Below are 123,275 nucleotides of genomic sequence, written 5' to 3'. Positions count from 1 at the left end.
AGTGGTACCCGGTGTGGTCTTCTGCTGCTGTAGCCCATCTGCCTCAAAGTTCGACGCACTGTGCGTTCAGAGATGCTCTTAGGCCTACCTTGGTTGTAACGGGTGGCGATTTGAGTCACTGTTGCCTTTCTATCAGCTCGAACCAGTCTGCCCATTCTCCTCTGACCTCTGGCATCAACAAGGCATTTCCGCCCACAGAACTGCCGCTCACTGGATTTTTTTTCTTTTTCGGACCATTCTCTGTAAACCCTAGAGATGGTTGTGCGTGAAAATCCCAGTAGATCAGCAGTTTCTGAAATACTCAGACCAGCCCTTCTGGCACCAACAACCATGCCACGTTCAAAGGCACTCAAATCACCTTTCTTCCCCATACTGATGCTCGGTTTGAACTGCAGGAGATTGTCTTGACCATGTCTACATGCCTAAATGCACTGAGTTGCCGCCATGTGATTGGCTGATTAGAAATTAAGTGTTAACAAGAAGTTGGACAGGTGTACCTAATAAAGTGGCCAGTGAGTGTGTGTATATATATATATATATATATATATATATATATATATATATATATATATATATATAAATTTTTTTTTTTTTTGTTTTTTAAATATATTTGATAAAGGAAAAGTCTAAAATGTAACATGTACTTATTATGGCCCCTGTAACAGTGACTGTTGTTAGAAGCGACGTAATGAATGTTTGGATAAGAGCGCAGGATTAGGAGGTGGCTTATACAATTGCAAAAAGTAGGAAGAGATGCCGAAACAAGTGAACAGTGCGAAGGTGGACCCAAAATCCTATAGGACACTGAGCGCTAGAAGCAATCTCCACCAGGAACCCAAATCATTGATGCTTGGGACTAAGGGACTCATGCTGATACTGGTGCAAGGTACTTTAATGTCTTTTGGACATCACGCTATAGAATTACTGTAAGTTTTAAAGTGGCCAGTTTCGGGCATATGACAAGAACCCCGCTCCTGTATGTAATTTTACTTATGGCGAGATGGGTCTGCTCCAATCTTCAGGAGAAACTCTATGAAAAAAATAAAAAATACTTTATTAGCTGCTCAATAAAAGAAAAATCAGTTTGACAAAATATGGGACAGAGAATTCACCATATCTGGGGAGGGAAGGGGCGAGTCACAGACCTCAGTTTTCCAGGCCATTTCTCTCTGATTATCCCGGTTGCCCTTATTTGCTTTCTTATTTATGTTTGAGACGTTTATTTTTCTGCATATTTATATATTTTTATTTTAAAGAATTTAGGGTAAAGGGTGGGAAATGCTTATTATAAATGTTTGCTATGTCTCATAGGATGATTGATTTCTGTTAATGGTTATTGATAATGATAGCATTATTACTTGAGCGTATAATTAGTGGGATTCGTAAATAATTCCAATGTAAGTGACAGGCACAAGTCCAGACACTTTGAACCTTTATTTACATCATGCTATAGGTATTATTATTAATAAGAATCAGATACTTTATACCTGATGACTGGGATCGGTAACCTACTGAGCAATGCACAGGAACATTAGAGGCTCATTCTTATCAAGGGTTCTGTTGTTGGCCCTTGGGTCGGTGGGCTCATCGGAAAGCCATGCTGCAAAAACATGAGACTGGGTTGTCTGAGATTGTTCTGTTTCCGCTGCTCTTGTCCATAGACTTTCTAATCCTACAGTCCACTTGAATGCAGATACTCGGCAGAGCCTATAGAGACGTGTGGTGCTGTGTCTGGGGGGAAAAAACAAACAAAACAAAACTGGGCCTTCATCTTTCTAGTCCCCGAAGGGTCTTTTAAGATCGCTTTTATCACCCAACTGTCAGACCTATTCCATCCCATGGTGCATTATGTACTATTAGAAGACAGAAAAATTCTTTTGGACAAGTCCTTTAAAAGGAATATGTCACTAGGTTGTTGCCACCTAATCTGAGACTAGCATAATGTAGAGACAGAGACCCTGATTCCATCGATGTATCAGTTACTCGGTTGCTTAGTGTAGTTTTGATAAAATCAGAGTTTTATGAGCTAGAGAACTAGTAAACCTCTATATTTGAGCTCTGTGTAACCCCGCCCCCACCACTGATTGGCAGCTTTCTGCCTATGCACAGTGTACACACAGAACTCTGCCAATCAGTGGTGTGGGCAGGGTTATTCAGAATTCAGCATTCAGAGAACTCTGTCTGCAGCAGATAAAACAGGGATTTCATCAAAATAACAGCAAGAAGCCCAGTAAGTAATACATTGCTAGAATCAGGGACTATGCTCCTACATCATGCAGTAGAAACCTGGTGGCAGATTCCCTTTAATAATAGCTATAACACCACCATTAGCCATAGCTAGCCTACAGCCCTACAATTAAAGGGGTTCACTGTTTTCAACCAACCTTGGTAACATGTCTTTTAGGGTATGTCTATTTTTATTCTTTTTTAGAAAGGAATCCCGTTTGTTGTTTTTGAAGCAATTACAAATATTGCAGCGCAGAAATGTCAAACTCTTCACATCTGCCCTTAGTCCCCAATGGCAGTCTGCATGCTGCCCAGGAGGTTCTTTTTTTGCCCTTGAATACCCCGGAGCTCCGCTCTGCACTGTTGCATTCATGAAACTTTTTTTTTCATATCCAAGAGGCAATTTGCCTCCTAGACATATCCCCCCCCCCCAAAAAAAAAACATGTGCCTACATAGTGGATCCACGGTACCTAATTCCACCCTGTGAATTCCAGCTGCTGTGCTATGGAGGACGTGACCAGCAGATGTGGCTTCCTTGGCGAGAGGAGGGTTGACTAATCCAATTGTTGATCCCTTTTCGCTTCTATTTCTAGTTTCTGAGCGTTGGCTACCCGTCCATGGCTTATTCAGTGGTTACCCACCTTCTTTATCGATCTTTTTTACCAGCTGAGGTGTGTGGCATATTTCAGGTGTGGTATCTGTGTGTGGGTCAGATACACGTGCACAGTACTTATTCTGTATTATGAGTCACATGTATTGAACATTTTCATATATCTAATATATGTGTGTATATAAATATAGTGAATGCTATTTATTTTTCTGAAGCATTTTAAAGTCCCTTTATAAGTGTATTTTATATTGTTCGAATAAAGCATTTTTTTCATGTAAATTTGTGTCTTTGCCTCTGAAGTTTACATCTGTTTATGTAGTATAGTACTTTATTATTTCCATCTGTTCTTTAAATCTTTGTTTCTGGCATGTACATTCCGTATGTATAACCCAAGCTGGATATATCTGCCATTGACTCCTATTATAAAAAAAAAAAAAAAAACTTTTGCTGCATGGTATAAAGTAAGAATACAGAAGCGTCGTGCCCCAGGGATCAGACGAGCAATCTATTGCATTAGATATGTATAGAAATGTTCGATGTATACATACATTGTGCAAACTGAGCTTAGTACAGGACAGAAAGGAATTTAACAGAATAGTTTACATCAAATAATGCCATCATCTAATGACATATTTTACCTAAAATAACAAAAAATCCCTTTTTAGAATTTTTTTTTATCAAGTTGTTGAAACGTCTGTTCAATATTTCTTCTATTTAAAGCTTCATGACAACTTCGTACAAATGTCTTAAAGGCTTAACAGACACCCCCATTACTAACCCAATAACCTAACAGAAGAAAATCACACACAAATTTTATTTAAACAAAAAACAGTCTCTAGCCCTATTTCACCAATTTATAAAAAAAATCCTGTCCAAGGATTCCGACATAGTCAACAGAATCTGAAGTAGTCCGCAAATGGGAACCTGAAAGACATAAAAAGAGAGAGAAAGTAATACAAACAAGAAATACTCCCTTATTTACCAATTTATTTTAAAAAAAATTCCCCGCAGCTCTGGCATAATGCATGGCGTTCTCACGACGTCCACCAATTCAGTACTACAGTGCTTTGTGCTGACCACGACTCTTCATAGCTCATGCCCGGTCTTGTCTCATTAGTGATGACGTCAGTGACTCAGTAATGTCATCGCTTGTGAGACGTGACCGGAAGCAGGGGTGTAACTACAACAGGTGCAGGGGTTGCTCCGGGCTCTGGAGCCTAGGGGGCCTAAAAGTCCCTTTGGCCTATAGAAAAAGACTATTGCTGTTAAAGATTTAAAATATTTGGGGGCCCCGTTGGAGCTTTCGCATCGGGGCCCATGAGTTCCAAGTTACGCCACTGACCAGAAGTGATCTATGGTTGCAGTACAGAGACAAAGTTGCCGGCTTCCGTGAGACCCGAAGGCTCTGAGCAGCGGTAATGTCAGTAACTACACCGGTAATCAGAGTCACGGATGTTAGGTGTGGGGAAAAAAACATCTCTCACATAGCACTCGCATGCCATAAATTGAACTATACGGATTCTACTCATCCAACTTTTCATGAGCAACATCATCACAGCTATTTTTTCATACGCTAATGTGAGGGAGTCCTTAAAGAGAACCTGTCAACAGGTTTTAGCAATATAAAGAAAAGTGATGGCCAAAATGGCACTTTTATACTGATTTAATCGATACCTTTGGTGAATCTGTGGTTCTTGTTTAATCAGGATTGTAAATTTGCATCAAATGATATTTCCGTACACAGGGACGACTGGGGGCAGGGTCTTCTCCTGCTCTGGCCCCTCCTCCTGTGTCAATTTACAGGCGTATTGATGATTATGACTCCATGGGTGTTTTCCAGAAACAAGCAGCAGTGGATGTTGCTCAGTGAAAATTGGAAACTGCCATTGTACTGACTAGTATGTTATACTGACCAGTACGTTATAGTCCCCAGTGCGTTGTAGTCTCCAGTACGTGGTAGTCGCCAGTACGTGGTAGCGCCCAGCTCATGCTTCTGGAAACATGCACCTGTGAATTAGGTGGGCTGTCATCGCTATAGAAATGGCAAACGTACGCACAGAATGTGATTTAGGCGCACTGTGGTGCTCAGACTGGAGGGGGCATTTGGATTTGTGAGTGCAGAATTTGCTGAATTTCTTTTAGGGTGCGAGGAGCTATAGCACTTTTCCAGAGTCTTTGTTTTACCAGTAACGTGGAAGCCCCCTATATTTTCGTTACGGAGCTGAGTGGGGACTTGCTTTTTTGGTGGATTGATTTGAAGCTTTTGTAGGGAACATTTTTACATAACGTTTGAGATCACGTTTACCCGGAGTTCTACGCTGAGCACTTACATGGGGGGATACATCTAAATCTCCAAGTGAAGTGATTCAGATGAGACCCCTGAGCGATCCATTCACTATAATGCGGCAGCAGAGTTACTCTGGACTCTGTCTGGCCTCTGTTCAGCGGCATCCCTTTCAGAAGTGCACAAAACTGTGGTCTACTGCTCTTTTATGCATGCCTACAAAGACGGACACCGCCGGATCGTAGGCAGCCACATGGCATCCACAGTGCCTTCATCTGCCTCATTATAGGGAATCTTCTGCTGGGGATTCCATCTGAATCATGTCTTTCAGAGATTTACATGGAAGTTCCGGTGTAAGTGCTCAGCGTAGAACGCAGGGTAAGGGCTCATTTCCACATGTGAGTCACACGTCCGTATCTCGCATGTGGAAACCAAGCTCTGGAGCCGGCACTTGGGAGTGGAGCTGTGCAGCTCCATGTGTTCCTATGCGGCCGCACGCTCCGCTCCTGAGTGCCGGCTCCACAGCTTGGTTTCCACATGCGAGATACGGACGTGTGACTCGCATGTGGAAAAGAGGCCTAAATGTGAGCCTAGCCTTACTGCAATCTTTGGGAGGCAGAATGGAAAAATCAACACCAGGTGAAGAATTGGTTTTATTTATTTACTTATTTATGTGTTTATGCTGTTCCTCGTGCCGTATAAGCATTGGTCAGTGCAATTACAGCGATACCAGATTTATAGCGTTTTTTTACATTTCGCTGCTATCACACTAAAAAAAAGCTTTTTCTTTTTGCAAAAACTGTTTTTTGCATTGCCATATTTTTGAGAGTTATAATTTTTCCGTATTTTGTCTGACTGAGTCATGTGAGGGCTTGTATTTTGCAGGATGAGTTGACAATTTTATTGGTACCATCTTAGGCCACATGACATTTTTTGAACGCTTTCTATTCTGATTTTTGGGGGACAGAATGAACAAAAAACAGCAATTCAGGAATTATTATTATTATTATTTTTTTTTTTATGCTGTTCCACGTGAGGCAAAATTGATAAGGCAGCTTTATTCTATGGGTCAGTATGATTACAGAGAGTACGAGATGTAGTTTTTAGATATACCATTTTTATTTAGATTAGTCTTTTTATCACATTTTATTCCACTTTATGTATGATGATAAAGCATGTTTGTTTTTTTTTGCCTCGCTTTTTATTTATTTTTTTAACCACTTTCTGCCCTCTGACGGAATAGTACGTCCGAGGGCAGAACCCCCGCTTTGATGTGGGCTCTGGCGGTGAGCCCGCATCAAAGCCAGGACATGTCAGCTGTTTTGAACAGCTGACATGTGCGTGCAATAGGCTCAGGTGGAATCACGATCCACCCGCACCTATTAACTAGTTAAATGCCGCTGTCAAATTCTGACAGCGGGATTTAACAAGCGCTTCTGGCCATACGTGATCAGGGGTCATCGGCACGTCTGCATAACAACCAGAGGTCTCTATAGTTGTTGATGCCGGATTGCTATGAGCGGCACCCTGTGGTCGGCGCTCATAGCAATGCAGTAATTCTGCTCCATAGGGGCAATCTAAGCATCACTTCTATGTAGCAGAGCTGATCAAGTTGTGGCAGCTTCTAGCCTCCCATGGAGATTGCCAAAAATTAAAAAATATGTTTTTAAAAATATGAAAAAAATAAAAAAATATAAAGGTTTAAATCACTTTCGCCCCATTCAAAATGAAACAAAAAAAACCTACACATATTTGGTATTGTTGCGTTCAGAATCACATGATCTATCAATAAAAAAAAATGATTAACCTGATCGCTAAACGGCGTAGCGATTAAAAAAAAAAAAGTCACAACGCCAGAATTACGTTTTATTGGTTGCCGCAACATTGCATTCAAATGGAATAACGGGCGATCAAAAGAACATATCTGCACCAAAATGGTATCAATAAAAACATCAGCTCTATATGCAAAAAATAAGCCCTCACCCATCTCCAGATCACGAAAAATGGAGATGCTATGGGTATCAGAAAATGGCATAATTTTTATTCATTTTAATTTTTTTAGCAAACTTTGGAATTTTTTGTCACCACTTACCGTAGATAAAAAAAAGAACCTAGACATGTTAGGTGTCTATGAACTCGTAATGAGCTGGAGAATCATAATGGCAGGTCAGTTTTAGCATTTAGTGAACCTAGCAAAAAAGCCAAACAAAAAACAAGTGTGAGATTGCACTTTTTTTGCAATTTCACCGCACTTTTTTTTTTCCAATTTTCAAGTACACTATATGGTAAAATCCACGGTGTCATTCAAAAGTTAAACTGATGCCGCAAAAAATAAGCCCTCATATGGCCATATTGACAGAAAAATAAAAAAATTATGGCTCTGGGAAGAAGGGGAGCAAAAAATGAAAACGCAAAGCCGAAAAAAGCTGGGGTCATGAAGGGGTTAATGGTGTTTACTGAAGGGGTTAACTAATGGGACCGTTTTATAGGTCGGCTCACTCCGGACTCGGCGATACCAAATATGTGCACTTTTTTTATACTTTACATAAATAAATGTATTTATTGGATTAACATTTTTTCTTTTTTTCTGTTATTTATTTTGTGATTTATTTAAAAAAAAATATTTTTACAATTTTTATTCACACTTTTTTTTTCTTTTCTGATGCTCTGCAATTCTTCTGCACTGCAGGGCATTAAATCAGCGTCTGACATGCAGGGAGGTGGCCTGTCAGCTCCTGCTTGGAACTTGAGCTGACAGGCCACCTTCCCTGGGTGACCCCGTGGCCATCTTTTGTCCCAGGGTCAACATGGAGACCATCGGCATAATGTGATTGCATCACGTTGAGCTGATGGAAGCATAGAAGGAGCTCCCTCCCTCAGCGATGCTCCGCGATGTCAGTTACTATTGACAGTGGCATCACAGGAGTTTAACTCCCGAATTCGGTGCCAGCACCGATCGTGGGTGTCGCTCAGTGTGAGCCCACGCAATCATATATATACGGCTGTTTGCGGGTACGCAGCTCCTGTGGCGCCATATATATATGATGCATGTCGGGAAGGGGTTAAGTGGTGACAAAATTCGGACATTGGCATGACATTTTTTTTATTTTGTTGTCATTTTACGCTTTCATTTTTCTGGATGTGGGTCTGAGTGAAGGATCATTTTTGCTCCATTGGCTGATGTTTTTACTGATACAATTTTGGGGTATATATGATGTTTTGATCGCCTTGTATTGCATTTTATTGCAATGTGGCAGCGGCCAAAAAACACCTTCTGTCATTTCAATTTTTTTTTCTCATTATTTCGTTTGCAGATTGGATTAATTTATTTTATATTTTGGTAGATCAGACAATTCTGAAAGCAGTAATACCAAATATGTGTATTTTTTTATTGTTTTATTTTCAATGGATCAAATGGTGGATGATTTGAACTTGAGGGTTTTTTTTTTATATTTTTAAAAACTTAAAATTCAACGCCGTTACTTTCTGTTTGAACTTTCCTTCCACCAAAAAGATACCCATTGTTTTTTTATGTTTCTGCACTTCGTTCATTCGTATTCAATAAATTCTCCTGTATCATCAAGTTTACTCCTGTTTCTGGCACTGATCCTGACATGGAGTATGAAATGAACCCAATTTTGGACTACAGGAGCGTTCTTGGGAATCTTCTATACTTGATTGACTGGAAGGATATGGTCCCAAGGAGAGTTGTTGGATCCTTAAAAACTATATGAATGCTCCAACTTTTTAAAAAAAAAATGTCATGCCAAGCATCCTCTCTTTTCAGAGACTAAGGTAACAGGACCCCTAATGCATATCCCCCATCAACGCTGATGCGTTAGGTAGCAACCTTTGATGACCACTTCCAGTAGAACTGTTATCTTTTTCACTAAAAAAAGTTATCAAAAGTAAAAAAAAAAAAAAAAAAAAAAAGAAGTGGTGCACTTTAGGGATGTGACTTAACAAGGAGTGCAATTTCAAAGTTAGATACAGAATCAATCATTTTTGTCTGACCATTTACACAATACAGGTTAAAAAAATAGCGATATCCATCCCTAACATCCTATACTTTGTGTGTAGAACCCAATGATAGTTATGGAAGCTAATAAAGCGTAACTATAATAGGGGATGTTTGGATTCAATTAAGGTATCCAGCATTTGGCAAATACCCTAAATGGAAAATAAACAGACCACCATTATAAATAAAGGGATATGTCTCATGGTTTTTGGATCCATCAGGCAACAAGTATAGCTTGCACAAAACTGATGGTCTTGTGATGTATTCCTATTCTGGTAACATATTCATGTAGTTAGTGATGGTTGTTCTGGTGCTGTATTCATGGAGAGATGATCATTCTAGTGATATATTTATCACCAGAACCATCATCAGTACATGACTATGAAGCCAAAATCATTATCTGCACATAATTAGAGCACTAGAGCCATCAATAGTATATGAATATGAAACAAAAAACATCATCAGTAAATAACAACATCAGAACCACCATCATTATATTAATGTAACCAGAACCACCATCAGTACTTGAATGTCACCAGAACCATCATTAGTGCATGAATGTATCACTACATCCACCATCAGTACATTAATACATCAACAGACCCACTAACAGTACTTGACTACGTCACCAGTACCACCATCGGTAATTAATACTTTACCAGAACCTCCATCAGTACATAAATGCGTCACTAGTACCAAGAGTATTTGAATACAAGCACCAAGTTAAGTACAACAATCTATTGTAATATCAAGTCAGTCCCATAAACGATTGTGTCACATAAACCTACAACTCCCAGTATGCCCTTTAAAATGGTAAGGACTGGAGATACTGGGAGTTGTTATTAACAGACATCATCAGACTATGGACCATACAGGAAGCACAGTACTGATGAGAATTTGCTAGTATCACAAATAAACATTTAGATCCAGGTACCTTATTGGTGACATCTTCTCTGGAGTTGTCTCTTCATCTCCATCTTCTCTAGATACCGTGATGACTTTTCACATCCACATCCCTTCTTTGCAGACCTCCCTCTTCTCCAGACTTTTGCAGCACATCCAGAAACAGTGACCTTAAAAATAAGAGTGCTATTAAAATGCTCTCTGCATAAAAATATCTGTCCATATTATCCCCCAACATATAGTATGGTCAACACCACAACCCCATATATAGTATGATGTCCACCACAGACCCCTGATAAATAGTGTGATGTTCTAAACAGCCCCCATGCATACTTTGATGCCCACAAACACCTCAAGCAGTATGATATTCACAACTCTCACTATCCAGTAGGTCACCACAGTCCCCAGTATAAGGACCTCCGCAGCCCCATATACAGTATGGTCTTCACAACTCCTCATATACCTTGCTGTCACCCCCTCACAGCTCCTCATTTCATGGCCCAAATGGACCTCCCCTGTCCGCAATATTGTAATCAACCGGATTGCTGATTTAAAGGGGTTGTCCACTACTAGGACAACCCCTTCTTAAACGAAATGTTTGGCCCTGATAGAATGAATAAATCTATACTCATCTCCCATGCTGGCTCTGTTCCAGCAGGTTGACACTTGTGGTCCCAGGGCTGTCATGCGGTGGAATGACACCCAATCAGCGCTAGCGTCACTGGCTCCACCTTTGGACAAACTGAACATGAAGCATAAGTCCGGGCTGCAGCTGATCTCGGACTTCCTCTTTATGTTTATTTCTATTGGAGGTGTGGGCAGTGACGTCAGCGCTGATTGGGCGTCGGCAGCATGTGTTATTCCACCGCATCACAGCCCCGAGACTGCGAGTGCCAACACCGCTGGAACGGATCCGGCATGGGAGGTGAGTACAAGTTTATTTATTTTATAGGGACCGAACATTTAGGTTAAGAAGAGGTTGTTTAAGTAGTGGATAGCCCCTTTAATTGTTCAACATTTACCTGATAAAAACAGAGACAGCACAATTGCTTATTTATAGACTGGAATAGGTTCTTTTGAGAATAGAATCTGTCACTTCAATTTCCATGTAAAAGCTATTTCCTCTTTCATTAGTAACTAAACAGCATTAGGACTCGCACAGCCGGGGGCAGGAGTCATCACAAAGCTGCTGTATCATAGTGACTGTGCTCTACACTCTTCTGTCCCGCTCCTTCCACAGACAGAGGAGAGTCACCAAGAAACTGTGGCTACAAACAATCAACTCCACCACATTGCGCTATTTACATTAAAATCATAAAAACTCCCAAATTCACAGTCACGTGGTTGGAGTTTGTCTCTTATGACAAGTAACAAATTATATTTGTAAAAATGTCTTGATCTGATGACTCATGGCCATGGGACACAACATTTTTTCATTTGCTCTCCCTGTTTGAAACATTGTTATCAGGGGTAAGAAGGAAGCACGATTTTCTATTCTGATGTCATTATTCCTGGCTTCTAACACTATGACTTTGTAAGCAGGTTGAGGGATGCAGTGACACAAGGGAGGCAGAGCAAGGGTTAACAAATTAACAATTTAATTGGAACAGTGGAGTAACAGAGTAACTCCTCGCAGGGATAAAACAGTTAAATTGAAAAGGAGAAAGTGCAATGTAACAACAGTCCGGTAGTCAAAATTATCGTGTCTTTAAGGTCCTCAGCCGCAGATGATTCGTTGGGGATTGTAGTACCGTGAACGGCCGGTGGAGTGTCCTGAAATGGAGTCCCACAGATTACGGTCCAACTTCTGGCAGCAGCGTGCGGTCACCGGTTTTACCCGCTGACAGGGCCGTATTTGCCACTAGGCACTTGAGGGCACGTGTCTTGGGCGGGGACAATGCAGGGGGCGGCACCTGAGCAAGGTTTTGTTTTGTTTTTTTTAAATATGTCCTGGCCAGGTCACCTCCTGGGAGGGGGAATATGAGCCATGCATACAGGGGGGGGGGATATGAGCCATGCATACGGGGGGGGGGGGGGATATGAGCCATGCAGACAGGGGGGGGGGGAATATGAGCCATGCAGACAGGGGAGGGGGAATATGAGCCATGCATACAGGGGGGAATATGAGCCATGCATACGGGGGGGAATATGAGCCATGCAGACGGGGGGGATATGAGCCATGCATACAGGGGGGGGAATATGAGCCATGCAGACAGGGGGGAGGAATATGAGCCATGCATACAGGGGGGGGATATGAGCCATGCATACAGGGGGGGAATATGTGCCATGCATACAGGAGGGGGAATATGAGCCATGCATACAGGGGGGGAATATGAGCCATGCATACAGGGGGGGAATATGAGCCATGCATACAGGGGGGGAATATGAGCCATGCATACAGGAGGGGGGATATGAGCCATGCATACGGGATGGGAGGGAGATGAGCCATGCATACAGGAGGGAGGGGTCATTATACAGTATTGAGCATCATGTGGGATCATTATACAGTATGGAGAACTGTGTGTGGCCGTTATACAGTATGGAGCATCATGTGTGGCCAATGGCCATTATACAGTATGGAGTATCATGTGTGGCCATTATACAGTATTGAGCATCATGTGGGATCATTATACAGTATGGAGAACTGTGTGTGGCCATTATACAGTATGGAGCACTATGTGTGGCCATTATACAGTATGGAACACTATGTGTGGCCATTATACATTATGGAGCATCATGTGTGGCCATTATACACTATGGAGCATCATGTGTGGCCACTATACAGTATTGAGCATCATGTGTGGCCATTATACAGTATGGAGCACTGTGTGGCCATATTTTTTTTTTGTTTATAATTATTGTATATAAAACAGTGTGATCAGCAGTGCTAAATGGCTGTGGTTGGGACGTGGATATGGGTGTGACTAGTTGTGAAATGGGTGTGGTCAGAGGCGTGGCCTAAAATTTGCCGCGGCACACTACGTGCGCCGCAAACTTTATACCTCCTTCCCTTCTTCAAAAGTTGGGAGGTATGGTACCGCATTTGCCAGATCACATTAAGTGCCGTAAATCCCATAGGGAATGAATGAGGCCGAACGCAGTGTTGCTGTAAGTGATCCGTTACGCGGCACATGCAGAAAAACTGCCGGATCTGCTGCAAAAGGCGACTTTCACATCAGCGATTCTTGCTAAAGTCACTGCCGATAGTGTCATACTCACCAAAGGGGGAGGCAGCACTAAAAGTGCCTAAGGCAGCAGAAACTCTAAATACGGCCCTGCCTGCTGAGCCCCTACTCCATAAACCTGTGCACCTAAAGCAAAGAGAGCTGCCGAAATCCCGGTGTCAAGCGGGGGTTGCTGCGCTCCGGCCGACAGATGGGATCGCAACGTAATGTCCTGCAACAGTCTCTTGTTTCTCTGCGCGAGCGCGGTCTCGCTTTCAACCAAGCGCATGGAGCTCTCCACCATCCCACCTGAGTGTCCAGGAGAAGTCGGCCGCAGCACATCGCGGCACTGATGCTCTGGGTGCGGAGCACGGCTCACACTGTTGCACTCTCCCTGACAGCGGGAAACTAACTGCCACTTCACGCGCTTTCAGCTCTGCTTCAGGTTTAAACGCCCCCTCTTCCGGGTCATGGGGCCTGTCCGGTCCCCTATTTCTTCCCCCTGGGCAACATGGGATGCAGTCTCGACAGTTCTGGACCCGGCTCAATACAGGTACCCGCAGCCTGGTCCGCCTCCTTACAACTTTGCAACTGAAAGGCACCAATGTTTTATCTTTATGTGTAGATTTCACTGAAAATACTTAAGCAATTCACGTGAAAAACGCCACGTTTGAGCATGGTATGAAGACAAGGCCACCATCAGGGCATTACTGCGCTTACTTGTGTATGGAGTCTGGTGAGCAGAAGCAAAGAGGGGGAACCCGGCCACCCCCTTTTTTGTTTCTGCTCACCGGGCCCCAGGGGCAGCGTTGGGTTGCTGCTCACATCGCATCGGCGAAGGGAGCTTTCCTGAAGGTTCACAGTCATCAACAGAATGGCAGAGAGCGCATCTCGAAGCTCCCTCTGACTCTTCTGTGACAGCACTTTACGCGATGACGACACCGGATGTGGAGCTGCAGGGAATTATATGAGATGTAAGTATGAAAAACTTAAAAAAATAAAAATAAAATTAATGAAATGGGTGTGAGGAGTTGGGAGCAAATTAGGATGAATTGAGACTGGGGTGGGGTGCAGCAAATAATGATCAATTGAGACTGCAGGATGGGGAACAGCAAATGATAAATTGAAACTCGGGGAGGGGCTACAGCCAATAATGATGAATTGAGACTGGGAGATGGGGTACAACAAATGATTATGAATTGAGCCAGGGGGATGGTGGAGAGCAAATAATGATGAACTGAGCCTGGGGGATGGGGGAGAGCAAATGATGATGAATTAAGACTGGGATAGGGTGCAGCAAATATTGAATTGAGTTTGGGAGATGGGGAACAGCAAAAGATGATGGATTGAGTCTGGGGGATGTATAATGTAACTGGTGATTCCTGTATTGCCTGTACACTGACACTATATACAGAGCTCATGTGTATAATGTCACTGGTGATCCCTTTTATTACCTGTACACTATACACTATATACAGAGCTCCTGTGTATAATGTCACTGGTAATCACTGTATTACCTGTACATTAACACTATATACAGAGCTCCTGTGTATAATGTCACTGGTGATCTCTGTATTGCCTGTATACTGACACTATGTACAGTGCTCCTGTGTATAATGTCATTGGTAATCACTGTATTATCTGTACACTGACACTATACACTATATACTATGTACAGAGTTCCTGTGTTTAATGGCACTGGTGATCCCTGTATTATCTGTACAGTTTATACAGACCTCCTGTGTATAATGTTACTGGTGATCACTGTTTTACCTGTATACTATATACATAGCTCCTGTGTATAATGTCACTAGTGAATCAGTGTTTTACCTGTACACTGATACTATATACTGAGTTCCTGTGTATAATGTTATTGGTGAGTCAGTGTTTTACCTGTACGCTCACACTATACTCTATATACTATATACAGACAGGGCCGCCATCAGGGCATTACGGCCGTGACTGGCGTATGGGGCCCGGTGGGCAGAGGGGGCCCGCATCGGGCCCTGTCTCATCTGCTCACCGGGCCCCTACCGGCAGCCGCAGGCTAAACCGGGCCCTTAGCAGCGCTGCAGCTGTTTAACACTGTTGACGTGCGGGCCCGCGCGAATGCGCGCTTCAGCTGCGTGGAGAGAGCAGGAGCGCGGCCAGGTAAGCAGAACTTGTTTTTTGTTTTTTTTATTGAGAGCGGCGATCCGGGGGGCCCAGGGCAGAAAGCTGGAAACAGGGGCAGAAAGCTGGACACAGAGGCAGAACGCTGGACACAGGGGCAGAACGCTGGACACAGGGGCAGAAAGCTGGACACAGGGGCACAAAGCTGGACACAAGGGCACAAAGCTGGACACTGGGGCACAAAGCTGGACACTGGGGCAGAACGCTGGACACAGGGGCAGAACGCTGGACACAGAGGCAGAACGCTGGACACAGAGGCAGAACGCTGGACACGGGCAGAACGCTGGACACAGGGGCAGAAAGCTGGACACAGGGGCAGAAAGCTGGACACAGGGGCAGAAAGCAGGACACGGGCAGAATGCTGGACACAGGGGCAGAAAGCTGGACACTGGGGCAGAACGCTGGACACAGGGGCAGAACGCTGGACACTGGGGCAGAACGCTGGACACAGGGGCAGAACGCTTGACACGGGCTGGACACAGGGGCATGTGAAAGACATGGCGGCATGACTGGAGACAGATGGGGCAGGATTGGAAACTGATGGGGCAGAATGGAGACAGATGGGGCAGGATTGGAAACAGATGGGGCAGGATTGGAAACAGATGGGGCAGGATTGGAAACAGATGGTTAAGCCACTTAACGCCCATTCCAGTTAAGCCCTCGTCCCTTATAAAAAAACATAAAATAACAAACAACAAAAATACTCACCTAACACCCATTCCATTGATGCCCTGGTCTCCTGTAAAAAAAAAACCAAACAACCATATCCCTCACCTGTCTGACGTTCTGTCCCACACCATAATCCATGACATGTGATAAACAGTTTTCAACCTGGATGTTGCCAAGATGCAACCGTCCAGCTGAAAACCACGGGGAATGAGCTGCTGTGAGCGCATCGTCAGTGACTAGTGGTGACGTCATCGACCATAAGATTAGCAATGGAGAGGCATCTTATATTCTATCTCGTGAAAGTTTATGTCCCCTTCAAATGCAAAGGTGACATCAACCCCACAAATATTACCCCACTTGCCACTGCCACAGGGCAAGTGGGAAGAGCCGAGCAAAGCACCAGAATAGATAGAATACAATAGATGCACCTTTTCTGGGCAGCTGGGGACTGCTATTTTTAGTCTGCTATATCCATGGCCAGCCTGAGAATAACAGCCCCCAGCTGTCTGCTTTAGCTTGGCTGGTTGTTAAAAGTGGGGTGGACCCCATGCCGTTTTTTAAAATTATTCATTTAAATAATTTAAAAAAAAGTATGGGCACCCCTCTATTCTTGATAACCAGCCATGATAAAGCTGACAGCTGAGGGTTGCAGCCCACTGATGGGTGGTGTGAGTAGTAGTCCCATCAGCGGACGCCTGTGACTGGAGGTAAACTTTTTACTAAGCTTTGACCTGTGGTAATAATCTTGCCGCCGATCAGAGCCACAAGTTTTTCTGGTGTTGTCATGCAGATGACAGTGAGAGAAACACCCAGTGTTCATAGTGCCGAACCTGAACAATAACACGGACTTCCTGGAGAAGTGTTCGAGGTCTGCACCTGAGCAGCAGGTGTTCGGGTTCGCCCATCTCTATTAAAGATCCAAAAGCATTTATTAACCAATACCCATCAGATAGCTGATAAATACTAAATCAGTGTGGATCCAACCACTGGGAAACAATCATCACATCTGGTGACCCTTCAAAGTCTATAGTACTGACAAAAATATCTGAGCACAGCGTAGCTCTTAGCCTTAGCTCTCACTGGATGTGTACGTTCACATGACCTTATTTTCTATCGGAGTGCTGTCCTTTAATAGACTGACCTCCCACAGGCAGCATTCAGCCAATGTTATTCATTAGGGCTATGTGCACATGGCATCTTTTTCAGGTGCACACTTACTGCCTGGAATCTTACTGCAAAAGTGACCCATAAAATGAACATAATGCACAGTAATGTCAAAATGAGATTACTAGAACAAAAGAGAAATAGGGTGCACCTCCATTAAATAGTATACATGTCAATATACAGTATGTACCAGGGTGCCACACCGTGCCTGGAAATACAACATGAACAAAAGGCAAGAACGACCAGAAGCATAACGGGTATGCACACCTGTTTCAATACTAAGACCAAGAAAACAATGATAACATATATAACTTAATTCAAACACTAGGACACACAAATCCACAAACAATAAAACAATTGTCTGTATGGCTTGCAACTATTCGGAAACTAAGGCTATGTTCACATATTGTTGTGTTTTGGGGTTTTTTTGCTGCATTTTTTAATGCAAATTTTAAGCTGCGTTTCACAGTACCAACAAAAGCTATGAGATTTTAGAAATCTCACGCACACATGTTTTTTCCTCACTGATTTGGAAAACTGCTGCGTTTTTACAAATTTTAGCATGTCTCTTCCTTCAATGCTTGTGCTGCATTTTTTTACCCATAGAAAGTAATGGGTAAGTGCAAAAACGCAGAAAAAAAATGCAAGTATCAGGTTTTGCTGCGTTTTAGTTGCAAAAACGTTTAGTAAGTTGCATCATCTTTTTTTGGGTGCACTAAATTTTATCAGCATGCACAAGAGACAATAAAAACACAGGAAAAATGTAGTAAAATCTCCTTTTTGTAAGCAGTCAAGAGAGCAAGTTTTGCCTGGAGAACAAAACACAGAAAAAACGCAATGTGTGAACATAGAATCATGGAATGTTAGCGTTGGAAGGGACCTCCAGAGTCATCGTGTCCAACCCCCTGTTCAATGCAGGATTCACTAAACCATCTCAGACAAATGTCTGTCCAGCCTCTGTCTGAGGACTTCCATTGAAGTAGAACTCACCACCTCTAGTGGCAGCCTGTTCCACTCATTGATCACCCTCACTGTCAAAAAGTTTTTTCTAATATCTAATCTGTATCTTCTACCTCTCGGTTTTATTCCATTGCTTCTCATATTTTCCATGTGCAAATGAGAATAAGGATGATCCCTCTACACTGTGACATCCCTTCAGATATTTGTAGACAGCTATTAAGTCACCTCTTAGCCCTAGCCTTTTTGCAAGCTAAACATTTCCAGATCCTTTAATTGTTCCTCACAGAACATACCATACTTTGCAGTCCGCTTACCATCCTGGTAGCTCTTATCTAAACTTAATCCAATTTTTCAATGTGTTTTTTAAAATGTACTGTTATCTGGATCATTTATAAAAAATGTTGAACAACACTGGTGCCAGGAAAGAGCCTTTTGGTACTCCACTTGAAACACTCGTCCAATTGGATGTGCAACCATTTGTTACCAATCTTTGAGTACGAACACTGAGCCAGTTATGAATCCACCTAACCGTAGTCTTGTCAATTCCATACTTGGTCATTTTTTTCAATAAGGATTAGTATGAGATACTTTATCAAATGCTTTGCTGAAGTCGAGATATACTATATCTACAGCATTTCCATGATCCATTCAGTCAGTGATTCCATCATAGAAGGAAATTAATTTAGTCTGGCATGACTTGTTTGCTACAAACCCATGCTGGCTCTGGCTAATTACTGTAGTGTTATGCAAGTACTTACATACATGCTGTTTATTAATTTGTTCAAAGATCTTTCGTGGTATAGAAGTAAGGGTCACTGGCCTGTAATTTCCTGGCTCCATCTTCTTTCCTTTTTTTGAAGATAGGGACAACGTTTGCCCTTCTCCAATCTTCTGGGACTTCTCCTATTCTCCAGAATTTTTCAAAGATTCTGGCTAGAGGTTCTGAAATTTCCTCTGCTATCTCTTTCAGTACCCTAAGATATAATTCATCCAGACCAGATTTAAATTAATTTAAATTAGCTAAATGTTCCATCACCATCTCTCTGTGTATAGATGTGACACCCCAGGGTCCTGGTTGTCACAGTGGCATTGCTTTCCTCATGGGGAGAGTGATGCCACACTTGGAAGCGATGAATGAAGGATTCCTTTTATCAGGTAATCACAAAGCACACAACATATTCACACTCCAGGCCAGAAGGGGGAGCTCTGATTCTGCTTAAGGGTGGCTTCCCTATATAAATACATTCTGGTCTGGAGAGAAGGTTAGATAGTGAAGTGAGACAGAGAGTGCCAGACAGCAGACTGGAGCAGTCTGAGGCAGAGAGACGTGTGTAGGGCCGTGCAACCTGAAGTGCTGCAGCTCCTAGATAGTGATATACAGAAGGAAAGAACAGCGTTTAGTGAGCGTGCAGGAGAGCAAAGCACAGGACAGTGACATCTGGGGAGGACAGCTGCGACTGGGCTACCTCCCTGGCAGAGCGCAGATACCGGTAGCCGGAAGACCGAGGTTGTGTAGAACTCTAGAAGGCACAGTAGAAACCAGCAGGACAGCTGGAATATACGTTACCTGTCCGCCCTAATACCCAGGAGACACAGTGGTGCATAGAGCCCGGGTCGTGATAGAGACCCTTTAAAAAGGATCGAGCCACCTGTCATACCGGTTTGTGTCCCACCTTTATGGAGGACAGAGAGGAACTGTGAGGACCTTGCTAGAAGCCATAGGGAGTAAGGGACTACAATACCACCACGCTACGAGGAAAGCTTTCATCTCCACCTGCTAAAGGGTAATCTGAATTCGGTTGCAATCCGGCCGGACCCTGCCTGTACCTATGATCTGGTACCCTGGACTGTGGATACCTGAAGTCCCCAGTAAACAAGGTCAAGAGACTGTAAACCCGTGTCCTCCATTCTTTACTGCACCACTCACCATCTTCACCTACATACCGGGAGCCCTGGGGACCTACTTCACCTGTGGGAAGTTATACCATCTAGATGCCATCACACCACCCCAGTGGACTCCTTTAAGCAGCGTCGGTCCTCTCTGACCGAAAACTACAGGTGGCGTCACGAACATAAACTTTATTCAAAACTCCTTTAAGGACATTCCCTTTGACATGGGCGCCCAGGGCCACGGTCCGGGTCGCGGCCACTGTGACATTCCCCTTTAAGTACCGGACCCGGTTCCGAGTACCCTAAGGCCCTGGCGGGCAACTCATAAATAGTGTGAATTCTTTTATTCCTTTGATGGAACCGTGAAGATCAGTTGATGTTACAATTGCTTTATTAGAGAACACATATGCAAAATAGGAATTTAAAAGTTCAGTCTTATTAGCATCATTTATGAACCATGTCACCCTTTTCATCCTCTAAAAAACCTATAGCATCTTTGACTTTTCTTTTGCTTTTGGCATATCCCCAAATCCTTTTTTATTGCTTTTGGTCTCCCTTGCAAGCCTCACTTCATTACTGGCTTTAGCTCTTCTAAAACTTGTCTTGCATTCCCTGCAGACAGCATTCTATTCCTCTTTAGATATTCTCCCCTCTTTCCATTTAATATACCTTTATTTTTTCCTCTTTAAAAGTAATTAAGTTCTGTGTTCATCCATCCTGGTCTCCTGGTCTCTTTAAATACTTCCAATTCTTTCTTCTTTTCAGGATTGTTACAGATTGTGCGGTGAGAATTTCATTTTGCAAAATCTCCCATCCTTCTTGGGCATTTCTGCCCTTTAGGACATCCAGCCATTGGACCTTTCCCACTTTTCCTGAAGAAGTTCTTGTAACTTTGAAACGCGTAGAATAAAAACCACAATATATTTATTAAATTCAACCTCGGACTGACGTCTTTTCAACCATTCAGCAGCGTGGAGGATGTCCACAAACATTTCTTCTAAACACGAAATACTAGATGTAGCAGGTTTTTTTTTTATGTGGGATTTATTCATTTTTGCTTCAACTAATTTGAGTAAAACTGAAGATTTTGTAACAAAAGTAATTTGCACCTTACTTTTATGTTATGGGTTTTAAAAAAAAGGTTCTAGCGAGCTTAGTCTTCCCAAAAGATTGGAAATTGTTCCTGTGCTCACTGAGATATTGATTAAAATCTTACTTTCCAAAGAGGGATGTACTAATTTATGCTGAGCACTGTATGTGCCTTCATGGTAAGATATTACAAGCTGCCTTGTCTGATCCTGCAGCTTTGCGATACTCCAAAGCTTAGAAAAGAGGAAGCAGATGGACGAAAGTGATACATGACACAAGGAACACTTTTTGCAAAGTTGCTTCATTTTGTTATTTTCGATGCACTGAAACAAAAAAAGTATGTCTCATACACTGTAGTTCGCTATCTAATAGTTTATTATTTGTATTTGCTTTACTCCATACATTCACTTCATGTGTGTACATAGGAGGCAGGAGCATACGGCCCATAGCAGCAGATCACGAGACCGCTATGGGTCCCATGAGTTGGGGGGCTGACGTTGATTAGCACAGGGCCCCTTCACCCACCCATCATCATCATTTCAGCGGTAGCTCTATCTTCAGGACGTGGACACTGTTAAATAGAATGATGGATGAAGGTTCTGGGATCCATCATTCAGACTGTGCCTGTGAGTATGAGACCCAACATCGTGCCTGCAGTGATGCTATGAAGAAGTGTTATAAATAAAAGGCAGCTTTCAAAAAACGAAGCAAGCACACAGGAAATAACCAAAAGGATGCAAAAAAAGAAACTTTGGGACAAAAAAATTCAGACTTGTGATATAGCACCTTTATGTTGGAAAACTTAGTGAGTATGCCGGCGTCTAACAGACGTTGTGTGCACATACCCTATGACTATCCTTATACAAGGGCACAATTTTGTCTATAATGAGTGCTGATCAATAACATAACAAGTCAATCAGTTCTCATTTAAAGGTCCTTTCATATAGCTTGAAGCAAACTTAATTGAAAATAATCATTTATATTGTTTGGTCCTCAGTGAGTTTTATATTGTCTGATGCTCATTCCTTGGAATATTCTCGTTGATCAGACAATAGACATTTTCTCATTCATTGGTTGATCGCTACCATGTTCACACAGGCTAAAGTTTTATCTTAAAAAAGCTTGGTAGACTGATTAGTTCATGTTTTGAGGAACACTGGGGCAGCCTTATCAAGACTAAGGGTACCGTTACACTTAAGGTACCGTCACATTAAGCGACGCTGCAGCGATATCGACAACGATGCCGATCGCTGCAGCGTCACTGTGTGGTCGCTGGAGAGCTGTCACACAGACAGCTCTCCAGCGACCAACGATGCCGAAGTCCCCAGGTAACCAGGGTAAACATCGGGTTACTGAGCGCAGGGCCGCGCTTAGTAACCCGATGTTTACCCTGGTTACCAGTGTAAATGTAAAAAAAACCAAACACTACATACTTACATTGCCGTGTCTGTCGCGTCCCTTGCCTTCAGCTTCCCTGCACTGTGTAAGCGCCGGCCCTAAAGCACAACGGTGACGTCACCGCTGTGCTTTGCTTTCCGGCCGGCACTGACACATTCAGTGCAGGAAGCTCTGAGCAGCAGCGCGGACGCCGGGGGACGTGACAGACATCAGAGGGTGAGTATGTAGTGTTTTTTTTTTTACTTTTACAATGGTAACCAGGGTAAATATCGGGTTACTAAGCGCGGCCCTGCGCTTAGTAACCCGATATTTACCCTGGTTACCATTGTAAAACATTGCTGGCATCGTTGCTTTTGCTGTCAAACACGACGATACACGCCGATCTGACGACCAAATAAAGTTCTGAACTTTCAGCAACGACCAGCGATATCACAGCAGGATCCAGATCGCTGCTGCGTGTCAAACACAACGATATCGCTATCCAGGACGCTGCAACGTCACGGATCGTTGTCGTTCTCGTTGCAAAGTCGTTTAGTGTGAAGGTACCTTAAACGATTTACCAACGATCACGACCAGCGATACAACCTGGCCGTGATCGTTGGTAAGCCGTTGTGTGGTCGCTGGAGAGCTGTCACACAGACAGCTCTCCAGCGACCAACGATGCCGAAGTCCCCGGGTAACCAGGGTAAACATCGGGTTACTAAGCACAGGGCCGCGCTTAGTAACCCGATATTTACCCTGGTTACCATTGTAAATGTAAAAAAAAACAAACACTACATACTCACCTTCTGATGTCTGTCACATCCACCGCCGGTGGCTTCCCGCACTGACTGTGTCAGTGCCGGCCGTAAAGCACAGCACAGCGGTGATGTCACCGCTGTGCTCTGCTTTTACTTTACGGCCGGCGCTCACAGTCAGTGCGGGAATCAGACGGCGAGGGACGTGACAGACATCAGAAGGTGAGTATGTAGTGTTTTTTTTTTTTTACATTTACAATGGTAACCAGGGTAAACATCGGGTTACTAAGCGCGGCCCTGCGCTTAGTAACCCGATGTTTACCCTGGTTACAAGCGAACACATCGCTGGATCGGTGTCACACACACCGATCCAGCGATGACAGCGGGAGATCCAGCGACGAAAGAAAGTTTCAAACGATCTGCTACGACGTACGATTCTCAGCGGGGTCCCTGATCACTGCTGCGTGTCAGACACAGCGAGATCGTATGGATATCGCTGGAACGTCATGGATCGTACCGTCGTAGCGATCAAAGTGCCACTGTGAGACGGTACCCTAAGAGCCCAATTCATCAGTTTGCGCCAGAAATCTGGTGTCAATCTGTTAAAACTTGCAAAATTTTTGGGCAGCACGTAGATCTGCAAAAATATTGCGACTTTTGGGGATTTTTACGCTAGCTGTGCCAAATATTTTATTTTACTGAGAGGGTGTGCTTTATTGTGGCCTGACAAATTCGTTATGATTTATTCCACAAAAGTGGTGTCAAATATTATAGAAATGAAATTTACATGTCCTAAGAGCAGATGCAAATTTGCCCGCAAATTGTCAACATGTTCAGGTGTAAAGCTTAACGAAGCTGCCGAAAAATTGTTGTCCATATCCACTCCTAGTTCTCCATGGCTGCTTTTTGAACTTTTGGTGAGTATGGTGCAGTAATTGAGAATTATGTGCAATTTTTTTGTGATTCAGTTTACACAAAAAATTGGCATTACCTGTTTGATAAATGTGGGTCAGTGTCTTAGAATTGGTCTAGCTGAGAGGTCGGCAATTCATTTTCCCAAAGAGCCACCTTACTGTATGTAAGGCGTCATACTGTGTGGGAACATCATACTGTGTGTGGGACGCTGTGGTGTTTTCATGCTCTGGGTGTGGATGTGGTGGGTTCAGCTAATCTGTCTAAGTCCAGTGAATCTGCCGTACAAAGCCTATAGAGCCTTATTCTGATGTTCCATAGGCTTTGTAAACAACCACTTCCGGGTCACGCAGCGCTGAGCGAGACCTGGCGACTCTGAAGACCAGTGGCATCAGTAACGTTACCGCTTTTCACAGTCACCGAGTCATGCACAGAGCAGCGTGTCCCGGAAGTGGTTGTTTTCACAGCCTATGGAACATCAGAACAAGGCTCCTTAAGCTTTGCACTGCAGATTTGATGAACCTTGACAAATTCACTGAACAAAGTTGTATTCAGTGGACTACATAGGACCTGCATGGGATTTTGTCTTCTTTTTTTAAAAAGTGGCGAACCAGGGAAAGTGTCGGGGAGTGTTTAGATCAATAAAAGTATTTTTTGTGCGTGTTTCTTTTTTATTACTGGATTAGAAATGGTGGTGTCTAATAGACACTTCTCCATTACTAGCACCAGGCCTTGATGTCAGCCGTGTTTTTGGACACTTCATAGCTGACATCAGCTCCAAGCATCATCATTAACCTGATTGCCAACATACCAGTGAAGTCAGGAAGAGCCAAGGCAAAGCGCCAGAATTGGCTCATCTATTGTGATGCTCCACTTCTGGGGCAGCTGCGAGCTGGTATTTTTAGTCTGGGAAGGGACCAGCAACCATGGACCTTCCCAGCCTGATAATATCAGCTCACAGCTGTCTGCTTTACTTTTGCTGGTTACAGAAAAAGGGGGGATGACCCCACAACATTTTTTTCTAGGTTAATAGATGTACAGTAAGTTACACATGCAAGGCACTAGTTATATAGGTGTGATAGATATCTATTTATCTAATATCTATCATCTTTGCACATCTTTAACACATAAAAACCAGTAATTTCTTGAATTAATTTTATTCCGGTGTCACACAGATCACAAACGGATGTCACACGGATGTCTTCTGTCTACTGTATGCAGTTACATGGACCCATTGACTTATATTGGCTGTTGTCCGGTTTTTTTTCCGGCCGCACAGATGACATTTCTCTGCGTGGTTCACATGGACACATGATCTGTGTGAAAACACAGACATGTGAAGATCACCATAGCATTTAATAGGTACGTGTGGATACCTGTCTCAGGTATGTGTATAAATGGATGCTTCACATACTGGAGACACATACATGTGAAGGAGGCTCGAACTGAATTGCTAAATCAAGCAACTCAGGAAAAAAGTGCTTTTTCTATGTTACACGGGAACAAGGACTGACACGGTTCAAAAAAAGTTAAGGGAACATCTAAGCGTCACAGTAGAACCTTCAGTCAATTAGGCGTAAAGGGATGCAATCAGGTTTGTGTTACTATACATATATGTTTATATATATATATCTTATATATATGTATATATATATATATATATATATATATATATATATATATATATATATATATATATATATATATATATATATATATATATATATATACATATACACACATGCACACACACATACTATGCCTTGCCACCGTGGTATTTTTAGACTCATACTTACAGTCTTGTTAAGGAATAGTTTTCAGCAGGCTCTTTATCAGAAAGAACACTACCAGTGATACCACACCCCTGTACATGAAGGCACCAAGGCTGACATGATTTAAAGTATGGTAATTCAAACTTTATTAATGTTGTCCAATATATAAACAAAATTAAAAGACAAGCATGAAGGTAGCAAACGTTTGTAGCGAGCAGATATACCAGGTCTATAAATATAAATATGGTCACATGTTATACGGACAAATGGATAATAATGGAATTCTGTAGATTAATAAAGTGCATAGTGGTCAAAAAAAAGTTTAATCTCAGAGATTTGGAGGTGTTTTATACCCATTTATGACTTAGTGCATTAATCTTTATCATCAGAGGCAGGATTACAATGACAGACACCATCACTGTACCCAGCTGATAACACAGGATCCACCAGCTGACCCTGCGCCCCTATAATTTCACATTGACCTTTGCACACACTCATTAGATGCTTCAATACAAGACATAGGGAATATATGATCCGCCATCTCCATTAAAGGCCTGGATCGGGTCCCCCCTTGGTGGTTGATGTAGGTCACCATCACCTGATTGTCGGAGAAGATTCTGACATGCTGACCCTGTAGGGACATAAGGAGCGGTCTTAATCCCAACCACCAATCTCAATCCCTGTCCACGCCCCCTGGAAAATCACCTCCCCAAGATGCGCCCCCGAACCCCTGGGGCTGGCATCCATAGTGACCATCGGGGAAATATGGTTTACCCAGGTAACCCCCTGGACAAGTTCTACAAATTTAGCCACAAAAGAAGTGATTTTATCGTAGAGGGGGACAGAGAAACCGTCTTTCCAGGCACCCTCTACACAAACGGTCGTTACGTAACACTTCCCATTGCCTGCGAGGCCCTAGTATGGAATTGGGCCCACCGGACAGCTAGAATATAAGAAGTGAGCGACCCTAGAAGGGTCATCGCACCCCTAAGGGACATGGAGGGGTTGTTCACTGCATTCAACACTTGTTGAACTTGTTGGATGCTCTCTAATTTAGCCACTGGTAGCCAACACTCCTGAGTCTCGGAATCCCTGCACCTTCAGGGGCTGCAAACATGACATTTTAAGGTTCAATAGCCACCCCAACCATTGTAGAATGGACATTATACCCTTCAACTGTCTAGTGCAATTGAGGACGGAATTGCCCACTATTAAGAAATATTCTAAATAGGGGAAAATCACAACATTTTGTTCATGGAGATGTGCCATGACCTCTGCGACCATCTTGGTAAAGACCCGTGGGGCAATGGCGAGATGGAACAGGAGGGCTTTAAACTGGAAATGTCTAACCATACCCTCTAGTGACACCGCCACTCTAAGGAACTGCTGGCGATCTGCGTGTATAGGCATGTGGTAGTATGCATCCTTGAGATCCAACACTGCCATGAAACAATTTTTATAGAGCAAGTTTATTGCTGACTTTACGGACTCCATCTTAAAGGGGCGCACTATCAGGAACCTGTTCAAACCCCTTAGGTTAATAATGGTCTGAAAGGAACTTTCCTTTTTTTAATGGAAAAGAGGGGGGAGTTGAACCCCTGCCTCTTTCTGACACAGGAACCCCCACCAAGAACTCCTTGTGCTTCAGTTCCAGGACTTCTGACTCCAGGGCCTATAGTTCCGCAGATGAGGAACGAGTGGGAGTTGTCATGAATTTGTCCTGCAGAATTAATCGAAACTCCAGCCTTAGTCCAGATTTTATTAGACTATGGATCCAGCTATTATTTCATATCTTTGACCAGCCCGGGTATAAGGCCGACAGCCTTCCCCCCACCTGGGCCGGCAGTCATTGGAGCGGTTTCCTGTAATCTCGGGAGGAGCCATACATGTACCCACTTTTCTTTTCCTGTTGTCCCATCTGCCTCTGTCCCTGTAGGGTTTTCCACTGATGAATCTTCTCCTGTTCAAGGAACGTCTGTAGGAAGGGACTGACAGGCTAGGAAATTTCTTCTTATTGTCCCTCGCCTTTTCCAGGAGTTCATCCAAAACAGGTACAAACAAGTGTTCCCCCTCACAAGGGATGCCGCATAGCTTTGACCTGGTCTGGAAGTCCCCAGCCAGCAATTTATCCATAGAGCTCTTCGGACTGCATTTGAAAGGGCCGCGGCCTTCGCCGCCAACCTGATCTAGTCCGCCGAGGCGTCTAACAGAAAGGCTGCAGCTCTCTGCATAATTGGAAGCGTAGCCAAAATGCTCTCTCTGGACATCTTATCTTTTACCGGTGTTTCAAATTGATCCACCCAGACCATCAAAAACCTGGCCGTACAGGTGGCTGCCACCGTCGGCCTAAGGGATGATGATGACATTTCCCTGGTGCCTTTAAGAAAGGTATCTGCTTTTATGTCTAGTGGATACTTCAGATTTCCCATATCCTCAAAGGGTAACGAGGATCTTCTAGATACCTTAGCCACCGCTGCATCCAGTTTTAGGGCTTTATCCCACGAAAACAAGGCAGACTCTTCAAACGGATAACTCCTCTTGAAGGCTGGAGGGAGGGAGCCTTTCCTCTCTGGTCTATTCCACTCACAATGAAAACAAGAGCAGATCTTGTCATTAAGAGGAGAGGACCTGCGTGTTTTCTGATCCAGACCTCCGAACACGACATCCTGCATAGATTTCTCTGGCCTGGGCTCAACAATCCCCATAGTACTCCTAACCGCCTTTACCAGTTTATCCACACGATCAATAGGGAAGCAGGAACGGCTTGAAACAGCATCTGAAGAGGACGAAGCTGGAGCAGATGATACATCCGCCTCACTCAAGTCACTATAACTGTCCGATTCCAGAAATCTAGCCTTCTTTAGCTTCAACTTGTGTACACTTTCCGGGGAAAGGGATCTCATAGATTCCCTAACCTCTGCCCTAACGATATCTCTCTGGCTAGTAGCGAAGTCTGGCGTCTCTTCCGCTACTGTCTACTGAATGCACGACTGGCACCGTCTCTTCACATAAGAGTCCAGCAATAAGGCCCTGAAAATTGCACACTCCTTATACTTGGCCTTAGCAGTACACTTCTTTCCCTGGCAGAAATTAGGAGAGACAAGGGAAAGACTACATCACTGAGTGAACTTTCACGAAGATCACTTACGAGTGTGGAGTAATCGCATGGTCCTGGATTATGTGGGGGGCACATCTCAGCCGAAGGATCCTCCATGGAGGCGGAAGACTCATCCAGTCTGCTGGAACTCCTCTGACTTGATCTCCTTTCACCAACACAACCACCTCCTGCGCTGCTACGCGGTTGTCGCCGGGACACTTGTAAGTGCAGGACGTGGCCAGGCCTCTATGTTGGTTAGGTTTTTCTGGGGCGTCTGTCACTGTGTGCTGCATATTATAGTGCTGGGCAGCCCGCCTGTTAATACAAGGGGCGTCATTAATAGGTTGCATACCAGACACTGTGCACCATACTTATCAGTGTGACTGGCATCCTATGTGAGTTATATCAATGTGCATTTTTTCTGCTAGGCAGCCAACCCCTGCAATGTTTGGAGGGTGGGGGTGGTTGTTTTTATCAAGTAGTCTGCACCTATGCCGCTCCTAGCCTTTATTAGTGGAGGCCTGCTGCATCCTGCTAAGTGTGCATTTGTCATCAGACAGGGTTTTGGGAAGGCCGTATCTCATTGTATGTATTTTTTCTGAGTTTTTTCTATGTTAGCTGACACTTGTAAGTGAGGCTTCTCAGGGAGCTGCTGCTATGCAGGTGAATGCTGCACCTGCTTCTCTTGCTCTGGCGACTAATAATACCTTGGGGGGATTATGGGTCTGGAGGCACCTGGTCTTCTTCTGGCCTGCTTTTATATTCTGGGGAACTCCCCCAATCCAGCACCCCCTGGTCATCTGGATCATCACTCCCACCATGTGGTCTGTCATGTGCTTCCTCCCCTGGGGTCTGCATGCCGTGCACTGTGCCCCACCAGCCACGCCCATCTCCAGCGACTCCTTTGTAATGCCTACCACGCAAGCCTGAATGACATACAATCCGGGGCCTCCCCCCTCTGTCTAGAACACGCCTGCCCACAGCCCCAGGAATCACGTCCAATCACACATACAGTGGTCGCCAAGGTGCGTCACGGCCGCACTATGCCACTCAGGCCCACCCTGGCCACCAGAAGCATGCAGACCACGCGTGCCTGGATCGCGGCCCAGCACCACACACCACCATTAGCCCCAGACATACTCACCTGCACCTGCGACCATGACTGAACCGGTAATCCTGCCTGGATACCGCTCTCCTGCTCCGCTCACTACAGTGCAGTCCCCCTAGACCTACTGTGGTGCTTCCAGAGACCCCGCACTGGCCAAGGCAGGGGAACCCCACTGCCTGAACCGACCGGCCAAGCCTGGGAATGAGCTTCTACCTTCTTCAACAGGTATGCGATTTATGATTTAAAAAGAGAAAACACAGTAGTTTGACGTTAAATGGCTTCACCCAACCACTAACCATGAGTTGGAGAAAGTTTTGGTGTTATCATTCATATTCTCTGAAAAAAGGTCAAGAAAGCAAAAATTCTGCTGGGGTATGTAAACTTTTGAACACAACTGTAGCCTTTGCTGGTTATTAATTATAGGGGGACCCTACGTCATTTTTTTTACGGTCCCCCATTTTAATAGCCAGTAAAGGCTAAGTATACAGTTGTGAGCTGATATTAATAGCATGGGAAGCTCCATGGGTATTACTCCCTTCCCACGTTATAAACATCGGCCCCCAGCCATTGGCTTTCCCTCTGCTGGTTAAGAAAATTACGCAGGCGCCCACACCATTTTTTTCAGACAAATAATCTTTTCTTAATTAAATACATGTACAGTAAGCTGCACACGCACGGTACTAATTGTATATGTCACTGACATCTATATATCTATCTATTCTATGTGTATATACTGTATGCAATCCATCTCTTCTATCCTGTCAGCTCCTGCAGTGACTTTACAGTACGCGGCTGCTGATATACACTATGTTCCAAATTATTATGCAAATTACATTTTTATCAGATTTTCCTAAATGGTCAGTGCAAATGACAGTCAGTCTAATAAAAGTCATCACCCGTTAGATTATACATCGAATTTTATTGAAGAAACCTCCCAATGATAACAGTATAATCTCCAAAATGAATAAAAACTCAAAATGCACTGTTCCAAATTATTACGCACAGTAGAATTTCTAAACATTTGATATGTTTTAAAGAACTGAAAATGCTCATTTGTGGAATTTGCAGCATTAGGAGGTCACATTCACTGAACAAAAAAGCTATTTAACGCCAAAACATCCCAACAGGCCAAGTTACATGTTAACATAGGACCCTTCTTTGATATCACCTTCACAATTCTTGCATCCATTGAACTTGTGAGATTTTGGAGAGTTTCTGCTTGTATTTCTTTGCATGAAGTTGGAATAGCCTCCCAGAACTGCTGTTTGGATGTGAACTGCCTCCCACCCTCATAGATCTTTTGCTTGATGATCCTCTAAAGGTTCTCTATAGGGTTGAGGTCAGGGGAAGATGGTGGCCACACCATGAGTTTATCTCCTTTTATGCCCATAGCAGCCAATGACTCAGAGGTATTCTTTGCAGCATGAGATGGGGCATTGTCAGCATGAAGATGATTTTGCTCCTGAAGGCACGTTTCTGCTTTTTAGACCATAGAAGAAAGTTGTCAGTCAGAAACTCTATATACTTTGCAGAGGTCATTTTCACACCTTCAGGAACCTTAAAGGGCCTTACCAGCTGTTTCCCATGATTCTGGCCCAAAACATGACTCCTCCACCTCCTCGCTGATGTTGCAGCCTTGTTGGGACATGGTGGCCATCCACCAACCATCCACTACTCCATCCATCTGGACCATCCAGGGTTGCTCAACACTTATCAGTAAACAAGACTGTTTGGAAATTAGTCTTCATGTATGTGTGGGCCCAATACAACCATTTCTGCTTGTGAACACTGTTTAAGGGTGGCCGAATAGTAGGTTTATGCACCACAGCAAGCCTTTGAAGGAGCCTACACCTTGAGGTTCGAGGGACTCCAGAGGCACCAGCAGCTTCAAATATCTGTTTGCTGCTTTGTAATGGCTTTTTAGCAGCTGCTCTCTTAATCCGATGAATTTGCCTGGCAGAAATCTTCCTCATTATGCCTTTATCAGCACAAACACATTTGTGCTCAGATACAGCCACAAATCTCTTAACAGTACGATGATCACGCTTATGTTTTTGGAAAATTTCTAATGTTTTCATCCCTTCACCAAGGCATTGCACTATTTGATGCTTTTCAGCAGCAGAGAGATCCTTTTTCTTTCCCATGTTACTTGAAAACTGTGACCTGCTTAATAATGTGGAACATCATTTTTAAGTAGTTTTCCTTTAATTAGAATCACCTGGAAAAGCAATTATCACATGTGTTTAAGATTGATTTCAGTGATCCATTGAGCCCTGAGACACAATACCATCCACAAGTTTATTTGAAAAACAAAACAATTAAATCTTTATGACACTTAAATCCAATTTGCATAATAATTTGGAACACAGTGTATATATATATATATATATATATATATATATATATATATATATATATATACACTCACTGGCCACTTTATTAGGTACACCTGTCCAACTTCTTGTTAACACTTAATTTCTAATCAGCCAATCACATGGCGGCAACTCAGTGCATTTAGGCATGTAGACATGGTCAAGACAATCTCCTGCAGTTCAAACCGAGCATCAGTATGGGGAAGAAAGGTGATTTGAGTGCCTTTGAACGTGGCATGGTTGTTGGTGCCAGAAGGGCTGGTCTGAGTATTTCAGAAACTGCTGATCTACTGGGATTTTCACGCACAACCATCTCTAGGGTTTACAGAGAATGGCCCGAAAAAGAAAAAAAATCCAGTGAGCAGCAGTTCTGTGGGCGGAAATGCCTTGTTGATGCCAGAGGTCAGAGGAGAATGGGCAGACTGGTTCGAGCTGATAGAAAGGCAACAGTGACTCAAATCGCCACCCGTTACAACCAAGGTAGGCCTAAGAGCATCTCTGAACGCACAGTGCGTCGAACTTTGAGGCAGATGGGCTACAGCAGCAGAAGACCACACCGGGTACCACTCCTTTCAGCTAAGAACAGGAAACTGAGGCTACAATTTGTACAAGCTCATCGAAATTGGACAGTAGAAGATTGGAAAAACGTTGCTTGGTCTGATGAGTCTCGATTTCTGCTGCGACATTCGGATGGTAGGGTCAGAATTTGGCGTAAACAACATGAAAGCATGGATCCATCCTGCCTTGTATGGAGCATCTTTGGGATGTGCAGCCGACAAATCTGCGGCAACTGTGTGATGCCATCATGTCAATATGGACCAAAATCTCTGAGGAATGCTTCCAGCACCTTGTTGAAACTATGCCACGAAGAATTGAGGCAGTTCTGAAGGCAAAAGGGGGTCCAACCCGTTACTAGCATGGTGTACCTAATAAAGTGGCCGGTGAGTGTATATACACAGTACAGACCAAAAGTTTGGACACACCTTCTCTTTTAAAGATTTTTCTGTATTTTTATGACTATGAAAATTGTACATTCACACTGAAGGCATCAAAACTATGAATTAACACATGTGGAATTATATACTTAACAAAAAAGTGTGAAACAACTGAAATTATGTCTTATATTCTAGGTTCTTCAAAGTAGCCACCTTTTGCTTTGATGACTGCTTTGCACACTATTGGCATTCTCTTGATGAGCTATAATTCCACATGTGTTAATTCATAGTTTTGATGCCTTCATTGTGAATGTACAATTTTCATAGTCATGAAAATACAGAAAAATCTTTAAATGAGAAGGTGTGTCCAAACTTTTGGTCTGTGCTGTATGTATATATATGTGCCTCATCTATATATCTATCTATTCTATTCTAACCTGTCACTCTGATTACTGTACGCGGCAGATGGATTGCTGGCTTTCATTCTATGTAATATATACAGTTGCTTCTCACAAAATTAGAATATCATCAAAAAGACAATTTATTTCAGTTCTCCAATACAAAAAGTGAAGCTCATATTATATAGAGTCATTACAAACAGAGTGATCTATTTCAAGTATTTTTCTGTTAATGTTGGGTTACAGCCAATGAAAACCCAAAAGTCATTATCTCAGTAAATTAAAATACTTCATAACACCAGCTTGAAAAATTATTTTAAAATTCAAAATGTTGGCCTACTGAAATGTATATTCAGTAAATGCACTCAATACTTGGTCAGGGCTCCTTTTGCATCAATTACTGCATCAATGCGGCGTGGCTGAGGTGTTATGGAAGCCCAGGTTGCCTTGATAGCAGCCTTTAGCTCATCTGCATTGTTGGGTCTGGTGTCTCTCATCTTCCTCTTGACAATACCCCATAGATTCTCTATGGGGTGAAGGTCAGGCAATTTTGCTGGCCAATCATGCACAGTGATACTGTTGTTTTTAAACCAGGTATTGGTACTTTTGGCAGTGTGGACAGGTGCCAAGTAGCAATGAGCGAGTACGCTCATTACTCGAGATTTCCAAACATGCTCGGGTGTTCTCCAAGTATTTTGGACATGCTCGTAGATTATGTTTGTGTCCCCGCAGCTGCATGATTTTCGGCTGTTAAGACAACCTAAACACATGCAGGGATTGCCTGTTTGTTAGGGAATCCCCACATGTATTCAGGCTGTCTAGCAGCTGCAAATCATGCAGCTGCGGTGACACAAACATAATCTACGAGCATGTCCAAAATGCTTGGAGAACACCCGAGCATGCTCGGAAATCTCGAGTAACGAGCACACTCGCTCATCACTAGTGCCAAGTCCTGCTGGAGAATGAAATTTCCATCTCCAAAAAGCTTGTCAGCAGAGGAAAGCTTGAAGTGCTCTAACATTTACCGGTAAACCGCTGTGCTGACTTTGGTCTTGATAAAACACAGTGGACCTACACCAGTAGATGACATGGCTCCCCAAACCATCACTGATTGTGGAAACTTCACACAAGACCTCAAGCAGCTTGGATTGTGGCCTCTCCACTCTTCCTCCAGGCTCTGGGACCTTGGTTTCCAAATGAAATGCAAAATATACTTTCATCTGAAAACAACACCTTGGACCACTGAGCAACAGTCCAGTTCTTTTTCTCCTTGGCCCAGGTAAGACACTTCTGGCGTTGTCTATTAGTCATGAGTGGCTTGACACAAGGAATGTGACACTTGTAGCCCATATCCTGGATACGTCTGTGTGTGGTGGCTCTTGTGACTCCAGCAGCAGTCCACTCCTTGTTAATCTTCCCGAAATTTTTGAATGGCCTTTTCTTAACAATCCTTTCAAGGCTGCAGCTATCCCGGTTGCTTGTGCACCTTTTTCTACCACAATTTTTCTTTCCACTCAACTTTCCATTAATATGCACTCTGTGAACAGCCAGCTTCTCTGGAAATGACCTTTTGTGGCTTCCCTTCCCTTGTGGAGTGTGTCAATGACGGCCTTCTGGACATCTGTCAAGTCAGCAGTCTTCCCCATGATTGTGGAGCCTACTGAAACAGACTAAGGGACCGTTTTAAATGCTTAGGAAGCCTTTGCAGGTGTTTTTTGTTAATTAAGCTAATTTACTGAGATAATGACTTTTGGATTTTCATTGGCTCCAAGCCATAATCATCAATATTGACAGAAATAAACACTTGAAATAGATCACTGTTTGTAATGACTCTATATAATACACGAGTTTCACTTTTTGCATTGAAGAACTGAAATAAATTAACTTTTTGATGATATTCTAATTTTGTGAGAAGCACCTGTATGTGTGTTCGTGTCACTGACATCTATATATCTATCTATTCTATGTGAATATATCTATTCAATCCTACTCTGACCTGTCACTCTGTGATGTTACTGTATGCAATACATGAATTGACTGCTTTTATTCTATTAAATACAGCTCTGGCAAAAATTAAGAGACCCCTGCAAAATGTTCAGTTTCTCTGATATTTCTCTTTATAGGTATATTTTTTGAGTAAAATGTTAATTTTTCTTTTATTCTATAAACGTCTGACAACATGTCTCCGAAGATCCAAGCAATAATTTTTTTATTTTTTTTCTGAAAATCAAAAATGGTCAAAAATAATTAAAAAAAACAAAAACAGTGCTTTCAGACCTCAAATAATGCAAAGAAAACAAGTTCATAATCATTTAGAAACAACTATACTGAGGTTTTAACTCAGTAGAGTTTAGAAATCAATATTTTGTGGAATACCATGATTTTTAATCACATCTTTCAGGCGTCTTGACATGCTTTCCACCAGTCTATCACACTGCTTTTGGGTGACCTTATGCCACTCCTGTTACAAAAATTTAAGTAGTTCTTCTTTGTTGGATGGCTTGTGACTATCCATTATCCTCTTCATTACATTCCAGACGTTTTCAGTGGGGTTCAGGTCTGGAGATTGGACTGCCCATAATAGGGTTTTGATGTGGTTGTCTCTTAATTTTTGCCAGAGTTGTATATACCGTATATACTGGAGTATAAGTCGAGTTTTTCAGCACATTTTTTTGTGCTGAAAACGCCCCCCATCGGCTTATACTCGAGTGAGGGTCCAGAACATGGAGGGGGAGCGGCAGAGGCGGAGCAGTGGGTCACAGGAGGCAGGAGTCCACTGCTGAGGCTCACTCCTGTGCCTGCTGATAAAGAGGAATGAATATTCACTTAGCTGGCAGTGAATATTCATTTGTCTGTAATAGCGCGTAGAGCATCAGCAGCCAGCTCCCGCAGCTGCTGGGTGGTCACGTAGGGGAAATATTCACCTTTCTTCACTCCCACGGGAGAGGTGAATATTAATTTCTCTTAAGTAGCGGCACACTTGACCACTCGGCGGCTGACACTGTGTATGCTGCTTAATAGCAATGAATAATCACTGCCCTCCACTCACATAGTCCTGGCGTGGAGAGCGGCAAGTATTCCCGCAGTTGTGCTGTGCTTTTGAGCAGTGCATGACGTTCCTGCCATGCGCTGCTTACAAGCATAAAGCAGCTGATGGCACCGGAACAAAACGCTGAGAGGGAGCGCAGGAAGGTAAGTATAATGGTTTATTTTTTTATGTTTTTTTGATGGGGGCCACGCATACCAGGATGAGGTGGGGGCCAATCATACAAGGATGGGGATGAGGAGCCATGCAGACAAGGATGGAGATGAGGAGCCATGCAGACAAGGATGGGGATGAGGAGCCATGCAGACAAGGATGGGGATGAGGAGACAATGCATACCCAGCTTGTACTCGAGTCAATACGTTTTCCCAGTTTTTTGTGGCAAAATTAGGTGCCTCGGCTTATACTAAAGTCAGCTTATACTTGAGTATATACAGGGGTTGGACAAAATAATGGAAACACCAACAAAAGTTAGTTTAATATGGTGTAGGTCCACCTTTTGCAGCGATTACAGCCTCAATTCTCCGAGGTATGGATTCATACAAGGTGTGAATTGTTTCCAAAGGAATTTTAGCCCATTCTGCAGTTAAAACACCCTCCAGTTCTTTGAGCGACGATGGCGGTGGAAATCGACATCTAACTTGAATCTCTAAAATCGACCATAAATGCTCAATAATATTGAAGTCTGGGGATTGTGGGGCCAGATGAGATGCTCAACTTCATTAGAATGTGCCTCGTGCCATGCTTTAACGATTCTAGCTGTATGAACTGGTGCATTATCATCCTGAAAGATGGCGTTCCCCTCCGGGGACAGTGCTTGAACTATTGGATGCACTTGGTTGCTCAAAATGCCTAAATAATCTCGGCTGTTCATTCTTCCATGAAGGCAGGGGCGTAACAACTGCGTTCGCAGGGGTCGCAGCTGCGACCGGGCCCGCAGTGCTTAGGGGCCCGCTCAGTCCAGCAAACAAGTAGCACTAGCGCCGTAGCCGGGAAACTCAGCAGACAAGTCAAGCACCCTGCTGTCCACGCCCACAACGGCCAGCTTCCCCAGAGTTCCAGTGGTGTGAGGCATGTCCATGAAGGACATGTGACCTAGCAGAAGGCCTGGGCTTGTCACTGAAGCTTGAGAGATGGAGGGGAACCAACAAAGCCGAGGAGCCTGCAGTAGCTGTCACAGAGTCCGGGTGAGGCGCGAAGGCAGCAGTCAAGTGCAGTCGCCGCTGTAAAGTGCTGATGTGCGGCCAGTGTGCTGCTTACACCTGTCATTCACCTACACTCCTACACACACACACGTGTGCGCACAGGACCTGTGATGAGGTCACAGGAGGGGAGGAGTCAGGGGTCACATGATCAGTGGCCTTAGTGTATGCAGGACTCTGCTGTGCTGATGTACGAGGTGTACAAAGCTGAGCGGAGTCGTGCATGTATGGAGTGGTGCTGCGTGGTTACGAGGTGTATGGAGCTGAGCCGCTTGTGTATGAGGTGTGCGGAGCCACGTGTGTACGGGGTGGACGGAGCGGAGCCGCGTGTGTATGGAGTGTACGGAGCGGAGCCGTGTGTGTATGGGGTGTACAGAGCGGAGCCGCGTGTGTATGGGGTGTACAGAGCAGAGCTGTGTGTGTGAGGTGTACGGAGTGGATCCGCGTGTGTATGAGGTGTACGGAGCAGATCCGCGGGTGTAAGGAACGGAGCCGCGTGTGTACAAGGGGTACGGAGCAGAGCCGTGTGTGTACGGGGTTCACGGAGCAAAGCCGCGTGTGTACGGGCTGTAAATTTCCGAGTCGGGAAGAATGGTACAGGGCTGTGGGGGAGTATTGGGTGTACTCGCCAGTGTCAGAATGTGCAGTGCATATGCTCCGGAGCCGACCAGTACACCCAATACACCCCCACACTGCACAGGTCCGGAAATGACGCACTGCAGCGTCATACCAGGAAGAAACAGCCCACAGATTTCAAATGCCGGGAGTGCGCTTGGAATAAGAGCGAGGGAGGACATGAATGCCCAGAGTCTGCACTTCCGAAGATATCACCCTAATTAGTATAGGGACATGTTAGTTATAAAATCATTTTTCTCAGCGATTACAGTGCAGTATTAGGTCAGACTATGCAACAAAGCAACAAAACTATAGTGTGCGAAATGAATAGGACAAATGTGAATTTCGGTAGGAAATATTTTGGCGCGGGGGGGGGGGGGGCCCATTTGAAAGTTCCCATTGGGCCCCTCACTTTGTAGTTATGCTACTGCATGAAGGGATATCATTGGCCCAGCGGATCTCCACGAAATAGCACCCCAAATCATCACAGAACCTCCGCCATGTTTTACGGTTGGGAGAAGGCAGTCTGGATGGAATGCTTCTTTCGGCTGTCTCCAAGCGTACACTCGGACGGAGGTCGGAAAGAGGGTAAACGATGATTCGTCTGAGAATATCACGTTTCCACTGCTCGAGGGACCAATTCTGGAAGTTTCTACACCACTCTAAACGCTTGGAAACATTTGTCATTGAGAGCAGCGGTTTTCTAATTGCAGCTCTTCCGTGGAATCCAGATTTATGCAGCTCCCGACGAACAGTTTTCGTGGAAACTGGGTTCTGTAGGTGTTCATTGAGCTCAGCAGTGATTTTCGGAGCCGTGGTCTTGCGATCCTCTCTCACAATTCGCTTTAGAGTCCGACGGTCTCTCTCAGTCAACTTTGCCTTTTGGCCGGACCTGTGCTTTGCTGTGGACGTTTTTCCTTCTCTTTCAAATGCAGCCATTACTTTGGAGACAGTACCTCTTGACACGCCAAGCATTCGGGCACTTTCTGTTACACTAGCGCCTGCCATACGAGCACCAACAATTTGGCCTCTTTGAAAATCAGAGAAGTCTGCCATTGGTATCAGGTTCTCATCAATGCTCTTACAATTATGCAAAACAAACAGTTAATTTACATACACATCACATAACACAAATAATCAACTACAAAACATTATTATTATTATTATTATTTATTGTTATAGCGCCATTTATTCCATGGCGCTTTACATGTGAGGACAAAACATTACCATCTGTCACGGTTTGCATGTTTATCACATGTTCGAAGATTATGATGCCAAAACGTTAGGTGTTTCCATTATTTGGTCCAACCCCTGTATGTGTGTTTTGAAGAATATTTCATTGAAAACAAAGTGTAAATCACAGAATTGCTCTATGTAAAGCTCATATTAAAAATCGCATTGCAATCGGATAGCAATCACACTGCATTTGGATGTAAATCGGATGCTAGGTGTGAAAAATTGGATTGTACTAGCATGACACTTGCATTACACTCGTGCGACTCTCAGCAGTGAGAATCGGACCGATTTTTTTATATGTTTAGTGTGACTCCAGTCTTAAACTCACATTCCAGTGGAGTCAGCACTGGCTCTCCCAGGGCTTGCGTGACATTATGTCATGCGATCCTTGCAGCCAATAAGCCGGCGTTTTTTCTCCCCTCGTTTAGACAAATCTGACATCTGGAGAAAGTGATAGAGCAGAGACAGCTGTGAGTTCCTCCGGATGTCAATTACGTGAAAAGGATGGGAGAGTAAAGTAGCTGCTGATGGACTGCAGGGATCGTGTGACTTAATGCCACACGAGGACAGTGGGGAAAACTGTGATTAAGAAGGGGTTTTCCAAGTAATAGATAACCCTTTAACTGAAACATCTTTTGTCAATTTGCTCTTGGATAAGTGATTAACGTATTTTCTCCCTGCAGGGTGAATATTTCCTCGATGTGCTAACAGACATGAACTGCACTACTGTAGTTTGAGTTTGCCAATAATGGTAAGTGATATCAGGCCAGATTTTATTCAATGTAGAATTTCAGGTATTTCCAATGAGTTCACTTTCTCTTTACCCTTAGGCTATATGCACACGTTGGGGATTTTTCCGCACCGTTTTTAAAGAATCCGCAGGTAAAACACACTGCGGATTTCGTGCATTTTTGTGCGGATTTCACCTGCAGTTTTACACCTGTGGATTCCTGTTGAGGAGCAGGTGTAAAACGCTGCGGAATCCGCACAAAAAATTGACAAAAAAAATCGACCCTCACATCAGCCATAGACTCAGTCGCCCCTCTCATGCATGGCACAGTGCGACAAACCAATAGGCAACCTTGGCATAACAATGTCACAAAAAAACTTCGACAAGCATCCAGGGTTGCGGAGCGGCGTTGGAAGAAAACACGCCTGCCAGACGACTTCACTACCTTCAAACAAGCTACATTTGACTTCAAATCAGCCCTCACCTCTGCTAAACAGACCTATTTCACTAACCTTGTATCTTCACTATCCTACAACCCAAAACAACTGTTCAGCACATTTAACTCTCTCCTCCGCCCACCACTGCCACCTCCAACTCCCTTCATCTCTTCCAAGGACTTTGCCACCTACTTCAAAAACAAGATCGACCAAACAAGGCAAACCTTTACTCGTCCACCACCCCAACCACTCCATACACCAGACCTCTGCCCTTCCCTAATAACCTCCCTCTCCAACATCACTGAAGGAGAGCTTACTCGCCTCTTTTCCAAATCACACCTCACCACCTGTGCACTTGACCCCATGCCTTCCCACCTGCTCCCCAACCTCACTAACACGCTTATTCCAGCCCTAACCCATCTCTTCAATCTATCGCTCTCTTCTGGTACCTTCCCGTCTGCCTTCAAACATGCCACCATCACACCCATCCTCAAAAAAACTAACCTTGACCCAACTGCTATGCCCAGCTATCGCCCCATATCACTGCTCCCGTTTGCTTCAAAACTCCTTGAGCAGCATGTCCTTGAGCAGCATGTCCATGGTCAACTTTCCTCCCACCTCTCATCTAACTCTCTCCTTGACAACCTCCAATCTGGCTTCTGCCCCCACCACTCCACCGAAACTGCCCTGACAAAAATTGCTAATGACTTAGTCACAGCCAAAGCTAACAGACAGTTCTCCATCCTCCTCCTTCTTGACCTGTCCTCTGCTTTCAACACAGTCGATCACTGCCTACTGCTACAGATTCTTTTTTCCCTTGGCATCAAAGACCTTGCCCTGTCCTGGATTGCCTCATACCTATCCAATCGCACATTTAGCGTTTCCCACTCCCACACTACCTCCTCATCCCGCCCTCTCTCTGTTGGAGTCCCTCAAGGCTCTGTCCTAGGACCCCTACTTTTTTCCATCTATACCCTTGGCCTAGGACAACTCAAAGTCCCATGGCTTCCAGTACCACCTGTATGCAGACGATACTCAGATCTACCTCTCTGGCCCAGATGTCACCTCCCTGCTGTCCAGAATCCCGAAGTGTCTGTCAGCCATATCCTCCTTCTTCACCTCTCGCTTCCTAAAACTCAATGTAGACAAAACCGAATTCATCATCTTTCCCCCACCTCACGTATCCCCCCTACCCAATCTATTATGGTAAACGGCATCACGCTCTCTCTCCTGAAATCCGCTGCCTCAGGGTAACTCTTGACTCTGCCCTGTCCTTCAAACCTCACGTCCAAGCTCTTGCCACCTCCTGTCGCCTCCAACTCAAAAATATTGCCAGAATCCGTTCCTTCCTCAGCCCACAATCTACCAAAACTCTTGTACATGCTCTCATCATCTCCCGCATCGATTACTGCAACACCCTCCTCTGTGGCCTCCCCGCTAACTCTCTTGCACCACTCCAGTCTGTCCTCAACTCTGCTGCCCGCCTAATCCACCTCTCTCCTCGCTACTCCCCGCTTCTCCCCTCTGCAAATCCCTCCACTGGCTCCCAATCCCCCAACGAATCCAGTTCAAACTACTAACACTGATCTACAAAGCCATCCACAACCTATCCCCTCCCTATATCTCTGAACTAATCTCCCAATATCTTCCCTCACGTAATCTTCGTTCATCCCAAGACCTCCTTCTCTCCTCCACACTTATTCGTTCCTCACACAATCGCCTCCAAGATTTCTCCCGAATATCCCCCATCCTCTGGAATTCCATGCCTCCACACGTCCGATTATCCACCACCCTCGGATCCTTCAGACGAACCTGAAAACCCATCTCTTCAGGAAAGCCTACAGCCTACAATAACCAAGCCGCTGCCTCACCACCGCCAGAGCCGCCGCCGCCTCACCCCTACCTTCTGTCTCTTCCCCACTATCCCATAGAATGTAAGTCCGCAAGGACAGGGTCCTCTCCCCTCTGTACCAGTCTGTCACTGTAAACCTGTTAACTGTACATGATAGCTATAACCCTGTATGTAACCCCTTTCTCATGTACAGCACCATGGAATTAATGGTGCTATATAAATAAATAATAATAAACAACACAGCGTTTCCGCACCATGGGCACAGCAGATTTGGTTTTCCATAGGTTTACATGGTACTGTAAACCTGATGGAAAACTGCTGCGAATCCGCAACGTGTGCACATACCCTAAGTCCTGCTCTTAGACACAGTGTCTGTGCACTTAGCCTAAAGCCCAGTGATTGGCTGCAGCAGTCAAATGTGCTTTAACTGTAAAGTCATCAATCACCTTCCAAAAATATTATAGGTGGTGTTAGGTGTGGAGTTCCCGCTGCTGCAAGGGGGAATCTCAAACCATGTCCGCTGCAGTCTCCTATTCTCCTCCAGCCGCAGTGGAGCCTGCTCAATAGAGACGTCGATCCCAGGGTCTGGCTCGAGCAGATACTGTGCGTTTGGTTACAGCTGCCTTTCCAGGCTCAGCCTTTGTAACCAGCATTGATCAGCGGCGAGCAGACGTTCCCAGGACTAAAGGCCCCGTCTCACATAGCGAGATCGCTAGCGAGATCACTGCTGAGTCACAAGTTTTGTGACGCAACAGCGACCTCAGTAGCGATCTCGCTATGTGTGACACGTACCAGCGATCAGGCCCCTGCTGTGAGATCGCTGGTCGTGTCGGAATGGCCTGGACCGTTTTTTGGTCGTTGAGGTCCCGCTGACATCGCTGAATCGGTGTGTGTGACACCGATCCAGCGATGTCTTCACTGGTAACCAGGGTAAACATCGGGTTACTAAGCGCAGGGCCGCGCTTAGTAACCCGATGTTTACCCTGGTTACCAAAAAAAACAAACAGTACATACTCACCATCTGATGTCCGTCAGGTCCCTTGCCGTCTGCTTCCCACACTGACTGAGCGCCGCAAAGTGAAAGTGAAAGTACAGCACAGCGCGCTCTGCTCTCACTGTACGGCGGCACTCAGTCAGAGCAGGAAGCAGACGGCAAGGGACCTGACGGACATCAGATGGTGAGTATGTACTGTTTGTTTTTTTTGGTAACCAGGGTAAACATCGGGTTACTAAGCGCGGCCCTGCGCTTAGTAACCCGATGTTTACCCTGGTTACCCGGGTGCTGCAGGGGGACTTCGGCATCGTTGAAGACAGTTTCAACGATGCCGAAGTCGTTCCCCTGATCGTTGGTCGCTGGAGAGAGCGGTCTGTGTGACAGCTCCCCAGCGACCACACAGCGACTTACCAACGATCACGGCCAGGTCGTATCGCTGGTCGTGATCGTTGGTAAATCGCTATGTGTGACGGGGCCTTTAGTCCTGCTTTTCTTCTACTGAGCATGCCCACGGGACGACCTCTTATTGGAGGTCACATGCTCAGGTCCTGTAGGGTCTCCGATTGGATCACTAGGAAGGTCCCGGAAGGCTACAGCTATAAAAGGTTCGCATGGCCGCTCGGCCATGCGCTAGTATAAAACTGAAATTGTGTGTGTGTGGATGTATGACTGAATCTGGTGAAAGCGCCTTAATCATTCCCATCCCTAGTGTGGTTGAAAGTACTTGGGTGATTGTGCTACCTAGTGCCAGACTGTGCCATCCAGCACTAGGCACAAGCTACAGCGTCTATGAGCAGCGACCGCCAGTGCGGCGCCGTGCGCAATCAGTGCACTTTCCTGACCCTAGTTAGGGTGGTTAGTGGCGTTCGCCAGAGCAGCGCTGTACGCACTCAGTGTGGTAAATGTTTTAGTTAGTCCTGTCAACCGGTCAGTGTAGGGTGGGAATTCCCGCTTGGACTCGGCGTCTGACTCAGGAAGTCCTCAGGCGCGGGCTCAAAAGCCACCGAGGGTCAGAGCAAGCCCAATCACCAGTTTAGTGGGGGTGATCATAGGGATCCCACTAGCGTCTTTCAGCTGTACCCTGTGACTGCTAACAGGTCGCAGCGTATATTTGGCGACTCTGTGAAGCAACAGAGTTCGCTTCCATTCACACTGGGTGAGGTCTAAACCCACGTGTGAGCAAGTGTCCATCTGCCGTTACTCAGCAGCAGGTTCCATCTCTGCACGGTGGACCACGGGCTCCGAACGCACCTCTTATCTCTCTTTATATTTGGTGCGTTCCGCTAGCCCTAACAGGTGGTTAGTTATGTTACAGCCTTAATACTGAAGAAACCTCAAGCTCCTTTATTCACCTTGACCTCTCAGTGAGATCTCTATGGCATCCCTGTAAACCCTGCCTGCAGCCTGCCTATACTGTGCTGACTGCCTCAGTGTCGAGGTCCTGAGCCTCCTACAGCCATCTCCTTTGCCAACGTGTCTTGATCCAATATCTCTTGGAAGTAAGGATTACCATCCTGATGATATGTTTATTCACATTGTGCATTGCAGATAAAAGTAGGACATCTATTTCTAGTGAATTCATTGGGTCTACCATTGGAAAGGTCACAAATATCGGAAAGGTCTCGAATAGTGGAAAGGTCTCGAATATTGGACAGGTCTCGGATATTGGAAAGGTCTCGAATGTTGGAAAGGTCTCGAATGTTGGAAAGGTCTCGAATGTTGGAAAGGTCTCGAATGTTGGAGAGCCGATGCTTAGAAACTTTCACCTTTATTAGAAAAAGGATTTCAGTAGATCTCCCCATATATTTGCAGAAAATCCCTGAACAGGAATTTACCCATCGTCTCAGAATTAAAGAGCAAGTAAATAGTTTAAGTAATTCAAACATTTTCCATTAATACGTTTTTTTTTATTTTTTAAAGAAACACACAAAAAAATAAAACTCCACACAATCGTTGACACCTCCCAAACCCGACATATATACGATATTGCACCTAAATGGGATCTTGATCCAAGCAGTTTTCACAATTTCTCTACTTTTAAAGGGATAGTGTTCTACGTAATGTTTTTCTAGGATACAAAAGTCCCGAGGTGCATACGACCATTCCCTCCATCTCTGCAAACAGCTCACCAACTCCCCACATCCAGCACCTACAAGTGTATAGGAAGCATACGTCTGCAGTGACCACAGAAATCCGAACGGTTAGTATCACTCATCACTGCAACGCAGTAGAGAAAATAATATCTACAAATATTTATAAAAATATACCTGTTTTATTTCCTCCGCCGCCAGAGCAGACAAGGGCTGCAGTCTGACCCCGGACGGTGGAGGGGAAATATAGCAGGGGACAAGCGAAAGGGCATAATGGGCAATTTATGTCTGTTCGCCACTTTTTAATAAATATAAATATTTTCTAAACACAGAAAAGCAAATGGAAGATGAAGGAAGACAGCCTGACTGTAGGTTGTGCATCAGTTATGGACCTATGGATTCTAATACCGTGTGTGGTCCCACTATTCCAGCATTTGTCCAATATGGCAGATAATGGTGCCCATTGAGAAGGGCTGGCATGTTATGGGGGTGCAGGTCTTAGAAAGTCTATATAGGCATCTCCCCAGCTCCAAGGGGCAGACAAGCGCTCACATGAAACTCCTTTAATGGTACAAATCTACTCTGTGTCCCGGACTTTTCTCCGCATTACTACTTATTCCCGCAATGTGTGACCCCAGACTATATGTGATCATCTACAGTATATGCTGCTTTGTGTAAAGCAGATCTGTCAAGCTTAAAGGGCCGGTCCACTACCGGAGACTCCCAGCATGAAATCCATCCAGGACCCCCAATACTGTATCCTCGAACCTGACTTAGCTCTGGTCCAGCAATGTCAGCGCTCCTCATAGCCAACCACCAGAACATTTTTGAAAACGTGAACATGGCAAACGTCTTCATAGGTCACACATAAGTAGCTCCACTTCCTGTCTAGCACTTCTCTCTGTGTGTTCTGGCAGTGACTAAAGAGGTGATGAAGCCTTAACAGTCTTTAAATGGGTATTACCATCTCAAAGATCCTATTCCAATATGTAGTAAGTGTAATAATAATAATATTAGCAAATATCTCCAATTAGCAATTAGTATAGTTCTTCTGATTTGCAATGTCACTTACCCCATGTGCAGGGCACTGTAGTAGCTTATGACCACTAACAGCTGTCACTATACGAGTGCCTGTAACCATGGATGCCTCAGCTGCTGCAATGCCCTGCACATGGGGATAACGACATAGCTAATCAGAGGAACTATACATTTCTAATTGGAGGTATTTGCCATTATTATTATACCTACTACATATTGGGATAGGATCTTTGAGATGGGAATACCCCTTTAACCACTCCTCAGCCCCGAGTTCTGTGTGTGTTAATTCCTGTCCTGTTTTTCACGTGTGTTGCTTGTGATCACCGATTAGGAGCCGTCATTGGTCGAGACTCTGTCCTGATCATGTGACGCACAGATCTGACTATACCGAGCCATGTGCCCATCATATGACCAGGACGGACCTTTCATACATTTTATGTAAACATATGTTCATATAAAAAGTACATGACAAAACCACAGAAAAACATCCATCATACAACGGATCAGCGCTGTTTGCTAAAACTGGAAACCCCCTTGGATTATTCATGTGACCGTGTGTGATGACATAGGGAAGTTGGAAGCGTAACCAGAAGACGATCAACAAGGATGTAAAATAAGTGACCCCAATGAACTTCCTAGACAGCAGTATTTTTGGGCAGGTTCTCGAAAAAAATGCTGAAATCAATAATGGAGGAGTGAAACCGTCACAGGAGTTGGGAAATAACCCACTGACAGCAGGACAGATGGAGGATGGAGCCACAGAGCTGCCGCAGTGGAGCTGGGCGAGGAGAAGTGGGACACACTTTCTAGATTTGTTGCAGGTTGCGAGCCATCCCTCGGCACTTGTGTCTGGAAGGTTTCCAGAGCTACGCGGACCTTTCCATAGACTTCCATGGGAGCGATGGATGCTACAGAGGTCCTTTGCCTATAGTGACTGATCCATTCTGCCTCAGACAGACGATCAGAGCCCAAGCACACTGCATCCATAGTAAGGCTGGAGAACTCAGAAGACGCCATCAGCTACTTCCAGCAATAGCATGGTCCAGGCCCTTACACGTACTAATAAAAAAATCGGAAATTGGCAGCAGGAGACGTCAAATCCTTCACTGATCCAAACCTCAGATCGCAACCTGCAACAACCCAATTCTATACTGATCTTACCACTATTCCCTGGACTCGTCTAAAGTAAAAGGCAGCACATTATTTGGTGAGAGTAAGCCCCAGATCGGAATAGACCCTGGCAGCCGAGTCCTCGCCCCTAGAAGTTAGCCAGTCAGGCTGTCTCTTCCTGCAGATCAGAATTCATCATCGGAGCTCAAGAGTAAGGTCTTCTCTGTGTCGCGAGCCCCCGACAGACTCTGGGAGCGGGAGATGATTTGTCCATTGCGCCAGCTTGTGCCCTGCTCCAAGGTGGACTGCTGCGTGTACTGCTGGTAGGCCGGGGAGAAGTTGTGGATGGCGTCCTGGACAATGTCATGAGGATTCATGGTTTCCTTCAAACTGCTTGAGATGCTCTTCATGGGGGCGCAGCGGCCTGAGAAGCAAAAAATACAGTTCCAGATAAGAAGGTGAATGTAAAAATATCATTATATTATGTACAACCAATGCATATCAGACACATCCTACATACTTCCTCCCCTGCCAGATCCACTTTATTCTGGGCGACCACATGGACAACCACTGACTGTAATGGCGGATTATGAGACGACTGCCTGGACAAGGCAGAGAGGACAGGAGAAAACCCATACAGGGCAGATCCGGTACCACTCACTTTTGTATCCTGATGCGAGCGGCACTCATCATGTCCCTTTAACAGGTGCCTACAAGGACATGTGCATTGCAAACGAGTGTCCTGCCCACGTCCAGCAGGCTCCTGCCCACTGGATGTCATCAGGCTCCTGCCCACTGGATGTCATCAGGCTCCTGCCCACTGGATGTCATCAGGCTCCTGCCCACTGGATGTCATCAGGCTCCTGCCCACTGGATGTCATCAGGCTCCTGCCCACTGGATGTCATCAGGCTCCTGCCCACTGGATGTCATCAGGCTCCTGCCCACTGGATGTCATCAGGCTCCTCACCACCCAATGATGAAGTGTATGGAGGAACTATTCTACATCTATCAGCAGGCTCACCATGCAGAAAGCTAGGCTTAAGGGTGAAACTTTATAAAACAGTGGCACAATGAGCAAAACAACGCCAAAAAACTGGCATGCGTGTGTTGCATAATTGTATTTTAATTGATGAGTATAAGGAGATACTGTTTCTAGCTGACCGTGCCGCTGTTGGGACAAGTCATTCCGCGCCTCTATCAGAATGGAGTTAGGTTAGACGGGGAATGAGGAGCCTTGGATCTTCACACAAGGTTATTACTACCAACGCATTTCGGCGCCTTAAATGTAATAAAAAAAAATAAACGTGACATTTGTTTTGTTCTTTTACCCCGCACCGAAACGCGTTGGTATTAATAAAACCTTATCCGAAGATCCAAAGCTCGTCATTTCCCACCTAACGACAACTCTTCCAGCAGCAGCCAGAAACAGATGACACACGGATGGTAGACAGATGCCACCCTTGTGCTATACGCATTTTACACGGACCCTTAGGCTTCTACTGGCCTGTTTCATCAGGGAGACTGGAAAAAAAAGGGCTGTGTCGCCAGGTGGTTGCACAGACACACGGACATGTGTGCAGCACCATAGATTATAATGGGTACGTGTATTATCCATGGAAAAAACGGACGCCACATGCACCTGAACTACGGACAAGTGAAGAGGTGGTGCAAAGCTCGACAAAAAAATATCATCCAGTATTAGACAGGTGATAAACTGGGCACATCGTCAGACTGGGTTTATACTGGTCTTGGATTAATCGGCACCGATATCTGGCACAGGGTTAGATAAGCCGCCCGTCACTTCCAGCAATGACACTATACACAATATACGGCTTTATGAGATCATCACTGTGACGGAGCAGTGTGACGTGTCGGCCGGTAACAAATTATCATGTATTTTACTTTTCGATAATGTATTTTACAATCATAGGTTACATATAATGTAAGAAGACTGATGTGAAGGAAAAAGAAGAAGTATATAAAATAGATGTATAAAGCTGAAAAAGAAATGCTGCAGACAGAGCTGTACCTACCGTATGGCCCGTACGTTGGGACGGCTGCAGGGCAAAAGCAAGGGGAAACAAAAGAGAAAGGACAGGATCAAGAAACACAGAGGTTATACAGAGATGGCAGTGGAAGAACACAGCGCCAATATTCACGAGTCACGCAAGCAAGCCGCTCATGTTCTCCCCACCCAAGCCGTCTGCTCACCGAGATAAGCCAGCACTTCTCCAAAACCACGGTGGTGCGTCCGGGCACAAATACACACATGCAACACACTTCCCTGGAATTAATATGTATTACCCAAAGCCGCTGAGAAAGTTCCCCTCCCCCCCTTGATTCACGCAGTCCTGACTAAACAACCTAGATCTAAAATAAAAAATAAACTGTGTTTGAAAGAAAGAATTGTCGCATCTGAACAATGGGACTTCTTAATCACAGCAATATGCAATCTTTACTATATTTGCTTTTACAAGTAGCACCATTCCTGTTTTTCTTGCATTATCTCTTACAGAATTGTACATATATATATATATATTTTTACTTGACAGCAAAGTAATGTAGAAAAAAAAAATAAAAAATTAAAAAAATACATGTCATTCCCACGACAACCACAAGGTGGCAGAATGCCTCCATTATTACACAGGACTGCTGGAAAGGAAAAGTGGCAAATCTAGAACCATAAACAGAAAATACCCTGTGTTATCAGTGGAATTACACGGACATTGGGGCACGCGATCGGCCTGAGAAACACAAGATTTTGTTTTGTTTTTACAATGAATATTAGTTAGTAAAAATAACATGGAAACACGATTCTCCAGCTCAGTACGGTTACAGATATTTTTCATTATTTAAGTGGAGAAAAAAAGAAAACCTTCAAAAGGTTTGTATATGAAAAAGAAAGAATTATTGGATTCTATTTAGAATGGAGTCCTCAGTGGTTGATACCTTTTAATGGCTAACTGAAAAGATGATGGTTTCTATTGTCATTTTTAAAACATGCGAGTTATTTTTCTGTTGATGAAGCTACTGCAGGGTTAGTTTTTAGCATGGCGAGCCGATTTATTATCTATACCATTTTTACTGCAGGGTTAGTTTTTAGCATGGCGAGCCGATTTATTATCTATACCATTTTTACTGCAGGGTTAGTTTTTAGCATGGCGAGCAGATTTATTATCTATACCATTTTTACTGCAGGGTTAGTTTTTAGCATGGCGAGCAGATTTATTATCTATACCATTTGGGGGTTAGATATGAAGGTTTTTCCAACCAACGGAGCAGCAGCAACTGGATCATTGTGGTTTGAGCTCACACATCACCACAAGTTAAGCATAAAAAAAAACTGCACGTTATCTGGTTAATGCCCTATTTGACCTTTTGTTAATTTTTTGCGGATTAATAGTTTATTTTTATTATTATTCTTACTGTACAGAAAGCTTTCCCACAGCACTGGATAGGATTCATGGAAGTGAGCAATGTGGGCACTCACCTTGGGCATCCAGCCGCTTGTCTAGATACACTCTGTAAGTAAACGCATAGCGCAGCGCTATGGCCGCAAAGAACATCTCCACACAGATGATGAAGTTCTGGTAGCCCGCAGCCACTGTGCCCTCGCCCACGGTAACCTCGGCTGAATGGATTTTTGGAATGGCGCCACATTTTTCCAGTATGGCCAAAAGCATCCCTGCAGGGCAGAAGCAAAACCATCAACACGATGTAACCAGTCACTGGGATGGGCTGAAGGGCGCGAGGTCCAGGATCGGCCTGTCCTCACAATCTAGAAGACCCAAGCAGATCAGCAGCAATTAACACATTATTAATATTACCAATTACCATATATTCATCTACCAGCAGCAGAAAATATTAGAGGATTTGCTTATTCCTTGTGAAAAAGCTTCAGATTGTCACCAGATTTCACCCTTTGACCCCCCCAAGCCGGTTTCCACCCCCCTGACCAGGCCAAATTTTACAATTCCGACCAATGTCACTTGACGTGCTTCAACGTATCCCACCGATTCAGAGATTGTTTTTTCTTGACACATTGTTATTATTCATATTAGAGGTAAATTTACGACGATTTTTTTTAATGTGTATTTGCGAAAATATCTGAATTTTTAAACTTAATTTTTATGCCCTTAAACCAGAGCGTTAGATCACACAAAATAGTTAATAAATAAACATTTCCCACATGTCTACTTTACATCATCATCATTTTTATAAACAATTTTTCTTTTGTTAGGAAGTTATAAGGGTTAAAATTTGACCAGCGATTTCTCATTTTTCCCCAAAAAAAAAAGGATAACTTTTTTTTTTTTTTTTTTTTTTAAAAGGGACCACCTCACATTTGAAGCGACTTTGGGGGTCTTATATGACAAAAAAAAACTAAAAGTGACACCATTCTAAAAACTGCACCCCTCAAGGTGCTCAGAGCCACATTCGAGAAGTTTATTAAACTTTCAGGTGCTTCACAGGATTAAAATAGGGAAATACTTTTGAAGCACAGTGCAAAGCTCAGAAGGGAAGGAGCGCCAGATTATAGTGCAGATTTGGCTGTTCTGGTTTGCAGGTGCCGGGACCCACTGGAAGACCCCTGAGGTGCCAGAACAGAAGAACCCCCCCATAAGGGACCCCATTTTACAAAAAACACATCTCAATGAATTCCTCTAGGGGTGCAGTGATCATATTGACACCACGGATGTGTCAGTGAAGAAATAATAATTACATTTTTACCATAAAAATGGTGTTTTAGCCCTTAAGAGCCAGACTTCCCCAGCCCACCCCCTCAAGTGACCCCATCTTGCAAATTACACCCCTCAAGGAATTTATCAACAGATGTAGTGACAATTTTGACTCAATGGGTGTTTTCCAGAAACAATCAGCAATGAATGTTGCATAGTGAAAATTGCAAATCTGCCATTGTAGTGACCAGTACATTATAGTGCCCAATACATTGCAGTGCTCCTACATTATGGCCAGCTCGTTCTTCTGGAGACATGCACCCATAAATTTGGCAAGCTGTCATAGCTATAGAAATGCCGCCAAACATGTGGACTCTAAATGTGATTTAGACACACTTGGGCTCAGAAGGGAGGGTGACATTTGAATTTGGGAGCGCAGAATTCCCTGGATTTCTTTTGGGGGGGCAAGGAGCGATAGCGCTTTTCCAGAGCCTTTGTGCTACTGGAAATGTGGAAGCCCTCTATATTACAAGGAATGTTCCGCCGGGGGTTCCGTCTGAATCGCGTATTGCAGAGATTTACACAGAAACCCCAGTGTAAGCGCTCAGCGCAGAGCGCAGGATAAATGTGTGCCGAGCCTTACTGTGATCTTTGGGAGGCAGAATGAACAAATCAACAGGAGGTGAAGAATTGGTTTATTTTTAACGCTGTTCCTCGTGCGGTATAAATGATTAGGAGACATTATTCTTCTGGTTGGTGCAATTACAGCGATACCAGATTTAGATCGTCCTAATGTTTGGCTGCTGTCACACACTAAAAGACGCTCTTTTTTTTGCCATATTTTTTTTTTTTATTTGTTTCTGTCGACACAGTCATGAGAGGGCTCGTTTTATGCAGGACAACTTGACTTTTTATTGGTACCATTTTCTGGCACATATGGTAACAATTTTTGATCGGTTTCTATTCCGATTTTTGGGAGGCAGAATGAACGAAAACCAACAATTCAGGAATTGCCTTTTTATGCCGTCCCGCATGTAGTAAAACTGTTAGGGCTGCTTTATTCTTTGGGACAGTACGATTACAGCGATACCACACACACACATATATATATATATATATATATATATATATATATATATATATATATATATATACATATACATATATATTTATTTATTTATGTTTTGCTGGTTTTACACAAAAACAATTTTAGAGAAAAAAGTATTTTTCCATCACTTTATTCGGAGAGCTACAACTTATTTTTCCGCTGATGGAGAGGTATGGCGGCTTGTTTATTTTGCGGGACAAGATGTTTTCAGCGGTACCATGCTTATTCAAATTCGTCTTTTTGATAGTGTTTTATTCCATTCTTTTTGTCGGTATGATGAAAATACACAGTTTTTTTTGCCAGGTTTTTTTTTTTATGGAGCGCACCGATTGGGTTAATTAGAGTGACCGTTTTATTGATCCGGAAGCAGCAATTTTTTTTTTTACTTAGTCCTTCTATGGGATGCTAACATTTATTAGTCTGATTGCTGGTATAATGCATTGTAATGCCCCAGAATTGAGATACTTTATACCTGTCAGTGCTGCACTGATAGAAGCCTGTTAGACCATGGTCATGGCATGGTCCAACAGGCTGGCCGTTGCAGGCAGACCCGGTGGTCATCATAACGACATCAAATTGACAAGGGCAATGATCAGGCCCTCAAGATGAAGCTGATCTGAAAGGAGTTGGAACCCCCTCCCTCTCCCAGCTTTATAAATGCTGCGATCGCCATCAATAGGTGTGGCTTGACTTGTGGCTTCTAGACATTGTAGAGTCCGTCCAGCAGGTACAATGCCAAGACTTGCAGTTCTGCTGAACTAATCTTCGGCCTCCATCTAAATACCTACAGTTATATGAAAAAGTTTGGGCACCCTTTTAAGCTTAATGTTTTATAAAAATTGTTTTTTTTTGCAACAGCTATTTCAGTTTCATATATCTAATAACTGTTGGACACAGTAATGTTTCTGCCTTGAAATGAGGTTTATTGTACTAACAGAAAATGTGCAATCTGCATTCAAACAAAATTTGACAGGTGCATAAGTATGGGCACCTCACCAGAAAAGTGACATTAATATTTAATAGATCCTCCTTTTGCAAAAATAACAGCCTCTAGTCGCTTCCTGTAGCTTTTAATGAGTTCCTGGATCCTGGATGAAGGTTTTTTGACCATTCCTCTTTACAAAACAATTCCAGTTCAGTTAAGTTTGATGGTCGCCGAGCATGGACACTGACAGCCCTCATCAAATGATCCCACAGATGTTCAATGATATTCAGGTCTGGGGACTGGGATGGCCATTCCTGAACAGTGTAATTGTTCCTCTGCATGAATGCCTGAGTAGATTTGGAGCGGTGTTTTGGATCATAGTCTTGCTGAAAGATCCATCCCCTGCGTAACTTCAACTTTGTCACTGAATCATGAACATTATTGTCAAGAATCTGCTGATACTGAGAGGAATCCATGTGTCCCTCAACTTTAACAAGATTCCCGATGCCGGCATTGGCCACACAGCCCCAAAGCATGATGGAACCTCCACCAAATTTTACTGTGGGTAGCAAGTGTTTTTCTTGGAATGCTGTGCTTTTTTGCCGCCATGCATAATGCCTTTTTGTATGACCAAACAACTCAATCTTGGTTTCATCAGTCCACAGGACCTTCTTCCAAAAAGAAATTGGCTTCTCCAAATGTGCTTTTGCATACCTCAGCCGACTCTGTTTGTGGCGTGCTTGCAGAAACAGCTTCTTTCGCATCACTCTCCCATACAGCTTCTCCTTGTGCAAAGTGCGTTGTATAGTTGACCGATGCACAGTGACACCATCTGCAGCAAGTTAATGTTGCAGCTCTCCGGAGGTGGTCTGAGGATTGTCCTTGGCTGATCTCACCATTCTTCTTCTCTGCCTTTCTGATGTTTTTCTTGGCCTGCCACTTCTGGCCTTAACAAGAACTGTACCTGTGTTCTTCCATTTCCTTACTATGTTCCTCACAGTGGAAATTGACAGGTTAAATCTCTGAGACAGCTTTTTGTATCCTTCCCCTGAACAACTATGTTGAATAATCTTTGTTTTCAGATCATTTGACAGTAGTTTTGAGGAGCCCATGATGCCACTCTTCAGAGGAGATTCAAACAGGAGAACAACTTGCAAGTGGCCACTTTAATTAGCTTTTCTCATGATTGCATACACCTAGCTATGAAGTTCAAAGCTCAATGAGGTGACAAAACCAAAAAAAGTGCTTTAGTAAGTCAGTAAAAAGTAGGTAGGAGTAGTTAAAACAAGAAAATGATAAGGGTGCCCATACTTATGCACCTGTCAAATATTGTTTGAATGCAGATTGCACATTTTCTGTTAGTACAAGAAACATCATTTCAAGGCAGAAACATTACTGTGTCCAACAGTTATTAGATATATGAAACTGAAATAGCTGTTGCAAAAAAAACCAATTTTTATAAAACATTAAGCTTAAGATTAATAGGGGTGCCCAAACTTTTTCATATAACTGTATATGGGCCCACTACTCAGTCTGATCTGTGACCCTGCACGGTGTGGTGCCATGTTTATTCCCCTGCACAGAGACGCTCACATGCCTATCAGACTACTCTTGTGGATATTCATGATCAAAAAGCATAATCGCACCTTGCCAGAAGGAAAGAAAAATCACCGACTTCACCATGAAGAACTTTAACACCGGGCTGTAGGGACTGAGCAGCTCTCGTGTGGCAAAGTAAAAGAGGAATAGGGCGTAGAGCGCCAGGCTGACCGAGATGTTGTAAATGATGGTCACGTAGAGGTAACCACTGGCCACGCTACAACGAGAGAAAGGCTGGGTTATAATGTGCACAGACACCAAACATCTGCATCTACCTACAATAGTGACACGTACTATGTAACACGTTACGGATATGGGCTGCAAGGATCTCACGTCAGCTCCCAAGATAGGAATAGATCTACAGAAGCCGTCCTGGATCACAGCCACAATATACAGTCAGTACTTACTTAAAATCACCATCCCGATATTTGCCAAAAGCTTGAAGTATGACAGTGATTGCTGCCATTAATGGTTTAACCACACAGAACTGCAGGGTCGCCTGTGAGGATATAATATTACATATCATATTAATGATCCAAGTATTAGAAATGCCTGTATTATAAAAGTAATTATACAAATCACAAATTCTTACACTCCCTCAATATATTTCACATATTAATATGTACTGTATTTGCTGGTTTAGAGAGCAAAAAACATGAAAAATATATTTCCTACTACAGTAGTTAAAACTTTCTTGGTAGAGCAAAGAATTGGAGGGGTCAATGCTGGTAATTCTAATGGAGAACAGCAGAATAAAGAGGTAATAGTCCTATTTCTCATTTTACGGTTACTCTACAGAATGTCGTAATACACACATAGCTTTACATTGTGTGCAATACACACATAGCTTTACACCATGCACAATATGTACACTGTCTGCAGCACGCAACGCTGCTGCTGCAAACAAGATGCAGCTCTACCGATACTTAGCGCACTGCACTGAGCTACAACATGCACGCAGCTCAGCTACATCAGGAAAACAAATGCACAGATTTTTAAAAGCTAATTATAGTTATGTGACTGATCAAATGACCTTAAGGGTCATCCGTGCAGGTACTGGTAGCTTCCTCTCCTGCCCTGCACAGATCAGGCTGATCAGTGTAGGGCAGGAGGAGAGAGATCTGTGCCGCTGCATAGTTCGCTCAGTGATCGGAAAGGACTTTGTGAGCGTGTTCTCCTTGATCATAGAAAGCTAACTCCAGACTATAAGAGTAACACCATAATGTGATAATTTACATTTTAAAATAGAAGTTCTCTTATTGATTCGTGAACATTTACCATTGAGAACACAACTTGATGCAAAATGTTTTGGTGCCTTTTAGAGGGGTGGGGGTGGGACGACAACTCACAGGGGCTGTGATTTTACACCTCTGACAAACACAGTACTAAATTGATGAAATTTAGATTTCAATCTCCTATCGCCAGAACTCACCTGTTTACAAAACCGTAAAAAACCTATAGAATAAGTCTTCCCCCAAAGACAGCAAGTGCCATATATACAACTAGACCTGCGGGTAGAGGAAGAAAAGTGGTGTAAGAGGCAGAAGCAACTCATACAGTATACACTATCATCAGTGACTGGGGATTTTTGCTTTATATTTATATACGGCAGATTTGCTGCAACTGAAAATCTTCCACACATGTGAATTGGATTTCTACAGTCACATCAAAGCTTTCAGTATTCCTCAAAGCTGGAATTCAGCAAAAAGATTTGTAGGACGCTGGTCCAGTGGCCAAGTCAGTAGTCCGTGTCCTCTGGACCAGAGCCCTGAGGTACCTTCTAATATCTGCCGACATTCCCGATGCTTCATCTGATTAGTAGGCGCGGTACAATGTCATATATGCATCATGATGCACTTATGACGTTGCACCTGACCTACTAATAAATCAAAGAAGGCGCCGTGGATGCCTGTAGATAGGAGGTGGTTTGCGGGGTTCTGGTTCAGTAACCAAGAGGACTGATGTGGCTCTTGGACCAGGGTCATAAGATATAAATTAAAAATAAACTAAAATTATTTCCTTGTGCTTTTGACGTTACTGAGAGTGGGAAATGTGTGTAAGATGCCATTTGGTTTACGAGGTATGACCAGAAGACTTGTATGGCCCAGTAATAGAACAGGTCAAATGTATGCGAGATGGAGGTCCCAGACCATCTTTTAAATGGAGATAAAAACTACGTACCATCGTGCTTTGATTTTGTACACTTCTTATACACAGAGAATTGTGATAAACTGCCCTGTTAAATACTGTATATATTATATATAAAAAATAAAAGGAACACTTAAGCAACAGAATATAACTCCAAGTAAATCAAACTTATGTGAAATCAAACTGTCCACTTAGAAAGCAACACTGTTTAACAATCAATTTCACATGCTGTTGAGCAAATGGAATAGACATCAGATGGAAATTATTGGCAATTATCAAGACACACTCAATAAAGGAGTGGTTCTGCAGGTGGGGACCACAGACCACATCTCAGTACCAATGCTTTCTGGCTGATGTTTTGGTCACTTTTGAATGTTGGTTGTGCTTTCACACTTGTGGTAGCATGAGAAGAACTCTACAACCCACACAAGTGGCTCAGGTAGTGCAGCTCATCCAGTATGGCACATCAATGCGAGCTGTGGCAAGGTGGTTTGCTGTGTCTGCCAGCGTAGTGTCCAGAGGCTACCAGGGACAGGCCAGCACACCAGGAGACGTGGAGGGGGCCGTAGGAGGGTAACAACCCAGCATCAGGACCGCTACCTCAGCCTTTGTGCAAGGAGGAACAGGAGGAGCACTGCCAGAGCCTTGCAAAATGACCTCCAGCAGGCCACAAATGTGCATGTGTCTGCACAAATGGTTAGAAACCGACTCCATGAGGATGGTCTGAGTGCTTGACGTCCACAGATGGGGGTTGTGCTCACAGCCCAGCACCGTGCAGGACCCTTGGCATTTGCCACAGAACACTAGGATTGGCATATTCACCACTTGTGACCTGTGCTCTTCACAGATGAAAGCAGGTTCACACTGAGCACATGTGACAGACGTGACAAAGTCTGGAGACACCGTGGAGAGCGATCTGCTGCCTTCAGCGTGACCGGTTTGGCAGTGGGTCAGTAATTGTGTGGGGTGGCATTTCTTTGGAGGGCCGCACAGCCCTCCATGTGCTCGCCATAGGTAGCCTGACTGCCATTAGGTACTGAGATGAGATCCTCAAACCCCTCGTGAGACCATATGCTGGTGCGGTTGGCCCTGGGTTCCTCCTAATGCAGGACAATGCCAGACCTCATGTGGCTGGAGTGTGTCAACATTTCCGGCAAGATGAAGGCATTGAAGTTATGGACTGGCCCGCCCGTTCTCCAGACCTGAATCCCATTGAACACATCTGGGACATTATCATGTCTAACACCATCCACCAACGTCATGTTGCACCACACACTGTCCAGGAGTTGTCGGATCTTTAGTCCAGGTCTGGGAGGAGATCCCTTAGGAGACCATACGTCGCCTCATCAGGAGCATGCCCAGGCGTTGTAGGGAGGTCATACAGGCACGTGGAGGCCACACACACTACTGAGCATCATTTCCTTGTCTTGAGGCATTTCCACTGAAGTTGGATCAAAAGGTAACTTTTTTTTTTTAAATCATGTATTTTTTATTAAAGCATATGACACGCCATTATCACAGTCCGATACAATTTCCAGACAAATACCGTACATTAGATACATGACCTGATAATATATTTTCATTTTACTAAACAACACCCTTACTACCTAACCAACCCCCCTCTCCCTCCCCCCAATCTCTTTCCCATTATCCAATACAACCATCTGATCAAAAGGTAACTTCATTTTCCACTTTGATTTTGAGCATCAATCCAACTCCAGACCTCCGTGTGATAGTAGTTCGATTTACATTGATAATTTTTAGGTTTTATTGTTCTCAACACATTCCACTATGTAATGAATAAAGATTTACAACTGGATTATTTCACTCAGTGATATCTAGGATGTGGGATTTTAGTGTTCCCTTTATTTTTTTGAGCAGTGTAATATATATCTTTCTTCTCAGCCCCAATGGGGTTGGTCTTTGTTGTCCTTTCTCATTCTTGGGTCCTCTACCTCTAGAGGACCAGAGAATGAGAAAGGACAACAAAGACCACCCCCATTGGGGGCGAGGAGGAAGTTTTTATATATATATATTTTTTGGTTGATAAAACACAAACAAATCAAAATCCAGTTTTCACTTCGAGCTCAGCTTATATTATCAGTAGCTGTTCAGGGCCTGGCTACAATATATTCGGCGACTTTTCCTGGTAGTTGTCACATATGAGGTCTACACTTTTCTCTTAAGAATTATTAGTGCACGGAAACAGAAGAAGTCTAAGGCTAGGGTGACACGCAGTACAACCCCTGGCAAAAATTATGGAATCACCGGCCTTAGAGGATGTTCATTCAGTTGTTTAATTTCGTAGAAAAAAAATCAGATCACAGACATGGCACAAAACTAAAGTAATTTCAAATGGCAACTTTATGGCTTTAAGAAACACTATTTCTGTTATGCTGTAATGTCTATTGTCTGTACAAGTCCCCTCTATAATTTGTAAAGCGCTGCGGAATATGTTGGCGCTATATAAATAAAATTATTATTATTATTATTATTATTATTATTATTATTAAGAACAAAAGATGTGGTAGTCAGTAATGATTACTTTTTTTAACCAAGCATAGGGGAAAAAAAATTATGGAATCACTCAATTCTGAGGAAAAAATTATGGAATCATGAAAAACAAACAAACAAAAAAACACTCCAACACATCACTAGTATTTTGTTGCACCACCTCTGGCTTTTGTAAAGCCCCCGTCTCACTAAGCGAGATCGCTAGTGAGATCGCTGCTGAGTCACAAGTTTTGTGACGCAACAGCGACCTCAGTAGCGATCTCGCTATGTGTGACACGTAGCAGCGATCAGGCCCCTGCTGTGAGATCGCTGGTCGTGTCGGAATGGCCTGGACCTTTTTTTTGATCGTTGAGGTCCCGCTGGGTAGCACACATCGCTGTGTTTGACACCTTACCAACGACCTCGTTAACGACTCAGACACTGAATCGTCATAATAGCTCCCATGTGACATCGTTGTACAGGTCGCTGGTGAGATGTCAAACAGTGAGATCGCTGCTGCGATCGTTGGAAGATCTCACTGTTTGACATCTCACCAGCGACCACATAGCGACGCAGCAACGATCCCTGACAGGTCATATCGTTGTCGGGATCGCTTTAGCGTCGCTAAGTGAGACGGGGCCTTAACAGCTTGCAGTCTCTGAGGCATGGACTTACTGAGTGTAAACAGTACTCTTCATCAGTCTGGCTCCAACTTTCTCTGATTGCTGTTGCCAGATCAGGTTGTCATGGACCATTTTCTTCAGCTTCCACCAAAGATTTTCAATTGGATTGAGATCCGGACTATTTGCAGGCCATGACATTGACCTTATGTGTCTTTTTTGAAGGAATGTTTGCACAGTTTTTGCTGTATGGCAGGATGCATTATCTTGAAAAATGATTTCGTCATCCCCAAACATCCTTTCAATTGATGGGATAAGAAAAGTGTCCAAAATATCAACATACACTTGTGCATTTATTGAAGATGTAATGACAGCCATCTCCCCAGTGCCTTTACCTGACATGCAGCCCCATATCATCAATGACTGTGGAAATTTGCATGTTATCTTCAGGCAGTCATCTTTATAAATCTCATTGGAACGGCACCAAACAAAAGTTCCAGCATCATCACCTTGCCCAATGCAGATTCGCAATTCATCACTGAATATGACTTTCATCCAGTCATCCACAGTCCACGATTGCTTTTCCTTAGCCCATTGTAACCTTGTTTTTTTCTGTCTAGGTGTTAATGATGGCTTTTGTTTAGCTTATCTGTATGTAAATCCCATTTCCTTTAGGGGGTTCTTAAGGTACCGTTACACTAAGCGACGCTCCAGCGATATAGACAACGATCCGACCTAAACTAGATCGCTGCAGCGTCGCTGTTAGGTCGCTGTAGAGACGTCAAACACAGCAGCTCCGGAACGATGCAGGAGCGATCCAGTGACGTAACGGCGACTCACTTATCGTTCACGCTCCATGTAAAAACATTGCTGACATCGTTGCTTTTGCTGTCAAACATGACGATACACGCCAATCTAGCGACCAAATAAAGTTCCAGACTTCTAGCTCCGACCAGCAATATCACAGCGGGATCCAGATCGCTGCTGCGTGTCAAACACAACGAGATCGCTATCCAGGATGCTGCAACGTCACGGATCATTGTCGTTCTCGTTGGAAAGTTGTTTAGTGTGAAGGTACCTTTACTGTTCAGTCACAGACATAAACTCTAGTTTCCACCCATTCATTCCTCATTTGTTTTGCTGCGCATTTCCTGTTTTGGAGACATATTGATATAAGTTTCTGGTCTTGACACTTTGATGTCTTCCTTGGTCTACCAGTATGTTTGCCTTTAACAACCTTCTCAGGTTGTTTGTATTTGGTCCAGATTTTAGACACAGCTGACTGTGAACAACCAACATCTTTTGCAACATTGTGTGATGATTTACCCTCTTTTAAGAGTTTGATAATCCTCTCCTTTGTCTCAATTGACATCTCTCGTGTTGGAGCCCTGATTCATGTCAGTCCACTTGGTGCAACAGCTCTCCAAGGTGTGATCACTCCTTTTTAGATGCAGACTAACGAGCAGATCTAATTTGATGCAGGTGTTATTTTTGGGTATGAAAATTTACAGGGTGATTCCATAATTTTTTCCTCAGAATTGAGTGATTCCAGAATTTTCCCCCTATGCTTGGTTAAAAAAAAGTAACCATTACTGACTACCACATTTTTTGTTCTTGATTTCTTTTAGTGTTTCTTAAAGCCAGAAAGTTGCCATTTGAAATGACTTTAGATTTGTGCCATGTCTGTGATCTGCTTTTTTTCTACAAAATTAAACAACTGAATGAACATCCTCCAAGGCAGGTGATTACATAATTTTTGCCAGGGGTTGTATAAAATAAATAAAATCAGTCTGATTTTCATCCAGAAAAAGTGGTAACTTTTTTTGTCATCCATGTGCTATTCGTTTTCTTACGGCAGCAGCTATTGATCTTTTACCGAGATCATTTTACCAAGAGTCTCTTAGGATTTCAAAGTCAAATCGCTGCCTGCCGAGATCATCGGCACTGCCTCCATGAATAACATGCATCAATGTGCTATCCAATAAAACTATTGGATGGCACTTATCTAACTTATACGCACGTGTGCACAAGCCCTAATGGTCAGGAATGTTCTTTTCGAAGACGAAATGAAGACGTGTCCAGTACAAGATTTTCCTATAAATCTTCTATTTACTTAGTCCTCACACAAAAACCGCAGGATGGGCTGCGCATGCACAATGGGCTGCGCATGCACATAAGGAGATGTGCCGCTACCAGTAAGAGCTCCTGCAAACGGCCGTGCAAATAGATCCGAGCATGGGGCGCTAATGCGTGGTCTGGCCACGGGTCTCCTGACCAGGGCACAACAGCTTCATGCATTTCTACGAGACTGTCCCGCTCAGGTCGTGAGAGCCACGGCCAGTCCATGCATTGCGGTCCGTGCTCGGACATCTGAATGAGCCCATATTCAGGACTTTTTAGTATCCCAGAAAACACCACTTTTTAGATTAGACTTCTTTGTGGTGGCCACTGTCTATACATTATTTGGTTATACAATCTGTCCTAGTTACACACTGGTTTATTGGGGGGGGCAGATGTTTTTCTCTTGACTTATGAGCATTTTACATGACTACTATCTTACACATCCCGATACAACAAAGCATCGGTTCATTTTTCTTTGCCAAAGAAAGGAAATCAGTTTGACGTTCTTGCTGTGCAGCGAACGAGCTGTAGCCACAGGCCCACTTTGACTAGTGCACCAATGTTTTCTGAACTCCAGTATTTCCATCCTTCCCTTTTTTGCTTCTTTTCCAGCAGATCTAGGTTTTGACTGGATTTACATCTTCTGAGAAAGTGACCACAGTAAGAGCCTCAGATTTGTGATGGGAGTTGAGAATAAAGCCATGTTCACACTGCAGCTTGTGTGATATGTCTGGGCATTTACCCAATAAGGCAGGGGCGAAATGGTGACTTTGTCGGCAGCACAGGCACAGATCACTGTATGCCGCTGTTACATTGCAGCGTAATGCAGGTGACTGGCGTCACACTGTGACCTGCGGGGCAGCGGCACTGCGACAAGCAAGTCTCAAAAATCCAGCTGGTTCTGGCCTTATGCAATTAGCTTGTTACAGTCACGGTCAACGACCCATTCATCTACATTAATTTGTGATGCAACAGTGTCATACATTGATCTTTGGCTTCGCCACATGTATCGCGGCCACAATGGCCCCTGTTGAAATCTTTACCAATGAGCACAAAAAACAGTGACCTAGTTGACTATGGAAACTACTCAGTCTCCCACGTCTTTTGGCAAACTCAAAATGAGCCTTACAATTTTTGTGAGTAAGTAAAGGCTTTTTTCTGCTGACGCTTCCATAACTGCCACCTCTATGGAGTGTACAGCTTATTGTGGTCATATGGAACAGATATTCCAGTCTCTGCTTGGGAACTCTGCAGCTTCTTCAGGGTTACCTTTGGTCTCTGTGCTGCCTCTGATTAATGCCCTCCTTGCCCGGGTTGAGAGTTTTGGTGGGCGTCCCTCTCTTGGCAGGTTTGCTGTGGTACCATGTTCTTTCCATTTGATGATAATGGATTTGATGGTGCATCGAGGGATCATCAGAGATTGGGATTTTTTTATTTTTATATAACCCAACCCTAACTTGTACTTCTCAACAACTTTGTCTCTGACTTGTTTGGAGATCTCCTTGGTCTTCATGGTGTTGTTTGGAGATCTCCTTGGTCTTCATGGTGTTTGGAGATCTCATTGGTCTTCATGGTGTTTGGAGATCTCATTGGTCTTCATGGTGTTGTTTGGAGATCTCATTGGTCTTCATGGTGTTGTTTGGAGATCTCATTGGTCTTCATGGTGTTGTTTGGAGATCTCATTGGTCTTCATGGTGTTTGGAGATCTCATTGGTCTTCATGGTGTTGTTTGGAGATCTCATTGGTCTTCATGGTGTTGTTTGGAGATCTCATTGGTCTTCATGGTGTTGTTTGGAGATCTCATTGGTCTTCATGGTGTTGTTTGGAGATCTCATTGGTCTTCATGGTGTTGTTTGGAGATCTCATTGGTCTTCATGGTGTTGTTTGGAGATCTCCTTGGTCTTCATGGTGTTGTTTGGAGATCTCCTTGGTCTTCATGGTGTTTGGTTAGTGGTGCCTCTTGTTAATGGTGTTGCAGCCTCTGTGGCCTTTCAGAAAAGGTAAAGTGTATATACTGACCGACATGTGACACTTAGATTGTACACAGGGGACATCCGGTCAATAACTAACTAATGACTACACATGCACATGACAATTTTTAGTCATTTGATCCCATAAATTTAATTTATACCTATATTTTTCTCACTTCACCAACTTAGACTATTTAGTGCTGATGCATCACACACAAATCAGATTACAAAAATGTTTAAACACAGGTTTTAATGTAACAAAATAGGTAAAAAGTCAAGGGGGTGAATACTTCTGCGAGCCACTGTAGGTCACAGAAAAATGAAAAAAATGATATCTACAATTCGATGTCTTATTCTAGAGCAATCTATGCTTTTCTTAATATGTTAATGAGCTGTTAAGGACTATGGGCCAGACATAGATCTCCCTGAGCTTACTGTAAATGTAAGTGGGCATTACCAGTGTGAGACTTGTGGACCAGTCCTTACATATCTCACACTGGTAACACCCCATTTCTCTGGAGGGTTAAGCCGACTGACAGATTCCCTTTAACCTTTTGGTGAGGGACGCGGCGGGCAGAGGTCGCCTTTATGTCCTGATGTGTCCGCTACATATATTGTACATTCAGTGTGATTGTATGTATGTAGTTTACTCATCAGCTTGTCCGTCAGCTAATAAGTACACAGGACAATACTCTAATGTACGAGTTGGACTTAATACTTATTTTTTTCTTTAGGAATGGAATAAATTGTAATAAATGCTGTCGTAACAACAATTGTGCACGGTTTTACATTCAATATACGTCCTGATACTTACTCAATGGGTTTCCCCCGAATCTCGGTCATGATATTGCTCTCTCCTCCCAGATATTCATAGCAAAGGCTCAGAAAATTGTAGATGACAAACGCTGCGAATACAGAGGGGTCTTAATTCACTAATCCAAGCATCACAAATTAAATAAGAACTAACTGAATAAAAACGATCTCCGCCCAAACTTGTGTTCATGGACACAGGCAATGGTCAGGAAATCCTAATTATGAAGATAAAAAAAAAAAGAAAAGCACTGGAGCTCCCGGTGACACACACAGATGGCGGCTCTCCTGAATAAAGCGCAGCCATCGTATGATCGGCCATTTACACCGAGTATGTCGTGTGTCACACGAATAATAAGAAGGCAAGATCAGAAGAGCCCCCGACATCTCCTCGGGAATAATCTGCTTATCCCAAGTGACTGCACCTGGAAAATATAAAGACGCACAAGGGAAGGACAGCACAGGAAGAACTGCAGGCGGGGAGAGCCTAGAAAAAGTCCAATTATAAATCTAGAAAGGTCTCCGAGGTCTGAACATAGTGATGAGCGGACATGCTCACCGAGGGTCTTCGATGTGCTCGAAAAATATGTTCCAGTTCCCGCCGCTATATGTCTCGTTACTGTTCGACAGCCGCAACACATGCAGAGATTGCCTAACAAACAGGTAATCCCCGCATGTGTTGTGGCTGCCGAACAGCCGAGAAACATGCAGCCGCGGGGACTCGAACATATTTTTCGAGCACACCGAAGACACTCATCACTAATAATACATTAACATGAAGGTATGAGAAAATACATTCACTGCTTTTGGGAATCATTCTTGTAACTCTACAAATAACCAGGAGAGGGCGTCATATGGCAATTCTAACCTATAGGCCACGGACCAGTCATGGAGGGATTGGTGGTCATCAGTAAAAAAACAAAAGTTACTAAACTCGGGGCTGTAAAGGAGGACTTCTTCCCTCATCCTCACCATTAGCCAAGCCCTGCAAAAAGCCCCCATGGATTAAATGATGGCTCAGTTGTCCTACATGTGGCTGCCCGCAGCTTCCCACGTGAGAAACGATAATCTTTTCTCAAAATGCACTTCAGAAAAAAAATCATAAAGTGTCATCCTTGTCAGATTTTATGCAGGCACATGAAAACAGCAGATCTTCCCCATAGGGGGAATACTATAATGGGCGCTGTTGGTCATTACTAATTCCACCTACCTTCGTAGCAGTCCCGCACGGTGTCAAAGTACACGTAGTACTGGTCATTGGTGAAGAAGAGAAGACTGAGCCAGGAATCAAAGGCATAGATTGGGACGATGAAGAGGATCCGGACGATGTGCCTCTGCTCATTGGGGCAGCTGTAGGAGCGCAGGTGCATATAGATCTAAGGAGGGAAATCAATCACCGGGAGATTTAGTTTCTGTTCCATCAGCACTGTACGGAGATTGCCGACAACAACAGATAATGGTCTCATATGTTTTAAATTGAAGGGTTATCCGAATGAGGTGGCACCATGCAGGCTCATCTGCCGCTCCATACAAACCGCAACTCCTCGCAGAGGAGAAATGTTTGCATTCACAATACTCCATTAAACGGGTATTACCATTGCTAAGATCCTATCCCAATATTTAGTGGGTGTAATAATAATATTAGCAAATACAGTGGGGAAAAAAAAAGTAGTTAGTCAGCCACCAATTGTGCAAGTTCTCCCAGTTAAAAAGTTGACAGAGGCCTGTAACTGACATCATAGGTAGACCACAACAAATCCAGAAAAAAATCACCTTGTCTGATTTGGCAAGATTTATTTTGCAAATTATGGTGGAAAGTAAGTATTTGGTCACCTAAAAACATACAAGATTTCTGGCTCTCACAGACCTGTAACTTCTTTTTTAAGAGGCTCCTCTGTCCTCCACTCATTACCCGTAGCAATGACACCTGATTGAACTTGTTATAAGTATAAAAGACACCTGTCCACAACCTCAAATAGTCACACTCCAAACTCCACTCTGGTGGAGACCAAAGAGATGTCGAAGGACACCTGAAACAAAATTGTAGCCCTGCACCAGGCTGGGAAGACTGAATCTGCAATAGCCAACCAGCTTGGTGTGATGAAATCATCTGTGGGAGCAATAATAAGAAAATGGAAGACATACAAGACCACTGATAATCTTCCTCGATCTGGGGCTCCACGCAAGATCTCACCCCCGTGGGGTCAAAATGATCACAAGAACGGTGAGCAAAAATCCCAGAACCACACGGGGACCTAGTGAATGACCTGCATAGAGCTGGGACCACCGTAACAAAGGCTACTATCAGTAACACACTATGCAGCCAGGGACTCAGATCCTGCAGTGCCAGACGTATCCCCCTGCTTAAGCCAGTACATGTCCGGGCCCGTCTGAAGTTTGCTAGAGAGCATTTGGAAGAGTATTGGGATAATGTCATATGGTTTGATAAAACCAAAGTAGAACTGTTTGGTAGAAACAAAACTCATTGTGTTTGGAAGAGACAGAATGCGGAGTTGCATCCAAAGAACACCATACCTACTGTGAAGCATGGGGGTGGCAACATCATGCTTTGGGGCTGGTTCTCTGCAAAGGGACCAGGATGACTGATCTGTATACATGAAAGAATTAATGGGGCCATGTATCATGAGATTTTGAGTGCAAACTTCCTTCTGTCAGCAAGGGCATTGAAGATGAAACGTGGATGGGTCTTTTAGCATGATAATGATCCCAAGCACACCGCCAGGGCAACGAAGAAGTGGCTTCGTAAGAAGAATATGAAGGTCATGGAGTGGCCTAGCCAGTCTCCAGATCTCAACCCTATAGATAACCTTTGGACGGAGTTGAAAGTCCGTGTTGCCCAGTGACAGGCCCAAAACATTACTGCTCTAGAGAAGATCTGCATGGAGGAATGGGCCAACATACCACCAACAGTGTGTGCCAACCTTGTGAAGACTTGCAGAAAACGTTTGACCTCTGTCATTGCCAACAAAGAATATTTAACAAGATATTGAGATTAACTTTTGTTAATGACCAAATACTTATTTTTCACCATAATTTGCAAAATAAATCTTGCCAAATCAGACAAGGTGATTTTCTGGATTTGTTTTCTCATTTTGACTCTCATAGTTGTTGTCTACCTATGATGTCAATTACAGGCCTCTGTCATCTTTTTAAGTGGGAGAACTTGCACAATTGGCGACTGACTAAATACTTTTTTTCCCCACTGTACCTCCAATTAGAAATGTAGTATAGTTCTTCTTTTATGCTATATCTCTTACCCTATGTGCAGGGATTGCAGCAGTTTAGGTATCAAGTTTCCATGGCTACAATCACTGCCAGCTAACTGTCACTACAGTGGCATGTAAAGGTTTGGGCACCCCTGGTCAGAATTACTGTTATTGTGAACAGTTAAGCAAGTTAAAGATGAAATGATCACTAAAAAGACCTAAAGTTAAAAGGTGACACATTGCCTTTTTTTAATACTAAAATACAAAGTCTAAAAAAAAATATTTTCATCTTTTACATTTTAAAAATTAAAAAAAAAGGAAAATGGGTTGATGCAAAAGTTTGTACACCCTGCATGGCTAGTACCTAGTAGCACCCCCTTTTGAAAGTATCATAGCTTGTAAACGCTTTTTGTAGCCAGCCAGGAATCTTTCAATTCTTGAAGGATTTTCATCCATTCTTGCTTGGAAAATTCTTCCAGTTCTGTGAGATTCCTGGGGCGTCTTGCATGCACTGCTATTCTGAGATCTAGCCACAGATTTTCACTGATGTTCAGATCAGGGGACTGTGGGGCCATTGTAAAACCTTCAGCTTGTGCCTTTTGAGGTAGTTTATTGTGGATTCTGACATGTGTTTAGGATCATTCTCCATTTGTAGAAGCCATCCTCTTTTCAACTTCGACTTTTTTTTTTTTTACACATGGTGTTATGTTTACAACAAATGTTGAAATGTCATTGAATCCATTCTCCCGTCTACCCATGAAATGTTCCCCGTGCCATAGGTTGCAATACAACCCCAAAGCATGATTGATCCACCCCCATGCTTAATGGTTGGATGAGATGTTCTTTTCCTGAAATTCTGTGCCCTTTTTTTCTCCACACATACTTTTCATCATTGTGTCCAAAGAGTTTCTTTTAAAGGGAATCTGTCACCTAATTTTGGCCCTATAAGCTGCGGCCACCGGCATCAGGGGCTTATCTACAGCATTCTGTATTGCTGTAGATAAGCCCCCGATGTAACCTGAAAGATGAGAAAAACAAGTTAGATTATACTCACCCATGGGCGGTCCCTGTGCAGTCCGGTCCGATGGGTGTCGCGTTCCCGGACCAGCGCCTCCCATCTTCATACGACGACGTCCTCTTCTTGTCTTCACGCTCCTGTGCAGGCATACTTTATCTGCCCTGTTGAGGGCAGAGCAAAGTACTGCAGTGCGCAGGCGCCAGGAAAGGTCAGAGAGGCCGGGCGCCTGCGCACTGCAGTACTTTGCTCTGCCCTCAACAGGGCAGATAAAGTACGCCTGCGCCGGAGCCGCGACAGGAAGCAAAGAAGAGGACGTCATCGTATGAAGATGGGAGGCGCTGGACCGGGACGCACATCGGACCGGACCGGGTGAATATAATCTAACTTGTTTTTCTTATCTTTCAGGTTACATCGGGGGCTTATCTACAGCATTACAGAATGCTGTAGATAAGCCCATGATGGCAGTGGCCGCAGCTTATAGGGCCAAAATTAGGTGACAGATTCCCTTTAACTCATCAGTCCACAGGACTTGTTTCCAAAATGCATCAGGTTTGTTTAGATGTTCTTTTGCATTCTTCTGAAGCTGAATTTTATGGTGAGGATGCAGAGGTTTTCCTCTGATGACTCTTCCATGAAGGCCATATTTGTGCAGTTGTCTCTGAACAGCAGAACAATGTACCACAACTCCAGAGTTTGCTATATCTTTCTGAAGGTCTTTTGCAGTGAAGCAAGGGTTCTGATTTGCCTCTCTAGCAATTCTACGAGCAGCTCTCACTGAAACTTTGCTTGGTCTTCCAGACCTTATCTTGACCCCCACGGTTCTTTATGACTGCCATTTCTTAATTACATTTAGAATTGAGGAAAGAGCAACTTGAAAACGCTTTGCTATCTTCTTATAGCCTTCTCCTGCTGAAGCCAGTCCCATTAACCTGGCACATTAGTGTCTAGAAGCCAGGAGAGCACTGATCTACACAGGTGACTGATTTCCTGGCCGTCACCCGACATCACACACATATTGAGCAGTCACACCAAGAGGGAGGAAATGAGGATAGGAATAACCTCAGGAGCCAGAGTTTCGTTAAATACTCTGGGCATGACAAGGCACTTAACATCTTATTTTCATATTGCAAAAGTCATGGATTTCTTCAGATTCCAGGCAATGGATATAAAAGCACCAACAAGTTTATCTTTTGATGACCCACATGTCAATATTAACGGTTTGGGAGGTGGGGGTCGATCTAGATGACAGATTCCTTTTAAACACTGGATATCGCCATGCTACAGGAAAGGTTTTGGCATGATGCACATTGAGGACTGTTCCACTGTTCTCATTACAGACCAGTTCTAAGTTCTGAAGAGATCAGTTGCTCTTGAGGACATGGATTTTAATTAAGTCTCCTGAGCTTCGTTATCTGACTATAAATATGAGCCTTTCCTTGTATCACAGATGTACTTTTATCTACGAGTACAGAAAGATATCAAAACGAAACTAACCGCTTGTCGTGAGGCAGAAGTTTAGCGCTTCATCCATGCCACCATCCTTTTCTTGATTGGGATGTAAAATGATTTACACATTTTCAAGGAGGATGAGTCTAGTGGCAAAAAGAACATGCACATTGCGCGGGAAGGGCAGGTCGGCCCTGCGCGGGAGCTTGCGTGCGAAGTGCTTGCGTGGGAAGTGCTTGTGCGGAAAGTGCTTGTGAAGTGAAGCAATGTTCTGTCCCTCTGCTTCTTCTCCGTACTATGCATGTGCCTAATGCTCATAGACTCATTGGATGGTTAGTACTTTTACTAGGTAATGTTTGACACAGTTATATCTGGAACACTAAACTACAGTTACATATTGGCCCTAAAAGTAGTGACAGGTTTCCTTTAAGAAAACATTATGCCATGGTTTGGTTTCTACTGCGACTGAGGTCCTGCTCACACTAGATCGCTTTATATTCCAGCTGCTTACTCCTGTGATCCATATGGCCAGGTTGGCAATCAGGGTTTAAAAACGTCCTCACTGGACCAAAACATCACAAAGAAAGCTTTTGTCTGCCGCACAATAAAGCTACACTGCACTGAATCATCGGCGGGGTTGTATGTGGAGATCTAATATTAAGTAGCACCATGGGCAAGGTAGTTTGCCAAAAGGTTCTGTCAGTTTTCTGGACATGTACATTTTAGTAAATATTGACGTTTCCCGTGAAAGAAGAAATTGGACCATTTTGGTGTTTAGTACCTTGTATGATGGCGAATTCACATAATGCAGAATTGCTGAAAATTTCATCTGCACCAATTCATGTTGAAGATGTTATAAATGGCACCTTGAAAATTCAGCTGATGATTAAGGGGATATGCACACATCGGGCCCGATTCATCAAATCTTTTTAAGCCAGTGTTCTGGTGCAAAATGCTTTGAAGAAAAAAAAAATAATTGCAAAATGTTGGCGTGTCTGCATTAAAACTTTTGCAACGTTTCATATTCTGATACTATTTTCGCCCAGTTCCGACAAAGTAGGCAGAGTTGGGACGGGATGGGCGAGTGGCGACCCCCACTCGTCACAAATCTTACTCCAGCAGGGACTGGAGTAGGATTTGTAGCGAGGCGCACACTGAGATGCCAGTCATTCATCCAACACTCTTGGTTTATGGAGAGACATATGCATCCATGAATCAGGAGAGTCTGACTCCAGTACTTCTCCTTATCCAAAATCACCATAAACAACGCAGGTCTTGATGAATCGGGCCAATGTCTTTTTCAGGTGGATTTCGCTGCAGAAATTATCTGGAAAATCAGAAAATGTTCAAATAATGAACTAAAACATGTAAAAAACGACTTGTTCATATGTTCAGGCTTTTGAGTGTCTTCTAACCACTTCAGGTTTCTCAAAAACGCCAAGAGGTTAAAGAGTTGGCCTGTCCTTCTGCCATTTTCTGCTCGAAAAATGCTTTTGTACTTCATAATAGAAGTCAATAGGAAAGCTCAAAAGACGCCTGGATGACAGTTTTGACATTCTTTTTGCTTAAAAAGACGCTAGCTGTTCCTTCATTATTCAGTGGAGTGAAAAAACTACAGTAAATAACGACTTCACAAAAAAATCATGGGAAAACCCTAAAAAACAAACAAAAAAAACCCTGAAAGCAATCCAAATAAAAACAACCAAAAAGATGCTTAAGGAAAAAAAAAAATGTCAGTTTTCTGAAGCGTGTTCTGCTTGAAAAACTCGGTGGGTTTGATTGGGCTTAAGAGACGTAGTGTGCACAAAGTGTTATGGTGGATTGAAAGCCGGAGACAATCCAAGTAGACTTCTTTTGTCAGTTTTGTTGAACATGCAGAAAATATGGAGACATAAAGTGATACAAGAGTAGGGGCAGAAAGGGCTGAGCGCACAATTCAGATATAAACCTACATATATTCTAGTGTGTAAAGAATAATATTGATTAAAAAAATAAAGTCTTGGGGAGAACCTACCCAAACTGTTGTATACTTTCAATATCTTATTTATAAATAAAACCTATTGAAACTAAAATTAAAAAAAAATCTTGACTTATGGTAATTTGTTAAGATTTTTCATGTTCCCCCAAAAAATAAAAAAGACGTACACTGGAGGCGACAAGAAATATCCAGCTACGTCTCTGTGCCTGTTTTAGGGTTAAGCACGCCACCTCCGGCACACCTGTCTTCTGTTGCTGGGCAGCAGTGTTACACGATACAAGGACGCACCTGTCTACGGACCAGGTGGAATAAAGGTGTTTACGGCTTTGGAAAATACAGAGGAGCTGTGCGCCTCGTGCAGATGACTATCTCCCGGAGCCAAGTTACATGGAAGATACTTTAGACCAAAGAAATGGAGAGAGATCCTACATAAATACTCGTAGACCCCATGCCTCCCAGACCGGTGACTGTCCGCCGCTTCCCGTTTACCTGGTGGCAGGTGATCAGTAACGCCGTCCACACAAAGAACCCGGAGATGGCCTGAGCCGTGGTGGTCATCAGGAACATGGGCTGCTCCAAGGTGAAGGGTTCTTCCTCTGGCATCCGGGACAGATTGGGACCTGCAGGGGTTTCCGTGCCAGGAACCGTAGCGGCAGGCAGACCCGACATCATGGCGGTCCCCTCCTGAGAGAGATCACCCAGACTGGAGATGGTCATCATGCCTTTCAAGGGAGGAAAAAAAAAAGCATAATCAGAAGAAAATAAAATGCTGGAAATTAGCTTTTTACTGTAAATGAGAAGCAGAGCCGGATACAGACAGACAATATATGCAGCAGTGACTCACCCCCGTAACCAGCACAGCCGCGTACAATCAATACCCCGTGCAATCATTTACGGATGGCATGCCCGGGCCTCGGGTGACAGATACCAACCGATCAATTACATAAGAGGTAATGGACACTGAAACCAATGACGTGCTGCAACAAAAATGCAGACTGTGTACAGGCCGATGGACCACCACCAGGAGAAACGACTGCTTGTAATACCACATAGGGCACCAAAAAACAAACCTGGCCCCTTTATATAAACCCAGAAGTCCCTGTGACCCTTTCACACCCAAGGAAACACAAAATATCATGTATTTGAGCCTGGATATCACCATAGCCGAGTTTTACATTTAAAATTATATCAGACTTTAAGGGGTTATCCACAACTGGACAACACCGCAACCGCTCCAGTGCCCATCAGAAGATGAAAAACACTACAGACCATCTCCTGGACCAACGGCGTTCCTCCATTCGCACCGTGTCTCCTGGTGGTTACATGACCGTGTTATATTACACGGCTGCTGCAGCCAATCAGCGGCCACTGATCAGCTGCTGATTGGCTGCAGTGGTCACATGATAGCCAGGGGACATAGTGCTGCAATCGGATGGACAGAACCAGTCTGGAAGATAGTGGTTTTTTTTTTGGATAGGCAGGGCAGCCAATAAGAAGGGGCCGTGCAGTAGAGGATAACCTGCTTAAACCTAAAACCAGGATGAAATGGTTATTCTATATAGGAAAATAGCGGCAAAATGCCCATCTAAATCGCACCCTGCACTTATTCAGGAGATTTGCCTGCCTAAGGTATGCCGTATGTACAGCACAGAGATGTTGTCCTATTTAGGTTTATGTGTACATGAAGTGCAAGTACACACAGGTACGGCCTCTGCACATAAAGGAGTGTTATTTTCAGGAGCTGTCATATATTGCTAGCTTGGGTCTGGACCATTAGCTCCAGACTTAAATAATTAAAATATAATATAATATATATTGTGTGTGTTATATATATTATTTATATAGCACCATTAATTCCATGGTGCTGTACATGAGAAAGGGGTTACATACAGGGTTATAGATATCATTTACAGTAAACAGGTTTACAATGACAGACTGGTACAGAGGGGAGAGGACCCTGTCCTTGCGGACTTACATTCTGTGGGATAGTGGGGAAGAGACAAAAGGTAGGGGTGAGGCGGCGGCGGCTCTGGCGGTGGTGAGGCAGCGGCTTGGTTATTGTAGGCTGTAGGCTTTCCTGAAGAGATGGGTTTTCAGGTTCCGTTTGAAGGATCCGAGGGTGGTTGATAGTCGGACGTGTTGAGGCATGGAATTCCAGAGGATGAGGGATATTCGGGAGAAATCTTGGAGGCGATTGTGTGAGGAACAAATAAGTGTGGAGGAGAGTAGGAGGTCTTGGGATGAACGAAGATTACGTGAGGGAAGATAGTGGGAGATTAGTTCAGAGATATAGGGAGGGGACAGGTTGTGGATGGCTTTGTAGATCAGTGTTAGTAGTTTGAACTGGATTCGTTGGGGGATTGGGAGCCAGTGGAGGGATTTGCAGAGGGGAGAAGCAGGGGAGTAGCGAGGAGAGAGGTGGATTAGCCGAGCAGCAGAATTGAGGACAGACTGGAGTGGTGCAAGAGAGTTAGCGGGGAGGCCACAGAGGAGGGTGTTGCAGTAATCGAGGCGGGAGATGATGAGAGCATGCACAAGAGTTTTGGTAGATTGTGGGCTGAGGAAGGAACGGATTCTGACAATATTTTTGAGTTGGAGGCGACAGGAGGTGGCAAGAGCTTGGATGTGAGGTTTGAAGGACAGGGCAGAGTCAAGAGTTACCCCGAGGCAGCGGATTTCAGGAGCGGGAGAGAGCGTGATGCCGTTTACCATAATAGATAGATTGGGTAGGGGGGATACGTGAGGTGGGGGAAAGATGATGAATTCTGTTTTGTCTACATTGAGTTTTAGGAAGCGAGAGGTGAAGAAGGAGGATATTGCTGACAGACACTTCGGTATTCTGGACAGCAGGGAGGTGACATCTGGGCCAGAGAGGTACATCTGAGTGTCGTCTGCATACAGGTGGTACTGGAAGCCATGGGACTTTATGAGTTGTCCTAGGCCAAGGGTATAGATGGAAAGAAGTAGGGGTCCAAGGACAGAGCCTTGAGGGACTCCAACAGAGAGAGGGCGGGATGAGGAGGTAGTGTGGGAAACGCTAAATGTGCGGTTGGATAGGTATGAGGCAATCCAGGACAGGGCGAGGACTTTGGTGCCATGGGAAGAAAATCTGTAGCAGTAGGCAGTGATCGACTGTGTCGAAAGCAGAGGACAGGTCAAGAAGGAGGAGGACGGAGAACTGTCTGTTAGCTTTGGCTTTGGTCATTAGTAATTTTTGTCAGGGCAGTTTCGGTGGAGTGGTGGGGGTGGAAGCCAGATTGGAGGTTGTCAAGGAGAGAGTTAGATGAGAGGTGGGAGGAAAGTTGACCATGGACATGCTGCTCAAGGAGTTTTGAAGCAAACGGGAGCAGTGATATGGGGCGATAGCTGGGCATAGCAGTTGGGTCAAGGTTAGTTTTTTTGAGGATGGGTGTGATGGTGGCATGTTTGAAGGCAGAGGGGAAGGTACCAGAAGAGAGCGATAGGTTGAAGAGATGGGTTAGGGCTGGAATAAGCGTGTTAGTGAGGTTGGGGAGCAGGTGGGAAGGCATGGGGTCAAGTGCACAGGTGGTGAGGTGTGATTTGGAAAAGAGGCGAGTAAGCTCCCCTTCAGTGATGTTGGAGAGGGAGGTTATTAGGGAAGGGCAGAGGTCTGGTATATGGAGTGGTTGGGGTGGTGGACAAGTAAAGGTTTGCCTTGTTTGGTCGATCTTGTTTTTGAAGTAGGTGGCAAAGTCCTCGGAAGAGATGAAGGGAGTTGGAGGTGGCTGTGGTGGGCGGAGGAGAGAGTTAAATGTGCTGAACAGTTGTTTTGGGTTGTAGGATAGTGAAGATACAAGGTTAGTGAAATAGGTCTGTTTAGCAGAGGTGAGGGCTGATTTGAAGTCAAATGTAGCTTGTTTGAAGGCAGTGAAGTCATCTGGCAGGTGTGTTTTCTTCCAACGCCGCTCCGCAACCCTGGATGCTTGTCGAAGTTTTTTTGTGACATTGTTATGCCAAGGTTGCCTATTGGTTTGTCGCACTGTGCCATGCATGAGAGGGGCGACTGAGTCTATGGCTGATGTGAGGGTCGAGTTATAGAAAGTGGTGGCGCTGTCCGTGTCATGCAGTGAAGATATGGAGGACAGGGGTAGGAGAGAGTCTGAGAGTGTCTAGATGTGCAAGGTTTCTGCGAGGATGTGGTAATGGCTGGACATGGGGGGCAGGTGAGGAGGACAAGGATGAGAAGGTGAGTAGATGGTGGTCAGATAGGGGGAAGGGAGAGTTTGTGAGATTAGATAAGGAACAAAGGCGGGTGAAGATGAGGTCTAGTGTATGTCCGTCTGTGTGGGTTGCTGTGGTGGACCAATGGGTGAGTCCAAAGGATGAAGTAAGGGCCAGTAGTTTGAAGGCTGCTGGCTGGTGGGTGTCAGTAGGGATATTAAAGTCGCCCATGATGATGGTGGGGATGTCGGCAGACAGAAAGTGAAGGAGCCAGGTGGAGAATTGGTCGATGAAGGCAGTGGCTGAGCCAGGTGGTCGGTATATGACAGCCATTTGGAGATTGGTGGGAGCGTAAATACGGACAGAGTGAACCTCGAAAGAAGGGAGGATAAGGGAGGGTGGGGGTTGGATAGGGTTGAAGGAGCAGTTTTTAGGAAGAAGGATACCCACTCCTCCACCATGTCTGTTGCCAGAGCGAGTAGTGTGGGTAAATTGGAGGCCGCCGTAACTCAGTGCTGCAGGCGAGGCCGTGTCAGGGGGCGTCAGCCAGGTCTCAGTGAGGGCCAGGAAGAAAAGGTTGCAAGAAGTGAAGAGATCATGGACCATGTGGAGCTTGTTGCAGACAGAGCGGGCATTCCAAAGTGCCCCAGAGAGGGGAAGCAGTGTGGTGGGGGTCAGTGGCACAGGTTTTAAGTGTGAGGGGTTGCGGTGGTTTCTCATAGTGTGAGAAGGATAGGGTAAGGGGTAGTGAGGCGGGGGGCAGGATTGGGGGATGTGTCACCAGCAGTGAGAATAAGCGGAGAAAAGGGAAACAGGTGGGTGAAGAAAGTGAGGATTAGTGGAGCAAAAACGGTGGGGATAACGTGAGCATGGTTAAAGAGCAGGGGAGGAAAAGAAAGGCAAGTAAATTTAGAAGATAGTGATTAGTCTTACCGTCTGGCCGATTTCTGCAATATTTCTGATGACACTTTAAAGATGTCACATCTGACCAAGGCCATATCTGACCAGTACCATGCAACTTATACCATTTGAAGAGTCCATGAAATGAATCCAGGTGGGAGAGGAAGAGGGTGGAGAAAGGAGGTGGGGGATAGTTCACAGCAGGGAGCAATTCACAGATTGCAGTTAATAGTACATTTGATCAAGGTTGGTGAAGGATAGGATAAGATGGGTGGATAGAGCTAGGTGTGAGGAACATGTGCACATCAATATGCATTCAGCAAGCTTGAAGTATGAAACATGGAATTAAAGTCAGGGAAAAAGCAGCAACATACCAGCAGTTAGAAGAGGGATAGAAGCACATGGGATTCAGAGGGTGCAGTGGCTAGTTCAGATTAGGAGACAGTTCGCACATACCAGCAGTTAGAAGAGTGAGTGAGTGAGTGAGTGAGTGAGTGAGTGAGTGAGTGAGTGAGTGAGTGAGTGAGTGAGTGAGTGTGTATGTATATATATATATATACACACACACACACACACACACACACACATATATATATACATATGTACACATACATACATACATACATACATACATACATACATACATACATACACACACACACACACTGACAAAAGAATAAAGGTAACACTAAAATCCCCCCACATCCTAGATATCACTGAATGAAACATTCCAGTTGTAAATCTTTATTCATTACATGGTGGAATGTGTTGAGAACAGTAAAATCTAAAAATTATCAACATAAATCACAACTAATATCCCACGGAGGTCCGGAGTTGCAATGATGCTCAAAATCAAAGTGGAAAATTAAATTACAGGCTGGTCCATTTTCAGTGGAAATGCCTCAAGACAAGGAAATGATGCTCAGTAGTGTGTGTGGCCTCCACGTGCCTGTATGACCTCCCTACAACGCCTGGGCATGCTCCAGATGAGGCGGCAGATGGTCTCCTGAGGGATCTCCTCCCAGACCTGGACTAAAGCATCCACCAACTCCTGGACAGTCTGTGGTGCAATGTGACGGTGGATGGTGCGAGACATGATGTCCCAGATATGCTCAATCGGATTCAGGTCTGGGGATCGGGCGGGCCAGTCCATGGCTTCAATGCCTTCGTCTTGCAGGAATTGCGGACACACTCCAGCCACATGAGGTCTGGCATTGTCCTGCATTAGGAGGAACCCAGGGCCAACTGCACCAGCATATGGTCTCACAAGGGGTAAGAGGATGTCATCTCGGTACCTAATGGCAGTCAGGCTACCTCTGGCGAGCACATGGAGAGCTGTCCGGCCCTCCAAAGAAATGCCACCACACACCATTACTGACCCACTGCCAAACCGGTCATGCTGAAGGATGTTGCAGGCAGCAGATCGCTCTCCAAGGCGTCTGTCACATGTGCGCAGTGTGAACCTGCTTTCATCTGTGAAGGGTACAGGGCGCCAGTGGCAAATTTGCCAATCCTGGTGTTCTGTGGCAAATGCCAAGCGTCCTGCACGGTGTTGGGTTGTGAGCACAACCCCCATCTGTGGTTGTCGGGCACTCAGACCATCCTCAAGGAGTCGGTTTCTAACTGTTTGTGCAGACACATGCACATTTGTAGCCTGCTGGAGGTCATTTTGCAGGGCTCTGGCAGTGTTCCTCCTTGCACAAAGGCTGAGGTAGCGGTCCTGCTGCTGGGTTGTTGCCCTCCTACAGCCCCCTCCACGTCTCCTGGTGTCCTGGCCTGTCTCCTGGTAGCGCCTCCAGCCTCTGGACACTACGCTGACACAGCAAACCTTCTTGCCACAGCTCGCATTGATGTGCCATTCTGGACGAGCTGCACTACCTGAGCCACTTGTGTGGGTTGTAGAGTTCATCTCATGCTACCACGAGTGTGAAAGCACAACCAACATTCAAAAGTGACCAAAACATCAGCCAGAAAGCATTGGTACTGAGATGTGGTCTGTGGTCCCCACCTGCAGAACCACTCCTTTATTGAGCGTGTCTTGATAATTGCCAATAATTTATATCTGTTGTCTATTCCATTTGCACAACAGCATGTGAAATTGTCAGACAGTGTTGCTTCCTAAGTGGACAGTTTGATTTCACAGAGGTTTGATTTACTTGGAGTTATATTCTGTTGTTTAAGTGTTCCCTTTATTTTTTTGAGCAGTGTGTGTATATATATTTACCAAAAGTCAAGGTTTAATGCTAAACTGCAGGAAGGAGGTGCATGATTGTAAAATTATTATTATAGCATAATTTATTCCATGGCGCTTTACATGTGAGGAGGGGTGTACATAAAAAACAAAGTACTGTAATCTTAAACAATACAAGTCACGACTGGTACAAGAGGAGAGAGGACCCTGCCCGCGAGGGCTCACAATCTACAAGGGATGGGTGAGGATACAGTAGGTGAGGGCAGCGCTGGTCGTTCAGTAGTTTGGTGGGTCGGTGGTTACTGCAGATTGTAGGCTTGTTGGAAGAGGTGGGTCTTCAGGTTCCTTTTGAAGGTTTCCATGGCAGGCGAGAGTCTGATGTGTTGTGGTAGAGGGTTCCAGAGTAGGGGGCATGCGCGGGAGAAATCTTGTATACGATTGTGGGAAGAGGAGATAAGAGGGGAGTAGAGAAGGAGATCTTGTGAGGATCGGAGGTTGCGTGCAGGTAAGTACCGGGAGACGAGGTCACAGATGTATGGAGAAGACAGGTTGTGGATGGCTTTGTATGTCATGGTTAGGGTTTTGAAATGGAGTGTCTGGGTAATGGAGTGCTAGTGCAGGGATTGACAGAGGAGAGAGGCCGAGGCATAGTGGGGGGATAGGGGGATTAGTTGGGCAGCAGAGTTTAGGATACAATGGAGGGGTGTGAGAGTGTTCGAGGGGAGGCCACAGAGCAGGAGGTTTCAGTAGTCAAGGCGGGAGATGATGAGGGCATGGACTAGGGTTTTTGCAGATTATTGGCTTAGGAATGTACGGATCCGTGAAATATTTTTGAGTTGAAGTCGGCAGGAGGTGGAAAGGGCTTGGATATGTGGTTTGAAGGAGAGATCAGCGTCAAGGATTACCCCGAGGCAGCGAGCTTGTGGGACTGGGGAGAGTGGGCAGCCATGCACTGTAATGGATAGGTTCGTTGGGGGGAAGGTCGAGTGAGATGGGGGAAAGATGATGAATTCTGTTTTGTCCACATTAAGTTTTAGAAATCTAGCAGAAAAGAAGGATGAAATAGCGGATAGACATTGAGGGATTCTGGTTAGTAGGGAGGTGATATCTGGTCCAGAGATGTAGATCTGTGTGTCGTCAGCATAGAGGTGATACTGAAAGCCGTGAGATTCTATGAGCTGTCCCAGGCCAAAAGGTGTAAATGGAGAAGAGCAGGGGCCCAAGGACTGAACCTTGCGGGACTCTAGCAAAACGGTGGCATGTTCAAAGGGTGAAAAAATCCATGAATACGAGGGTGTAAGAACGAGATTAAATCCTGGCACTTGCGCCCTAGAAAATGCAGGAGAGCACTGTTTTTAGCAGTAAGGTATGCCAAGGAGCGTCTGGTCGGTATATATTAGTATACAGTGTGCACAGAGACGTATTTGCAGGCAGTGATGTGCAGAGGATATGATGCAGAATGTGCTTGTCACTAATGTATCTCCATATTTGCCAGGCACAGTTACCATGTAAATCACGTGTCCCTGCTGACTAGGAGAGCAGCCGTATTTATAGCCTCAGAAATGGTATTTGCAGGAAAGTGGTTAAGATGAAGCCGGCGTTACAGAGGAGATTACTACAATACCATTTAGACAGAGGAATAATCAATGATTTAGAAAGGTCACTCGCTCTCCGGCGATTAATACAACAGGAATCTCAGCGGAGGAATTCTATGCGCTATTAATTAATCCTTCAGAGAGATTTATCTGAAGCTTTTAATGTGCAGAGAAAGGGATTGTGGGATATTTAAAGGGAAAGACGGCATTTTATCCTCTTAGGATAACAAAGCACCATCGTCAACACTTGTACATGGCTCTTCTAAAACAACAGAACGTGTGTCTGCACACACGTGGAAAAGGAAAAGTGTCATCGGAATATTACTTACTGTATAAATCACTTTATGACATTTTTCTTTTGTAATTTTTCAGATTACTATGTAAGTTAAAAAAAAACAAAAAACAAAATCTTGCAGTTCTCACACTGGCGAGTAGGCCTAAAACTAGATGTATACTTCATGTTCTGCAAAGATGACTTTTCAGCAGTCTCATTACCATCACAGACAGGATTACGATGACAGAAAACACCTTTATACACAGGATCCACCACATAAAAGCTCCTTTTTGATTAATGAAGCAGTATCCAATTTCTATTTTACCACTTAGAAAAGGAAATGTCACAGACGACCTCCTCCGTCTCCCTGCCCATTGACCTATGCCCTAATCACACCATGCTAAAGAAGCTGTCATGTAAAGGTCAGACAGTCAAAGTCAGTCTATTACTGTCAATGTGGCGGCCCGTGCAGAACAAGCAAAATAAGACTTGGTGGTAAGTGGGAAATTGCAAGATTTTTTTTTCAATATAGCAAAATTGAAAAGGACTAAAAACACTTATTTATCTATATATATAAGAGGCATCGTGATTACTCGCTAATCCCGCCCCCTGCACAGTAGCTCCGCCCCCACATCACCACACATAATCCCGCCCCCCACCACATCACCACACACAATCCGCACCACATCACCACACATAATCCCGCCCCCCCACCACACATAATCCCGCCCTCCACCACATCACCACACATAATCCCGCCCTCCACCACATCACCACACATAATCCCGCCCTCCACCACATCACCACACATAATCCCGCCCCCCCACATCACCACATAATCCCACCACCCCCCCACATCACCACACATAATCCCGCCCCCCCCACCACACATAATCCCGCCCTCCACCACATCACCACACATAATCCCGCCCTCCACCACATCACCACACATAATCCCGCCCTCCACCACATCACCACACATAATCCCGCCCCCCCACATCACCACATAATCCCGCCACCCCCCCACATTACTACACATAATCCCGCCCCCAACACCACCACACTATTGTTATTAACTTCATTTTAAGTAAATTTACCACCTGCGTAAGCGCTATTGAATGTTGTCATTATTTACTTTAGTTTAATCACCAGCAGCGTTAATTAGATAGAGCGTGCCGAGTGTTAGCTGGCTGGAAACAGCTAGTTTATAATATATAGAACAAAAACACTGATTTAAGTGAAACTGGTCATAAAATCTGAAAAAAATAAATAAAAAATAATGAAATAATAACTGTTTATCTGCAGGCAAATACTACAGTCCAACTGGTTGTTCGGCTGCAGAGAGAGAAAGAATTATATTCTCCCTGCAGCCCTCGCTTCCAGCCATTTAGTCCGTACTAACGCTGCTGGCAGTCAGGGCGTTGTACCCGATGAGCCCGCTGTAATCACGCACCCTGCTTCATATTGTGTGTGTCGTGCCATAAGTTGTCATTGATCACTGAGGGTCACTGTGTACATAGCGCTGACTGATCGCAGGCCCTGGCACCTACAAGGAAGTGAGCAGCTGCAGGAGGAACACAACTTTATTTTCTCCCTGCAGCCAAACATGTATAAATGGTATTGACCTGAAGATTACTGCTACGGCCCCAGCCAGGTAGAAACCAGTTTCTAGATGACAGGTTCCCTTTAAACAGTAGGTCATTGTTTGATCTGACGACCCCTTCCTTTTAATAGTCAAAAGCAGAACACAGACATGGAAAGAAGATTTGGTGCCGAGCTTAAATTTTGATTATAGTCCACCAACCTAGTACAGTTTTTACTGCAGCTTTCCTGAAAAGTGATAAAGATTTTTTTTTTACATGTAGTGATCGTGATTTAGATCTATAGGATGATGAGACCAAGATTAATGAGAAAAATGTAACTGATCAGTGAGGAAATAGAAAAAAATTACAGAAATCAGAAAATGAAAATATAAATCACTACTGAAGGATCACAGCGTAAAGATGAGCTCAAAACTACCCGTCCCCTTACAGCTTGACCGACATGACTTATCTGGGTGTATGCAACAAAGAGCAGGGTGTATGCCCAGCGGCCGTGGCAGGGAAGGTCTTCAGCATGTGATGCCCCCAGAACACTCAGTGCGGCCCTGGGATTTCAATGGCTTTTACAATTCGGGAAGGGTCACTAGACCCATCAGGAGCCGGATTACCAGAGAAAAGCCAGGACATCTCTAAGCTTTGGCCAGTCCAATGGATAATTTCCATCATGGTATCATAACCAATAAAGTAAAAAAAAAAAAAAAAAAGTCAGTTGATGGTGGCACCTATGGGATTAAACTGCTGAGACTGGAGTAATCTCTGATCACGGTAGTTGCTGGTTTCCGCCAAAGAAGGAGTGGGCTTGGCTTCAGAGCGGACTCCTTACATTTCTGTCTTACGTACATGCACGTCACAAGTCAGGAAAAAGTGAACAATGCCTTTTTTTCTAATCTTGAAAATGCAACCTTGCTGTTTGGTCAACCGTGGCCACGGTTTGGTCAGCTGTGGCCACGGTTTGGTCAGCTGTGGCCACGGTTTGGTCAGCCGTGGCCAGCAGAAGCCGCTACACAAGTACAGTAGGTCACTGGAGCTGTACAGAGCAGTCCTGTTCAGTGGGTACATCAGGCCACCATTGAAGCCAATAGCAGCTTATTGGTAGGGGGTTTGGGGCCCGGACTGCTCCGATCTCCATGACTTATCCCAAGTGTAGGTCACCAATATCCAATGGACCAAAAGCTGTCACCTGCTCAGCCCTAGTTTGTGTATTCCTCTCCGCTCTATCCACACCTTCACAGGAATGGCTACACTCCTTCCATACCCCTTGCTCTCACTCAAATGTTGAAATCAAAGCCACCATATTATCTCACAAAACATTACCAGAAATGTGATAGTTTGTATCTGGATATATTTCCTAGACTTTCCGCCAATATTGACAGGTTTGGCCCGACACTAATGTGTATAGGGGCGCCAGCTGACTCCTCTTTGGGTATCGGGTTTGTCCGATTTTGGCCTGCTGATCGCTCTGTTCTCCCTGAGATAAGCCATGGAGATGTCTGTTGGTGACTTTCTCAGGAGTAAGCCATCCTGTGTGTGGGAGAACTGGCCGAGATCACAATCAACACTTTAAGTGACAGCCATGTAATGTGAACGGCCGGCTTTATACTGTGAGGCTTTGTGACAGGTTAGTAAGGTTTAATACTAGAGGTTAGGACCATCCCAAATTTGGGTATACCTTGGCGCTGGCGAGATGGCGTTTATGCTTTTTTCTATCAAAAACGCAGTTTACTAAACACCCAACGTTATTTACGTGCACTATTGTCTTTACTTATCTACTTACAGCACGATATATATTCATTTTGTTTCTGTCTGAGGTTTCATCTTCAACCCAAACTTGTAAAATAGCAAAAGGGAAAACTAAAAAAATACAAAAAGCAATTCGTACTTATTTGCCCAATAAGAAACCCTGGAAAGAGAAATAAATTAAATGCCAGAATTGTGTAGCTACAATGTCGCCCTGAGCACCGGTCAGGCCGTCACAATGATGGACACACAACGAGGCTCTAACTGCAACTCCTTCCAGAAACTGGGAAATAAGCGGCCACCACGGGACCTCTGTAAATGAGACTCAGCATGAGGGGATTAAGTAGAAAGCCTGGCTCGTGTCACTGCGGATCAGGGCTTACGGTGCTCACAAAATATGGGTCAAAACAACCCAGCAAGAATTATTAGAGCAGAAAGACAAAGCACAAAACAGATCACGAGATCTTTCCATTTCTTTATAGCGACAACCCTAAGATATCAGCGTGCACAATATAAAAAAAGCATTATAAATAATATCCGCCGCAATCCCTGAGTACGACCACTAAGCCGAGACCCATCCTCCATAGGCCAATTCATTAACCGGCGGCCATATGTCAGATCTTACATTTACAGCCGAAGAAAACAAGCAAAAGACTGACATTGCTCCGCTGTCAAAGCTTAGTGACTGTGTCCAGGAGACGCTCCTGCTGTAAGGGATCAGCAAAGTCCTGACTGGCACCAATTACCAGGACAAAGGGTCCTGTATATAACGGACCCTCTGCCCGCCACTACATGTCCGAGGATTGCACAGCGCAAGAAGGTTAAAGGGAATCTGACAACAGGTTTTTACTACTCCATTTGAGAACAGCATGATTTAGGGGCTGACAGCCTGATTCCAGCGATGTATCACTTACTGGACTATGTTTTGCAGTTTCAATACAATTAGTGTTTAATTAGCAGGAGATTATCACTAGGGGACTAGCTGCATTGTGCCTTCTAGTCCAACCCCGCACTACGCACGGATTAGCAGCTCTTTGTCACTAAAAGATATGGTGTGGATGGGGTTATACAGGGCTCAACATCTGAGCTCTGCTAGATATGCAGCAGAGAAAACTGTGACTATCATAACTGCTGCACCCAGTAAATGAAGTGATACATCACTGGAATCAGGGTCTCGGCCCCTATATCATGATGCTCTCAGCTAACATAGCAAACACCTGCTGCTCCCCTTTAAAAAAAACCCCGTTACTTTTGCCTCTAACAGTTTGAGGTCTACACACTATGTTGCCAAGTGTTCTTAAATTGGAAAAACCCCTTTAAAAAAAGGTTCCTCAATACACAGCAAATTTCCTGCAGAAATCCATGTGCTTGATACCACAAGGAACAGATTTGAGGTAGGGGACGCGGCACTACTAGGTTATGGTGCCCGAGTAGGAAACATATCAAGTAAGGGAATAGTTGGACGGCGGCACAACTCAGACGGGGATCGCAACACAAAGCTTGGACTGGCCGGCGGCTCTCCAGACTCTAGGTGACAAATGCACAGAAATACATGCTGCCCTATGGGAGAGCTTCTGGCCAGTCCGAGCATTGCAATCCCCGTCTGAGCTATACGGCCATCTGACTCTTCCCTAACACTCTGCACTCAGTGGATCCACTGCAGTAAGGGTATCTTCAAGAAATCCCATCTTCACTATGAGTTCAGAGATGCCCACGGCTTCCCTGCGTAAACGGACATGTGGCGCGTCTTGCCAGACCGCAGCATGTGTATTTATGTTGCGGAGACACTCCGATATTTTTAGGCTTGTGAGGGCCAAAATCCATGGGCCTCGTCAGCCTGAAATAACAGGCCGAAGCGGTCTGCTTTTTACTTGGCTGGTTAACAGAAATAGGAGGACCCCACGCTATTTTTTGGGGGGAGGGGATCCCACTATTTTTGCTAACCATCTGAGGTAAGCAGACTGCTGTGGCCTGGTATTATCAGGGTGGTAAGGTTCATGGATATTGAATCCTTACTAGCCTGAAATACCAGTCCCAGTAGTCTGCTTTACTCTGGCTGGTTAACATATACTGGGGGACCCCATGCCATTTTTTTTTTTAATTATTATTTATTAAAAATGAGGGACCCTCTCTCTGTGCTTTCCTCCACTTCCTGTGTTTTGTACTTCTGGCTGTGTCACCAGATTCACCATTATGTAAATTAGTACACATGCGTAGTAAGCTGCGTTCCCGCACTTAATACGCATGTGACTAGGAAGATAATGCGGTTGTACCGCATCTAATGATAGTCTATAGGTAATTTAAACAGCGGAGACTGAGCACCTCCGCTACATAAATTAACATGCTGCAGTCTGGAAAGAAGCGCCACATGTCCGTCTCTGCGGGTGAGCTTCAGACATCGGTGCACACATAGTGGGCATGGGATTTCTTGAAATCTCATCCACTATGCTGTAACAGCTGGACGCTACGAATGTACTCAGCGTCCAACCCGCAGCGTTTACGGACCGTGGGAACATACCCCAATATATCTGCAAACAGGAAATCACTTTTTTTTCCTTCCCAGAAACCAACTTTCAATTAGCTTTATTTCAAGTGACAAAAAAAACGCATGTAATGAAAAAACGCATCAAAAATGCAGGTGACCTGCCAGTGACCTCAGATGCGGATTTGGTGCAGATTTCACTTGCGTCAAATACTGAGCCATTCCTGATCGTGTGCACATACCCTAAAGGCTTATTCTTGAAGAAATCTAAAGTCCAAGCAACACAATATGGAGCCTGTACACACTAGCGTATTAGGTCTCCATGTTTGGCCTGCACATTTACAGCCAGGCTTGTGAGATCAAGAAGGCTTCATGGAACACGTGTGGAATGTAAGGAGTGGAAATATTCTGCATTCCAGGCCCTTTAAACATCCAGCACAATAACCTGCGGACACGAGGTAAGCCATCAGGTGTCAGGGCAATATGTCCAATTTGTAGCCAATGTTTATGGATCACTAAAAAAATACCTCCAGATTGGAGCAAACTGTACTTGAGCTTCATTTACACTGCACACTTTATAGTGTTGGAGCATTCCTAGGTAGGGTCCTGATAACCCCGAGTGTAAACAGGCTGCCGATCACCAAAAAAGCAAAACGCTCTTTAGTTGTGTGAGATGTTTTTAAGATGACTTAAAAATCATCGTTCTCGGTAGCACACTGTCCTGTGTAAACAGAAACATGTGCTGCTAAGAACAATGCCAGCCCATGTGCCCTGAAGGAACTATCACTGTGCATCCGCAATGCAGTCTGCCTGTGTAAACAGAACATGTGCTTCCGAGAACAATGCCAGCCCATGTGCCCTGAAGGAACTCACTGTGCATCGGCAATGCAGTCTGCCTGTGTAAACAGGTTGTTAAACGATCGATCAGCAAACAGGTAGCTGATCGCCGGTCACAAGACGGGGGCATAAACCCGCTTCCAGGATGAGGTGTAGAGCCAGATGGGGCAGGCAGCTGTAAATGCCCCCCACTATGATGGGCCACCGGGTCGGCTTTCTAGCATCTGAACGGTTTTAGTGACAATGGTTTTAGAATAACTGGAACTAGAAATTGACAATCATCTAGCGAGCTGTCAATGCAAATATACAGATTTAAGAGAGTAACCGTCGCTTTAAATTTTTTTCATAAATCATTAAAACGTAAAAAATTTAACTATTTTAATATATTAGAGAAATATGCTTATTTCTCCTTCTGGACTGATCATTCAGTCTCAAAACACAATTCAGGAGATAAAAAAAAAAAAAAAAAAAAAAATCGGTCTTCAGTGAATGCAGACTCTCTCATTATTGAGATAGGGGATGACCATTGGTGCTTATGATGTTCAATGGAGATAGTACAACGTTGCTTATTTGCGTGTGATCTATTAACATTTAAACAAGGGTTACTTTTTAAGGGGTTAAAAATGAGGCAATGATAAAACAGCTCGTGGATATAAATCAGGTAAAGCCGCTATATTATTATTATTATATTATTAGAAGTAATAAACATCGGAAATTGGCTTTGTAATGTTGCTGTAATTAATGGTATGGTAACTACAATTAGCACTGTACATACATACAGAAGGAGAGAATCAGAGGGACAAGAAATAATAAAGAATGCACTTTTCTCTTCCTGATGTGACACTGGACGTGGAGAGATGCCGCTGGATGACGGATCATGCACGTGTCCTGATCTAACTAGCAGGCCACGTGCACAATACCTGCAGGGCTCCGGCCGCCGTACAGTCTCTTCACACCAGATGTCAAATATGGCGGAACAGCGAGGAACCGCACAATTCTTTTCATCTTCCCCTCCCAGGACAGCGGAGGAAAGCTTTCAGCATGTAGTCTAACAAGCCCCGTGCTCCAGGCTTTCTTCACAATAAGTGCTGTCACTCGTCAGCATCGAAGCATCCACTAACCCAGAACTGGACTAACACAAAGGAGAGGACGATGCGGAGAAAGCCCCTAGACGTCAGCTGCTGGATTCATCACGGACCTGAAATAAACCCTCCGCAGGATTACATGGTTTTAGTTTTTCGTTTTTAATAATATGCAATGGTCGTGATGAAGGCAGAGCGTGACATTGCCTATTGTGATTGGTGGATCCTGTGTCATCAGCTTAGTATAGAGGCATTACCTGTCATTGTAATCCTGCCTCTGATGATAAGGAGACTGATGAAAACTCTTCCTGAAAGAGCAGGTAAAAAATAAAGCCCCAGGGTGAAAAAAGCAACATTATCAAAATATACCTAAAAAACAAATGCCTTGCCAATTTTTTTAAACCCATTTTCTGATGAAAGCGTCCCTTTAAATCATCGATACCATGAAAGAAATTTTAAATTCCTAATACAGATGGCGCCCCATCCCCACACTGGCTCTCTGAAGATGGCAGAAATCATCTGGACTAGGCACATGAAGTTTTTGTTGCCGACATTTTCATTGCCATCTTGTACATATGATCTTCTGACGATTGTTTAAAGGGAATCTTTCGCCAGAATTCATCCACCAAATCTGAGAGCAGCATAATGTAGAGACGGAGATCTTAATTCGATCGGTGTGTCACTTATTGGGCTGCTTAGTGTGGTTTTGATAAAATCACTGTTTTATCTGCTAGAGATCACTTAAGAAGTAGGAAAACTGCTGCCAGGTAAGTCCTCCATAATTATGAGCAGTGTATCACCCCACCCCTGATTGGCAGCTTTCTGCCTATGCACAGTGCACACACCTGCCAGTTAGTGGTGTGGGTGGGGTTATACAGCATTCAGAGCACCGCTAGATCTGCAGCAAAGAAAACTGTGATATTAAAATGACAGCAAGAAGCCCAGTAAGTAACACATTGCTGGAATCAGGATCTCAGACCCTACTCATGATGCTTTCAGACGGGGGAGCAAAACCTGCTGACAGATCTCCAAGACTAACAAAAACATGCTGAAGGAGGCCACCAAGAGTGTGTAAAGTGCCCATGTAATCCATTTGCTGCAGCGATTCGGTCACTGATGGCATATATATGCAGCATGTTTGGGATCAGAGTAGTAGTATATAGAGCCCCAGTGTACACCTACAGACTGGACGTACACAGGCCGTGCAGTCCCTCCAGCAATGCACTGCGGCATCAGCCCATTACATACAAAATGTCACGTGCTCATTCACATTAGCAGCAGCGCCGGCTGTGACTCATCCTGTAGAGCCGCGATGCAGGAATCAGACCGATCAGAATAATAACATTAGTAAGTACCATACCAGGTCTAGGACACAATATAATGGCAACAGCAATGTGGCCTTACCAGAAGACTTCCTGCAGGACAGGATCAGGCTGATTATTATGCACGCTCACGAGCAGACATTCATGTTATAAGCACCTAATGACCTCATACACTTACATCACTCCCATCAATTACAATAGATGGCTGGTCACAAGGAATACAGCCTCATCTTCTTCCTACCAGTCATGGTCTGTGAGGCTGATGGCGATGTCAGTGCCACACCATCCGAGCATGGACCCTTATACTCCGACTGGCCATGGTGGGTGGGGTCTCTTGACCTGAGCATGACAGCCTTTATAGAAATATATGAAGCAGTTATGCTCGGGTGGGAGATCCATGAACCAGTCCGGGCAAAGCACACCCGTCGAGCCCCACGGGCAAAGCAAGCGTGCGCCAGGCCCCACGGGCAAAGCAAGCGCGCGCCGGGCCCCACGGGCAAAGCAAGCGCGCGCCGGGCCCCACGGGCAAAGCAAGCGCGCGCCGGGCCCCACGGGCAAAGCAAGCGCGCGCCGGGCCCCACGGGCAAAGCAAGCGCGCGCCGGGGCCCAGCAGTCTTTTCCCATTGAATGTAGATCAGGAAAATAACGCGTCGCAGAAAATGGCAGGTGTAAACCACATGAATGTGACCCTGCTTGTACCTGATGTGATAATGGAGCGCCCACATTACACCAGTGCAGGCACATGGATACATTATTATCAGTGCAACTGCTCCATACCCTCATCAGTCACATTCAGGTTGTGTGCGGAGCCATATTTATGAAGCTCGGGACTTTTTCTGATAATTGCAAACTGGATCGGGCTTCCAAGTCCCATGCATTTTGGAAATGTAATAAAGACCTTATTTTAAAAGAACAAAATACAAAAACATTAAGTATTAAGGTGATTGAAATTTACATCAACTTGTAGCCGGATCTTTGTCCAACCATAGATACAGATCCGTGAGCACATAGAGAAAAGCGATGGTGGAACTTCTAACCTGCAGGATACAGATCCCCAAGACGGCACGTTGCCACACAATACACACAAGATGTCACACCGGCATGGCTGCCAGTAACAGACGCTCCAAGTACCCAGGAATAAATTGAATCACTAGCCTAAAAGTGCTGAGAATGATAAACCCAGACATCACGATCCACAGAGCGCGGCTCACACCCTGTGTATAGCACATTGCTGATTTTATTTTATTTTTTTATGGTGCGGGCTCCTGTCCTGCAGTGATCCAAGTCATCAGCAACATTGTGCGGCCAGACACCCACCCAGATGTATCCTGCGCCAAAGATGCATGTCAGCAACTCTTCACAGGAGGCAAACCCTTAGTGTGAACAGAGCCAATGTTAACCATTTGTAGACGATCACACAATCAGCCGTTTTAAGAGTTTTTCTATTGTCCACTTACAGGGTTATTCTCAAATTCGATGGTTATCCCCCATCCACGCGATAACTTCCCAATCACTGGGGAGTCCCAATGAACCCAAGAACTGGAGATTGGAAGAGCGAACGGAGCACAGATTGATCATCCGCACGGAAGCTCCATTCATTCTTAATGGGAATCTGTCACCAGGTTTTCGCTATCTAATCTGAGAGCAGCATGATGTAGGGGCAGAGACCCTGACTCCAGTGATGTGTCACTTATTGGGCTGCTTGCTATAGTTTTAATAAAATCGGTTTTATCAGCAAGAGATTATCACTAGAGAACTAGTTGTCTTCTGTCATGTAGTACTCCTGCTATGTAACCCGGCCCCCACCACTGACTGGCAGCTTTCTGTGTACACTGCATAGGCAAAAAGTGGCTGATTAGTGGTGCGGGCGGGGGTTATACAGAGATCAGCATTCAGAGAACAGCTAGACCTGCAGCAGAGTAATCAGTAATATCAAAACTGCAGCACCCAATGGCTGGAATTGGGGTCTCCATATTATGCTACTCTCATATTATATAACAAAAGGTGGTGCCAGATTCACTTTAACAAGACCATCCAACGCCGTAATTCCAGACCTCCTGATCTGACCCAACACCTCATTTATGCCTTTGTGCCTGCCAGTTCAGGTCCGGAGACCTGTGGTTGGGCCAGGAATTTCTTAACAATGGGTACAATGCTATTTCACAAACTCACCGCTGCAAAAAAAAAAAAAAAAAAAACAGCGGACAGATGTTACATAGAAATTAACAGGAATAAATCTAGCATGTCTTAAAAAAAAAAAAATGTTTGCCTTTTCTATTATTATTTTCCTTAAAAAACCCGCTGTGCACACACATAGCAGGACGACAGCAGGCCGCACACGGAGGATTAACCACAGGCGGACTCTTTGTTGTCTGGTCACAGCTGAGTGCGCAGTGCTTACACAGGCGCCGCTGTAACTTATACAGACCTGATCCATATTACCTCCGAGACGCCAGGTAAGAAAAGCTACACAAGACAATTAGCCGACAGGTGAGCCAACGCCGCCAGACAACACACGGATCCTCATTTCAGCTTTGTCCTGACACAATGGGAATACATTACACACAACCCACAATGGTTAGATACAACTGGTGCGAAAATTAGCTTCAGGGTCTCATTATCTTATTTCTTAGAGAGAGAGAGAGATATATATATATATATATATATATATATATATATATATATATATATATATATATATATATATATATATATATATATATATATATATATATATATATATATATATTTATTTATATATTGTAAAGCGCTGCGGAATACGTTGGAGCTATATAAAGATTATTATTATTATATATAATGATTAGCGTACAATAACCTAAAGACACAAATAAAACCATTTTGGGCCAGGCACACTTTTGCTTCGTCATCTTTTCATTTTTGCATGCCTGACGTCCAGTCCGGGGTGTGAATACTTCTGCAGCCTTGGCAATATTTCTTCACTAGGATAGTGCTCCCCTTTTTCCATCGGTGCCAGTACCATATGCATGCTCAACCATCCTGCACCCACGGGTAAGGCTACTTTCACACTAGCGTCGAGGTTCCCGACGCTAGCGTTGTCTCAGCCGCACAACGGGGGCAGCGGATGCATTTTTACAGCGCATCCGCTGCCCCATTGTGAGGTGCGGGGAGGTGGGGGCGGAGTTCGGGCCGCGCATGCGCGGTCGGAAAAAGCGGACCGTCGTGAGCAAAAAACGTTACATGTAGCGTTTTTTTGTCCCGACGGTCCGCCACAACACGGCGCAACCGTCACACGACGGTTGCGACGTGTGTCAATCCGTCGCAATACGTCGCTTAATGTTAGTCTATGGGGAAAAAACGCATCCTGCAAGCACTTTTGCAGGATGCGTTTTTTCGGCAAAACGACGCATTGTGGCAGATTGCAGTTAACGCTAGTGTGAAAGTAGCCTAACGGCTTGTGCTGGTGGACCCCCACTAATCTGAACTGTACAGTGGGTGGGAGATAAATGCTTCGGAATACGCCTTAACGATATCCGTTTCCTCACTTGTGCTATATAGATAAGGGTGTTAAGCCCCCCATATAGGAAACAGTCTAATGTGTAGGGGGAATACTGATCTGGCATGTCTGATTTCGGACACATCTGGTGACAGTCCTCTTGTGGAGAATACAGGAGTGTTGACTAAACCAGCATTACTATGTTTTAGAGACCCATCCGAGATGGCTGTTGGCCAAACAATTGGCTGTCTAATGTGTATGACGGCCTTTAAGATCCACGTGGTCAGGAGATTAGTATTCTTCTAACCTGAAGTTATCACTGCGGAGTGAAGAGGGTGGAGGTGGCCACCTCTGATCACCAGAGAGCTTGGAGCCACAACTGGTCCTTTATAGCCCACAAGGTCAGGTCCTTCCTGCTATCCGTGCCATACCATACAGCGTGTGGGACACTAATGCCATGCAGGGCCGGCCCGAGAGATTACGGCGCCCTAGGCGAAACTATTTTGTTGCGCCCCTACTACTTTTAACATACCTCCCAACTTTTGAAGATGGGAAAGAGGGACAAAGTTTGCGGCGCGCAAAGCACGTCGCGGCAAATTTTAGGCCACGCCTCTGACCACACCCATTCATAACTAGCCACACCCATATCCACGTCCCAACCACACCCATTTAGCACTGCTGATCACACTGTTTCATAAAGAATAATTATAAACAAAAAAATATGGCCACACAGTGCTCCATACTGTATAATGGCCGCACATGATGCTCCATACTGTATAATGGCCGCACATGATGCTCCATACTGTATAATGGCCGCACATGATGCTCCATACTGTATAATGGCCGCACATGATGCTCCATACTGTATAATGGCCGCACATGATGCTCCATACTGTATAATGGCCGCACATGATGCTCCATACTGTATAATGGCCGCACATGATGCTCCATACTGTATAATGGCCGCACATGATGCTCCATACTGTATAATGGCCGCACATGATGCTCCATACTGTATAATGGCCGCACATGATGCTCCATACTGTATAATGGCCGCACATGATGCTCCATACTGTATAATGGCCGCACATGATGCTCCATACTGTATAATGGCCGCACATGATGCTCCATACTGTATAATGGCCGCACATGATGCTCCATACTGTATAATGGCCACACATGATGCTCCATACTGTATAATGGCCACACATGATGCTCCATACTGTATAATGGCCACACATGATGCTCCATACTGTATGAGGGCCACACATGATGCTCCATACTGTATGAGGGCCACACATGATGCTCCATACTGTATGAGGGCCACACATGATGCTCCATACTGTATAATGGCCGCACATGATGCTCCATACTGTATAATGGCCGCACATGATGCTCCATACTGTATAATAGCCACACATGATGCTCAATACTGTATAATGGCCACACATGATACTTCGTACCATATAATGGCCACACATAGCTACTCCTACACACGCGGCTGCGCTCCGTACACACGCGCTCCGCTCCATACACCTCGTACACACGCGGCTCCGCTCCGTACACCTCGTTCACATTTAGCTCCACTCCATACACCTCATACACACATGACTCCGCTCAGTACACCTCATACACATTCAGCTCCGCTCCATACACCTTTTGCCTTTTGAAAAGATTTTTTATAATTTTTTCTCTGGCGCCCCCTTAGGGTCTGCGCTCGCCTATACGTTCGGGCCGGCCCTGATGCCATGGGAAGTAATACACAACGCACCGTCCTACAAGTATCTGTCTGGGTCTGTGAGAACAGGGGGCAACTGATCCAGAAGGACACAGAACCATGCCGACGGGTCCATCTCATAGGAACGCTCTGAGGTTTGAGCACTTAGATTGTGAGCCGCACTGGAACCAGGGACGTAGACAAAGCAGAACCCGCTGCCATGCCAATAATGATAATGATCAACGGGGAATGAATGAAAAACAATGTGACCTGGTGAATGCACTGGGAGCCACGGCCCAGACCTGCAGGAACCTACCTGTAATGCTGGCTGCTCAGTCAGTTCCCACAAAGAAGGCAAGAAAAGCATCAGTCAGCCTGCCGAGAGCGGCTTCTGCGTCCTGAGTACATCAGGGCCCCATCACTGGGGGCCAAAGTACGCCCCTCGCTGCAGGAAGCTGGCCTGGATGCCTAAGAAGAGGAAAATATACAAAAAGAAAGTTACAGCTAAAAAAATAATTATACAAAATTAAGCTTAAAAAAAAAAAAAAAGGATCCAACATGTCCCCTCCCGCGCAGGCCACTCTGGTGATCTCTAAGCCGTGACATCCCGTACTTCAGTCTGGTGACCCTCGAGGTCTGCGACTGGCTGCAGCGGTCAGGAACAAGACGCTATCAGATATGCCTTGGATGACGTCCCATCCAGTCCCCCCGGTGCGGTGCCCGCAGTGCCAGGATGCCCCCCGGTGCGGTGCCCACAGTGCCAGGAAGCCCCCCGTGCGGTGCCCAGGGTGCCAGGAAGCCCCCCGTGCGGTGCCCAGGGTGCCAGGAAGCCCCCCGTGCGGTGCCCAGGGTGCCAGGAAGCCCCCGGTGCGGTGCCCAGGGTGCCAGGAAGCCCCCGGTGCGGTGCCCAGGGTGCAAGGAAGCCCCCGGTGCGGTGCCCAGGGTGCCAGGAAGCCCCCGGTGCGGTGCCCACGGTGCCAGGAAGCCCCCGGTGCGGTGCCCACGGTGCCAGGAAGCCCCCGGTGCGGTGCCCACGGTGCCAGGAAGCCCCCGGTGCGGTGCCCACGGTGCCAGGAAGCCCCCGGTGCGGTGCCCACGGTGCCAGGAAGCCCCCGGTGCGGTGCCCACGGTGCCAGGAAGCCCCCGGTGCGGTGCCCACGGTGCCAGGAAGCCCCCGGTGCGGTGCCCACGGTGCCAGGAAGCCCCCGGTGCGGTGCCCACAGTGCCAGGAAGCCCCCGGTGCGGTGCCTACAGTGCCAGGAAGCCCCCGGTGCGGTGCCCACAGTGCCAGGAAGCCCCCGGTGCGGTGCCTACAGTGCCAGGAAACTCCCCGTGGGGTCCCCACCATATGACATCATTCCCCAGGGGGCTCCTCACTGTTGTGGCAGCTCGGGTCCTCCTGCCAGGTGAGGTGGAGGGGGTGTGACCCCGTATTAGGCCCCCCGCACAGCGCCAGCCAATCACAGCGCAGTATCAGGGGCACCTCGGCTCCTCCAGACCCCAAATACAAGCGCCAACAGGTCGCATGCACGGAGCAGCCGATCAGGCGTCGTCCCCCGCAGCGCTCCTCACCTGAGCCCGCACTACAGCTCCTGTCCGTCCTCACACCCAGCAGTAATCGCACTGCGGTACCGCCCGGCCGCACACACCGCGTACAGCAGTCAGGCAGCTGTGTGTGAAGTGCGGCTCCAGATCCGCTATTCCGCGCATGCGCCGCAAGCTGGCATCCCACAGCCCGTGCCTGCCTGGCTCTGTGTACACGGCGACGTCAGGGGAAGACGGAGAAGTGCGGACGTCATCGCTTCCCTGCAGTCTCCGCCCATTTTATCACTGGTGGGCGCGGCCAGTGTGTGACGTCAGTTTCTATTTAAAGGGATGTGCACGTTGCTGTGCCTGACTGTGCCGTGCCCGTGACTATGACAGTAGTAATGTGATTGTGTGGCCGGACGGCCGGGATGCTAATGGCTGGCTGGGTAGCTGCAGTTATTACACCTGTGTGAAGCAGCAGATGCGGCAGGTCATTGTAGCTAGTGTTAGTGACGTGCGACACTCCTGCCCGTGTGATGCAGACACATCCCCAGCTCGTCTGTGCTGTTCCTGTATAAACTAATGGGGGCGGGTGGAACTGTCCTGTTGCCCATAGCGACCAATCCCAGCTCAGCTCTCATTGTATGTTACCTCAGAACATCGCCTCAGAAAGACCTTTTTGTATCAGGGCTACCATCCAAGAACAATTAAAAATCAGATTACAAGAGCCACCAGAATATCAAGGAATCATCTCCTACATTACAAAGCTAAAGAAGAAAATAACCGGGTGCCTCTAGTGGTCACCTACAATCCAAATCTGGAGGCGCTAAGGGGAGCTGCACGGAAATTATAACCTTTACTACAAAAAGATGCCCGACTACAATCCATTTTTCCAGACCCCCCCACTTCTGTGTTTTAAGGTACCTTCACACGAAGCGACGCTGCAGCGATAGCGACAACGATGCCGATCGCTGCAGCGTCGCTGTTTGATCGCTGGGGAGCTGTCACACAGACCGCTCTCCAGTGACCAACGATGCCGAGGTCCCCGGGTAACCAGGGTAAACATCGGGTTGCTAAGCGCAAGGCCGCGCTTAGTAACCCGATGTTTACCCTGGTTACCAGCGTAAAAGTAAAAAAAACAAACAGTACATACTCACCAGCGCGTCCCCCGGCGTCCGCTTCCTGACACTGACTGAGCTCCGGCCCTAACAGCACAGCGGTGACGTCACCGCTGTGCTTTCACTTTCACTTTAGGGCCGGCGCTCAGTCAGTGTCAGGAAGCAGACGCTGGGGGACGCGCAGGTGAGCATGTACTGTTTGTTTTTTTTACTTTTACGCTGGTAACCAGGGTAAACATCGGGTTACTAAGCGCGGCCCTGCGCTTAGTAACCCGATGTTTACCCTGGTTACCAGTGTAAAACATCGCTGGTATCGTTGCTTTTGCTGTCAAACACAACGATACACGGCGATCGGACGACCAAATAAAGTTCTGAACTTTATTCAGCGACCAGCGACATCACAGCAGGATCCTGATCGCTGCTGCGTGTCAAACTAAACGATATCGCTAGCCAGGATGCTGCAACGTCACGGATCGCTAGCGATATCGTTACAAAGTCGTTTCGTGTGAAGGTACCTTTAGGCAGCCCCCAAATCTAAGAAGCATCATTGTCAAGAGCTCCCTGTCCTCTCCAACAGCTGCAGGAACCTTTCCTTGCAATCAGAAAAAATGTAAAACCTGTCCATTTATAATGACCACGGACAAGATAAAGACCCCCAATTCACATCAGGACTACAAGATACCAGGTACATTCAGCTGCGTCACTTCTAATGTGGTGTACCTAATTATTTGTACTAAATGTCCAACTGGGGGTCTGTATGTGGGGGAGACGGCAGAAACTGAGAACAAGGATGAACGCTCACCGCCATATAATAAGATAAAAAAGAATGGATCTACCTGTGGCAATACATTTCTGTCTCCCCAAATCATGACATTATGGACATGAAATTACTTGTATTAAAAGGTAACTTCAAATCGCAGAAAGACAGGAGAGTCTGGGAATATAAACTGATGACGACCTTTGACACTCTAAATGCAGGAATGAATGTGTCACACGGATTTATGTCTTTTTACATCAACTAATGAACTTGCCCATCAGACCATGTGGGGTCATCACAACAGAACCAGACCCTAATCACAGGACAATAAAACAATCCTTATCTAAGAATTGGCCCAATATTTATGGACGTAACTGTTTATCACCCATGGTAATTCTGCTTCATGTAACCTGTCTTATCCATGGTTTTTTTCCCCTCTCCCTTTTTTTTTTCTCTCTATACTATGTTGTGCATAAATATGTGATTCTTCAGAATTTGTTTTAGTCTTTGCCTGATAAAGAGACGTATGTAGTCTCTGAAGCTTGCAATTTGTTACCATCTTTTCAGTTAGCCATTAAAACGTATCAACCACTGAGGACTCTCAATTCTAAATATTTTTCTATCTACTGGCTAACACGGTACAAAGATATATTTCTTTCCTGTATGTTACCTAAGAATCAAGAAAGCTGTGTTGTGATTGGCTGCGACAGCTGTTGTATTAGTAATGACTGTGACTGGCACCGTGCACCTGACCGGGGCATTTTAGGGTCTGTGGTCTGCCTGACCGCACGTGAGAGGGCTCCTAAGGCTAGGTTCACATTGCGTTAGGGCAATCCGTTAAGCGCATAGCGCTAGCGAATTGCGCTAACGCAATGCTTCTCTAGGGTCCGCGTTCGGCGTCCCCGCTAGCGCAGATCCCCAATCTGCACTAGCGAGGAACGGACCTCGGGCGCGCCGCGGACGCTGCAAGCAGCGTCCGAGGTCCGTCACTCAAATGACGCGACATCGCTAGCGCCCGCCCAATGTGGGCGTGCGCTAGCAATGCACTCACCATTACAGGCTATGGCGGCGTTAACGGACTACGTTAACACCGCGTTATGCCGCGGTGTAACGTAGTCCGTTAAACGCGGTCACATAACGCAATGTGACCCTAGCCTAACCCGACCATCACTCCCGACTCCTCCAGACACCTGAACTTACCAGGCTGAAGTTGGTTTCTTCCTCAGTTTCTTAGTCGGAGCTGAAGTTGGTTTCTTAGGCTACTTTCACACTAGCGTCGGGCTCGGCCCGTCGCGGTGCGTCGGGCCGAGGTCACCGACGCTAGCGTTGTCTCCGCCGCACAACGGGGGCAGCGGATGCATTTTTACAGCACATCCGCTGCCCCATTGTGAGGTGCGGGGAGGTGGGGGCGGAGTTCCGGCCGCGCATGCGCGGTCGGAAAAAGCGGACCGTCGGGAGCAAAAAACGTTACATGTAACGTTTTTTGCTCCCGACGGTCCGCCACAACACGGCACAACCGTCGCACGACGGTTGCGACGTGTGTCAATGCGTCACAAATGCGTCACTAATGTTAGTCAATGCAGAAAAAACGCATCCTGCAAGCACTTTTGCAGGATGCGTTTTTTCGGCAAAACGACGCATTGCGACGTATTGCAGTTAACGCCAGTGTGAAAGTAGCCTAATATTCGGCAATTTTTTCTTTTCCGTTTTTTATAGGTTTAACAACAAAAAGTAAGCATCACAATAATAGCATAGAATGCAGCGAGGTGCCCTGACGTGAATACACTTAAAAACAGCTACAGAAATTATAAAATGGGCATCAAAGTGGGCACCAAAGAGCATTGAAGAAAGGGTTAAATGCCTTTGGGCGACTGATCTCACACTGCAGACATATGGAACAGGGTGCCCCACATCAAAACCAGCTATCTCCAGCCTGGCTCAAATGGGTCCTGGCATCAGAACTGGCATCAAAGTGGTCAGAAAAACTATTTCCACAGGTTTGAATAAGTATCTGATGAATTTAAGGGGTTAAATGACTTTTGGCCACTGACCTGACGCCATTATTACATGCATCAAACCCAAGTCCCTCTAGCCTGACCCACATGGGTTCTGGGCATCATAATTGGCATCAAAGTTGGTAGACAGTCGATTTTGATGATTTGAATAAGTAACTGATGTTTTAAGGGGTTAGATGACCTGTGTATGTAACGGTGGTGTGCCATCAGTGGCCCAAATTCATTTAACCCGTTAAAAACATCAGTTACTTATTCAAATCCGTGAAAATTGACAGACTGCCCACTTTGATGCCAGTTCTGATGCTCAGAACCCATTTGGGCCGGGCTGGAGGGACCTGGTTTTGATGTGGCGCGCCCTGTTCTGTATGTATGCACTGTGATATCAGTGGCCCAAAGACCCTTTGACTAACGCCCTTCGGTGCCCACTTTCATGCCCATTTTTGTGCCAGTTTTATAATTTTTGTAGCTGTTTTTAAGTATATTCACATCAAGGCTTCTCGCTGCATTGTATGTTATTACTGTGAGGATTAGTTTTTGTTGCTAAACCTATAAAAAACAGAAAAGAAAAAATTGCCGAATAAGAAACTGATGAATAAGAAACCAACTTCAGCCTCGTCCTGAAGTTTGTAAAGTGGAGCTGTCAGACTTGGTGACTGTCGCTGCCGGTCTGTTATGTGCCTTCATTACTAGTAGTCATCAGTAAGGGGCTGTTCACACTACACTTTTTTATTACAGTAAAAAACATTCATTTTTTTAAGCAGAAGACACTTCAGGAATTGCTCCTTGGCTCTGGAAATTTCTTGCTTTTGTGTTACAATTTCTTTAAACTTTTTTTTTTCTTATCTGGACTTGGGGTACAAGTCTGCAGGCACATCAATCACATCACGTGTACCGAGCGCTCTAATGATTCTCCGGCTCGGGGAGGTCATGTGACTTCAAGTATGTGATTTACATTCATCCCCTTTAAGGTTATTTTCAGAAGTTTTTTGATAACCAGGGAACAATAAAATGCAAGCATTTTTTTTCCACAGCACCATTCCAGTGTTTTTTTTTCCAGCGTTGGAGTGGCGCTTTAAATATAAGCCCCTGGTCATATACTCTCCCTCAACATCTTTCGGTGCCGCTCCAGGCCCGCAGCGCCATCTTGTGACAGTAACTTCTGACCGCAGGAAGTCAGAAGTTACGTCACAAAAGAGCAATGCAAGTCTATGAGAGCCAGAATGAGGCGGTCATAGAGAGGTATGGAGAAGTGACCTCCGGCGCCCGCCATTAAACAGTGGAGCTGCCAACAATTTTGTCCTGCCCATTTTTGAAGTTGTCTGTGAAATAATGTCCAATTTGCCCTTTTTATATATATATATATATATATATATATATATATATATATATATATATACCCTCTACCACAACATATCAGACTCTCGCCTACCATGGAAACCTTCAAAAAGAACCTGAAGACCCACCTCTTCCGACAAGCCTACAACCTGCAGTAACCACCGATCCACCAAACCGCTGCATGACCAGCTCTATCCTCACCTACTGTATCCTCACCCATCCCTTGTAGATTGTGAGCCCTCGCGGGCAGGGTCCTCTCTCCTCCTGTACCAGTTATGACTTGTATTGATAAGATTATTGTACTCGTTTTTATTATGTATACCCCTCCTCACATGTAAAGCGCCATGGAATAAATGGCGCTATAATAATAAATAATAACAATTATATATGGTATTGCATTAACCCCTCTAGATATTTCTATATAGGGACAGTTAGTGTTAGTTGGGTCACCTGTTACATTGGGTGTGTGTGATTAGGTGATTGTGGGTGGGGAAGTTGATAAGTAAGGCTATGTGCACGATGTATGTGTAGTCAGTAGAATAATAACTGTAGACTTCTGGTATGTAATAATTATTCTTTATTAGTACACTGTTTGTCTCAGTTATTTGCCGTTCTTACATATATAAGGAACAGAATGCAATATGGCGTCAGTGAAGTTGTATATTAGTTGTGACTAGTCAAAACTGACATTAACAATATCGGACCTCAATACACCTGTAGGAGCCCCCATAATATTTTACATGGATCTTACCCCTATTTTAAATAGAAAGGAAATAAACACGTATAATAAAACGTGTAATTGCAATAGTTTTCTGCGAGAAATACTTCATTCTCTGGAACAATTTCAAGGGTGCCAACACTGTTGCCCATTATTGTATATATATTACACAGTCTCCTCTCATTATTTATATTACCGTCCCATATTACACAGTGCCCTTTCTTGTTATGTACAGCACCGTCCCTTACATATCGGATTCTCGTTATTTATAGCCCCCTATTTTTATTACATTCCGTTTTCTCTTGTTAGATACCGGTAATGTAATGAAAGGACGGCTGATGAAACATAGGAAAGCTTCTTTTTTGATGGTGTTGGCTGATGGACTGGTCTTCTGGTCAGATGCTGCTCCATCAGCAGTCATTTAATATCTAACGAGAGAGGGTGCTGTGACTAACAAAAATAATGAGAATACACTATGTTAGGGACAGTGCTATATACAATAAAACATAATATTATATTATAATGGGACAGCTCTGTACATAACAACAGAGGAAGCTTCGTAATAAGGTACTGCCCCATACATAACTAGAGAGGATGGTACCTAACAAGGGAGACCCTTTCCTTAATAATGTCCCCCATGCTGGATGCCTTCCTGGGATAATGTCTCCCAACCTGGCCTCCTCCTTGGTATAATGTCGGCCATCCTGGTCCTCTTCCTGGTATAATGTCCCCCTTCCCGGTATAGTGTCTCCAATCCAGGTCATCCTTTTATTATTATTATTAATTTTTATAGCGCCATTTATTCCATGGCACTTTACATGTGAATACGGGGCAAATATAGACAAATACATTAAACATGAGCAAAAAAAAAAAACAAGGCACACAGGCACATAAGGAGGGATGACCCTGCCCACGAGGGCTCACAGTCTGCAGGGGATGGGGGAGGATACACTAGGAGAGGGTAGAGCTGGTTGTGCGGCTGTTTAGTAGGTTGAGGATCACTGCAGGCTGTAGGCTTGTCAGAAGAGGTGAGTCTTCAGGTTCTTTTTGAAGGTTTCTATGGTAGGCGAGAGTCTGATGTGTTGGGGTAGAGAGTTCCAGAGTATAGGGGAAGCACGGGAGAAGTCTTGGATGCGGTTGTGGGAAGAAGAGATGAGGGGGGAGTAGAGAAGGAGATCTTGAGAGGTTCGGAGGTTGCATGTAGGTAAGAACCGGGACACGAGGGCACAGATGTATGGAGGAGACAGGCTGTGGATGGCTTTGTATGTCATTGTGAGGGTCTTGAACTGGAGTCTCTGGGCGATAGGAAGCTAGTGAAGGGCTTGGCATAGGGGAGAGGCTGGGGAATAGCGGGGAGACAGGTAGATTAGTCGGGCAGTAGAGTGTAGGATGGATTGGAGTGGTGCTAGAGGGGAGTCCAGAGAGTAGGAGGTTGCAGTAGTCAGGGCGGGAGATAAGGGCATGCACTAGTGTTTTAGTGGTGTCGCGGTCAAGGAATGCGCGGATCCGGGAAATATTTTTGAGTTTGAGACGGCAGGAGGAGGCAAGGGCTTGGATATGTGGCTTGAAAAAGAGGGCAGAGTCGAGGATCACCCCGAGGCACCGGGTGTGTGGGACTGGGGAAAGTGAGCAGCCATTGACATTGATGGATAGGTCGGGTGGAGGGGTAGAGTGAGATGGGGGAAAGATGATGAATTCTGTTTTGTCCATGTTCAGTTTTAAAAAGCGAGCAGAAAAGAAGGCCAAGATAGCAGGCAGACAGTGCGGGATTTTGGTAAGTAAGGAGGTGAGGTCAGGTACAGATAGGTAGATCTGCGTGTCGTCAGCATAGAGATGGTACTGCATACCGTGGGATTCTATGAGCTGTCCAAGGCCAAAGGTGTAGATGGAGAAGAGTAGGGGTCCTAGAACAGAACCTTGGGGAACATCGACTGACAAGGGGCGAAGTGAGGAGGTGGTGTGGGGGAGGGAGACACTGAATGTTCGGTCTGTCAGATATGACGAGATCCAGGATAGGGCCAAGTCTGTGATGTCAAGAAATGAGAGGATCTGTAGTAGAAGGGAATGGTCAACAGTGTCAAAGGCAGGTATAATGTCACCCATCGTGGTCCTCTTCCTGGTATAATGTCCCCCATCCTGGTAAAATGTCTCCCATCCTGGTCCTCTTCCTGGTCTATTGTCTCCCATCCTGGTATAATGTCCCCCATCCTGGTCCCCTTGCTGATTTATTGTACCTTATCCGGTGCCCCTTCCTGGTCCCCTTCCAGGTATACTGTGCCCCATTCTGGCATAATGTGCCCCATCCTAATATATGTTTCCTATTCTCGTATATATGTGCTCCCACCTGCGCGGAGAATAGAGGTGAATTATGACAGTGCGCACATCACACACTGCCAGGATTCAGCAGTCTGCAGAGATAATAGCGTGCAGAGTTTTCCTTACTGGGCAACCCCTTTAAACAAGTCAATCTCACACTGCTCAATTCTGTATTTCAGGTCAGTGCTGCCAATGACTTTGTAATGCCACCTGAGATGGGTGCAGGATCAGCAGGTAACTTGCACAACTCCTGCTACTTTTGTTATTACTGGAGGGCAGATCGGTGGTGGTCCACATCATCCAGAGACCCCACTAATCACCAAAAAAAGCTATTCTGGATTTCGCTGCTACTGAGGCAGAACCCATGCACAGATCGTTGAACAGGCTGAATAGCCTAGGAGATTGTAATCCTCTCTGTACAAGCTCAGACTTTCTATTGAGGGTGTATACTGTGCACGGGCTCAGAGACGAGCTCAGGGCCCGTGTCTACTGAGTAGCGCACTGCAGAGCACCTTTTGCGCAATTGGTGGGATCTCAAGACTCATCCCCCAATTTGTTACACATTAGGCACCTCTCATTTATCAAACAATAAATACAATGGTGACGGTTCATTAAATTCGAAGTAGCCTGCAGATTATCTAGTTATCTTTAGGTTAATAGTGTTTTTTATGATGACAGGTTCCCTTTAAATGCTGCACTCAATCTTGGACAGCTGCATTAACAGTGCATCGGTTGCGCATCATGCTGTGTGCCCATCGGCGCCACCATGAATGATCACGATGGGTTGCTTTGACTTCCGGGTGTCTGTTGAAGGTGTACATGCTTGTTATCACAGAGCTTTGAAACTTAGTCTGTGACCCGGCTTGAAAGGAGACCATGATTTTTGCTTCATACAGCCATGCCACAGTATTGTAGTATCCAGTATAAGAGATCAGGATAGTGCAGGTTCATGCCGCCTAAGGGAACTAATAAATACAAAGTGAAAAAAAATGAAAAAATAGAAAAAAAAAAAATAAAAGTTTGACTCACCCCTTTTTTTCCCCCATTAAAAAATAAAGATAATAAAAAATACACATAATGTGGTGTTGCCGTTTCCAGAATACTCAGATATGGCAAAATATAAAAATAATTAACCTGATCAGTAAACACCTTAAACAGAAAAAATTCAAAACGACAAAATTGGGACTTTTTGTAACACCGCAAAAAACCTCTGTGAATGTATCTATCCCAAAATTGCATCAATAAAAATGTTGTCTTGCCCCGCCCAAAAATAAGCTCCATCGATCAAAAAAAATAAAAACATTACGGATCTTGGAAAATGGTTACACAATCCAAATTTGTTTTTTTTTCTACAAATTTATGATATCTTTCATCACTAAAATACATCAATAAAACAAAACTGGACAAGTTTGGTATTGCCGTAATTGTACGGATAAGGACAATCATACTGCCAGGTCATTTTTAGCCACAATGTAAGTTGTAAAAGCAATGTCAGAATAGCGTTGTTGTTTTTTCGCAAGTTCACTGAAATTGAATTATTTTTCTTGTTTTTCAGTACAAATAGTAACATGAATGGTGTCATTCAAAAGTGTAACTCGTCCTACAAACAAAACAAGCCTTTATATATCTAGGTGGACAGAAAAAATAAAGTTATGGCCCTTGGAAGGAGGGGAGGAAAAACCAAAAACGCTTATAACGTGGGAGAGAAGAGGCGGCTCTGAGGACTGGATGACAAGCAGTGGAGGGAGCAGACAGGTTAGCGTCGCGGTGAGTTTAAGTTTTTTACAGGGACATTCAATTCTCGGAGAATAACTTTTCAGCAAATCAAATTTCCCAGGAAAATCTGTTTAATTTAACAAATTAAAATTTTGACAGATTCGCTCATTTCTACTAAGCAAAAATATAGTTGTGTACAGGGCCAGGATGAGGGGTAGGTAGGGCAGGCACCAGCCTAGGGCGCTACATCTTGCCTCTTTAAGGGAAGCGCATGAAAATAAAAATCCCCTGACACTGCTGAGTGCCTGCGGCTGTCCGGTGCCTTCCTCCGGTTGCAGGAATTCAGCACATTGACGGCTGGTGCGCAGGTACACAGGCGAGCAGTGTCAGTGAATACTGACCTCTCACCATCTGCACTTCGGCCGTCACTCCCTCCACATACTCAAGTGCATTCGCATCTATCACACGCAAATACAATTTTTTTCTTATATTTTGCCACTGAATGGGAGCCATCACAAGAGGGTCTGTGGGGGACATTGTATTTGTGGGAGACACACTGTATAGAGGGCTGGGGGGGGGGGGGTTGCATCATACTGTATAGGGTGCTTTGGTGACCATACTATATAAGGGGCTGTAGGGGATATTATACTGTATATAAGGGGCTATGGGGGCCATTATATTGCACCATTGACTGGAGGGGGGGGGCATAATACTCTATAGGGTGCTGTGGGAACCATCATACTATATATGGTGGGATGTGGTGGACATCACGTGTGTATGAGGGATGTGACATTGGGGGCTGTGGTGTGACAATACTATATAATGGGGTGCTGTGGTGGACATCATAGTACTTAGGGGATGTGGTGGACATCATAGTGTATATTGGGGGTTGTTGTGAATATCATACTGCATGGGTGGCTGTGGTGGTCATCATAGTTTGTAGGCTGACAGTGACGAGAGGGTAGATTGGAGAGGACAGCGTCGTGGGCAGTATGAATGCATAGTGTGAAGAGGGGGCGCAGAGTGGATATGGAGAGGGGGCAGCATGGAATGACAATATGCAGAGAGGTTAGCATAGTAGGGGGACAGTGTGAAGATATACAAGAGTGTAAGGGAAAACAGTGGAGAGGGGACAGCCATGGTATTGGCTGTGGTTCATAAGGGTGCACTTTCTGCCATTATCAGATTTGATCGGACAACCCCATCAATGTTCTATAAGTCTGCACTCACTCTGTGTGACTGCAGACTTTTGAATCCCCCCCCCCAGCGCAAGCGCTGTGCGCTGTGGGGATTCGCCGGTTTCTGACCCGGGAACAGGGGGTATGTATGAGTTATACACACCCCCGACCAGTGGGCATGGCCTCTCTCTCTCCATACACTTATGTGGAGCAAGGCTTCGCCCTCTAGTTGGACACGCCCAGTGGTTGTCTACATCGCTAGACTGGGCGCGGCCTTCTCTCAATATAAGTGAATGGAGCAAGGCCCTGCCCACTGCCAGGGGGTATGTATAACGCATATATATCCTCAGTTCCCGGGTCTGAAACCAGTTAATCCCCACAGCACATTGTGCATGTACTGGGGGGGGGGATCCATAAGTCTGCAGTCACACAGAGTGACTGCAGACTTATTGGTTTTGACTGGACAATCCCTTTAAAGGCTCCTTCTCACTTGCGAGAAATACGTCCGAGTCTCGCAGGTTAAAACCCTGCTCTGACGCCGGCACTCCAGTGCCGGAGCAGGGTTTTAACCTGTGAGACTCGGACGTATTTCTCGCAAGTGAGAAGGAGCCCCAAGACAGGCAGTATGGCAGGTGTAGCTCATAAGGGCAGACAGTGTGGAGGCCATATACCATAGGAGACTTACAGTATGGACAGATATTTTTATGCAGAGGGCATTTTAGTAACACTTATTTTTCACCATGAGGGAGTGTACAGCAGAAAGAGGGAGGTCTGCAGAGATGAGTTGTGTTTGTGAAAGGTGATCATAGCATCTAGATAAGATGGAGAAAAAAAGAAAGAACCATTCCAGTTAGAGAATGTGTCACCCATAAGGAACCTGGATGTAAATGTTTACTTGTTGATACTGACTAGTCTCATTGATTGTGTGCTAATCTCCTTCTCTGTTTTATCCCCATCCTCCACTCCCCCATGTTTACCTCTGTTGTTTGTGTGAGTATATTTGTTTTGAGTGGTATTTTCCTTTATCCCTGTTTGTATTACCTTGTTAGTCTCGTTGGTGTATTATGGTACATTAGTACTTCCCTGTTCCCTGGGTGGGGGAAGGGTACAGACTGAGGGTGGATTGAGGAGCTAAGGCACGGTACGTGGACCCTGTGTTCTTCATCATCAGAAGTAATCCGGGTAAGAGGGCGAGCTAGGGCGCTCCTAGCAGTAGGGACAGGAAAGGAGTCCCTGTTCCAGGGACACTAGACAAGAGTCATGACACTAGTGATGATTTTGGTTTTGTATTCATGTACTGATAATGGTTCTGGTGATGAATACAGCACCAGAACCATATTACTACATGAATACATCACCAACGCCATCAGTAGTACATGAATACAGCACCTGAACAACTATCACTACATTAATATCAGCAGAACCACCATCAGATTTGTTTCAAACAGTATTTGTTGCATGATGGATGCAAAAACAATCAGCCCTATCCCTTTATCTATAATGGGGTCTGTTTAGTTTCCATTAGGGTATCTGCTGAATGCTGGATTACAGTGTCTGGTATCAGGTTCATCTGTCTACAACACCAAAACACCTTATCCCGGCCCTGGTTGTGTATGAGCCCTTGGGTTGCTTCTGTAAACACAGTTGCCCCATTAAGGTGGATTCACACAATTCAGTCGTCTTGGTGTTTTATTTTATTTTATTTAGAGCATGAATGCTTAAAAAAAAACAACCCACAGCATTTCACCTTACTGTGTGTACCCAACATCAACCTATTGATATCAGATTTCATAATACAAATGGTATACATTATTAATTAGTGCTCAAACCTGATGAGACTGGTATATTTACTTTGAGAATCCATGTTATGTCTGTATAATCCGGATATTGAGACTAACTATAGAATTAGATTGCTCACAGATCCAAATGTATTCCCACTCCACCCAGCCTTACTGACTGCTGTGGGTATGTGCACACGCTGCGGATCCGCAGCGGATTGGCCGCAGCAGATTTGCAGCAGTTTTCCATGCGTTTCCATGTAAACCTATGGAAAACAAAATCCGCAGTACACATGCTGCGGAAAAAAACGTGCGGAAACGTAGCGGTTTATTCCGCAGGATGTCAATTCTTTGTGCAGATTCCGCAGCGGTTTACACCTGCTCCATAATAGGAATCCGCAGGTGTAAAACTGCAGGCGAAATCTGCAAAAAACCCACAATAATTCCGCAGGAAATCCACAGTGCCGATTACCTGCGGATTCACCAAAATCAGTCCGGAAAAATCTGCAGAGTAGTCCGCAGCGTATGCACATAGCCTAAAGTTTGCACTAAGAAGCATGAGATCTCAGCAGAGAGGGGGACATGAGAGGGGATGGAGTTTAAACTTTCATATAAAAGTATACCAGTATTTTGACATTGATTACCAAAGTAAATGTATCAGCCTCTTCAGGTCTAAGATCTATTTTTACTATGTATTTAGTTTGTATTGGTAAATCTGTCAATAGATGTTGGGCTCATAATTGTCCATACTAGTAACTATATAACGTTTGGTAACAATTTTTGTAAACTTAAGTGTTTTTTTTTTATTAGGAGAGTTTCAGACGTTTGACAATATTCATCAATTAATAAAACTTTTTTTTTTTTCAGCAAACATGCTTGAAAAAAGCTCAAAACTTCACCTAGGCTGTTTTTTGTTCTGCTTTCCCACTGACATTTATTATAAAGTATTAACGCTCTTCTTCGAGAAAATGGTCCAGTCCTTGAGCATGGCGAACAGAAAGTCGTCTTCCCAGAGAAATTAATTAGAACATTAGAAAGACCCTGTTGAGCATTTTGAGTGTTTTTTCCAGCATTTTTTCAAAGGACGCCCGCTCAAAAGACCAAGACAGAAAAAGAAAAACGTGAACATCGCCCAACAAATCGTTGGATTCTGTGCTATAATTTAATAAACCCTAGCAAAGAATTTTTTTTTTTTTATGCAAGCTGAAAACAATACAAATGCAGAGTGGTATAAGAACGTCAGCGGGGGAAAGGGACTGCAAAATAATCCCAATTTATATGCCAGAGTCTGCAGATAGCAGGTCAGCCATCGGACCTACAATTACTGCATTAACAAAATATTTTTTTCTATTATTTTATACAGACTATTTTATTGATGGCTGGTCTCGCCCCGCAGACCAGATATGGAGAACAGCCGCCATGCAGTGACAGGAGGGGTGTAAAAATAGCAATGCCTGTATGCTTAGACGCACAATACCATGTCCTCTGTGTAAGCATGTGACAGGAACACCAAAAACACTTCTTGTTGGTTTTCTCAGCATGACACCTCTGCGGATTTCATGTCGCCGGCAGTCCGTAGATATGGACTAGTCTAAATTTAACAGGACAGCGGTGCACGTGTGGAGTAGCCACCGTGCAAGGGGAAGACTTGTAAGTGAAGTCGGACATCGTCTTTTATTCATTTTTATTTTTTTTATTAGGAATTTGGTAATTTGTTCCTTTTTTTGCTCATGAATTTTTGATGAATTCTTAAAAGGCTGTATGGACACATACATAGAGAGCTGTCAGTCGCTGATCGCACCGCCCAATTGACTGAAAATTTCATGTTCACCTGTTGACTTAGTCAAAATCTAGCCTAATTTTGTTTTCTTTGAAAAGACTGAAAAAAAAAAAAAAATCACACTTTTTTTTTTTAAGAAAAAAAAAAAAGAAAAAAGAAGCATTTGTGTCCACTGTTAGGTCAAGGGAGAGATTCGGCCATCTCTCCCCAAACAGTTAAATTAACACTCAGTTCAGTGTAGCAACAGGTTGACTATTCAAAGATGGACAAAAAATGGGGAAAGATTCCGGCACAACCATCCAGGGATAAAGTGGATTCTTTATTCAAACGTAGTTAAAACATTAAAAGGTGAGGCCTCGTACCTGACGCGGTTCAGGTGTATACACACCCTTAGTCTAGAAATCCATTTTATCCCTGGATGGTTGTACCAGAATCTTTCGTCTACCACCCTGTGATCACCAACCCTCAGGAGGAACTCTGGGCCAAATTTCCAGCTACACATTCTCAGTGTGGTAAGATCCTTCGTCCCTCTCCGCGCATCTCACCAGTTTCACCATTCATCCCCCTTACTGGATTCAATTGTATCAGTGCATGTACAATTGAAGATACGAGTGTTTCGGCATCCAGTGGTTAAACGTTTCTGAACCCTTAAATCAAATTTTTGCAAAAATTGGTGAAAATCTGATGCAGTTTTAAGAATTCTCCATAAAGTCCTAAAAGCAGATGAAAAGAACCAAGTCAAACAAATGAATGAAATATTTTACATGGTCTTTTTTATTGAGGAAAATAGGGATTTTTGTGTACTCACCGTAAAATCCTTTTCTCCGAGCCACTCATTGGGGGACACAGGACCATGGGTGTTATGCTGCTGTCTCTAGGAGGCTGACACTAAGTTGAGACAAAAAAAGGTTAGCTCCTCCTCTGCAGTATACACCATCATGCTGGCTTCCAGAGACCCAGTTCAGTGCAAAAGCAGGAGGAGATTAACAATAATATATCACGTAACAGTAGAGTATAACATGTCAAAGAAAGTCAAAAACCGAAAAAGGTAAGGAGCCGAACAGGCTAACAGGGTGGGTACTGTGTCCCCCAATGAGTGGCTCGGAGAAAAGGATTTTACGGTGAGTACACAAAAATCCCTATTTCTCCGTCGCCACATTGGGGGACACAGGACCATGGGATGTCCAAAAGCAGTCCCTGGGTGGGTAACAATACAATCAAATAACTCTGTGTACCATCTGACTATAAATGCGCGACGGCCGCTTGCAGAATACGTCTGCCAAGGGCCGCATCCGCAGAAGAATGAATGTGGACATTGTAGTGCTTTGTGAAAGTATGCAGGCTGGGCCATGTTGCGGCCTTGCAAACCTGCTCCGCCGTAGCCTGGTGTCGGATGGCCCAGGAAGCACCCATCGACCGAGTGGGGTGTGCTCTAATCCCCGCCGGGATAGGACTGCCCCTGACCCGATAGGATTCTTGGATAGCAGATCGAATCCATCTGGCTATCGTGGCCTTAGACACAGCCAAACCCTTTCTGTGACCCACCGGGAGAACAAAGAGGGAGTCCGATTTGCGGAAATGAGCAGTTCTGGAAATGTACCTTCTAAGGGCCCGCACCACGTCCAGGGTATGAAGGGCCTTTTCGACCCTGTGTTTTGGCTGTGGGCAGAAAGAGGGAAAAATGATGTCCTCATTAAGGAGAAAAGATGAGACCACCTTAGGGAGAAAGGCCGGAGATGGGCGTAGGACTACCTTGTCCAGGTGGAAGGCAAGAAAGGGCGCCCGGCAGGATAAAGCGGCCAATTATGAGACCCGTCTGATAGACGTCACTGCTACGAGGAAGGCAACCTTCCAGGAGAGGACAGTTAGTGGAACGTCCTGAAGAGGTTCAAACGGAGGTTCCTGAAGAGCGCTGAGAACCAAATTGAGATCCCAGGTCTCTAACGGCATTCTGTAGGGGAGTGCCACATGGGAGACCCCCTGAATGAAGGTCCTGACTTGCAGACTTGCAAGTTGGCAGCGATCTTACGTTGGAACAACACGGATAACGCTGAGATCTGACCCTTGAGGGAACTGAGTGCCAGGCCGGAGTCTAAGCCGGACTGGAGAAAATCCAAAATGGTAGGAATTGAGAAAACAAGCGGAGGGCGACCTCGGAACCTGCACCATGAGAAGAAGGTTTTCCAGGTGCGGTGATAGATGCAAGTGGAAGACGCTTAGCGAGCGCTTATGGTGGGAATGACCTGCTGGGAGAAACCAGCTCGAGTTAGGATCCAGGTTTCAACAGCCACGCCGTTAAACGTAGGGCCCCTGAGTTCTGGTGGTAGATCGGCCCTTGGCGAAGCAGATCTGGTCGGTCTGGTAACCGCCAGGGAACGTCGGATACGAGCTGAATGAGCTCCGAGTACCATGCGCGACGGGGCCAATCCGGGGCGACAAGGATGACCGGAACCCCTTCCGTCTTGATTTTCCGGATCACTTTCGGCAGTAAGGGAAGCGGAGGAAACACATATGGGAGTTGGAACCGATGCCACGGGGATATCAGTGCGTCCACTCCGATGGCCTGGGGATCCCGAGAACATGCTATGAAGTTGTGAACTTTGGCGTTCAGTCTGGACGCCATCAGGTCCACGTCCGGGGTTCCAAAGCAAATGCAGATTTGCCGGAAAATCTCTGGATGAAGTTCCCACTCCCCCGAGGCAAGACCTTGACGGCTGAGAAAGTCCGCCGCCCAGTTCTCGACGCCTGGAATGTGCACCGCGGAAATGGTGGAGTGATTGGCCTTTGCCCAACGGAGAATGTGGGAGATCTCCTGCAACGCCGCCCTGCTGCGGGTACCCCCCTGATGGTTTATATACATCACCGCTGTGACGTTGTCCGATTGGACTCGAAATGGGTGACCCGCGAGCAGGGAGTGAAAACGTCTCAGGGCGAGTCTGATCGCACGAATCTCCAGGATGTTTATAGGGAGCCTCGACTCCCGAATTGTCCACCGCTCCTGGGCAGAGTGGTAAAGAAACACCGCTCCCCAACCGAGGAGACTGGCGTCGGTAGTTACCACTAGCCAGCGGTTTGGGAGAAAAGACTTCCCCTGGAGGAGAGATGATCCCAGAGTCCACCATGTGAGGGCTTGCCTGATCCGTGGGGGCAAAGGGAATGGCCGATCGAGGGATAAGGGACTCCTGTCCCAGTTGTCCAGCAGAGCCTGTTGTAAGGGGCGGAGATGGAGTTGAGCGAAGGGGACCGCTTCTATTGTGGCCACCATCTTTCCCAGGATCTTCATGGCAAACCGGATGGGCCGTGGGCGAGGATGACAGAGCGTCCGAACTCCCTGCTGAAGCTCTTGGGCCTTGGACAGAGGAAGCAAGACCAGTCCCCTTGATGTGTCCAGGATCATGCCTAGGAAGGAGATCCGTCGGACAGGAATGGGAGAAGACTTGTCTGAGTTGATTAACCAGCCCAGGCGCGAAAGAGAATCCAAGGTAATGCGGACGCTTGCTTCGCAGGCCTGATAAGACGGACCTTTTATGAGGTCGTCCAAGTATGGCAACACGACCACTCCTCGAGAATGAAGAATGGCCATGACAGCCGCCATGACTTTTGTGAACACCCTGGGCGCAGTGGCAAGACCGAAGGGTAGGGCCGTGAATTGAAAATGGTCCTCTAGGATGGCAAAACGGAGGAACCTTTGATGTGGCGGAAAGATTGGGATATGAAGGTAAGCATCTTTGATGTCGATCGATGCTAGGAACTCCCCTCTCTCCATCGAGGAGACGACTGACCGGAGAGATTCCATCCTGAAGTGCCGTACTTTTATGTACTTGTTTAGGAGCTTCAGGTCCAAGATGGGGCGAACCGTGCCGTCCGTTTTTGGGACGACGAAGAGGTTTGAGTAGAAACCTCTGAATCTCTCGTGTTCCGGAACCGGAACGATGACCCCGCTCTGGCGGAGGGATTCGATGGCGCAGAGAAGGGCGCGAGACTGAGCTCCCGAACTCGGGAGACAAGGAAAAAAACGTGCTGGAGGGGAGGCGGAGAATTCTATTTTGTAGCCAGAAGACACCAGATCCCTGACCCATTCGTCGTGGACGACGGAGAGCCAGACTTGTTGAAAAAGAAGCAGACGTCCGCCTATTTTGGGAGGTGTTGACTGGAATAGTCCCTGAGTCATTGCGAAGGGAATCTGGCAGGCCTGGACCCTCTGGTTCTGGGTTGCCTAGGCTTTCCTCGCCAGGATTGATTCGGCCTGAAAGGAGGTCGAGAGTCTGTCTGAGCGTGCGGATCGTTCTGATCTGGATGAGGGGGCAGAATTGGACCAGAATGGGCTACTGCGAAAGGGCCGAAAGCGAAAAAATTGTTGTCGCTGAAAAGCAGCTTTGGGCCTGTGTTGCGGGAGGAACTTGCTCTTTCCTCCTGTAGCGTCGGAAATAAGCTGGTCTAGCTTTTCTCCAAAAAGACGCCCGCTCTGAAAAGGAAGGGAAATCAGAGACTTTTTTGAGGAGGGATCTGCACGCCACTCTCTGAGCCAGATAGCTCTCCTAATGGTGATGGCGTTCGAAGCCGCAGTTGCTGCACAGTCCGCTGCGTCGAGGGACGCATACATCACATAATCTCCAGCCATGGCAATTTGTTTGGCCAGGTCCGCCACCTCAGACGGAAGTTCCTGTTCCTGAATGGATTTTGCGAGGGCATCTGCCCAGTAAACCATTGCCTTGGCAACCCAAGCCGCAGCGAAGGAGGGAGATAGAGAGGAAACTGAGGCTTCGTATACTGAGCGAGCTAGGGAATCTAGCTGGCGTTCCGTGGGATTCTTAATTGAAGCACCATCAGGAACGGATAAGAGAGTTTTGGTTGCCAAGCGCGAAACCGGAGGATCTACTAGTGGAGATTCCATCCAATCTTTAACAAGATCTGCGGAAAAGGGATACTTCGATTTCAGGGCCTTTTTGCCCGTAAAACGCTTATCCGGACGCTCCCTGTGTCGCCTGACTATATCCAGGAAATCTGGTTGAGAGGCGAATGCCTTATGGGAACGCTTGTTTCTCGTAAAGGAAACGGAATGGTCCGGAGCAGAATTAGAGTCATCATCCACTTTTAGTGCATGATTGACTGCCTCGATGAGGGAGTCTATAAACATAAGGGTGAATGACCTCGGGGAGATCAAAACATCAACACCGCGGAGACACCATCACGTGTTTCTCAACGCAGTGATCCAGAACACTGCCCCCATCCCTTATGGGAAATATACAAATGCATGTAGACAACCACGGGAAGGGCAGCATCCAATAAAGGAAAACCACCTATGCCAAAACATCCACAGACAGCTGTTTCGGGGTATTTGCCCCTCATCAGTGAGGAGTAGGAAACTGGCTATTATTATTTTGGCATAGGTGGTTTTCCTTTATGGGATGCTGCCCTTCCCGTGGTTGTTCCTTCCCGGTGAAAGACCTGGCTATTCATTGCTTGCGTTGAGAAACACGTGATGGTGTCTCCACAGCTTTTCTACATGCATCGATGAGGGAGTCGACAGTAGACCTAAACTCTGGAGCATCCGGGTCTAAGGATGCATCAGACTCATATTCAGAGTCGTGATCGCTACGGGCCCCTAGAGAGGGTGAGCGAGAAGTGGAACTACCAGAGGCTGACTGGCGTGGTGAGTGCTCAGGGGAGGTAGTGCGGATCCGTTTTCTGGATGACCGTGCCTCCTTCCGGTGAGAGCGGCCCCTGCTGGCCGACGATTCCCCTGTAACGGAGGGATCTCTTAACCCAGGAAAAAGAGAGCCCCGCTCCCCAGAGGGGTCCTGAAGGGATTTAATCGCTTTGGCTAAAGAATCCATGGACTGTGACACGACCCACTCAGGGGGACTAGATACACTGGGGTCGGTGGCGGCGGAGGGCTCCTGGGCACCTGGGGCATCGCAGGCTGAGCAGAGGGGGGAACTCTGAGGCCGAGGAAGTGGAGCCTGGCAGGTGGTACACGCAGTAAAAAAGGTAGAATACACCTTGGTGGTCTTTTTGGTCCTTGACTGGGACATGGTGTACCCTAATGTAAGAGATAGTGCTCAGGGTCTATAGGCTATGGAAGCGAGGGCGACGCTGCAAGGGAGAACCTAACGTGGTCTCCTTACCCGTGGTCCTGTGTCCCGCAGAGAAAGGGAGAGAAGCAGCGGCGGTGCAGGAGGAGCGACAGCCGGCATTCAGAGCGCTGCACGTGGAGGAGCTGGAGCTGCGGCGTGCAGAGAGGAGAAAGATGGCCGCCGGTGGTTGGGAGGGTAATCTCGCAGAGAGCGAGAAGCGCCAGGACCGGGGTGCGGAGCCACAGAATGACGCGAAAAAGGGGGCGGAGCCTATCGGAATGCGGCCTGTGCTAGGCTGAAGCCGGGGACTAAATTTGCGGCTTCGGCCTGGCGCGCGGCCGCTGAGCGCCGGCGCCTAGGGGAGACCCTGAAAAAAAAAAGGGAAGGAGCCCTCCGGAACCGCTGGGATGACCGACCCCCCCCCCCCACACATGTTATGGCACTTACCCCGAATAGAGGGGGAACGCAGAGAAGCTTGCTGCAGGTGAGCTGTGCCCGGGGTGATTAGGACGGTGCAGGGTTTGGGGGAAGCCTCTATCCACCATCCCCATAAAAGGGGGTAGAGAGGAACCGTCCACCTCCTTCCATCATCCGCTTTCTCAGTGGTGATGCAGTGGGGGCTGCACGGACGCCACAATGCAAGGTGCCTCTGAACAGCCGAGGGAAAACCTGGTGGGCAGGGCAGAATGTCCGGCAATAGGCCTGGCTGCAGAAGAGGACACGTGGAGGACACTTCATGTGCTCGTCTGTAAGGAGGGGGGGGGGGGGGGAGATTGGTCCCTAGAAAGGGGCCCGTCGTCCCAAAAGTCAGCTCAGGCAGTGGCATCCCACGTCGCAGGAGAGGGTACGGAGAGGTAAAACACCCGTGCTCGCCTGTTGTTGGTTCGGGGAGATCAGAACATGAAAGAATCCGTCGCCCCTTCGTCCGGATATAAAAAGGTTTAAATCCAGTGTGCCTCCTACGGACACTAAGGCTACTTTCACACTAGCGTCGGGCCCGGCCCGTCGCAGTGCGTCGGGCCGAGGTTACCGACGCTAGCGTTCTCTGCGCCACACAACGGGGGCAGCGGATGCATTTTTCCAGCGCATCCGCTGCCCCATTGTGAGGTGCGGGGAAGTGCGGGGAGGTGGGGGCGGAGTTCCGGCCCCGCATGCGCGGTCGGAAAAAGCGGACCGTCGGGAGCAAAAAACGTTACATGTAACGTTTTTTGCTCCCGACGGTCTGCCACAACACGGCGCAACCGTCGCACGACGGTTGCGACGTGTGTCAATGCGTTGCAAATGTGTCGTTAATGTTAGTCAATGGAGAAAAAACGCATCCTGCAAGCACTTTTGCAGGATGCATTTTTTCGGCAAAACGACGCATTGCGACGTATTGCAGTTAACGCTAGTGTGAAAGTAGCCTAAGCTTGAACTGGGTCTCTGGAAGCCAGCATGAGGGTGTATACTGCAGGGGAGGAGCTAACCTTTTTTTGTCTCAACTTAGTGTCAGCCTCCTAGAGACAGCAGCATAACACCCATGGTCCTGTGTCCCCAATGTGGCGACGGAGAAATGCTCCAATATCACTTGTCAGAGTGGCAAAAGTATGTGAACCTTTAGGATTAGCAGATAACTTGGAGAATGGAGGAAGGAGGCAGTGACGATATGGTGGAGGAAAGGTTTGCTAAAGGCTCATTCACATACAAGTTTCATTTGTATTTTCACAAATAGCACTGGTTCCTAGTATAATCTATGGGGATGTACTTTTTTTTTTTTGCAGACCGAGTGCAAAATCCTGGGACATGTCCAATATTGATCCGTGTGTTGGATTAGACACGGCAATGCAAGTCTATGGGTCCTTTTAAAAAAAAGGAAAAAAAAAAAAAACAGACCCCAGCCGCATACCATCTGAGTGCAGTCCATTTTTCACAAAATGCTAGCTAGAAGGTAGATATGACAACTAGTGATGAGCGAGTGTACTCATTGCTCGGGTTTTCCCAGGCACGCTCGGGTGACCTCCGAGTATTTGTTAGTGTTCGGAGATTTAGTTTTCATCGCCGCAGCTGAATAATTTACAGCTACTAGCCAGCCTGAGTACATGTGGGGGTTGCCTGGTTGCTAGGAAATCCCCACGTGTTCAAGCTGTCTAGTAGCTGTAAATCATGCTGCTGAGGCGATGAAAACTTAATCTCCGAGGAGTTACAAATACTCGGGAGACCGCCCGAGCAACGAGTACACTCGCTCATCACTAATGACGACACTTACCCGGTTTTCTTATATATGAAAAAAAATGGGCGTGTGAACGAGCCCTAAAGAACAGCGAGGACATTAAAAAAAATCATATATTTTTTTTTTCTTTTTTGAGGGCACATTTCATAAGGGACAATTTATGGAGACCATATTTCAGAAAAGGGGTAGTGTAGGGCTAGATTTTATGAAAGAGCTCAATATGGAGGTTATCTTTTAAAAAGAGAATGGTGTGCAGAGCGCATTTCACAGAGGGGCAGGGTGGAGGCTGTAATTTATAAAATGGCCTCAGCGTGGGGGGTTTATTTCACCGAGGCAGATGGTATGGGTACCATGTATCATGAGGGAGGCTATGTATAAGCCGTATTTTAATCACAGAGAGAATGTTTGTCTAAGAAGAGGTTTCACAGGTACCCATTCACATGGAGACGTTTATTCTCAGCGAGGAAAGGAAAGCATAGGACCTGGTATACGAGAGATGCCCTAAAGTGGCTACCAGGTACACATAAAATTGGCCATTTTTATGGGCTAAAAGGTCTCATTTTTCATATTTCTAGTGCAGTTCATTTTTCGTGTCTCATGTTTGCATGTTTCAGCGCTGCAGTGTGCTGCCTTATTTACTTGACTGTATACGAGTTGGTGACTCTAGGTTCAGCACCTGTTCACACTTAGCCTATGTTTGGATGTGACGGTCAGTTTTTTTAAATGTATTTTAATCAGGAGGCTCTGATTTTAACCAAGCAGCATAGTTGAGGGCATTTTCCCCTCCATTAGCATGGAGCAGCAGACCACATATGCGACTGCCACAAAATTAGTTTTCTATGGCAGAACGCTAGACTTCTCCTCCATCATACCCATAGGGAATGTATGGAGTAGAGGTCTTGTGTGCGCACTGCTACTCCATTTAAAATCGGGGGTAATCGTGTCCTGATCTTGTGGGGGGCTCAGCATTTAGACCACCACAGATC

General features: G+C 45.2%; 1 protein-coding gene and 2 long non-coding RNA genes across 6 annotated transcripts; 1 reads left to right on the top strand and 2 right to left on the bottom strand.

Annotated features, from left to right (window-relative positions):
- Window positions 1-2,414: 2,414 nt before the first annotated feature.
- Window positions 2,415-10,459, bottom strand: LOC143788463 (uncharacterized). The gene is made up of 3 exons (XR_013218638.1): window positions 10,415-10,459; window positions 10,074-10,212; window positions 2,415-3,761 (listed from the first exon to the last, which is right to left on the bottom strand). It is a non-coding gene; the product is annotated as an uncharacterized LOC143788463 (long non-coding RNA).
- A 35,290-nt stretch (window positions 10,460-45,749) lies between these two features.
- On the bottom strand, window positions 45,750-99,836 carry TMEM184B (transmembrane protein 184B). Of its 3 annotated transcripts, none has more exons than XM_077276989.1 (11): window positions 99,758-99,836; window positions 98,082-98,233; window positions 74,860-75,092; window positions 67,912-68,077; window positions 66,706-66,796; window positions 57,972-58,047; window positions 56,947-57,038; window positions 56,587-56,756; window positions 51,719-51,913; window positions 50,262-50,285; window positions 45,855-48,651 (listed from the first exon to the last, which is right to left on the bottom strand). In XM_077276989.1, exons 3-11 carry the CDS (start codon window positions 75,088-75,090, stop codon window positions 48,413-48,415), a joined length of 1,284 nt encoding a protein of 427 aa, XP_077133104.1. In that variant the 5' UTR covers window positions 75,091-75,092; window positions 98,082-98,233; window positions 99,758-99,836; the 3' UTR covers window positions 45,855-48,412. The 3 variants fall into 3 exon arrangements, with proteins under 3 accessions (XP_077133105.1, XP_077133104.1, XP_077133103.1); XM_077276988.1 differs by lacking the exon at window positions 99,758-99,836 and adding an exon at window positions 99,338-99,560; XM_077276990.1 differs by lacking the exons at window positions 50,262-50,285; window positions 99,758-99,836 and adding an exon at window positions 99,338-99,583 and having other exon boundaries at window positions 45,750-48,651.
- On the top strand, window positions 99,486-114,101 carry LOC143787871 (uncharacterized). 2 transcript variants are annotated; one of them, XR_013218490.1, is made up of 4 exons: window positions 99,486-99,620; window positions 107,731-107,785; window positions 109,107-109,318; window positions 113,091-114,101. It is a non-coding gene; the product is annotated as an uncharacterized LOC143787871 (long non-coding RNA). The 2 variants fall into 2 exon arrangements; XR_013218489.1 differs by lacking the exon at window positions 99,486-99,620 and adding an exon at window positions 99,690-99,782.
- Window positions 114,102-123,275: the final 9,174 nt, after the last annotated feature.

This window comes from Ranitomeya variabilis, chromosome 8, assembly GCF_051348905.1.
Source record: "Ranitomeya variabilis isolate aRanVar5 chromosome 8, aRanVar5.hap1, whole genome shotgun sequence".
Classification (NCBI taxonomy): domain Eukaryota; kingdom Metazoa; phylum Chordata; class Amphibia; order Anura; family Dendrobatidae; genus Ranitomeya; species Ranitomeya variabilis.
The sequence above is the reverse complement of the archived record's forward strand: the minus strand, read 5'-3'. Positions and strand labels throughout refer to the sequence as shown.

Coding starts and splice junctions, on each gene's coding strand:
- TMEM184B (XM_077276989.1), bottom strand. CDS start 75,090: ATGATGACCATCTCCAGTCTGGGTGATCTCTCTCAGGAGGGGACCGCC. Junction 68,078..74,859: donor TACTGATCACCTGCCACCAG/GTAAACGGGAAG, acceptor TTCCCTCCTTAG/ATCTATATGCACCTGCGCTC. Junction 51,914..56,586: donor TTTTCTTTCCTTCTGGCAAG/GTGCGATTATGC, acceptor TCTGCCCTGCAG/GGATGCTTTTGGCCATACTG.